The sequence below is a fragment of the Pipistrellus kuhlii genome, unplaced genomic scaffold (assembly GCF_014108245.1).
Source record: "Pipistrellus kuhlii isolate mPipKuh1 unplaced genomic scaffold, mPipKuh1.p scaffold_m20_p_18, whole genome shotgun sequence".
NCBI lineage: Eukaryota > Metazoa > Chordata > Mammalia > Chiroptera > Vespertilionidae > Pipistrellus > Pipistrellus kuhlii.
Window position 1 is genome coordinate 4753686 of NW_023425493.1, and position 101423 is coordinate 4855108.

At 49.3% G+C, this 101423-nt stretch overlaps 3 protein-coding genes across 5 annotated transcripts; 2 read left to right on the plus strand and 1 right to left on the minus strand.

Moving 5' to 3' along the window:
- Window positions 1-9875: 9875 nt before the first annotated feature.
- Window positions 9876-11135, plus strand: NHLH1 (nescient helix-loop-helix 1). The gene has a single exon (XM_036442694.2). The coding sequence runs from the start codon at window positions 10089-10091 to the stop codon at window positions 10488-10490; it is 402 nt and encodes a 133-aa protein (XP_036298587.1). The 5' UTR covers window positions 9876-10088; the 3' UTR covers window positions 10491-11135.
- A 17951-nt stretch (window positions 11136-29086) lies between these two features.
- On the plus strand, window positions 29087-60018 carry VANGL2 (VANGL planar cell polarity protein 2). 2 transcript variants are annotated; one of them, XM_045582987.1, is made up of 8 exons: window positions 29087-29410; window positions 45401-45662; window positions 45804-45924; window positions 48596-49203; window positions 50209-50345; window positions 50849-50984; window positions 55164-55395; window positions 56697-60018. In XM_045582987.1, the coding sequence occupies exons 2-8, from the start codon at window positions 45592-45594 to the stop codon at window positions 56955-56957; spliced, it is 1566 nt and encodes a 521-aa protein (XP_045438943.1). In that variant the 5' UTR covers window positions 29087-29410; window positions 45401-45591; the 3' UTR covers window positions 56958-60018. The 2 variants fall into 2 exon arrangements, with proteins under 2 accessions (XP_045438943.1, XP_036298246.1); XM_036442353.2 differs by having other exon boundaries at window positions 29087-29406.
- A 7602-nt stretch (window positions 60019-67620) lies between these two features.
- Window positions 67621-92282, minus strand: SLAMF6 (SLAM family member 6). Of its 2 annotated transcripts, XM_036442354.2 has the most exons (8): window positions 92193-92282; window positions 77948-78289; window positions 73358-73621; window positions 72770-72877; window positions 72406-72444; window positions 70888-70967; window positions 68523-68597; window positions 67621-67938 (listed from the first exon to the last, which is right to left on the minus strand). In XM_036442354.2, exons 1-8 carry the CDS (start codon window positions 92239-92241, stop codon window positions 67897-67899), a joined length of 999 nt encoding a protein of 332 aa, XP_036298247.1. In that variant the 5' UTR covers window positions 92242-92282; the 3' UTR covers window positions 67621-67896. The 2 variants fall into 2 exon arrangements, with proteins under 2 accessions (XP_036298247.1, XP_036298248.1); XM_036442355.2 differs by lacking the exon at window positions 72406-72444.
- Between the last annotated feature and the right edge of the window lie 9141 nt (window positions 92283-101423).

Consider the following 101423-nt stretch of genomic DNA (forward strand, 5'->3'; position numbering starts at 1 on the left):
CCCCTCACACACACACACACACACACACTCCTCCAGGCTGAGCTGGAGAAGCGGGCTATGCTGGCGGGAGCTGAGCGAGCTGAGAGCAGCTGCCGCTGCTTCTGGGCTGGCTCCACACTTCCCTGAGCCAACAGGTTCCCTGAGGACAGCGCCGCTTCCTCTAATGCTGTGGCTTCAGGGAGCAGGGAAGGGACTGGGTACCAGTGAGGGGGCTGAGCAGAGGGTGGGCAGAACCAAGGGGACGATGGACAGGAACGGAAGTCCAAGCTGCAGGGCCTTCAGTAGCCAGCCTGCCCCCAGGAGAATCCTCAACAAGGCTTCTGCCTTTCATGCTGTCTGACGTCCCTATCCTCTCCCCTCCCCAAAAACACAGAACCAAAGGCTTGGCCGCTCTGTGGCTCTCGGGGAGGCCAGCTCCTTGGAAGGGGCACAGGCCCTCTGAGCCCCTGGGGCTGCCTTTCTGAGACTGGCCTGGCTCCTCACCAGGTACCTTGTGACCCGGAGACCCCGTAGGACTGGCCAGCAGCCTCTTGGGGCCAGGGAGTTAAACTCTAGCCTCCTCTGCTTGCTCTAGGCCTAGCTCACCCCTGTGCCTTCTGACATTTATTTCCCAGCTCCTCCCTTTCCCACAGGGGTTCCTTTCCTTCCTGCTCCTTCCCAGTGGCTCACACTGCACCTTCTCTTGCACCCACCGTCTGCTGAAACCCGGGACCAGCCTCTCCCTCTTGTGACTCCTTGTCCCTCAGCCCTGGTGGCTTCCTTCTGTTCCCCACGCCTTGCCCGCTGCTCCTGAGGGCCCGTCCTGGGGGAGATTTTTTATCCAGAGTCTGGTGTCCTGCCCCAAGATTCTGCCTCATTCAGTAGGACTTAGTTTCTTCCAGGGACCATATGATAAGACCTTAGAAGTTCTGTGCAGGGTCTCACCTGTTTGGCAGGTGGGGACAAAAGCCCAGAGGAACGATGTGGCTTACATCTGCCCTGGCAGAGTAGCAGTGATCAACTCCCGGAGCATGGCTGTGGGGAGGCACTGCCCCAGCCTTATAAGAGGGCATGGGGCAGGCCACCTTTCCTCAGAGACCAGAGCCCCAAGGTCTAGATAACAGGAAGGGACACGACGCAAGATGAAACCACCAGTGCAGCAGCCACATGTGCTCCTTGCAAAGCGAACCAGTGCTGTGAAGGTCTGTGGAGTCGGGGTGGAGGCTTTGCTTTGGATGGGGCCAGTCAGGGGCCTTTCCGAGGTGCCAAGAGGCCAGGAGCAGATTTCCCAGTTGCCCCGATGCCCTGTACTTTGTTAAGGGCCCTCCCCCGCTTTGGGCCCAGCGTGCCCATCTACACGGTGGGAGTCCCAGCTCTCTGAGGTCCGTCCTCTGCTGGCACTGAGGTCCGCCTCTGCGGCCTCCCTTTCTTTCATCTTCAACTCCTCAGGGCAGGGCTGATTGAAAGGCTGATAATTCATGACCTCTCTATGGTATTGGGGTCAATCCAGAGAGGGAAGCCCGAGGGGCACTTACTGCCCTCCTACTCAGACGCAGTGGAAATGGGGGCCATTGTGGCGCAATGTCATAGGAAAGGCCTGTCACTCTCTTCCCGTCCGCAAACGAAGCTTGGCCTGCTTGACCGGAGTCGCTGACAGTTGAGCTTGGGAAGTGGAGACCCTTCCTTGTAAGGTCCGGGTCTGAAAGGGCCTCGGTTGGATTGGAGGGAGCTCCCGCCGCCTGCGTGGAGGGGAAAAAAGAAGCCGTAGCCCAGTCCCAGGCAGAGAACCGAGCAGGAGCGCAGCGGGCATCTCAGGAGGCCTGAGAGGGTGATGCAACGGTGAGTAAATGTTGCCATCTCTGGCCCAGGCTGGCTGGCTGCTCAGGGGCTGGGGGCTAGGACCCTGGAGTCCTCACTGTCTCTGCTCTCCCATCCACGAAGGGAAATTAGAGAAACTAGAGGAAAGGAAGGCAAAACAGAGGCAAGAGGGTGGAGGGGGTGGGGAGGAGAGACAGAGAAGTAATGGGATATAGGAGGTGGGCACACCTAGTAGGGCTGGAGGAGGAGAGGAGCCTGGGAGAGCTGGAAGGAAGCGAGCCCGAGGGGAGAGAGGCCAGGTGGGTGTGGCTGGGAGGGGAGTGGGCCTGAGCTGGTGGTGACAGATGGGTGGACACAAAGAAGAGAGCTTCAGGGAAGACAGATGGATGGGGGAGGGAGAGTCTGGGGGGGGGGCGCCAGTGGTCGGAGGTCATAATAAGATGGGAGATGGGCTCTGAGCTGAGGAGAGGTGAGTGGAGAGGAAAGAAGAAAGGGAGGCTGCCTTAGGAGACAAAGGCTTCAAGGCCAGGGGCCGGGGCGAGAGAGGGCTCGGGCTCGGGCTGAGGGGGGCTTCCAGCCAGGCTGGCGGCAGAGACTGACAGATTGTGCCGTTAGCCAGAGCGGAGACCCGCTGTCCCCTTCTAGAGGCCCAGAGAGACGGAGGCAGAGAAAGAGGAGACCACATGGAAGCAGGCACAGAGAGACTCTCAAAGATGCAAGAAGATCCAAGATGTGCAGCCACTCCCAGGATTTCAGTGCCCCTTCCAGCTCTCCTGTCCCCGTGACCCAGAGCACAGATCCCAACCACTGGCCCCTCCCCGAGGGCCAGGCAGTGTGGCGCAGCGAGGGTTAACACTCTGCTCTCCTTGCCAGCGCTCGCCTGGTTGGGTCCCCAGGGCTCCCCACATATGTCACTGTCTCTCCTGCCAAACCCTCTGCTTCCAAGCTCCTTGAGCCCCCACCCACCCTCAAGGACCAGGCCTGGGCCCCAGGGTCTTCCCTGCACACCAACCTTTCTTCTCAACAGCCTATCTGGAAGCCTGTGTGGAGATAAAAAGAGACTGCACTGTCCTGCCCAGTGGTTAGAGCATCAGCTGCGCACCAAAGAGTCCAGGGTTCAATTCCCCATCAACGGCACATACTCGAGTTGCGTGTTCTATCCCCAGCCCCAGTTGGGGCACATGCAGGAGGCAACCGATTGATAGGTCTCTCTCACATCCATGTTTCTCTCCCTCTCTCACACCCTCCAACCCCCCTTCCACTCTCTCTAAAATCAAGGGAAAATATCCTTGGGTGAGTTTGAACAACAATAACAACAAAAGGTTGTGCTAAGCTAAAAAAAGAACACCTGTAAAATGCAAAATACCAATCACCATAGAGCCATCAGCGCCCCCATCGGCAGGCCCTGCTCCTGCCCTTACAGCAATGACCCCCAGGGCTCTCCTTCCCGCTCAGCCAGCACTGCCGGTGCCCTGAGCTGACCCAGAGCCTCCCGGCCCCCCGCAATCATGCCCCATACACGTGTAGGCAACTCCTTGCCACCGTCAGGTCATGTGCACGGTGTAAAGGCTGGGTGAGCAATGTCACAATTCCCCTGGCCTTGTGCAGCACAACTTGCCCACGCGTTGTCTGAACAGAGCCCTGTATGGAAAGCAACATTGTCCCCGCTTCACAGATGACAAAAGTAGCCGAAACCGGTTTGGCTCAGTGGATAGAGCATCAGTCTGCGGACTGAAAGGTCCCAGGTTTGATTCCGGTCAAGGGCATGTACATTGGTTGCAGGCACATCCCTGGTGTGGGGTGTGCAGGAGGCAGCTGGTCGATGTTTCTCATCGATGTTTCTAGCTCTCTATCCCTCTCCCTTCCTCTCTGTAAAAAATCAAATATATAAAACAAAACAAACATGACAAAAGTACACTCAGTCAAGGTTAAATGACTTGCTCAAGGTCACCAGGACTTGGACCCAGGTTTACTGACCCCGAGGTTAGTACACTTAGCGGTTCTTTCCACCACGCCACACTCTATCACACTCTTAGGCTCTTTAGCTGCTCTCTGAGGAGCAAACACCGAATCCCTGAGTGATGATGACTGGTTGGAGGCCCCTGAGTCCAGGATCCTGAGATGACAGATGCAGAGAAGTTGGGGTGGCTCCAGACCCCCCTTTACCAGCAAACCTCCACTTGCATGGGGGAGAGCATGGGTTACATATTTCAAGGCTGGAGGTTGCAGGGTCAAAGGGTTGGCATTCAAGGCTGGAGGTTGCAGGGTCAAAGGGTTGGCACTAAAGGGCCAGAAAGGAGGGAGTCTGGGTGCAGGGATCTGTTCCTCCCTTCTCCGCACCGCCCTTCCCAGCCCCAGTTCCCTCTGGCCACTAGGCTCTCTAGGTTCTGCCTCTGTCTCCCTCAATGTCTTACCCTTTGGGGTCAGTAACAGTCCCTCATCTCTATAGTTCTGCATCTCCCCATTTTCTGTGTCCCTGGCCGAGGGGACTCTCCCATGCCTTAGGTCTCTGCCCTGTCTTGGGGCTTCTTCGGGCCTCTCTTCCGGGATCAGCAACGGTCTATCCCTGAGCATCTGTGTTTCTCCCAGGTCTGTGTCTGCATCATGGTCTCCTCTTTTCAGCATCTCGCCATGGCCCTGCCCCACTCATATCTGGTACATCTGAGTCTCCCATAAAGCCTTGGCCACCTGGCAACCATGCTCCCATCCTCTCCTTTTCATCCCCGCTGCCCCCATGTCTCCATCTCCCCGTGACAAGTCTTCTCCTTGCCTGCTACCCAATGACTATTTGCCTTCTCTCCCTCTCTCTCTCTCCCTCTCTCTCTCCCTCTCTCTCTCTCTCTCTCTCTCTCTCTCTCTCTCTCTCTCTCTCTCTCTCTCCCTCTGTCTCTTATGTCTCTCCCCCTCATTTCATCTGCTTCCTTTCATCTTCCATTTGTCTGTATCTCTCCTCTCCCTCATGGCACACTCGCCTGAGACTCTCGGGCTCCCGGTTCTTGGATGGGCGAGAGGGCAGGAAGGTGGGGGAGCAGGATTGTTGTTGCTGGGGGCTCATTAGGTGGAGATTGGTTTTTAATCAGCACCATGGCAATGATGATGCAAGAACTCAGATGCCACCTGATCCCCTGCCCCCTCAGCCCCCCTCCTCCAGCCTCCTTTCCCCTCCAGCTCAGCCCATCTGCTGGTGCCTGGGCACCTGTCTGGGCCTGCCCAGGTGGGAGTTGGCACCTCCCAGGCCTGGGGTTGGGAAGCGGTGGGGGACCTGGGGGAGGAATTGCAGGACTCCCCGCAGGGAATGCCTCACCCGGGAGAAAGCCCAGCAAAAGCTGATCAGCGAGGGAAATGGCAAATGCCTCAGACAGCCTCAATGTGGGCTGTGGCCCTACTAAGGTCCGGGCTTGTCGCTTGCATTATCTTGCTTAATCTCCAAGGCAACCTAAGAAGCAGCTGGAATGAACCCCATTTTACAGGAAAGCACAGTTGATGGTACTTGTCGGAAGCCACACCGCCGACAGGGATCTCTTCTCGGTGGCACGCTGTTTCCGCAGCCCCCAGCCATGGTTCCTTCTGGGCGCTCCCAAAGGGTCAGCGAAGACATGCCAGCTGAGTGGGCAGAGGACTTCAGATTCTGACACCTGGCCCGTTGCCTCCTGTGCTTCCCTAGGTCCCAGCTCCTGCCACTCCACAACACACACACACACACACACACACACACACACCACACGCACGCAGGCTGGGGCAGCTCCGCTATTGATATGAACTTAATCAGTGCCCATTTGCATATAATTTTGTATCTAGTTTTCTCACTGCTCATTAGATACCCCAGCAAACGTGAAGTCTGCCTGGCTGCCCTGCCCTCCTACCCTAGAGCCCTTCTCACGCTGGGTTTTCCTCTCTCCGCCCCGTGGCTCTGTTCGCCCTGACTTTCCTCTAAGATCACCTTTTCCCCAGGGGGTCAGGCTGGGATGGGCAGCCTCGAGAAACTCCTAAGAGGATCTGTGTCAGGAATCTGATCCTGCCGCCCAGGCGATGGGGTAGGGGGGAGAAGGGGGACTGGGATAAGAAGGTGGGGTGATTGAGTTCCACAGGGATGAGGCCAGGGCCTGGAAAGTGGCCACAGGCAGCGTGGCAAGGGGGCGGTGGTACCAGCTTTGGAGGCTGAGAGCGTGGTGAGGGCAAGGACTCTCTGGCTCTCTTCTGCTGCTTAGTGCTGTCCACGTGTGCTTTCCGAGACCTCCCTGCTGGAGCCAGGAGAGCAGCCTTCCCAGGGCAAAGGAGACACGGGAAGGAGCTGTCAAAGTCGCGCTGGGACTTAGGCTGGGACCGTGGCACTCACATGGAGCTTGCTGAGGGACTCTGTCCCTGCTGCCTCTTCTGAGAGGCCGAGGGGCTCTCTGGGATCCTGCCTGGCTCTCGCCCCAGCCCCACCCCTTCCCCAGCTCTCCATTTCTTGCTTATGAAATATGCATGGAGAACAGATGTCCCTGCTCCCCTACTGCCTCCCCCCCACCCCCAGGGCCAGCCCCCAATCCCCAGCTCCCAGGGTTAGGGGGGTTCCCAGGTCCTTCTGCCAATGGCTGCCTGGCCTGCCTGTTTAATATTGATGAGGGGGGAGCCTGGGCCAGCCAATGGAGAGCTGGGGGTGTGTGTGTGTATCTCCATATATACACACACATAGGGCTGGGCCAGCTCAGGTGTGTCTGTGTGTCTGTGAGTGTGTGCGTGTGTGTGGGTACTGGTGGCCCCAGTCCCTGGTCGAGCCCACCCCTTCCGCCTGGTCCTACATCCCCACTATGTGTGCCCCTCTCATCCGCCCTGGAGCCTGTGCAGCCACGCCACGCTGCCCCCGAGAGCTCTAGAAGGCTGGTCACTAACTTTGCAGACGGATGAGCTCTGAGCAGCCAGAGGAGACTGGGGCTGTCAGCGCTGCCCCTGTCCTGCCAGCGTGGATCCCCTCACAGGGTCCTCCTAGGTAAAGGGGCTGGGGAGGGGTGGGCGTGTCCCTCCCGCTCTGGCTCCAGTCCCCTCCCAGAGCCTCCCTCTAGTTCTCTCTCTAGTGTGCTGTGTCTTCCCACCCTGCACCTCCCTCTGCCTTCTTCTCCCCGCTGGTTCTGTGCCCACCTGTTCTCAGTCGGGTTGGGGATGGCGGAAGCGGGGCAAGAAGTCTTGTCCTGGATGCTTGGAAACGTTGCTGTCCTTGGTCCTCGGAGCCTGGAAATTTGAGACCAGAAGCGGATTTGGGGGTGAGGACTTGGTGGGTAAATAGAAGCCGCTGCCAGGACCGGAGCCGGGAAGGACAGTGGGCCGGGTGGAGATGGGACAGTGGGCAGGCTGGGAGCAGACAGATGGGGTGGGAGGACACGGCAAGGTAGTCCAGGGGGCAGGAACCTGGGGACAGAGGGAGGACGGGGCTGTGATCGATGTGCTGAGATCCCACAGCGGAGATCCTGAAGCCTGGGGTGGTGAGCTGGGCAACTGAACCTGTGCCGGAAGATAGTGATTGTGGGGCCCCCTACACTGTTGGCCCCCGGAATATGGGATGTGTTCTACATTTCAGCACTAACCACCTTGTGTTTTGTGTTGTTGTTGTGTGTGTATGTGCCAGTCAAATGATGGTCTTGCACCCCCTCCCCCCCAGCTTAGTAACTGTTGGTCAACTACAGTTGAGCCTGTCTTCTGTGCAGTGGGGTGGGCAAGCTTGGGGGTGCCTGTCCCCCGTGAGACTGTCTGACAGGCAGGAGAACCAAGGCTGATGAGGAAGGATGATGGTGGCCGTGAGGGAGCTGAGCTCACAGTGAGTGGTCCACTGTGCCCGCTGAACACCCCCTAAAGCAGAGCCCTCTCCCCAGCCTTCCCGGCCGGCCGTATTCCTGCTGCCCTGCCCCGCCCTGCCCTCCTCTGACCCTGGGGACAAGCAAGCCTTAACTAGGCTTCATCATGGTGCCCCACGAAGCTGTCCACACCCTCCTCTGCAGGCCAGGTCTGAACTGGCCTTGGGCTGGGGGAGCTGATTACTGTATGTCCCTTTCTCCAATCTTCCTTCCAGAGGAAGGTCGGAGGCTGTGGAGGTCAGAGCTGGAGGAAAGAGCTGGTCCTGGGCAGGGGAGCGGGGCCAGGGAGGTGCCTTCCCCTGAGTCTAGTGGACAGGGTGTGGGACCTGCTGTCCAAGTGGCTGTGTTTGGGAGCGGGATGTGGGCTGGGAGCCACTGAGTTGGGGCAGCTGTGCCGAGCTCCATATGTCCCAGTCCACTCTACAATGGGCAATCTGCAGGTTTATTCCAGCCTCCTCCCTGCCCCACCACACACACACACACACACACACACACACACACACTCACACACTCACACATGGAGGGAGAGTGGGGCCAAGGCTCGCAGTTCTTCTCTCGCTGGCAAAAGTTTAGAGTCACAGCTCTACGGACCTAGAGCTTCAGTGTTGTTCAGTTTTTTTTCTTTTTCCTTATTATTATTTTTTAAATTATTGTGGTAAAAACACACCATGCAATTTACCACGTTAAGTGTGCTGTCCAGTAGTGTTAAGATTATTCACATTGCTAAACAGAGCTCAGAAATCCTCATTTTGCAAACCGGAAGCTCTATGCCTACGGAACAACACCTCCCCTTTCTGCCTCCCCACAGCCCCCGGTAACAACATTGTACTTTATGTTTTTGTGAAAATGACTACTTAGATACCTTATTTAAGTGGAATCACACAGTGTCTTCCTTTTTTAACCCTCACACCCAAGGACTTAGAGAGAGAGAGAGAGGGAAAGAGAGATGGGGATTGGAGTAAGGGGGAGAGAGAGAGAGAGAGAGAGAGAGAGAGAGAGAGAGAGAGAGAGAGAGAGAGAGATCAATCTGTTGTTTCCCACATGCACCCCTACTGGGGCTGGGAATCAAGCTCAAAACCCAGGATGTGCCCTGACCGGGAATTGAACCAGCACCCTTTCTGTGAACTGGTTGACAACTTTCAACCAACAGAGCCACTCTGGCTGAGCTACAATATGTCTTTTGTAACTGGCTTATTTTACTTAGCGTAATGTCCTCAAGATTCATCTAGGTGGTAGCATGTGACAGGATTTTCTTCCTTTTTAAGGCCCAATGCTCTCTCATTGTGTGTGTATTCCACTCTTTTTATCCGTCTGTAGATGGACCTTTGGGTTGCTCTCATATCTGGGCAGTTGTGAATAATGCTGCAAGGAGCATTGGAAGGCAGATACTTACCTCTTCACAATCCTGGTTTCAGTTACTTTTTTTCTGATTTCAATTCATTTGGTATATATCTTTATCCTGTCTTCAATAGCGGTTACATCATTGTACAATCATACTAACAGGGTCCAAGGGCCCCACTTTCTCCACATCCTCACACCTGTTCTTTTCTATGTTTTTGAGAGCATCCCTCCTAACGGGGTGAGGAGATATCTCATTGTGGTTTTGATCTGCATGTGTCTAATGACTAATCATGTTGAACTTCTTTGCATACATTTGTTGGTCATTTGTACATCACCTTCAAAGAAATGTTTATTCAAGTCCTTTGCCTAGGTATTGATCAAGTTATTTGGTTTTCTGTTGTTAGAGGGGGCAGTTCTTCATAGTATTCTGGATTTTGAGCCCTTGTCAAATAGATAGTTTTTAAAAATGGTCTCCTGTCCTGTGGGTTGCCTTTTCACTCTGTTGACTGTGTCCTCTGATGCACACAAGTTTTTAATCTTAAGTCCTATTGGTCTAGTTTTGCTTTTGTTGCCTGGGCTTTGGGTGTCATAGCTAAGAAATCATTGCCAAGTCCGATGTCATGAAACATTTTCCCGTTTTTATAGGAGCTTTGTAGGTTTAGGTCTCACATTGAGATCTTTAATCTTGTTCTCGGGTTTATCCTGCCCCATGTTCTCCTCGTCTTTCTCCTCCTTCCCCATCCCTCATGTTCTGGATTCTCTTCCTTCTTACCATCTTTCCTCCTGTTCCTTTAATAACACATCCACCCGTCTATCTGTCCTGCTGTACCTTAAGCCTCCCCTTTGTTTCTGCCCTTCCCAGTCCCAGTCCATCTCAAACCTTCCTTACGCCCTCATCTCTGAGCTGTCCCTCCTTCCTCCCCACCAATGTCCCCTTCTCTCTTTCAGGCTCCCAGCTGGAACCCTGGCCATGGACTCCTGAAGTGGTTCTGCCTTCTCTAGCTCAGCGGCAGACCCTATCACCCAAGGCCCTTCCTGCCTCTCCCACAACCTGCGTCCAGGCTCCCAGAGGGAAGGGTGGGAGGGGATCCTGATCTCACGGGGCAGGGGGCATCCATCATGATGCTCAACTCAGACCCCATGGAGCTGGACCTGCCTCCCACCCACTCTGAGCCGGAGTCAGGCTTCAGTGACTACGGGGGTGGGGCGGGCACCGATGGGGCTGGGCCCAGGGGGCCAGGAGGGGGCCAGGCCCGGGGCCTGGAGCCGGGGGAGCCTGGCAGGAAAGACCTGCAGCACCTGAGCCGGGAGGAGCGGCGGCGCAGGCGCAGGGCCACGGCCAAGTACCGCACGGCCCACGCCACTCGGGAGAGAATCCGCGTGGAGGCCTTCAACCTGGCCTTCGCAGAGCTGCGCAAGCTGCTGCCCACCCTGCCCCCGGACAAGAAGCTCTCCAAGATCGAGATCCTGCGCCTGGCCATCTGCTACATCTCCTACCTGAACCACGTGCTGGACGTCTGACGGCGGCCTGGGGGCGCCCTCCCCGGGCCTCCCCAGCTCCCTTCTCCTCGCCCCCTGACTAGGACAGACATCCTTCTCCTGAGCCCCGTACCCTGGCATGGAGCCCCCCAGGTCTGGGGTAGAGATGATGTCCCCGTGGGTCATGAAGGCGGCTTTCTATGACCGACCTTGGCGTCTTCTCCGTGTGTGGTTGGGCCCCAGCTGTTAGCAGTGTCTGCGGGAGGTGGGTGTCCAGTGCTCGTTGGATTTACTAAGCTCCCCACACATTGGGTCCCCCTAGCTCTCTCAAGGGCTGCTCCCTCTTCTACCCCAGATTTTCTGAGACCCAGACCCCCACCCTGCCATCCTCTTTCCACCCTGTTCCAGCCTCTCCTGCCCATGGTAGGGAGGGAACGTGGGAACAGGAAGGGGTAGGCTGGGCTTAGGGTGAGGTGGGATCTCAGTCTAGTTCGGCAGAGGGGCCTGTGAAGATGACATCATCTCCGTGGGGGGAATCCCAGTAGCTGACTTTGGGGAGAAAGTCTTCCTGTTTTCTATCTTGTTCCTGAGGATGCAGACCTTGATGTTGGTAGAGAGTGCCTTGCGCTCTCTGAGCTATTTGCTCCTCCCCCCTGCTTGGCCCCTCCCACTCCTACCGTTCCAATTTCCTCCTGGGATAGGGGATGATGTCCCCAAACGCACCCCAGGGAATGGGTGGGCCAGATCTCACCTCTGCTTCTTGCATCCAAGCCCACCACGAAAATGTGCAGACCCACATCCCTCGGATGCAGAGGGTGCCTCATCATCGCCCTCTGGGAGCACTCAGCTCTCCTGGTCATGGGGCCTGTTTATTACCCGCCCCCCTTCCTTAAACTACCTTCCTCAAACTGACCCTTACCCACCCACCTCCAGCTCTTCGCCCCACCCTCATGTCACTGAGCCCCACGTGCTCACCAGAGCCTGGGCTCAGCAGCAGAACAAGGGCCCTAGGACCCGTGCAAAAGAAAGGAGCTCCCTGCACTCAGCACGCTCCTCCCTCGCACCAAACTGCTAGCTCTACAAGGATATTTATTTATGTATTTATTTATTCGTCTATTTATTTACTTATTTATTTATAAATATTACTATTTATTGCCAAGTTGTGCACTTTGGGGTAGGGTGAGGAGGTCCCTGGAAGCCCTGGCCAGGTCTCTCTTGCTTCTTCCCTGATTATTCCTTTCCCTTTCGTGCTCCTTCTGCAACTGCAGGTGTGTGTGGGGATCCCCTTTGCTCATGACACCCCGTATCCCTCCTCAGATCCATCTGTCTGCCACCCTAGTCCTCTGGATGGTGTCCCTCTCCCAGCTCCAAGGCTCCCAGTTCCTTCCTCAGCTCCCTCCATTCCCAGACAACCTCACCTGTCCCACCCACCTCTTTCTCCCTCAGCCTTCCGCCAACCCCTCACGGTTCCCTAGTACCCCCAAGTGTGGGCCCTAGGGGTCTGTGTCCTATGTCCTGTTGCATTTCCGATTTCATACAAAAAGAAAAATTAAAGTGACCTCGTTCTACCACCAGGTATGGCTTGGATCATTTGAATAGGTTGGAAGCTGGCCTGCAGGTTATGGTAGGGTGGGCACAGTGGGTTCCAGGCCTTGACGGCTCTGCTGATGGGGCCTTCAGAGGGCAGTCTGGGGGGTAAATGAAGACGGGAAAAAGAAGGGTCACAGAGTAAAGAGGGGCAGCAGAAGGTGTCACACACAGGCCCCAGACCTCCCCACCCAAAGCCTCATGGACCCCCATGTTGGGCACTCACTGAGTGGCACTTTCTGATCTCCCTGATGTGCTTCTGCCCCTGCTCCCAATGGGTCTGAGAAGGAGCTGAGTGTCCCAGTGGAACCCAAGTTCAACCTGTATCTGTGGGTCCACGCTCCTGGGAAAAGCCATGGCATGAAACACGGTCTTCCCTGGTATTGTCTCTAAACTGGGTCAAAACTCCTTGCAACCTCAGTTCTTGGCTCATGTATTTCCCCACCTCAGTATACGGGGAGAACAGAATGGACCCAGGACTAAGTAATACGTTAGGGATGCAGAGAAGTGCTGAAGGACTGCCAGAGGAATTCTGGGAGGCTCCTAACATCTGCTTCTAGATGAGGAAACCAATGCCCAGCGAGGAGGATGCCTTGGCCCAAGGTCACACAGCTCCTGTGGGCAGAGACAAAGACAAACCCAGGTCCTTTCTGTTCCATACCGCAAGGCCCCTCCGCCTCCCTGAAATGACCCGTCCTGACGGGAGGCTCTTTATGGACCCCGTATTTTAATGGGACACTGATGAACTAGAGAGCATTCAGAGTTGTGTGGTCAAGAAGGCTAAGGGCCTGGAGACCTCCCAGGAGGAATAGTTAAAAAAAACTGAGGATATGTGTCTTCCCAAGAGTAGACTTGGGGGCAACATGCTACCCATCTTCAAAGATTGAAAACAAGCAAGCAGACAAACAGACAAAAAAGAAGCAAAAGCAGACATTCTGGGTGGTCTCAGGAGTCAGAACCAGGACCAGCAGGTGAAAGTTACAGGGAACAGTTTTTTTTTTTTTCTGCAAGAAAAACCGCAGGGCTTGGAGCTGCCCTGCCGTGAAGGACCAGAGTCCAGGAGGAGGGGGCCAGGCAGACAGGCAGTGACACCACTGAGCACATTCCTGCCTCCAGGGTCTTCAGGATCCTTTCAGACGGGAGACCATCTGAGAAGGCTGAAGGCAGACCGTGGGAGGGGAATTCTAAGACGTCTGCGATGAGCTCAGGATGAATGGCATCAACAGCAAGAAGGGTGTGAGTTAGACTCAGAGAGGAGGGTTGATATCTCCCCTTCCCCGTCTGAGTTAGATCGAAATGTGCTCTCTGCCCAGAACACGACAAGAGGGAGGCCAGAGAGAATCAGAGGACTACAGGGGCAAGGGTGGGAAGGGAGCACAGAAAGCACCGAATCCGACACATTTGTTTTATTTTAATTTTAAATGTATATTTATTGATATTTTACAGAGAGGAAAGGAGAAGGATCGAGAGTTAGAAACATTGATCAGCTGCCTCCTGCACACCCCCTACTGGGGATGTGCCCGCAACCAAGGTACATGCCCCTGACTGGAATCGAACCTGAGACCCCTGAGTCTGCAGGCCGACACTCCATCCACTGAGCTAAACCGGTTAGGGCAGCCGACATCTTTGTTTTAAAGGCAGGTTACCGCTATCCACAGGCTCGGGGGATTCGCACGCCGTGGTGGACTGGGACTAGAACCTGGTTCTCCATTCCTGGCCCCGCGGGCTTTGTGCCTCACTCTGCACAGCAGCCATAGTCCCCTGAGCTCCCTTCCCCCCTCACGCTTCCCTTTACCAGGCTGGAAAGCAGAAGGGGCTGCAGGGCCCCCTCCTCAGGGATCCCTGAGGGCCTGGGGGTGGTGAGAGGTGGCAGCTGCAGCTGTTCTACTGCTAGCTCCGAATTTCTTCAGATAATCGATTGGCCTCGCTGCTGCTGGGCTCTGAAGGACAGGGGTGAGGAAGGAGGTGGGAAGTGGGGGGTGGGGGGGCAGAGATGGAGGGAAGGGAGAGGGACCAGGCGCTGGGAGAGAAGACTATCAGGGAGATGAAGGCCCAGGCTGAGGGATAGGGGGGAAGAGAGCTCCTGGGCCAGCAGTCCAGGAGAAGGGAGGAAGAGGAGACTAGAATAGCATGCCATCTTGGGTTTCACATCCTCCAAAACCCAGCAAGTGTGAGGGCCAGTGGGGTGAGGGAGGGGCAGTTTGGCCCCTCCCCTCTCCCTTCTTCTTCCAGTCCCTTCTCCTAGGGTCATACCCCTTGCAGCTGTCCTCGCCCTGGTCCATGCCTGGCTCCTGCAGGCCGCGGGCCTCCAGTCCTCTCCGTCATAATTGCTCCTCTCTGCCCTCTTTCTCCGCAAACCCCACCCCCAGTGACAGCAGGGTCCCTAGGGTTTGAGAATGGGGTTTGGGGGAGGACTCTCAGCCACTCCTTCCCCTCTCTCCTTGCACGCACACACACACACACACACACACACACACACATACACGTTGCGTAGGCTGCCAGGCAGATGGCCCCTTTGTGCCCACACAATGGGAGCCCAGCCTGTGCCCTCTTCCTCGGTTCACCCAGCTTCCTTCCTTCTCTGTCCCCGGCCAGTGGCCACCTTCTTTGCCTTCTCTTCCCCAATCAGGGGTGGGGGACGGCCAGCCTAAGGGCTAACTAAGGCTGGGAAATCATTGGGTCTGGCCCTACCAAGGCATGAGAGTTGAGTTCATTAAATGTTTGACCAAACAGGCTAATTTTTAAAAATATATATTTTATTGATTTTTTACAGAGAGGAAAGGAGAGGGATAGAGAGTTAGAAACATCAGTGAGAGAGAATCATCGATCAGCTGCCTCTTGCACACCCCCTACTGGGGATGTGCCCACAACCAAGGTACTTGCCCTTGACCGGAATCGAACCCGGGACCCTTCAGTCCGCAGGCTGATGCTCTATCCACTGAGCCAAACCAGTTTTGGCCAAACAGGCTAATTTTTAAGTCGATGATTTTGTATGGCCCATGAATGATGTTATAAATATCCAAACGGCCCTGGGCAGGAAAAACGTTCCCCATCCTTGCAATCAGCAGGCCCCTTTTATTGCCCCCTTCCTTCATCTTTCGGCCTTTTCCTCGTGTCCTCAGATCTGGCTGTGCGAGGACAGTGAGCAGGAGAAAGACGCTAATAGGAGGGAGTGCTAGTTGCGGGGGAGAAGGACACAAGTGTAGAGGGAACGGGGAGGAGGGAGGCAGTGTGGCTGGTGGCCAGCAGCAGCTACAGCAACCTCATGCTCGAGAGAGAGGACGCGCACACCTGCGGGCAGAGCACCTGCGCGGGCCTGGGCTCCACGCTCACCTTTCCTCTTGTTGCCACAATGAGCATCCACATCCTCCCTGGGACTCAGACTCCTCGTCTGTGAGCCGAGGAAGATGGTAAGACCTGCCTCACGGGGTGTTAGGAGGACTGACTGATTCCATCTGGCGGTGCTCAGGGCGAGTGTGTTCACCAAGTGGTACCTCAGGGCCAGCAAGTAGCAGAGCCAACCTGTACTGCTGTCCAGCTTGTGATCTTCACTAGGTGCTGGGCCAGGGCAGGGCAGGGGCCTGACATCCAGCCCCTTCTCCACCAGACCAGTTGTGCACTGGTGAGGATATAGGTACCCCCGAGAGGTGGCCCTGGCATCATTCACAAGTCCAATGGAAAATTCACGAGTCCTGCCCTGGCCAATGTGACTCAGTGGATCGGCCTGCAGACGGAAGGGTCCCAGGTTTGATTCCACTCAAGGGCAAGTACCTTGGTTGCAGGCACATCCCCAGTAGGGAGTGTGCAGGAGGCAGCTGATTGATGTTTTTCTCTCATTGATGTTTCTAACTCTCTCTCCCTCTCCCTTCCTCTCTGTAAAAAATCAATAAAATATATTAAAATTTTTTTTTAAAAAAAATTCATGAGTCCTAAACACCTTGGAAACCTAGAAAGTGGGAGGGGACCAGAAGCTATGGGATCACCACAGGGGAATATTTCTCACGTCAGTGCTCTCTGGAAAGTTGGAAAGAACCAAACTATAAAATCTGCTAAACTGAGGATGGACAAACTACAGCTGAGGAGGCACATGAGGAGTGCTGAAAACAAACAAACAAACAAACAAACAAACAAACAAAAAAACAAATAAACAAACAAAAGAAAAGGAGGGAGACCTGAGTGGGAGATGTGATCAGAAAGTCAGATTGATCCCAGGACTTCTGATCTTTGCTCCTCCTCCAGGTTCTGTGATCCTGGTCTGATTATTGCTTGTTGGACACTGCCCCCTGCTGGCCACATGCAGAGACTTTCTCACTCTTGCCCCTTTCTGGATGGGAGCTGCTAAGAAACCTAAAGAGAAGACCCTCTGGGGACAGAGGGTAAAAGAGATGGAGGGGAATCTGTCACCCAGAGTTTTTGTGGCAGGTTTCTTGAAAGTGAATGAGAGCCAATTGCTGACTCGGGGTAAATAGAGAGCGTAATTCATAGGTGTTCATTTGCATATGTTAATGGCCTATAATTTTCAGATTGATTTTTTCCCTGCCTTTGTCCATTTCATTTGGTGTGTGTGTGTGTGTGTGTGTGTGTGTGTGTATGTGTGTGTATTTCTGGAGATGCTTGCCTTCTGTGGTTGCTGTGTATGTGTACATCAGTGTGTTGTTTTTGTGTCCTTTTTTATGTAGGAATCTGAGTGACAACTGTCATGCTGGAAACTTTCATTTTCTCTCCCCCTATAAACCCTTTCCTTCCTTTTAGGTTTACTTCCACCTTCCAGGGCTATTTACCTGTTTACAAGGTACAGCCCTTTGCTGGCTTCTGCCCCACTCCGGCCACTCTAAGTTCAGAGGCTTGCTTTGCTCTGACCCTGGGTTCTGGGACCTCCCCAGAAGGGCCTCCAGCTTGGTTCCTAGTGAAGCAAGAGGAGACGGAGGGGCCTGAGATAAGAGCCTCTTTGTTACTGTCCTCCCTCCTCTCCTCCCTAGCACTTAACCCCAGCTCTCTCCTTTCATAGCCTTGTAGCTGTCTCCTCCATTACTCAATCCCGTTTCAGTCAATGCTCTATACATTCACTGAGCAGCCAGTGTGTGCCAGGCACTGTTCTGGGATCTGAAGGGCAGACCCAGGCTCTCCTCATCGTCTACTGGGAAGGTGGTATGCGGACACAGACATGTAAACACATAACTTTTTAAAAATATATATATATTTTATTGATTTTTTTTCAGAGAGGAATAGTTTTTTAAATATATATATTTTATTGATTTTTTACAGAAAAGAAGGGAGAGGGATAGAGAGCTAGAAACATCAATGAGAGAGAAACATCCACCAGCTGCCTCTTGCACACCCCCCCCTACTGGGGATGTGCCGGCAACCAAGGTACATGCCCTTGACCGGAATCGAACCCGGGACCTTTCAGTCTGCAGACTGACGCTCTATCCACTGAGCCAAACTGGTCAGGGAACACATTACTTTTTTTTGACAGTGAATACCACACACAGGAATAGAAGGCATGCATGGAAAGAAAGAGACTCCGAGGGAGTGCTAATGCGAGAGGGAGCAGCTAAAACCTGAGCTGGGCTGTGAAGAACAATAGCACTTTGCCCCGGCTGGGTAGCTTTGTTGTCCTGATAGACCAAGGTCATGGGTTTGATCCCTGGTCAGGGCACAAAAAGAATCAACCAATGAGTGAATAAATAAATGGAACAATAAATCTCTCTCTCTCTCTCTCCCTCCCTCTCTCTCTCTCTCATTGAAATCAATAAATTAACAAACAACAAAAAGAAGGTTGATAGGAGTTTGCCAGGTCTGCAATGCAGAGAATTCTGTGCTGTGCTATCAGGACCTCCTTCACCGATCCCCTCCTTCACCAGACAGGGCACTCCCCTCCTCAGCCACAAGAGTGTTGGCTCACAGTGAACCATCTCAGCTTGAGATTCCCTCTTGGGCCTCTGCTGCCATTGCTTTGCATTTCGGCTTTTCTCGCCATTTAATCCAACTTTTGCACACTTAGTAGACGTTTTCAGGAGCCCGCCCAAGAGCACTCCCCTGCATACAATCTCAGTGCAAGAATCCTAAGGAACCCCACCTAAGTGTGTGATCTTCCAGGTAGAGGACACTGTAGGGATGAAAGCCTGCAGGCCTGAGGAAGCTCGGTGAGCAAGAGAGCAATATAAGCAGTTTGATACTGTTAGGACATAAGTGCAGGAGGCTGATGGGATAGGAAAGTGATGCAGAATGTCCTAAGACAGTGGTCGGCAAACTGCGGCTCACGAGCCAACATGCGGCTCTTTGGCCCCTTGAGTGTGTCTCTTCCACAAAATATCACAGCCTGGGCGAGTCTATTTTGAAGAAGTGGTGTTAGAAAAAGTTTGAGTTTAAAAAATTTGACTCTCAAAAGAAATTTCAATCTTTGTACTGTTGATATTTGGCTCTGTTGACTAATGAGTTTGCCGACCACGGGTCTAAAAGGTAAGCATATGGAGAATGGTCAGGAGAGGCATTGTATGCTGTGCTAGGGAGCTTGTACTTTGCCCCATGGTGATGGGAAGCCAGTGGTTGTTCTTCAATAGAGTAGATGAACACCAACAGGTTTACATTGAGAAATGACACTTTAAGGGCAATTTTGAAGACAGACAAGTGAAGGTAAGATCTGCCCAGGGGACAGTTTCAGAAAGCCATTGCAAGGTCATCAGAGAGAAGGTAAGATTCTGTCTAGGCGGAGGCAGTGGGAATGGAGAAAAGAGGACAGATTTAGGAAAGCTATTTATTTATTATTTTTAAAAAATATATTTTTATTGATTTCAGCGAGGAAGGGAGAGAGATAGAAACATCAATGATGAGAGAGCATCATGGATTGTCTGCCCCCTACTGGGGATTGAGCAACCTGGGCATGTGCCCTTGACCAGAATCGAACCTGGGAACCTCCAGTCCATTGGCCAACACTCTATCTGCTGAGCCAAACCGGCGAGAGCAGGAAAGCTGTTTAAATGATAGATTCAACTGGGTTTGGCAATTGATTGAACATAGTAGGCTAGAAGAGGACTCCCAGGTTTCTGACGTGAGAGCCTGAAAAAACAGGGGGCCACCTTCCAAAATAGACAATCTAGGCCGAGAAAGGGTGTGGGCATTGTAGGGTGATGGCAGCAGTGATGACGTAATGAGAGCTGAGTGAGAACTGTTGTTCTTTCCTGTGGGGCTGGCCAGAAGGAAGCGGGCTCTCCAGGTTTGTGGGTGAAGAACTGGGCCTCTCTACTAGGACTTCCCAGGAATTTCCCCATTATCCCAAACCGGACTCCTTATTTCCTCCTCCCCCAGCCCTACTTGTCCCCTGGTGTCCCTCACATGCATACACAGCATCATCGGCATCCAATCGCCCTGCCTATCGTGACGCTTTCCTTTCCCTCACTCTCACCTCCAATCCATGTATTTTGCCTTCTAAATGTGACGTGGAACTATTTCTGTATTTCCATCTGAAAACTCCTGATTTTCCTCCACTGGCACTATTGCAGTTGCTGAGTTGGTCTCCCTGATTCTTAGCTAAGCGCCCTTAAATAGGCCCTCCAGACTGCCATCAGAGTAACCTTCCCCAAATGCAAATTTAATGGGGACAGTTCTATCCTGAAGTTCTTTTATGGGTTCCCCATTCTTTCTGGAATAAAATCCAAATTCTTCAACATGGTTAAAAGTTCCTATCTGGTGCAACTCCAGCCAATCTTTCCAGCCCCTTTCATCAGATGTTCACTCCTTCAGGAATTGGTGTACCCTTCTACACCCCCTTGCTTGGTTACTCCTGGCCCCCTTAGCTTTCTGTGAATTGTACTGAAATCATCAATGAATTCCACTGTGACCTGGGGCCAGTTACTTAAAAATCTCAGAGCGTCTGTTTACTCATCAGAGACAAAATATATACGGGGCATGCATTTAAAATTGCACTGTAGCCCTGGCCTGGGTGACTCAGTTGGTTGGGCATCAAACCTTGCACCAGAAGGTTGCCAGTTGGATTCCAAGTCAAGGGCATATGCCAGGGCTGAAGGCTTGATCCCAGGTAGGGGCGTGCAGGAGGCAGCCAATCAATGTTATGCTCTCACATTGATGTTTCTCTCTCTCCTCCTTTCCTCTCTCTCTAAAAATCAATAAACTATTCTTTAAAAAAATCTACACTAATAAAAGAGTAATATGCTAATTAGGATGGGACACCTTCCAGGAGACCTCTGGACAAAGCCATGGTGGAGAGTGAGGCTGAGGGGCGAACAGGTTGTCAGGCCAGCGGCAGGGGGGTGGGGGGGTGCAGTTGGGGATGAGCACATCAGCAGGGGAGCAGTTAGGGGCAATCAGGCTGGTGGGGGGGCAGTTAGGGATGATCAGGCCAGAAGGAGAGGCAGTTGGGATTGATCAGGCTGGCAGGCAGAGTGGTTATGGGTGATCAGGCAGGCATGTGAGTGGTTAGGAGCCAGTGGTCCCAGATTGTGAGAGGGATGTCTGACTTCCGGTTAGGCCCGATCCTCAGGCCTAAACCGGCAGTCAGATATCCTTCTAGGGGTCCCAGATTGGAGAGGGTTCAGGCCGGTTGAGAGACACACACTCCCCTCCATGCACAAATTTTGTGCACCGGACCACTAGTAATAAAATAAAATTGGCCGAGACTGGTTTGGCTCAATGGATAGAGCGTCAGCTTGGGGACCGAAGGGACCCGGGTTCGATTCTGGTCAAGGGCATGTACCTTGGTTGCGGGCATATCCCCAGTAAGGGGTGTGCAAGAGGCAGCTGATCGATGACTCTCTCTCATTGATGTTTCTAGCTCTCTATCTCTCTCCCTTCCTCTCTGTACAAAATCAATAAAATATATTAAAAAAATAAAATAAAATTGTATTGTATATTTACTGTTAGACTTTGTTTACCTTAATATGTACTGCTCCTTACTTTCCTTTAACAATACATTATAAACATCTTTTTATATCTGCATAAGTGAACTAACTTCACTTTTTAAACTTTTGCATAGTATATATATATATATATATATATATATATATATATATAGTAACTTATATTATATAACCATCTTCCTGCTGATGAACATTTAAATTAATTTCAATCTTTTGTTACTAACAATGCTGCAGGGCACATCATTCTCTGCATATATTTGTACACTTATGCGACCTTTTTTGGAGGACAGATACTTAGAAAAAGAATTGTTAGATGTAAACATCCTCACCCTAATGGCCTGTAGGCATCTAAGACACCTGTCAAACCATACACATAGTTTACCCTTCAAACCCACTCTCCCTCAGGAGCCCTGCTTGTAGCGTGGCATCGCCATCTTTGTTTCTTAACTCGATCACCTGCAGGCCACCTCTCAAATATGCACTTTTTTCTATGCCCGTCTTGGATCATGCTCACTCACTCGCTCACCCTCTCAACTTTTGCATTAGCCTTCTCAGGGATCTCTCCATTTCTAGACTCTTCTGCCCTCAAACCATCCCTCACTCAGTCACCAGCTCCCAGTGTCCCCTAAAAAATGGGTGTGAAATTATATGTGCATTTTTCTGGAGGGAGCTTATAGCTTTCATCAAAGTCTCAAAGAGAGCTACAGTCCACAAAAAGCTAAGAGCCACAGCTCTGGCTCTTAGCTTTTTGTGGACTGTAGCTCTCTTTGAGGTACCTTTCTTCTGTACCTTTCTTCCCTTAAAAAAAAAAAAAAAAAAAAAAAAAAAAATATATATATATATATATATATATATATATATATATATCTTCCAGTCTCAAAATATTATTATTTTATTTATAAGCATATTCCTTTAATATCAGATATTTTACAGAGCATCTCCTCTCAGTCTCTTCTCTCTCCTGTTTTAAAGACAAACATTTACTATTGTATGCCATTCACTGAGCCAATTTCTAGATCTAGAAAGATAAATAAAGCATTGTTCCTTCCATTTCAGAAGCTCACAGACCAGCTGGGAAGACATATGTAAATAAGACATTACCATACAATGTCATTAAAATTGCAGATTTCTGGGAGCACAAAGAAGGCAGGGGTTAGGGTGGGGGGACATCTAACTTGGCTTGAAAGAGTTATGGAGTCCAAGAGGAGACAGCAGCTAACTCTTAGAGGGTGAATAGAACTTTCTAGGCAAAGAAGGAGAAGGATGACATTTCAGGCAAAGAAAACACCCTAGGAAGGCAGAGACCCCAAGTTAGCAGAACAAGCAGCAGATGAGCACAGTTTGCAGGTGTATCGAATGCTTGGACTTTGAGTGCACAGGGTATAACAGAAGATGGGGCTGGAGTGGAAAGCGAGTCTGGTACTGGAAGTCCTTTTATCCAGCATCAAGAAGTTTTGGGTCGAGACCGGTATGGCTCAGTGGATAGAGTGTCGGTCTGCGTACTGAAGGGTCCCAGGTTAGATTCCAGTCAAGGGCATGCACCTTAGTTGCTGGTACACCCCCGGGTAGAGGGTGTGCAGGAGGCAGCTGGTCGTTGTTTTTCTCTCATCGATGTTTCTCTCTGTCCCTCTCCCTTCCTCTCTGTAAAAAATCAATAAAATATATTTTTTTTAAAAAAAGAAGTTTTGGTTTTAGGGAAAAAAGAGAGGAAAAATTGTAATAATCTGAACAATAAAGATTTATTAAATTAAGCCAAAACCGGTTTGGCTCAGTGGATAGAGCGTCAGCCTGCGGACTGAAAGGTCCCAGGTTCGCTTCCGGTCAAGGGCATGTACCTTGGTTGCAGGCACATCCCTAGCAGCGGGTGTGCAGGAGGCAGCTGGTCGACTAACTCTCGCTCCCTCTCCCTTCCTCTCTGTAAAAAATCAATAAAAATATATTTTAAAAAAATGTATTAAATTTTTTTAAAAAAGAAGTTTTGGGTTTATCTTGTAGACAGAGGGGAGCCATTGAGTTGTTTCAGACAAGAGAGTGACAGTCTGATTATTCCTCCAGAAAAGAAAGATAGGTTGGAAGGGAATGATGCACCTTTGGAAGTGAAAAATGTCTGAATGAACCAAGGGGAGGAGGAGGTGGTGAAGGGAAGATATTGTGTTCCCTTTAAAACCATTATGTTTGGAGAACCCAGAGAATAACCAAGTTAAAATGTCCGGTAGGAATTGGAAATGTGAGTCTGGCGACCAGAAGAGAGATCTGGATTTAGGAGCTCTAATAAGTAAGCACTGAACGTAACCCCGGGGAAGAGTGGCATTACTTGGGGAGACCACGTAGGATGAGGAGCAAAGGGGCCAAAGGTTGAATTCTGGGAAATATCAATATTTGAAGTCAGGAGAAGGAATGAAATAGAAAGGATAGCTAGGTTGGAAGAAGCTGAGGAGTGAAGGATGGCGATGAGTAATCTCTTTTAAGAAGGTTGAATGAGAAGAAAAGGAAAGAGAGGGATGAAGCAAAGAGGAAGCTGCATAGTGGAGAGAGGTATTTTTGTTTTGTTACGCGTGGTAGGCGAAGATGAGTGAAGAGGTAGAAGTTAGATATAGGGAGATTGGGGACAACGAGGGATTTGTGTGTGTGTGTGGGGGGGTACTTGTTCTGTCAAGAAAGGAGGAAGGGCCTGAAACCAGTTAGACTCAGTGGATAGAACGTTAGCCTGTGGACTGAAAGGTCCCAGGTTTGATTACGATCATGGACAAGTACCTTGGTTGCGGGCACGTCCCCAGTGGGGGGAGGGGGTGCAAAAGGCAGCTGATCGACGATTTTCTCTCATCGATGTTTCTAACTCTCTATTCCTCTCTCTTCCTCTCTGTAAAAAATCAATAAAATATATTAAAAAGAAAGGAGGAAGGGAATCAGAGTTTGATTTAATGGTTCTCACACTAGAGTCACTAAGGTAACTTAAAAAAAAAAATGCCAGTAGCTGCACTGGACCTCGGAAGTTTCTGATTTAATTAATCTGGGATGTGCCCTGGGCATGGGTATATTTTCAAAGCTTCCCAGGTGATTAAAATCTGCAGTCAAACATGAAAACCACGGGCTAATTGTAGGTAACCTTCTAGATTGGTGATAATGGGATGGGATTTGAGTAAGCTCACACTTAATACAGTTTGGATGCAGAGGGGTTGGGAAGTAATGGCATTATTTCCTGTGGCCATGTTCAGGGCTTACTTATTAGTGCTTGAAACCTAGAGGGATGGAGAAAGACAAGGAAGTTAGCAGGGAAGTGGACTATTACTTAGCGACTTGTGTGGACTATTAATGTAGAAATGAAGGAGGCTCGGTTCTGTTCTCAAAGAGACCAGGAGCTGATGTGAGAAACACCTCACAACAACCTGATGACATCACAGAGTTCTTAACTAGTTAAGGGTATTTTTTTCTCTATTTTATTTCCTTTAAAAATATATTATTGATTTCAAACAGGAAGGGAAAGAGATGGAGAGAGGGAAGAAGGGAGGGAAAGAGAAAGGGAGAAAGAGAGAGAGAGACAGAGAGAGACAGAGAGAGAGAGAGAGAGAGAGGAGAGAGAGAGAGAGAGAGAGAGGGAGAGAGGAAAGAGAGATGAAAGAAACATCATAGATCAGCTTCCTCCTACAGGCCCCACACTGGGGATTGAGCCCATAACTGGGGCATGTGCTCTCCCCTGGAATCAAACCGTGACCTTCTTGTTCATAGGTCGACACTCAATCACTGAGCAACACCGGCCAGGCTTATTTCCTTTTTTATTAACAGTGAAACAAAATCCAGTTGTTCCAAAGTATAGATTTGATCTAACATTTGTAACATTTGAGAACCATTAAATCAAACTCTGATTCTCTTCCTCCTTTCTTGACAGAATAAGTGCCCCCCCTACATCCCTCGCTGTCCCCAATCTCTTCTATAGATTTGATCGGACATTTGTAAACATAGTCTTTTTATAAAAGTGGGTGCTGAGGAAAGAGCTCTAACGGCCCTGGGAGATGGAACTGTGCCGGTTTTATCTGCAGGCTGCAAAAAGGTGGTGGCTCTGGCCAGGGATGTGGGCCCATTACCGGGGTCACCTGAACCGGGGGTTGGCTCAAGTGGCCACTCACATTAGAAACTGTGATATGCCAAGACCGGTTTGACTCAGAGGATAGAGCGTCAGCCTGCGGACTGAAGGGTCCCAGGTTCGATTCCGGTCAAGGGCATGTATATTGGTTTCGGGCACATCCCCAGTAGGGGGTGTGCAGGAGGCAGCTGATTGATGTTTCTAACTATCTCCCTTCCTCTCTGTGAAAAATCAATAAAATATATTAAAGAACAAAACAAAACAAAAAACTGTGATGGCCATCCTGCCTGGGTGTGAAGGGTCTGTGCTTGAGGAAGATATAAGGAGTCCTCTTTCTCAGCACCGGTGCTGGGCAAGGGGCCTACTTTCCACCAGAATAGACCTAACCCTTGCCACCGTGGCCTGGGCTGCCTTCCGGGAACAGCTTCATCTGCACAGGAAACCCACAGAGAGCGTCCATTGCCACTCCCGAGCCCTTTGCCTCTTTCCTGGGAGACTCAAGTGTCCAGGGCAGCCTCCTCCCTGCCTGCTCCAGCCCAGCAGCCTCAGGCCCGGGAGCTGGTGAGGAAGTGAGAAAGCCTTCATGGAGGGCCCGGACGCTTGGCTAGGAGCCCCCCGCCCCCTTTCCTTGAACAAGACTCCCAAAAGCATCAGGAATCCCCTTGGCATGGAACACGGCGGGGAAGTCTGACTGGGAATTGACTGGGGCATTATGGGTATGTGGAGGGAGTTCCTTCTGCCACCTTATTAGTTCCATTTTATGGAATGTTTGCTGACTACTGCTCTAGGGCTGAGGAACTGAGGCTTTTAGAAACCGAGAAACTTGCCCACGTCTCAAAGCTAGGAGCTGCACATTCCAAGTTCAATCTGTTCCATGATGTTGTCCGCCAGGCTCCTGACCCCCGCTCTGTCACTAAAGATGGGCCCTCTGAGAAAATCCTGGTTAGAGTCACTCCAGTGCCTATCTGCCTCCTGAAGAATTAGGCAGGCTAGCTCCCTTGGGCCCTGGGGCACACGAGCTTCTTCTTTGGGCCTCTGTTTTCCCATTCTGTGAGTTAAGAATGTGTAAGCTCTCTCTAGTCCAGTGGTCGGCAAACTCATTAGTCAACAGAGACATCTATCAACAGTACCACGATTGAAATTTCTTTTGAGAGCCAAATTGTTTAAACTTAAACTTCTTCTAACGTCACTTCTTCCAAATAGACTCACCCAGGCCATGGTATTTTGTGGAAGAGCCACCCTCAAGGGGCCAAAGAGCCGCATGTGGCTCGCAAGCCGGGGTTTGCAGACCATTGCTCTAGTCAGTTTGGCTCAGTGGATGGAGTGTAGGCCTGCGGACCAAAGGGTCCCGGGTTCGATCCCTGTCAAGGGCATGCACCTCAGTTGCAGGCTCCACCCCAGCCCCGGCCCTGGTCAAGGCTTGAGCAGGAGATAACCAGTCCATGTGTTCCTGTTGCATTGATGCTTCTCTCTGTCTTTCCCTCTCTCTTCTACTCTCTAAAAATCAATGGGAAAATATCCTTGAATGAGGATTAAAAAATTTTTTTAAATTGATTTCAGAAAAGAAGGAAGAAGGAGAAAGAAATAGAAATATCAATGATGAGAGAGAATCATTGATCAGGTGCCTCCTGCATGCTCCCCCCTCCCCCTCACTGGGTATCAAACTTGAAACCCAAATAGGCCCTTGACCAGAATCAAATCCAGGACCCTTCATTCTGCAGGCTGATGCTCTATCCACGGAGCCAAACTGGCTAGGGCCTGGGGTGAGAATTAAAAAAAAAAAAAAAAAGACTTGTAAGAAGGGGGGCACGTCTCTCGCCCCATCAGGGGTAAGGGGTGTGATGGTGGTGTGTGTGTGGTGGGGGGAGGATCCATCTTTCCATGTCCCAGGAGCGGCCCTAGGAGGGGCTGCAGGCTGGGCAAGGCCAGGAGTCGAAGAGTTCCCAGGCCTTCACCTGGTGGTGAGGGTGGCAGGCAGTCCAGAGCATTGCTGCAAGGGACACATCTGACCACTCATATCTCATTTTGGACCTCTCCTCTGTAATCCAAAGTTTTTGTTACAGAGACATCATTGAAAGCCCCCGATCTCACCCTCAGAGAAGAAGGAGAGACCAAGCTTACTCCAGCTTGTCGCCTGATATCTGTGGACATCTTGACTTAGGTTTTGAGCTCAGTCTGGGGCCAGCCTGCAGTGTCCTCTAAGCTGTGTGTGCAGTTCTTGGGTAAGGTGACCAGATGTCCCGCTTTTGGTGGGACAGTCCCGATTTTTAACAATTTGTCCCGCGTCCCGCAGCATTTTCTTGGACCCTCCTGAGGTCTGTGACACAGGCAGCACCGTGTGAACATCACTCTCTCTAACCTGCTGGATAGTCAATCGGGGCCACGGCAGCTCGCACTGTGTCAGATTACACACCGGCTGCCCAGCCTGGGGCAGGGCTGGGAGCACCCAAAGGCCACTCATCTCCCTTTACCCTGACCATGTCTCTCATACTCCTGGTTACCCTCACTGCCAAGACCCCCCGTGCAGCCCACGACAGACACCAAGCAGATAAGTCTGGATGCAGGCAGAAATCTGGTCCCTGAAATAATGATTCTGCATATTCCCTGAGGTCTGCAGCTGCCGAGCCAGGATGTGGGGAGGGGGATGAGGAGAGGCCAGGGTTCAACCAAGGTGTCTCTCTCTGAAGGTTCTCCATCTTTGAATGGTCCCCATGCAGGTGAGGGTGGCTCTGGCCTCATCTGTAGTCAGGCCAGAATGGAGGACTGACTGAAAGGGATGAGATTGGGGGTCTCAGTAAAAATAAAAAAGTCCATCAGGAAGGAGCAAAAACATCCCCAGAGCAGTGAGGCACAAGAGTCTCCTTCCCTGGGGGACTTGTTAATCACAGGGTTGGGAGGGAAGATAGCAGGACCGGGAGGTGGAGGGTGCTGAGGGGTTGGGCTGGGCCAGGGAAAAGTGTGCGCAGGTCTTTTTGAAGTAGGACTATTCCAGGTAAGTGCTGGGTTGCACAGCAAGAACACGGATGATAACACAATCATACTTTTGCTTTCATGTCTTCCACAGAGGACGCACGGGTTTCCCACAGCCTGGACTTTGATGGGCTTGGGGGTGGGGGTCACTCTGGGTGGGTTCCATCTATGGCCCCATCAGGTTTCCTGAAGGCAGAGATGCCCCACTTTCGGGCGGATATTTTTAGAGACCCTGTCATCCCTTCAACGCCCTCCAAGGTGTCGGAAACCCCTGGGGCCGAGGGCCCCGCCTGCTCGGGGTTAGAGACAGGACAGGACAAAGCATTTTTATTCCAGGAAGAAGGGCCCCTCTCCTACAAGCGGACCCAACCCCGGGCGCCCCGGCGGCCGCCTGCTCCCTCCCCCCACCGCCCCGGGCAGGCAGGGCTCCCTTTGTAATTAATCCGGGGGCTCGAACCCGAGGGGAGGGGCGCGCGGTAATGAGGCAGCGCCCAGGCCGACCGGGCGGCCGCCGCTCCAGCGGGAGCGCCGAGTAATTAAATTATTTCTGGAAGCGGGGGATTAGGGGGGTGCCGGTGTCAGGGAAATCCCCGTATGCATGGGAAGGGGGGCCCACTAATTACCATCAGGGGTGCCTCTGCCTCCTCCAGGCTCGGGGGGTGGAGGGGGTGTGTGTGATGGGGAGGGGAGGGTGGAGGATCAGTCTTTCCACGTCCCCGATCCCGCTGGGCTCCGGGTGGCCGCTCTGGGGCCCTAAAGCAGTGCACGCCGCCATCCCCCGGGGCTCGGGGTCGGTCTCCACCGCAGAGGGTCGAGGAGGGCGGCCCCAGGAGGGGGGCTGCAGGCTGGACAAGGCCAAGAGTGAAGGAGGAGTGCCCAGGCCTCGGCTGGGGGCCCGGGTGGGTAGTGGTGGGTGGTGGGTGGTGGGTGGTGGGTGGAGGGTGGCGGCACCGCCACCGGGCGCGCTCGGGGCCGCGGGCACCTGGAGGCGCGGCGGGAGGGGCGCCGGCCGCGGGAAGAGCGGGGCCGCAGACAATGGGCGCGGCGGCGGGAGGGCGGCGGCGGCGGGAACAGCCGGGGGCGGCGCCGGGCGCGCTCCCCGCCCCTCCGCCCCACGCCGCGCCCCTCCCCCTCCGCCGCCGGCTCCCGGTCCGAGTCCCGATCCCCGGTTCCCGGTTCCTAGACATCAGGGCTCGCCATGGGTGCCTGAGCGCCCCCCTTGCCCCCGGCCCCCTGCCCCGGGGCCTTGCGGGGGCAGAGGCAGCAGCGGTCTGGGACGAAGAGGAGGTGACTGGGCTGCGGAGCCCCTTCCCTCCACCCACCCCCCGCGTCCGCCCGCCGGGCTGGGAGCGCGGAGTTCGGAGCGGCCCGGGGCGCTGCGGATACAAAGGCGCCGGGCGGCGGCGGGGCGCCCGCCCAGGCCACCGGGCAGGTCGCAGCGGCGGCGGGTGAGCCGGGGCGCGGGGCGCGGGCAAAGTTTGCAAAAAATAAAAAGAAAGCAACAGAGCAGGAGGGCTATCCTGCAAGGGGCAGGGGGTGCCCGGCCCCCCGAGCGAGCGGGGCGGCGTAGTGGGGGGGGGGGAAGGGGAGCGTGGGTCAGTCCCCTTCCGGTGCGATCCCCCCGCTGCACCGCGGAGCACCCCCCCCCCCCAACTTTGGGAGGGGAAGGGGCGTGTGGGGAGGGGGCGGAGCTGGGCCTGGCGAGCCGGGGACTTTCCTGGGCCCGGGGTCCGGGTGGGGGCCTTCCTGATCCCGGGGAGCCTGTGAGAGCCGGAGCCTGGGAGTGCGCGGAGGTGCGGGCAGAGGCAGCGCAGGGATGGGGGTGCGGGCGTTGGAAGCGAGGCGCTCAGGGTGCATCCACACCTCTGGGGCGTGGGGAGGGACAGGGGAGGGGTGGCTCAGGGTGCAAAGTGATGTCTTGGGGGGCCTGCCCTGCAGAGGAGAGGGTGTGTGGGTGCCGCTGGAGGATGGGGCCAGCGGGCTGAGACCCCGGCACTGGGCATGCGGGCCCCGGGGACTGGGCGCCGCATCCCTCTCCCCACTCCCAGGTACCCATTGGGGGCGCGGGGGGCTCTGCACGGGTGAGTTTGAAAGGGCTGGTGGAGGACCAGGGTGCACCATTCTTTGTTTTCTTGTGTCCTGCAGTCAGGTGGGCCCCGGGGGCTGGAGGTGGAGGTGTTTTTCTGTGCCCACTGAGTGTGTGTGCAGCCAGGGAGGGAGCGGCGGAGCGCGGGGCTGCTGTGTGTTTGGATATGGATTTACGTGTGCACTCCGGGGGAGGATGGGTCTGTGGGAACGAGGTGGTGGTGGTGGTGGCGGCGGCTGGGGGGTTTGTGGGAAAGAGGTGTGTAGGTATGGAGGGAGATGGGTGTGTAAGAGCAGAATGGGGCATATAGCCAAATGGGCGTGTGTGCGCCTGTGTGCTGGGAAGCGGTGTGTTTGAATCTGTTCTCTTGTGTGTAACCTTTGTGGGTACACCAGTACCAGGGTGTGTGTGTGTGCTTCTGAATGTTGGGGGTACCGCCTCTTGCCTCTGCAGGCAGACTCTCCTGGCGGAAAACCCAAAGGGAGGCCTCTCTGGAGGCGGCGGAGGCTTCTGGGGTGTCCCTGACTGGGCTCTAGGGTGCTGCCTTCAGCCTCGGAGACCGAGGGGTGAGAGGGAGGGGGCCATCTTAGGAAGGGCCTGTTTTGGGAAGTGGGTTTTTCTAGCAAAGGGTGTGTGTTGTGGGGAATAGGAAAAGGGGGTTCTGGGTATAGTCCTGAGGAATCGGGGATTGAAGGAATCAGGGAAGAGAATAAGAAGGACCTCGGACCCCTCTTCATAGGCTGGGCTTCAGTGCTCGGAGGGGTTACGTTCGTGGCTTTCCAGCTCGAATTCAGCCCCGTGCCCCCCAGGCCACTGTTCTCCTGGAAAGCTTTCTTGGAGTTTCTGCCTCAGAGCCCAGTAACTGCCCTGCCTCCAGCATCCGACAGTTCCTCAGGAGTCTTGGGGTTTGGAACGGATGAGACGGGGTAACCAACAACTTGGGTCCCCCTCCATGGGGGTGAGGGTGGCATGGGAGCTCTAGGGAGGCCGGGGGTGGGTGGTCTTCGGGAGTTTTTGAAGACGTGTGTGTGGTTTGTCAAATGGTTTCCCGTTTCACCGGCAAGAAGTATGATCGGATGGGGCTGTGGTTTGGGGCCAGGTCTGAGAGCGAGGAATGGGGGCTGAGCATGCAAGAGGGCAGATGCCCGATTTGGGGAAGGGGCAGGCACTCACATCCCGTCATCAGGACAGCACCGTGCGACATCAGATTGCCTGGGAAGTGGATGTGTCTGCTCCCAGAGAAGCAGCAGCCACCCGCTTTCCCTCCTCACTCTTGTCTTTTCTGGAGCGAAGGGAGGGGGGGTGCCCTTTTCCTTCTTTTGGTGCGCCCCTTGTTTGCCCAGTTCCCTCTCTCCGCCATTTTGCTCTGGCTGGCAGAGGTCAGGTCACGGCACCCAGCCTTAGGAGCTGGGACTGTGCGTGGCCGTGAGGGTCTCTGGGACATGGGATTGGGATGCTGGAGTCCCCAATGGGCACAGCAGTTGGGATGTGTCCTCTGCAGTCCTCAGGCTCCCCACTTTCCGAAGGCTCCGGGATAGGGGTGGTGGGAGTTAGGAAGTGTGGGAGCTGGGTATAGAGGCAGAGTAGGAAGTCTGGATTTTTAAAAAAATGCGTGATTCACTCCAGTGTGACCCCTGTCTGATGGGCAACGCGCCTGCGGCCAGCGTGGGCCCGCATCCGGCACGGTGAGCTGTGGGCTGTGGGCACCTTGCTCCGGGCACTCTCTCTGCATGCGTGTGTACTGGCGGGGCACGCTGCCAAGGAGACAAAAGGAAGTGCCATCTCTTCAGGCACCTCCAGACGGGACCCAGAGGCCACATGCCCGCTCTGCGCCTGCCCCCCTGGGCTTGCTCCTGCGTCTGTTTCCTCTGATTTCCCAGGGGAGGCCTCTCTGTGGTGCCCACTGTCTGTTCCTTCTGTTCCCCGGAAGCCTGAGGAAGGCCCCCCTCCCTGGGTCCAGACCAAGACAGACGTTTGTCTGCTTGTCCGGTTCCCAAGCGGGCCTTCCCGTTGGAAGGGGCGTGAACTTACTCGGTGAACAGAAGCTTTGAGGGAAGAGTTCTGGGGCTCTCCTCACTTCCTCTGAGTTTTAGGGGTTCCAGTCGTCTCCTCCTGCAGCAGCTCCCCACACTCTGAGGCCCACGGGAAGAGTCTGACGTGGTTGGGATTAGCACTACATAGCGATGTCATGTTGGGGTTTAAGAATCCCGTTCCTCAGCCTCTTCGGTGTCTTAAGACACCAGCCTCTAACCCCAGGTAGGACCTTTCACAGTAAATCCCAGGTCCGCCAGGCCTCCTTCCCTGGGTCTCAGCTGCGTTTAAATCCCTTTTTTGTCACCTCCTAGTTTTGTGGCCTTAGAAAAAAATAGGTAACTTTAAAATGTATTTTTAATATATATATTATATATATTTTAAATATATATTTTATTAATTTTTTACAGAGAGGAAGGGAGAGGGATAGAGAATTAGAAACGTTGATGAGAGAGAAACATCGATCAGCTGCCTCCTGCACACCCCCCACTGGGGATGTGCCTGCAACCAAGGTACATGCCCCTGACCGGAATCGAACCCAGGACCCTTCAGTTTGCAGGCCGATGCTCTATCCACTGAGCCAAACGGGTTTCAGCTATAGGTAACTTTCTGAAGCCTCACCTGTCTCACGCAGTTAAACTAGGTGCCGCCTCTATGTTTATGAGCATGAGATGGAGTCCTCTGTGGAGAGCATCACACGGTGCCCGGCACAGGGGGCGCCCTCGGGAGTCGATGGGAGCAGCTGCGGTCTGGTTCTGGTTCTGGTTCTGGTGGAAGGTGGCGATGGAGAGAGGTCTGGGCTGGGAGGACAGAGGCTTTGCTTCTGCTCTCCTTCCGGCGGACCACGCTGGGCACTTCCATTTGCTAGGCCCGGTGTGGAGCCCCGGGGACGGGGGGGGGGGGGGGGGGGGGAGGGGGGGGCGTGAACGAGACAGGTTTTCACGGGGCAGGCATGCCTAAGCATGTTGACCCATTAGCCCAGTGAGTGCTGTGTGGAGGTATGTTCTGGAGGCCGCCATAGAGCAAGGGTGCTTGGAGAAGGGCCTTATGCTGGCCGTTTTTAAAAAATATATATTTTATTGATTTTGTACAGAGAGGAAGGGAGAGAGATAGAGAGTTAGAAACATCGATGAGAGATAGACATCGATCAGCTGCCTCCTGCACACCCCCCACTGGGGATATGCCCGAAACCAAGGTACATGCCCTTGACCGGAATCAAACCCGGGACCTTTCAGTCCCCAAGCCGACACTCTGTCCATTGAGCCAAACCGGTCCTGGCCCTGGCCGGTTTTTTAATTGAGGTGCATGTCACATCACATAAAATTAGCCATGTAAAGGCGAACAGTGGCGTTTGGTACATTCTCAGTGTTTGTGCAACGCTGGCTTCTATCTGACATCCCTTTTCCACCACTATGCAGTGCCTTCCCACTTTCCATCACCAGTCTGCATGCTGACTCTGCGGGTTTTTACCTGTTCTGGATATTTCATAGAAATGGAATTTTCCAGTGTGTCTGGCTTCCCTTACTTCCTGTGACCTTTGCTGGGTTCATCCGAGCGGTAGCAGGTGTCAGACTGCGTTCCTTTTCATGGCTGAGTCGTAGTCCACCGTGTGGCTGGGCCTTGGCTGGACGTAAAGGACGCACTGCAGGCGGAGGCTGAGCCAGCTCAGGGGTGTGGGTGAACCACACACAACTTGGCATTATTGGGTCCTGGAGAATGTGGTGGGGACTTGGCCTCAGTTTCCCTGCCTGTGAAACCAAGTCCTCTGTGGTTGGTGGGATGAAGGAAATGGGAAGAGAAAAGACTGGGCTATTATTGCCTCTTCTCAGCGTCTGGGTGGGGAAGGGACTTTTTCATATATATAGTTATATATGTTTTTATTGATTTCAGGAAGGAAGTGGGAGGGAGAGAAAGAGATAGAAACATCAGTGATGAGAGAGAATCATCCATCGGCTGCCTCTTGCACATCCCCTACTGGGGATTGAGCCCGAAACCCAGGTCCCGTGCCCTGACTGGAGATCGAACTGTGACCTCCTGATTCATGGGTCAATGCCCAACCACTGAGCCACCCTGGCCGGCAGGGATGGGACTTTTTAACTCACTCTTTCCTCCTTTCTGGGCAGCGCCCTCTTTATGCATCTCTCTTCCTCCCCTTGGATTCCCATCTTCCTATTCTACTGAGCGACCACTTCCCATCTCTCCGAATTGGCCTGACGGTTCTCCTCTTACCCACGCCAGGTGGGTAGTCACTTGGGTGGCTTCTGTCATGTGACCTCTTTGAGATCTGGAGAGAAACGAGGCAGCTCAGGGAGAATCCTGCCATTCCTCCCCCGCACCCTGCGAGGTACCCAGTAGGAGACGGAGGGCAGTGGGGGGCGGGGCCTCTTTGGAAATGAGGTCCTGCTGTGCGTGCCCGGTGCCCCTGGCAAGGTTGGTAATTACAGATGTGGCATCTGGGGAGGGTTTGGGAGAAGCGGGGCTGGATTCAGCAGAGCTGAGGATATCCTGGTAATCAGGGAGGGGCCGTGAGGGGGAGAGTGAGAAGAAGCTGGGGGCTGGGGTGGGGCAGGAAGCTTGGGGCCCCTTTCCTGGGCCACTCCGTGCACAGCTGGGCTTGGTGCCTGTAGGAGAGTGGGAGGTGACTGAAGCACAGGCCCTGCTTCACTGTAAGTGCAGGAGGGAGGAGGCTGGGGATCCAGAACCCCTGAGGAAAGAGGCAGAGAGAGGAAGGGGGGTGTTGGCTGCTCTCCTAGGCAGTGCCTGGCTTTGGTCTCAGAGAGGGGCTGTCATTTGGGGCCAACAGTGTAGCCAAAGGTGATTGGGGATTTGCTTCTCGCAGTGAGGCTGGGGATTGGCCTTCCGCCCTCTTGAAGGATGAAGAGGAAGGAAATACCATTTTATGGAACATCTGTTATGTGCCTGATTCTGTGGTACTCCGTATACACTGTTTCCTTGAATACACTGTTTCCTCTTCGCCCTCCTGAGTAAGCACTATCACCCCCACTTTACAGATAAGAAAACACGTTTAGAGGCGACTAGCCACTCGTTAGGATCACACAGCTCCTCAGAGGCCGCGTCAGGCCCATCTCCCTTCACTGCTCCTCCGTTTCCCAGCGCGCTCTTCCCCTCCTCCCTCACTCTCACTCCAGTGAGGACTGGTTTTGCTCCTTGTTGCCTTTAATCTTGAACTTGAACGATTCCCCTGTCTTCTGAGAAGCACGGTGAGTCCAGTTACCAGCCTGAGGAGGAGAGAAGCTTTCCCTGAGGCAGGGTGACCGGAGTCTCCTGGAGGAACCGGAGGGGCACCTCCTGGGGCCGGCTCTTCCTCTCCGCTGGGTCTCTTCACCTGTGGGGGCTCCAGCCACCGTGGCCCAGCAGCCTCCCAACAGCATCCTGCACGGAGAGCTGCTCCCAGTGAAAGCAGGGGTCTAGACCAGTGGTTCTCAGCCTTCCCAAGGCCGGGACCCTTTCATACAGCCCCTCATGTGGTGGTGACCCCCAACCACAAAACTATTTTCGTTGCTACTTCATACCTGTCATGTTGCTCCTGTTAATGAACTGTAATGTAAATATTTGTGTTTTCCGATGGTCTTAGGCTCTACAGCAGTGGTTCTCAACCTGTGGGTCGCGGCCATCGGAAAACAGATATTTTCGTTATGGTTCATCACTGTAGCAAAATGACAGTTAGGAAGCAGCAACGAAAATAGTTTTGTGGCTGGGGGTCACCACCGCATGAGGAGCTGTATGAAAGGGTCGGCCTTGGGAAGGTTGAGGACCACTGCTCTAAAGGGCACTGGTAAGAGGCTGCTGGAAAACTCTGCAGGCATCGAGGGCCAGGCTCCCGGTCAGAAGAGAGAGGATGCCCGGCTCTGGGGAGGACTCTGGCTCTCAGGGAAAGTGGGGGGCAGGAGGGAACAGGTGCTGAGCCTGAGGTGTGACTGCGGTCACTTAAAACACAGCCACGTGTGAACAGAGACACTTGCTTGGTTGTTGTTGAGTCACCTGCTCTGTCCATAGAAGGGAGGTCGCACACAGGAGGGGTGGGGATGTTGGGCTCCTCAGGAAGAGGGAAGACCTCCGGCGATGGGTTTGTCCGGGGGATGGAGGTTGTTTGGAACTGGGCCTTTCAGCGGGCTTGGTTTTCCTAGATAAGAGCTGGCGAGGGGTGAGGAGAAGGACAGGGAAACTTGGGGCGCCACCTGCACCCCGTCACACAGTGCCTCCCACCCGGAGGCCCACCCTCCTGCTTTCGCCACACAAACCGACCCTCACATCGAAGCTGTCTCCGTCCCATGCCGCCGAGGGGTGGCGGACTCGGAGGGGCCCTCGGGGCCGGGACCGCTGGGGCCTCCCGGGTGTCTTTCGAAGAGGAGGAAGGAGGGAGGGTTTTGCTTTCCCTGAGCTGGGGGTGCTGTGCACACGAGGTTGGCCTGGGGGCCATCCCAGCTGGCTCACCCTCCGGGGTCCACCTCCTCTCGGCCCTGCAGACAATCCGAGCTCCCTATTTTTTCTTTTTCTTGGCTCTTCCAGAGCCTACCTGGTGGGCAGGTAGGGGCCAGCGAGGGGGGAGCATTGTGGGTGGGAATCATGAGACCTGCCCCTGGGCGAGCATTAAACAGCATCCAGGCATCTAGAAGCCCCGGTTCCCTCACCAGCGTGGCCTCCACCTGGGACAGGTGCCAAGGGGATTACTCACCTTTGCTACTGCACCCTCTTCCCCTGCCACCTTCCCCTCCAGACTGGCTGGGAACGGGTCTGGGGAGGCTCGGGAATGGGGCTCAGGTGAGTGTGTGTGTGTGTGTGTGTGTGTGTCTACGCCCTTGTGTGTGCTTGCGTGTGGTGTTCTGGGGGGCAGAAGCTCTCTGAGCGCTGGGGTGGGGGTAGGGGTGCCAGAGAAAGCAGAGCAGGTCTCTACAGAACCTGCCTGGACGGGGCAGGTGGAGCTGGGCGGGGCGGGCAGGAGCCCATCCAGGTTCCAGAGGGGGAATGCGCCTGTGGGTGTGAGTATGTGTCTGTGTTTACGTGTGTCTGTGGATTTGGAGGGTACCCAGCCTTCGGCGGAGGGAGATTAAGGAAGTAGCTGGAGCGGGCTTGGCGCTGGCCTCCCGGACTCCTTTTCAGTTGGGACCCGAGCTCAGGTGTCCTGGCCGGGAGCCCAGCCCGCGGGCCGCCCCTGCTCCTGGCGCTGGGGTCTGGTGGGGGGCAGCTCTGGAAACAGCCGCCTGGCAGCCCGGGCACAGCCTCGCTTTCTACCCGGGCCCGTGGGGAGGAGGGTTCTGCCCCTCGCCCGGGGCTGTGGGGCGGTGAGCTCATGTCTGGGGCCGTCCTGGGAGAGCGCCTGGTGAGCGGGGCTGGAGCGGGCATGTGGTGCCAGCTCCTGGGCTCCCTGGTCCAGCTCTCGCCTCCCCCTCAGCCCGCTGAGATCCAGCTGTTCTGTACGGCCTCCTGGGGAGCACTGTCCCCAAGGACATCGGGGCCTTTTGCAGGGGACAGGACGGAGGCGTCGGGGCTGGTCCTGGCCCCCTCTTCGCCTTTGTCCCTTTTGTGGCCCGAGACCCAGCCTGGGCCTCTTGGCATGGTGGCTTGGGAAGGAAGGAAGGGCCATTTGGACCCTCCGTTGGGAATGGTGAATTGTAGGGGCAGAGACCACCCCTTTGAGGGCTAGGAGCTCTTTGGTCTCGGAGGTCTTGGTTTCCGCCTGTCTTCGGCCTCTCTCTCTCTCTCTCTCTCTCTCTCTCTCTCTCTCTCTCTCTCTCTTTTAAATATATTTTATTGATTTTTTACAGAGAGGAAGGGAGAGGGAGAGAGAGTTAGAAACATCGATGAGAGAGAAACATCGAGCAGCTGCCTCCTGCACACCCCCTACTGGGGATGTGCCCACAACCAAGGTACATGCCCTTGCCCGGAATCGAACCCGGGACCTTTCAGTTCACAGGCTGACGCTCTATCCACTGAGCCAAACCGGTTTCGGCCTGTCCACTCTCTGAACCTTTGTGTGGTGAGAAGGGGGGTTGGGGCAGGAGCCCGTGAGTTCTCTGTCCTGGCCCCACCGTCTTGGCGGTTCCAGAACCAGAAGAGGCTCCTGAAGGGCCCGGACTCGCTCTGAGAAGAACACACACATTTCAGTCACAGCCCGGGACTCTTTCTAACCAATGGGGGCCAGAAGCGGGCTGCTCCCACGCCATGGCCACGGGCGCCCCACCTTCTCTCTCTGGGCCCCGTTTTCTCTGTGGATCTCAGGTTCTACCCCGAAGGCGTCTTCCAGCTTAGTGCTGGCACCTGCTGCACTGGGTCCTCCTGAGGGAGGGGATGGAGGGGGAGCTGGGGAGAGACATGGGTACCGTGAGAGGTGTGGGTCCCTCTCTGTCCTCCGTGGGAGCCATGCCAGGGTCCCCCACAGTGGACACCGTCCGCTCCCCACTGGTGTCACAGGACGGCCTGGTTTGAGCTCGCCGATGAGACTCGAGAAGGGGTGACACCTAGGGAGACGTGTGGCCGAGAGGAAAAACAAGGGGCCTGAGGGGGGCAGGTGTGGCTTTGGGTCTCTGCCGTGCTTTTTTTTTTTTTAAGCAGGGAAGCCAATGCTTGATTTCTTTTTTTTCTTTTTTTAAAAAAATATATTTTATTGATTTTTATACAGAGGGAAAGGGAGAGAGATAGAGAGTTAGAAACATCGATGAGAGAGAGTCATCGATCAGCTGCCTCTTGCACACCCCCTACTGGGGATATGCCCGCAACCAAGGTACATGCCCTTGACTGGAATCGAACCTGGGACCCCTCAGTCCCCAAGCCGACGCTCTATCCATTGAGCCAAACCGGTCCCTCTGCCGTGCTTTTTCTCGGAACACACATCCAGCTCCGGGGACACGGGGCTAGGAGGCAGGGCTCCCGGTGCCCCCCAGGAGGATGGGCACCCAGCAGTTGGGGTGGAGCTCACACTGGCATCCTTGCACGTTGGGGCTGTGGTGGGGGAAGACCAGGGGCACCCCCATGTCCACACCACCTGAGGGTTGCAGAGGGGAAGGGGGTGCAGGGCACATGCAAAGACCCAGGCTCCTGTGTGGGAACCAGAGGGCTTTAGGGGTGTGGGAGGGGGGGGCGGGGATCCCTAGACTCCTCTGGGGGTGGCCTCAGAAGAGGGGCCACGGCCTGTCCTCCCGCATCAGGCAGGACCGCCCTCCCCTGCCCAGATGGAGAGGAAGGCCTGGGCGGAGAGCGGGCCCACCAGACCTGCCCTTTGAGAGGAACTCTTTGGGCGTCTTGTCCTCCCTTCCTCTGCCCGTACCCCACGCCCGGAGTCCATTCCAAAGCCGGCCCAGCGCCACCCCTGCCCGCAGCCCCGTCCTTGGCGGAGATGAGGAGCAATCGCAATGGGCACCCTTTTCAGAGGCATGTTTGTGCCCTGTCCCCTGTCCCCTCCTCCCCTCTCTTCCTCTTTGGCCCCCACAGCACCTTCCCCAGCCCCGTCGTCCCCTCTGCCCTGACTCCCTTCCCCAGCCCAGGTCTGAGGAGCGGGGGCCGGGCAGGAGGGTGGCCCTGGACTGGAGCACCCGGAGCGGGTGGTGACCACCCTGCCTGCCCCTGACCACCCGTCCTCCGCGTGTGCCCACACGGCGATGCCAGCCTCTGTGCCCAAGCCCTCTGTCCCCTGAGCTGCTGCTCCGAGTGGGGCAGTGGGGAAGGGCCTCATCTTGGTCTGCATTTTGGCCAATACCAGACTCCTCCTCCCCCTCCCCCCTCCCCCCTCCCCCGAGGCCTTGCTTCTGCCTGTTGCCAGGTTCTGAGTGTATTTTTTTCCAGAGGCCTCCAATTGTTTCCTAAAGAAACCTGATCCCAGCGCTCAGACAAAAGCTGGGGCCCGCCAGAGAAGAAACCCCATTCTCTCCCCGCTTTGTCCCGAACACCCCCACCTCCATAACCTCCCTGGTTTGGATACTTGGGTATGGGTTCCTGGACCGGCTGCCATCACCTAGGCAACGGGGGGCTTTGGTTGCCATGGTGACCCATGTGGGAGAAGCTGGGCAGCTGGGACAAAAACCCCCACCTCCCTCCCCTAACCTTTCCCCCAATCCCCCTGGGATGACACTGAGACACATTCCATTAATTTCATTTCTGAAAGGCCTTCGGAGGGGAGAGGGGGCTCCTTTTTGTGACGGACGCTCCCCCCCTCCTCCCCTCTCCTCTGTGGTCTCCTTTTAACCCCAGAGAATCCATGGTTGGTTTGAGCGGAGGACAGAGGACAGAGTGGAGCATGCTGGTGTGTCTTGGGGGTGGGGACAAGGTGGGAAGCAACAGGACACATTCCCTTTTACAGCCCAGCCCGCCACTCCCCTCCCCACCCGGGGCCCTCCCTGCCCCACACCAAGTCCCACTTCCCTTCCTTTCCACTTGTTGATCTCATCCAGGATCCCTCCCCCGCTCCCCTTCCTGGGAACGCTGCCCACTCTGGAGACCCTCCAAACCTCCAATTCCTGAGGCCGATTACACCCGGGAAACTTCTGCCCTTCTGCTCGCTCACCCACCATCCCTCTCCCGGCCTCTCCCTCCAGGGCTGGGGTTCCTGAGGGTGTTGGAGGGGACAGAAACGGTTCTCTGACATTTGTCCATGTTTTGGGCCCTTCTGGTTGGCAGGGGAGGGTGGGGCCTGCTGTGGGACAGGGTGGGAGAGGCCAGCAGGGAGCAGGTCGTAGTAGGGTCCTGAGTAGTAGCTGGGAGAAGGTAGGGCTCTGGTTTGAGCAGCTCAGAACAAAGGGCTGGGAGGGGACTGGCGCTCGCGCTCTCTCTCTCTCTCTCTCTCTCTCTCTCTCTCTCTCTCTCTCTCTCTGGTCTGGTTTGAAACTTATCTGCGGGGGAAACACAATGGCATTAGCTTCCCTCCTGTGTGTTTGAAGTGGTGGTTTTGGTCAGAGGGGTGTGTGCGCGTGTGTGTTGGTGTGTGTGAGAGACTTCTTTATTGAGCCGCACCAACACCGGGATTTCTTCATACCACCTATTTTCCGAGTCTCAGAGGAAGTGTCTGGGGATTGGCGTGTGAGAGATCCTGGAGCCGGAGCATATTAATTGCTAACTTAATGACTAGCTGAGCAGCTTATAAAAGCACTGCTTTCACCCCCAGGATCCTCCCAGCCACCCCATCCAGTCTGCATCATTATTTTCCCTGTCTGCTGAACCTCCCCGACCACAAAGCACGGAGCAGTAACCTGCCCGTGGCCACAGAGCTGGCTTCTGGAGACAGGTCCTTGGGTGCAAACTCCAGACTTTTTTTTGTTTGCCGATGGCTGTGGCCGGTGAGAGGGTCTGGATGTGGACGAGGAGATGGAGAGTCTGGGTTCTGGCGGCTCTGTACCTCAGTGACAGTCCTTTTCCCCTTCCTGTCTCCACCCACGTTGGTCTGTAACCCACTTTCTCTCTTTGAACCTCCTGGTGAAATTCCCCCTTTAGGAGGAGGACAAGAAAGAATAGGCTGAACCAGTGTGGCTCGGCTGGTTGGGCGTGTCCCTCGCACCAAAAGGTTGCCAGTTGGATTCCAAGTCAAAGGCACCTGCCGGAGTTCAGACCTCGATTCCCGGTAGGGGGCGCGCAGGAGGCAGCCCATCAATGTTTTGCCATTTCTCCTCACATCAATGTTTATCTCTCTCTCCCTCTCCTTTCCTCTCTCTCTAAAAATCAATACAAATATATATATATATATATATATATATATATATATATATATATATATATATATTTTTTAAAGAATAGGCTTAACCATAGCAAGAGAGAGGCAGGGGAGACATCTAAATTACAGGGTCGGGCGGAAGGAGGTTGTTCATGTGGAAAATAATACAACCATAATAAACAAGAATAAACTCTGTTTTGCATACTCACAGCCATAAAACTACGTTTGCTCCACGCTGTATGTTGACTAAACCAGGAGAGGGGGTTCTCAGGAGGAGGGTGGAGGAGCCCCAGATGGAAACTGTACACAGAGCGGTGAACAAGGGCCCTGCTTGTGGTAAAGCTTTTAAAAAATATATATTTTATTGATTTCAGAGAGGAAAGGAGAGGGAGGGAGAGATAGAAACATCAATGATGAGAATCATTGATTGGCTGCCTCCTGCACGCCCCCCACTGCAACCCAAGCATGTGCCCTTGGCGGGAATCGAACCTGGGACCCTTCAGTTCTCAGGCCAACGCTCTATCCACTGAGCCAAACCGGTGTTTAGAAAGGTCAGGTTGGGTTAAGGCCTTATATCTCTGTCTCCAAGGTGTGTCTCTGTCACACACTTGCCTTGACAGGGGGATGTGACTAGACCACGGAGTGCTTCCAAGTAATCCGGGTAGGATCAGTGAATGGCCTTAGTTAGCAGCGATTCCATCTCCCTGCACGCACTGCTCTTTCCCTGAGAGTCAGAGGCATGCTTGTTTTTTTTGTTTTTTTGTTTTTTTTTAATATATTTTATTGATTTTTTACAGAGAGGAAGGGAGAGAGATAATAGAGAGCTAGAAATGTCGATGAGAGAGAAACATTGACCAGCTGCCTCTTGCACACCCCCTACCGGGGATGTGCCCGCAACCAAGGTACATGCTCTTGACCGGAATCGAACCTGGGACCTTTCAGTCCGCAGACCGACGCTCTATCCACTGAGCCAAACCGGTTTCGGCAAGAGGCATGCTTGTTTACTAGGTGCGTGTGAGTGACTTGCTGGGTGCCTACGGGAGGGCGGTGGATACTGTCCAGTCCCCGTTTGCAAGTTGGCGATGGTTTCACTTCATTGGGGAAAAGGTAGCCGCTAAGCAAAGCAAACTCATTTTTTTTTTAAAAAGCATTTCTCTCTCTCTCTTTTAAAACACAAGGTATTTTTTAAATATATTTTATTGATTTTTTTTTTTTTTTTTTTTTTTTTTTTACAGAGAGGAAGGGAGAGGGACAGAGAGTTAGAAATATCGATGAGAGAGAAACATCGATCAGCCGCCTCCTGCACACCTCCTACTGGGGATGTGGCTGCAACCAAGGTCCATGCCCTTGAATGGGATTGAACCTGAAACCTTTCAGTCCGCAGGCCGACGCTCTATCCCCTGAGCCAAACTGGTTAGGGCTAAAGCAAACTCATTTTATTGTAGTTCTGAACAATCGGCCTCTCAGCAGCCGTTGAGCTGGCTGATTTACCCCACGTAGGCTGCATGGAAACCCACTCCTCTGGTCTCACCTTCTCAGCCCTTTGCCTGCTCCCTTTCCTCTGGACACTTTTACGTATTGGGGTTCTCAGGGACCTCTTATATAATTCCCTAGGTGACCCCATTCATCCCCATGATCTTGAAGCCCCAGCTTCTGAGTCCAGCTCCTCTGAGACCAGCTGCAGGAGCTTCCATACTAAGCTCTCTGTTTCTGCTCTGCCCTCTTTCCATTCATGTCTGGTAGCTAAAGCCCTTTGCAGCCTTCCCGTTGTTTAAAACAGCCCACGAGCTCTTTGCCGGGCCCACGGGTCCCGTGATAGCCTGGCTCTGGGCTGCCTCTTCAGCTCCCATATGTTCCAGCTTCTTAAAACACAAACTACAGCCAGCTCCTCACTGCTGGCCTCCCCGCACGTGATTCCCTGCTCCATGGCTCCCTTTCCGCACTCCTGGTTAACTTCTGCTTGCCCTCAGGCTTACTAGGAGGTGTCATGTTCTCAGACTTTCCAGAGCCACCCAATTATTTTTTTTAATTTTAAAATATATTTTATTGATTATTTTCAGAGAGGGAGAGGGATAGAGAGTTAGAAACATCGATGAGAGAGAAACATCCATCAGCTGCCTCCTGTACACCTCCCACTGGGGATGTGCCTGCAACCAAGGTACATGCCCTTGACTGGACTTGAACTGGGGCCCCTTCAGTCCACAGACTGATGCTCTATCCACTGAGCCACACTGGTTAGGGCCAGAGCCACCCAGTTTAAAGGAGCCCCTCCTCCCCAGAGTTGTCTCTCATAAGTTCTGGTCTTCTCTGTTCCTCAGTCTATAGGTAGTCATTTATACTCCCCGGTTTTCTGGCTCAGGGTACACCTGCCCCATCAGACTGTAAAGGCGGGGCCCGTTTCACCCCTGGATGCCCTCTGTGCATAGCTCTTCGTAGGGGCTCAAGAGAGAGCTGGTGACGCGGCGAGTTTAGCTCAGGCATAAGCCCTCGGTGCATGCTGATGATGGATGGGGTCGGGGTCAGAGGGGACGGTAGACTGTTGGGTGCTAGAGTAGGAGGGGGTGGGCGGCGGGGCTTCTGAGAAGGGCTGGGGGCAGCTCCGAAGTGGGAGCAGGATTTGGGTGAGAGTTGGGAAAAGGCGGGAAGGAGAGGTCGTTGTCCTCTGCAGAATTAAAACGCGCACGTGTAGGGGAAAGATGCTGCCCCTCAGCCCACAGAGGGACAGATAAACTCACCATCTGGCTCACTTCAGGATGTTTGGCCTTTGGCCTGAACCCTCACTGCTTGCCGTCCCTCACCCCGCCCAGGACATAGGTGCACACACACACACACACAGACACTCAGCCTCCAGGGAAGCAGCCGTCCTGACCCGGACCAGAGCTGTAGGTGTGTTTGATGTGCATCCTGGGGAGATGGTGTCAGGACAATAGTCCTAGACAGCCCCCTGTGGGCAGACCCGGAGCGGAGAGGTGGGGCCATGACTGCAGGTGAAGAAGAGGCCTGGGCTGAAACCGGTCAGGCCTGCGGACTGAAGGGTCCCGGGTTCGATTCTGGTCAAGGGCATGTACCTTGGTTGCAGGCACGTCCCCAGTAGGGGGTGTGCAAGAGGCGGCTGATCGATGTTTCTCTCTCATTGATGTTTCTAACTCTCTATCCTTCTCTCTTTCTCTCTGTGAAAAATCATATATGTGTGTGTGTGTGTGTGTATATATATATATATATATATACACATAAATATATATATATATATATATATATATAAATAAATAAATAAAGAGGCCTGAGATAGTTCCCGGACAGGAGCCAGTTGCTTCCTGATCTCTGCGTTGGTCTCTGTTGGTCCAGCCTGTTGGCCTGGCCAGCCCTCCCCTCCCCGAGCCTCAGTTTCCCTGGCTGAGAATAGGACAGCACTGCCCTGGGTCTCCCCTGCAGGGTTGGGTCACCCTGGGAGGCCTTTGCTGGCATCCTCCTCCGCCCTGAGCCCGCGGCACAGTCTGGGGAGGGGCTCTTTCCCGGACGCAGGGCAGGAGGCCCTGGGCGTCCGCGTCTCAGGCGGTGGCCGGGCACACAGCTCGCTGCGGCTGCTGTTCGGGGTCTCTTCCTTTGTGCTGACCCCCCAGGACCTCCTACCCCTAACAAACTCTCTGCCTTCTCTCCCCCTAGGGGCCGTCGCTTGATTTTCTCCGAGACAAGCCCACCCGTCCAGCAAGATAGAGTCCCTCAGGGTGACGGTTGACTTCCTGAAGGTGCCCTTCGGCCTGAAGAAGCCGGTGCTGAAGGAGGTGGCGGTGGGGCCCCCCCAAAGGCCCCAGCCCGCGGCCCTGGAGCGCTACAAGGCGCGGCGTTCCGACGCCATGGACACCGAGTCCCAGTACTCGGGCTATTCCTACAAGTCGGGCCACTCCCGCAGCTCCCGGAAGCACAGGTGACACAGGTGGCCCGGGGCGGGGGGCTCCAGGGGGTGGGTACGCTCCAGCGGGGGTGGGCGGTGGGGAGGGGGTGGGTGTGAGTAGACCCAGGTCCTCCCCTTGACCTTCTGTACCTGTTCCCCCTGCCTCTGCTGCAGGGACCGACGGGACCGGCACCGCTCGAAGAGCCGAGACGGGAGCCGTGGGGATAAGTCGGTGACCATCCAGGCTCCGGGGGAGCCCCTGCTGGACAATGAGTCCACACGCGGGGATGAGCGGGTGAGTGTCGGGGGGCATGGGGTGCAGGTTGAGTGTTTCCAGGCTGACCCTTGGCGAAGCTGGAGGTCCACCAGAGGGGAGGGCCTGGCAGGAGGACCCAGATCTGTCCCAGGGTCAGACACTGTTTCAGCGGAACTGAGGGGATTTCAGTAGAAATCCCGTTGGGAGCAGCCGTCTCTTTATTCCTCATCCTCAGAGAGGTGGGGGTGACCGAGGCTGTGTAGGGGATTCCCTGCTTCCTCTGGCCAATGCTGGCCAGTCTGGCTCCTGGGAATGTAGAATGGGAGGGAGGGGCCTGGAAGGGGCCTGGGGTATGGGGAGTCCTGAGTTTTCTTTGAAGCCTTAAGGCTAGGGCCCTCTGGCACCCTCTGGTGTTGGCCTGTAGAACAGCATCGCCTGGGTGTTGGGTAAATGGGATGTGGGAGGAGTGGTTGGAGAAAGGGGAGGGAGGAGAAGTGAGGAGGCCAGGGTGTAGAGCCGAGGCTGGGAAGAGTTCTCCAGGACATGGATTCTCCTGCTTTAACCTTTGTGGCCCGCTGTGCTCACCTGCTGGGGAGGTCAGTGGCAGGACACAGGGCGAGAATAGGCAGAGCTAGGATGTGAGATGACTAGGATGCCCATGTCTCATTCCTCCTCCTCCTCCTCCTCCTCCTCCTCCTCCTCCTCCTCCTCCTCCTTCTTCTTCTTCTCCTTCTCCTCCTCCTCCTCCTCCTCCTCCTCCTCCTTCTCCTCCTCCTCCTCCTTCTCCTTCCTTCTTCCTTCTTCCTTCCTTCTCCTTTTTTAAATATATTTTATTGATGCCCCTGTCTCATTCCTCCTTTCTTCTTCTTCTTCTTCTTCTTCTTCTTCTCTTCTTCTCTTTCTTCGTCTTCTTCTCTTCTTCTTCTTCTCTTCTTCTTCTTCTTCTTCCTCCTCCTCGCCTCCTCCTCCTCCTCCTTCCATCCTCCTCCTCCTCTTCCTCCTCCTCCTCCTCCCCTCCTTCTTCTGCTCCCTTCTTCCTTTCTTCTCTTCTTCTTTCGTCTTCTTTCTTCTTCTTCTTCTTCTTCTTCTTCTTCTTCTTCTTCTTCTTCTAATATATTTTATTGATTTTCCACAGAGAGGAAGGGAGAGGGATAGAGAGCTAGAAACGTTGATGAGAGAGAAACATCAACCAGCTGCCTCCTGCACCCCCTGCACCGGGGATGTGCCCGCAACCAATGTACATGCCCTTGACCAAAATCGAACCCGGGACCCTTCAGTCCACAGACCGACGCTCTATCCACTGAGCCAAACTGGTTTCGGCCTCTTTCTTCTTGAGAGCATCTTATGGGGCAGAGGATTCCCAGCCCCCTCCCCCCTTTTTTTTCTCTCACAAGAACTTGTGGTGACTGACATTGGGACTTCCTGGATCTTGGGGACAGAGCAATACCAGATGCAAATGCTTTTTCTCCCTCTTCCACAATGCTGTCTTCTCCCGAAACTTGGCCTCCTGCGTTCTGGAAGTGACGTGGGCCTCACAGCGGTGGGGAGCAGTTCCCAAGCCTTGGTCCTTGGGAAGGGTAGGCCCTGGGTCTGAGTGAGGAGTGGACCTGCCTCTTGAGCTGAAAGTGGCCAGTGCACCCACTTTCTCCTTTCAGGCCGGACTCTTCTGTCCGTGGGAGAGGAGCCTCCTCAGCCTCTTGGTCAGGGTCTCCGTCTTGTAACTCAAGTCCCTGGTGGAGGATGTGACTCTGTGCCCCCAGCGGTCCAGGCGTGGAGGGCATGAACGCTGTTCCACTTGTGGTCCTGGGCTCCTCTGTGAGATGGCATGTAGCCCCTTCAGAGAAGCAGCTTGAGGGGATCCCCCTCAGGAAGGCATCGGGGGGGCCCAGCCTGTCCACCCCCTTGCCTCCAGGAAGGGGCAGCCCCTGTGCTGTGGGCATGGAGCTGGCCGGGCAGAGCACAGAGCCAGAGCAGTCCTGGTCTGACCATGTCCCCACACCTCCACCAATCATCCACCTTCCCCTCCCTCTCCCCCCTTTTCCTCACCACACTGCTGTTGTCAGTCACTCCCTTGTCAGAAGCCTCGAGTGGCTCTCAGTGCCTGGAGAATAGGTGTTTCTTTTTCTTTTCTTTTTTTTTTCTCTTTCTTTCTTTTCTTTTTTTTTTTTTTTTAATATATTTTATTGATTTTTTTTTTACAGAGAAGAAGAGAGAGTGATAGAGTTAGAAATATTGATGAGAGAGAATCATCGATCAGCTGCCTCTTGCACACCCCCTACTGGGGATGTGCCCGCAACCAAGGTACATGCCCTTGACCGGAATCGAACCTGGGACCTTTCATTTTGCAGGCCGACGCTCTATCCACTGAGCCAAACCGGTTTCAGCAGAATAGGTGTTTCTTGCTTTGCCTGGTATTGCAGGTCTCCCATCTGCTTTGTCTGGTGAGCGTGACCTCAGGTCCCAGTCGCTGTCGAGCATCTCTCCTGTGCCCTCTGCTCTGAGGGAACTCTGTGCGTGTGAAGTTTTTGCTGCCCCGCTGCCCAGTGTGGAGACCCCCCCAGGCCCAGGTCTCAGGTGTCCTCTCCTTGCAAAGGCCCGGCGTGGCCGCAGGGCGCTCAGTCCCGCCGATGGCTTCGTCCCGGCTGACTGCCTTCCCTTCTTCCTCCCTCCCCTCTCCTCCCGTTCTCCTCGCCCCCCCCGCGGCTTTCAGGATGACAACTGGGGGGAAACGACCACCGTAGTCACCGGCACGTCGGAGCACAGCATCTCCCACGATGACCTCACGCGGATTGCCAAGGACATGGAGGACAGCGTCCCGCTGGACTGCTCCCGCCACCTGGGGGCGGCCGCCGGCACCACGCTGGCGCTGCTGTCCTTCCTCACGCCGCTGGCCTTCCTGCTGCTGCCCCCGCTGCTGTGGCGGGAGGAGCTGGAGCCCTGCGGCACGGCCTGCGAGGGCCTCTTCATCTCCGTGGCCTTCAAGCTGCTCATCCTGCTGCTGGGCAGCTGGGCCCTGTTCTTCCGCCGGCCCAAGGCCTCGCTGCCCCGCGTCTTCGTGCTGCGGGCGCTGCTCATGGTGCTCGTCTTCCTGCTCGTGGTCTCCTACTGGCTCTTCTACGGGGTGCGCATCCTGGACGCGCGGGAGCGCAGCTACCAGGGCGTGGTGCAGTTCGCCGTGTCGCTGGTGGATGCCCTGCTCTTCGTGCACTACCTGGCCGTGGTCCTGCTGGAGCTGCGCCAGCTGCAGCCCCAGTTCACGCTCAAGGTCGTGCGCTCCACCGACGGGGCCAGCCGCTTCTACAACGTGGGCCACCTCAGGTACCGGCGCCCGGGGGCTGGCAGCGGGGACCGCGGGTGACGATGGGGCCGGAGGTGCTGGGCTGGCAGGGCCCAGTGGGGAGGAGTTCAGCACGTGGCACATAAGAGTGTGTGTGTTTGACAGTGTCCGCGGCCTGATGCGCAGGGTCCTGAGACAAGATGGGGTGAACAGGTGGACAATCGGAGATCTTGGAGAGGGGTGGGCCCGAGAGGCGGAAGCTGTGGCCCAAACAGGCTTGGGGGAGCCACCGTGCTATTTCTTTTCTTTTTCTTTCTTTCTTTCTTTTTTCTTTTTTTTTTTTTTTTTAAATATATTTTATTGATTTTGTACAGAGAGGAAGAGAAAGGGATAGAGAGAAACATCGATGAGAGAGAGTCATCGATCAGCTGCCTCTTGCACACCCCCTACTGGGGATATGCCCGCAACCAAGGTACATGTCCTTGCCCGGAATCGAACCCGGGACCCTTCAGTCCCCAAGCCGACGCTCTATCCATTGAGCCAAACCGGTTCCGGCGGCTGTGCTATTTCTTTCTCGGAGGCTCAGCCTCCTGTGATCGCGGGGTGAGTGGTCCCTGCGATGAGGTGGTCAGAGGAGGGCCCCTCGGAGCCAAAGATGAGGAAAGCGCTTCAGCCCTCCCCTCCTGCACTGCGGGCAGGACGCTCCCTGGCCACGCAGAGTGTCAGGAGCCCTTCCTGATCCTGTAGGGAATCTCAGGTGGGGCGGGGGGGAATCCTGAAAGGGGTGAGTGCCCCTCGGCTGGGGACCCAGGCCCAATGCCCTTTCTCCCCTGGGCTTCAGTACGGCAGGGAAGGACTAGGAGGCCCAGCCCTGGGGAAGGCGTGGGAACCCGGTAAGTAGACCTCAGGCCCTGAGCCAGGCTTCCTGGAAGCAGCTTGTCCCTGTCCCGTGTCCTTTCCTGCCCTACCAGCCTGCCCTGATGTCTCCCTTCCCCTGCGCCCCTTGTCTGTCCCCGCTCCCTTCCCCTCCTGTGTCTCCCCCACAGCATCCAACGCGTGGCGGTGTGGATCCTGGAGAAGTATTACCATGACTTTCCCGTCTACAACCCTGCCCTCCTCAACCTGCCCAAGTCCGTCCTGGCCAAGAAAGTGTCTGGCTTCAAGGTGTATTCCCTCGGAGAGGGTGAGCGGCCCTGCTCCTCAGCCCTCCTCAGGACTCCAAACCACCTCCGCCCTGCTTCTCTCGCCCCCCTCCCTCCCCTGCTTTCTCCTTTCCTCGGCCCTGGTCCCAGGCTCTTCTGTTCTGTCCTTCGCCTCGACTCCAGGTGGCTGGTCTTAGCTGCTGATCCTCCTTGCTGTCCCTCTAGTCTAGGCCATGGTGTGTCCCCCCCCCCGGCCTGGCTCCTCTGCGTCTGCTCATCCGCCCTGGTCCTAAGCCCTCGGCTCTCTGAGCTCCAGGACCTCCTTCCCTGGCGAGGGACACGTGCAGAGCCTCCGCCTCCAGGGCCACCTTGTCTCCTGCGGGTCTCTCCCAGAAGTGGCCACCAGGGTTGGGAACAGGAAGTACGGTTGGGGGTGGTCACAGCCTCCTCAGAGGTGTCAGATCGCTGTCTCCAGACTTCCTGCAGCGAGAGGCTAGGCCATGAACCCAAGTGACCACCCCCTTTCTCTCCTGCTCCCGTGCAGAAAACAGCACCAACAACTCCACGGGCCAGTCCCGGGCCGTGATCGCCGCGGCAGCCCGGAGGCGGGACAACAGCCACAACGAGTACTACTACGAGGAGGCGGAGCACGAGCGGAGGGTGCGCAAGCGGAGGGCCAGGTAGGTCCCCGGGGGGCAGTGGGTGTGGGCGGGCTCAGCGGAGGAAGACCGTCAGGCTTCTGTGGCTGTTGGAAATAGACACGTGAGCAGTGGTGAGGGTGAGGGTGTATGTGCGTGCGCTGCTGTTGCCAGAGCCAATCACGATGAAGGCAGCTCTGTAGAACAACACACGTCTGTTCCCTCATGGTACCTGTGTCAGGTGGGCTTCGTTGGGCCTCCATTCAGGTCTCACAGGCTGACGTTTGAGCCTGGGTCGTCTGCCAGGCTCAGTGGTTGCCGGCAGAACCTTGTCACCTGGCAACTCACAACACGCAGTTTGCTGTCTTCTTGAGGGGCTCTCGAGCCCAGAAAAGCAGCTTTGAAAGGGCTCACGTGATACCATCAGGTCCACCATAACAACCTCGTGTTTTACTTACTTGTTTTCAGATGGTAGGTGAATCTCTCTTTAATTTTATTATTGAGAATATTATCCATCTCTCGCCCATCCCAGGCCTTCACCTGTTTATTGTCTGTGTCCATGGACCACGACTAATTTGTACTTCTCAGTCCCTTCACCTTTTTCACTCATTCCCTCAACTGCCTCCCACGTGGCAGCCTTCAGAATGTTCTCTGTGTCTATGAGGCTGTTCCTGTTCTGCTTGTTTGTTTATTTTTATTTACTTTTTAAAAATTTTTATTTTTATTGATTTCAAAGAGGAAGGGATAAGGAGAGAGAGATGGAAACACCAATGATGAGAGAGAATCCTTGATTGGCTGCTTCCTGCACGCCCCCTACTGGGGATTGAGCCTGCAACCTGGGCATGTGCCCTTGACTAGAATCGAACTTGGGATCCTTCAGTCTGCAGGCCAACACTCTATTCACTGAGCAAACCCCGCTAGGGCTGTTTATTTTGATTTTTAGATTCAATTGTTGATAGATATGTATTTATTACTATTTTATTGTTCAAAGTTTATCTTTTTTTTTCTTTTTTTTTTTTCTTCTTTTTAAAGAAGACCCTTTAACATTTCATGTAATACTGATTTGGTGGTGATGAATTCCTTATAACTTTTTTTTTTTTTTTTGGAAGCTCTTTATCTGACCTTTAATTCTAAATGATAATTTTACTGGGTAGAGTAATCTTGGTTATAGGGCCTTGTGTTTTTTTTGTTTTTTTGTTTTTTTAATCACCTTTAATATTTCTAGCTACTCCCTTCTGGCCTGCAAAGTTTCTGTTGAGAATTCAACTGACAGTTGTATGAGTGCTCCCTAAAAGCAGATAACTAACTGCTTTTCTCTTGCTGCTTTTATGATTCTCTCTTTGTCTTTAATATTTGGCATTTTAATTATGATGTGTCTTGGTGTGGGACTCTTTGGGTTGGGTCTTTCTGCACTTCCTAGACTTGTATGTCTGTTTCCTTAACCAGGTTAGAGAAGTTTTCTGTCATTGTTTTTTCAAATAGATTTCAATTTCTTGCTCCCTCTGTTCTCCTTCTTGTACCCCCATGATGCGAATGCTGGTACACTTGAAGTTGTCCCAGAGGCTCCTTACACTATCTTTATATTTTTGGATTCTTTTTTCTTCTTCTTCTTCTTTTTAATATATTTTTATTGATTTCAGAGAGGAAGAGAGAGGAAGAGAGAGATAGAAACATCAATAATGAGAGAGAATCATCAATTGGCTGCCTCCTGCATACTCCTCACTGGAGATTGAGCCTGCAAGTTACAGAGAGGAAGAGAGAGGGATAGAGAGTTAGAAACATCAATGAGAGAGAATCATCGGTCAGTTGCCTCTTGCACACCCCCTCCTGGGGATGTGCCCGCAACCAAGGTACATGCCCTTGACCGGAATCGAACCTGGGACCTTTCAGTCTGCAGGCTGACGCTCTATCCATTGAGCCAAACCAGTTTTGGCTGTTTTAGTTGTAATCTTGACGTGGCAGTGAGTATTATGTTTATCTATGTTTTCATATTGACTGATTACTGGTCTAATCTCATATTATTATATTTTTAAATACTGTCTATTGATTTTTTTTTTTTTTTTAGAAAGAAAGGAAGGAGAGGGATAGAAGAGAGATAAAAACATGGATGAGAGAGAAACATCATTGATCGACTGCCTCCTGCATGCCCCAGATAGAGGGCACAACCGAGCCTGTGCCCTGACTGGCAATCAAACCGGTGACCTCTTGGTTCATGGGTTGATGCTCAACCACTGAACCATACCCACTGGACCCAGTGTTGTATTTGAAAGTCAGTTGATTTGACACTTTAATTTTATCCTCAAAATGTGCTGATGTTATTGAATCATCGGGAGTGGGAACCTGGCAGAGGGGGATGGGGGTACCTTTGAATTCCACCTATTGCAGTGGGCCAGGGAGCAGTGAAAGGCTCTGAACCTCCCCTGCGACAGCAGGGACTGAGGCTGAGAGCTCCTACCAGCAGATCTTGAAAGTTTGCTCAGCAGATGGTACATTTGTTACCTGCAAAAATGAGGGTCTGCTTCCTTTTTCCCATTCACATTATTATGTGAATTTAAGTCACACCTGAAGAGTCTTTCTTGCTGCCAACTGCTGTCAGGTCCCACCTGGGTCTGTCTGACGCAGGCGCAGCAGGTCTCAGGCCCTTCCTCCCATTCGATCTCCAGGCCGCAAGGGAGGAAGAGAGCGCTTGGCCTGTCCTCCCACAAGCCTGGCGCCCTCTGCACTAGACCAGAGGTCATCACCCCACTTCTGCAGCGTCTCGGTGTGTTTCCAGGTGTAGAAGGCGCTCTCATGGAAGGAAACTGGAGACGTCCCCTGCTCCCTTACCTTCTGCCTTGCCTAAGGGTCTTCTCCACGGCCACCCCCAAAGGGATTCTTTCCTTCCCCGTTACCGGGGGTGTGAGCAGAGGAGTGCTTTTCCCCTTGGTTCGCCTGCGACAAGAGGGTCATTTCCAAAGGAATTTGACTGAGACCATTAGGAGGAGCGAAAGAATAAACAGAGGGACTGCCGATGTACGCAAATAACCTGCCAGGGTGCACAGGTTTACTTAGCCCAGGATCCCGTTCTAAGCTATTTGAAGGGCTTCCCAATATTGGTGTGTCTCCCTCAGCTTTTAATGCAAATTGGCTTATTTTTCCCGTTCCCCTTTAACACTGTTTCTTTAAAAAAATTTTTTTTAAATTGATTTTAGAAAGGAAGGGAGAAAGATAGAAACACCATTGATGAATGAGCAAGAAACATCATTGATTGACTGCCTCCTGCATGCCTCACACTGGGGATCAAGCCCACAACCTTCGCATCCATGGCCCGAGCCATGCAGAAGTACCTCCTGACTGGGAATTGAACCCATGACCTCCTGATTCATAGGTCGATGCTCAACCACTGAGCCACACCAGCCAGGCAACACCATGTTTCTGAGATTCACTGATGTTGCCTAAATATTCAACGTGTACCATACTATCTTTGCAGAGTAGTTCATTGAGTCCACACAACATCCTAACCAATATTTGGATTATAGTCATCTTCCTAAGTTTTTTTTTTTTTTTTTCATTTTGTTGGATAAGTAATGTCTTATTTACATTTTAAATATCTCTAATTACTAGCAAGTGATTAATTCATAAAAATTTTTTTTAGCCTTTTAGGCCTTTGGCGAATTGTTTGTTCATCTCCTTTGCCTGTTTTTCTGTAGTGTTTGGCCTTTTCCTTCTTGATTTGTAGCAAATTCTTTACATTCCACCCCCATCCTCTGCCCCAAGAGATTTTCATTAATGTTGTCCATGCTTAGAAACCATCATTTTGGTGTAGTTGTATCTATTAACCCTCCTCCCCACCCCCCAGCCTCCCGCTATGAAGTGTGATTTGAGCATCTTATTTAAGAAAGCTTTTCTTAGCGTTTGCTGCAATGCTGGTCTTTCCTGTAGCACAGTTCTCAGTTGTCTCTCTGGGTTTGACATTGGAATGCTCTCTGAGTCCCGGGGCTGTGCTCACTGAGCTCTATAGCTGTCCCCTGTCCCCAGTGGGGAAACGCCCCCCCAACAGCATGTGCTTATGCGAATACACAATCCCCGAAGCCCAGCCCTAGGCTGCACATGGGGTCCTAATGCTTCCTCAAGAGCACCGAGGCGTGAGCTTGCTCTGGCTGCTGGAGGGCTGGGGGGGGGGGGGGGTGGAGATGAGAGGTGGGCGTCTGCTCCAGACCCGTCCCGTCCCCCCTCCCCCAGGCTTGTGGTGGCGGTGGAGGAGGCCTTCACTCACATTAAGCGGCTGCAGGAAGAGGAGCAGAAGAACCCCAGGGAGGTGATGGACCCCCGGGAGGCAGCCCAGGCCATCTTTGCATCCATGGCCCGAGCCATGCAGAAGTACCTCCGCACCACCAAGCAGCAGCCTTACCACACCATGGAGAGCATCCTGCAGCACCTGGAGTTCTGCATCACACACGACATGACACCTAAGGTGGGCCTGCTCCTCCCAGCATCCTCTGCTTCCTCTAGTGCTGGCAATTCTTCCCAGCTCACTTTCCCATATTCTCTCACTTCTTTCTTTACTCTCCCTCTCCCTCTCCCTCTCCCTCTCCCTCTCCCTCTCCCTCTCCCTCTCCCTCTCCCTCTCCCTCTCCCTCTCCCTCTCCCCTCCCTCTCCCTCTCCCTCTCCCTCTCCTCTCCCTCTCCCTCTCCCTCTCCCTCTCCCTCTCCCTCTCCCTCTCCCTCTCCCTCTCCCTCTCCCCCTCTCCCTCTCCCTCTCCCTCTCCCTCTCCTCTCCCTCTCCCTCTCCCTCTCCCTCTCCCTCTCCCTCCTCCTCTCCCTCTCCCTCTCCCTCTCCCTCTCCCTCTCCCTCTCCTCTCCCTCTCTCCCTCTTCCTCTCCTCTCCCTCTCCCTCTCCTCTCCCTCTCCCTCTCCCTCTCCCTCTCCCTCTCCCTCTCCCTCTCCCTCTCCTCTCCCTCTCCTCCCTCTCCCTCTCCCTCTCCTCTCCCTCTCCCTCTCCCTCTCCCTCTCTCCCTCTCCCTCTCCCTCTCCCTCTCTCCCTCTCCCTCTCCCTCTCCCCCAACCTTCTTATAGTCTCTTCTCTCATTTCTACCCCATCCACCCATCTCTGCATGGGCTAAAGTTCTTAGTGGTGAGGAGAAGAGAGAACTTTGGGACCATTTGGGGAAAGGTTGAGTCTCTTTCTCATCTCTAGAAAAGCACTGACATTCCCAGATCTAACACCCCACGTTCACCCCTTCCCTTCCAGCAGATTTATTTTTGTTGTTGTTGCTCTCTTTGAACCATTTTGAGCCATTACCCACCCCTCTGCTTTTTGCCCACTGCCTAGTCTTGCTTCCCCTGAGCCATCCTTGGTGCATGGGTGGCTTAAGATACTGCACTTTAACCAGGACACCTCCAGCTTTCTGCTGGTGCAGACCTGCCCGTCCCTGAGCATGGCAGCTAGGTGGAGAGAAAGGAGGAATGCGGAGGGCTTGCCTGGATCATCCAGGGTGTGAGGGGGAAGGGCAGAGCATGGTGTTAGGAGAGCTGAGCTCCAGGCCCGACCCTGCTGAGCCACATCACCTCTGTGGGCTTCCGCTTCCTCGTTTATAAAGCACGGGTCTGGCACAGACGGTCTCAGCCTTCCTCCTGCTGTGACATCCTGACACCGCTGAGTGCCCGGTGAGCTGGGGCCTGCTGGCTGTCTTTGGAAGCGGAGCCCCGGGGTGTGCAGGATGGCGGGTGGGTGGGTGGGAGAGCTTCTGACTCGGCTCCCTCTCCCCTTCCCAGGCCTTCCTGGAGCGGTACCTGGCAGCCGGACCGACCATCCAGTACCACAAGGAACGCTGGCTGGCCAAACAGTGGACCCTGGTGAGCGAGGAGCCGGTGACCAACGGCCTTAAGGATGGCATCGTTTTCCTCTTAAAACGCCAGGACTTCAGCCTGGTGGTCAGCACCAAGAAGGTCCCGTTCTTCAAACTCTCCGAGGAATTTGTGGACCCCAAGTCGCACAAGTTTGTCATGAGGCTGCAGTCGGAGACCTCGGTGTGACCGTGTCGCAGCAGGGGGAGTGGGAGACGGGCTCCGGGGGCGCTGGGAGGGGCTGGGCGCTCAGGTCCGGCCCCGTTCCTGCAGCCCTCGCCCTCGCGTGTTTGGTGTTTTTTTTTGTTTTGTTTTTTTTTACTTGAATGAACTTACCCCTACCCTGTCTCCTCCCCTCTTCGGCCATCCTGGAGAGACCATCCTGCTGTCATCAGTACCTGGGAGGTTCCCTCTTCTCTGCCCCCCTCCCTCTGGTACCTTCCCAGGCCCTGCAGGAATCAGTGCCTCTCCCCCTCCCTCTCCTTTCTCCTCTCTCCTCTCCTCTCCCTGGATGACTGTCTTTTCTGAACGTGCACAGGGCTCTCCTGAGCCCCCACTCTCGAACCCAGGTTCTCGTGGCTGTTCTTCCCGGCGGCTCCTGATGGGGATGCCTCTGGGGGGCACAGACATGGCTGCAGAGAACCATGGTGCCAAACCCCTCCAGGGCAGCAGCTTCCTGAGACCTCCCGACGGCAGACGGTCTGCCCCTCCTGCTGCTCACTCCCCTGCAGCAGATCCCTAGTTTCTGGGGCGAGAGCAGGCCTGTGTCCTCCCCCCACCACCCCAGAGTTAGGGGTCCCCCTGCCAGAGCTGTGAGAGCCTCCCACATCCGGCCATCCATATTCAGGGCAAGGGATGATCCCGTCTTCACCCTGCAGTCTCCGCCGTCTGCTTCTGACATGTGACCGCGGGCAGCCTGGGACAGACACCATCTGTGACCTCCTTTCCCGGGTCCCCTCTGTTTAGGGCTCTTTCCTGGGTAGCCCCTGAGGGAAGGGCAGGAGAGACATCTCAGTGGGCCAGGTTCCCCTTCCCAGCAAAGGATGACCCGGAGACTCCAGCACAGAATTACCTGCCTGTGGGCCCCGCCCCCGCCCTGGTGGTCTTAGGCAAACACGGTTCTTCCTTTCACCGGCCACCTCCAGTCTCGCTGTCTCTTCCTTCAGCTCCAGAGACCTGTTGTCTCACCTCTCTCTTGGGGGGAGCCAGCTGCTCCTCCTTGTCCCCTGCCTTAAGTCCGCCTCTTTGTCTCAGGGGTCTCTCTCTTCCTTGGCTGGCCAGGGTCCCCTCCTCTCCTCCCTCTGCCCGGTTCTCTGGGCTCTGGCCTCCCTCTGTGTTGGGGTGAAGGACCAGGATCGCTGCCTTTTGTGGGTGTGGAGCCCCTTTACCCCGTGTAGCTCTCACCGTCCTTGCACCCAGTCTGAATTCTTGAGAATTTCCATCTCCTTTCGAGCAACATGTGCTGGCCCTCTACTGCATAGATTCAGTGTAAATCTGAGCCTTGAAACCATGTGGTTTTAGCCAGGGGGTGGGTGGGGGGGAGGGACGCATCCAGATACCTCCAGCTGGGACCCACGTGGCAGACCTTTAAGGTGGCTGGGCGGAGGGTGCCTCTGGGTCTTACCCTCCAAATACATCGCGGTGCCCCTTACAGGCCTGTCTTTCCCCAGAAAACTCACTGGCCGTTGCCTTGCAGAGAGCCGCTTGGGGTCAGATCCTGGGCTTGGGGGAGCCTAGCGACTGGCATTTCTCCTGCTGTCCTTTCTGGAAAAGCACATCTGCCCCCTCCCCCGTCCCCCTACCCACCACCACCACTTACTAAGCAAGGGCTCTTCAGCCAGGGCTGACCGAAGGCAGGGCCCGGGGTTGTGGACAGACCTGAGGGAAGGACGTCCACTCCTGGGGGTGCCGGTGTTGGAGGAGCGCCTCTGGGTCACATTTCTAAATACCTCGCTGTCCCGGGAAACGGGCCTGGATGGTGACCGGGGCCATTGCCGCCGGGGGCAGGAGTGGGGCCGTGTGGTGTGAGGGTTGCGTTGGAGAGGGAGACGGTTGGGGGTCTTCGTTGCCGCCCCGGGCTAGGGGCAGGGAGTGTTTATTTTAAGAACCTGCCATGTGTTGAATCACTGTGATTTCTTCATTCCTTTTTCCTGAAGCAAAAAGAAAACCCCTCCGTATAAGCACTAAGGGCCGCGACTGAGAATGATAGTGTTTGGGCCCTTTGCGTCAGAACTGTGGTATCTTTCTCTTCTTGGATGACGATTATTATTTTTTAAAATGTCGGGACGGATCGTCACGTGCGTGGCTGTGTGTCCTTCCTTCTCCTCCGTGGGAGGCTGTCTTCATGCTGTGAATTGCCGTGGGGCGTGCAGCTGAGTCCCCCTGAGCAGTGTCCTTCCTGTCTCGTGTCCCGTCACTCATTCTTCCCGGTGGGGGTGTGCCCGCCTCTGCCCCCACCCCCAGGGGGCGTGTGGCTGGGTCTTCCTATGACTTCATGGCATCCTGGTGCCGCCCCTTCACCCCTCCTAGGCATTCCTTTTCATCACTTTGGAGCACATTCCCCCTCTCCCCTACCCCTCCCTACCAGGACACTGTGCCTCCCTCCTCCACCTACCTCGCCACTCTGCGGCTGTCCCCATCCGTCCCTTCCTCACTCTTCCTGATCTGTTTATTTCCCTGTAATCTCTCATGCTTCTTCCCACCCCCCACCATTTCAGCCCTTCATTTCTTGGCGCCCCCCCCCCCCCCCCCCCGGTTCCTTTTACAAACCCTGCATTGTGCTTGTCATCAAGCATTGGAGACATTGAGTCCCTGACCTTCTCAGCTCACACGCCATTTTCCAGAGTTTGTGCTTCTCTGCCTGTCAGTCTGTCTTCTCATTCCTCGGCTCCCCCCACGGGCAGCGCCTGCTGCTGGGCTTCGTCCTGGTGTGTGACTGTTGTGATTCCTCTGTGTGCGGAGGAAGGGCCTTTTTGAATCCCTTCCAAGTGAGATTGTAAATGTAGAATTTTCTACTGTGGGATCTAGATTTTTTTTCTTTTTTCCTTTTTTTTTTGGGTGGGGGTGTGTGTGGGTGGGTGGGAGGGTTACAGAACTGAGACCCTGTGCATGCATGTAGAAAATTGTAAAATGTAAATTTTTTTAATATATAAAATGCTTGTTTTTACAGTTTGCAGTGAATCTAAACATTATGGCAGTTTTAGGGATTTTTTTTTTCTTAACATAGAAACTAAAACTGTACAAACTTTTTTTAAAAATATAAAATAAAGACATTTGACTTTTGTGGGGGCATTTTGTTGTCTTTCTTTTTTTACAGAGAGCAAAGAGGGTCAGGCCAGAGTGGATATGTGTGCTTCTTGTTAGGGAACGGGTAGGTCAGGAGGGGGCAGTGTGAGCTCATTATCATTCCATTGTTTCTCAGATGAAGGAACAGGAATTGTTCTCTCCGAGGAGAGGCAGATGGGGATGGGTGGATGGTTGTTAGCATAAGGAGGAAGGAAAGATCCATAAGAATTTCAGGGAATAATTTATTTTAGTCAACAGTGACTAAAAATCCCTGAAGTCTATGTCTTATTTCTAAATATCTTATTTCGACCATTATCTCTTCAGTCTTTCAGGCACTGCACGAAAGAAAGTATAGCAATAGTCATTTATTTAAAACTAGAGGCCCAGTGCATGAAGTTCATGCATAGGGGAGGAGGGGGAGTGTCCCTCAGCCTGGCCTGCACCCTCTCCAATCTGGAACTCCTGCCTGCTTGATCGCTCCTAAATGCCTCTGCCTGCCAGCCTGACCCCCCTAACTGCTCTCCCCTAATGGCCTGTTCCCTCTAACTGCTCTCCCTAACTGCCCCAATTGCTCTCCCCTGCCAGCCTGATCCCCCTGACTGCTCACTCCTTCTGACCTGATTGCCCCTACCCACCTCTGCCTCAGCCCCCATCACTGTGGTTCTGTCTGGAAGGATGTCCGGAAGATGTCTGGTCTAATTAGCATATTGCCCTTTATTAGTATAGATGAAAATATTCAGTTGGCATTGCACTTATCTTCAAGTATCAGAATCAGCAAGAGGCCAGGGCCTTTCAGCTCCACCAAGACCCAAGCTTCTCTGTGACTTTGAGCAAAATACTTAGCACATAACAGCTTCTTAAGGTTAAAACAAATAAGCAAACGTAAACTTGACTGGAGTTGACCTGCTTCCTAGGTTCAGTCTTCCTCTTCCCACCTCATGCTTTGCCAGGCTTTGAGGATGCAGGGACAAGAAATGCGGTCCTTGTCCTGGGGGAAGATCCAGCTGATAGGATGCGGCAGACCCAGTGACCTAAGGTGAGGCCGTGGCCTGGTCACAGGCAGGGCACAGAGGAGCGCTGGCTGGACAACAAGGAACTCAGGGAGCCTGTCTTCAAGAAATTTAAGGAATTTTAGAATCAAGAGGGGGCAACACAGGTTCCTTGAAGGGGATTTGTTTTATTTACCTAAGACTTCCTAGCATTTGTACCAGTTCTCCACATACAGTTGGTGCTTAATAAGAAAATTGTTGGGCCGAAACCGGTTTGGCTCAGTGGATAGAGTGTCGGCCTGCGGACTGAAAGGTCCCAGGTTCAATTCCAGTCAAGGGCATTGGTTGTGGGCACATCCCCAATAGGGGGTGTGCAAAAGGCAGCTGATGGATGTTTCTAACTCTCTATCCCACTCTCTTCCTCTCTGTAAAAAATCAATAAAATATATTTAAAAAAAGAAAATTGTTGGATGAATTAAAAAAACAAACAATACAATAGGGATGTGTAAAAGGGATCATGTACTTCTTCCTTTACAATTGTACTCCAGTCTTTCTCATATGAAAACAAATAAAATTAACTTCCCTCGAAACTACAACCCCCCGTTCTTATGACTTTTCTTTATGTAACCAGGCTTATAGTTTCACTTACTACTGCTTTCAGTTTATCTCAAATCCAGCTTTTGAGTTATTGTGACCAAATTTCTAGCAGGCCTCTCAAATCATTCTTTCTCTTGACGGGCAAATAAAATAACTGCTTTCAGTTTAGGGAGTCTTTACTTAGCGCCTAGGATGTTCCAGCCTGACAGCTGGTGGCAGCAGGAACAGCACCAGGCGGAGTCAGATCAGATCTGGGGACTTCAGCAACCCTCGGTACATGGGTTCCCGCTAGGAAAGAATTCAGAGCCAAGATTCAAACTATAGGTGAACATCTTAATAATAAAAGTGTGATATGCAGGTCGAACAAACGGCTGAACAGTGGAAGGACCATCCAGACAACTGTGCTATGACACCCACTGGCGCCAGGCCAGCCCAGGTGGGTGGGATGTGATTGGTTGGGGGGGGGGGCCCTGCCATTGCCCCATGACTGCATTGACTGGTGGGCTGTGGCAGGTGGGTGGGGCCTCCCTCTATGGGGTGATCAATTGCGTGGCTTCCAGACTGCGAGAGGGCTCAGATCCCCCTCCCTCACCCTTCCACTGGGCCTCTGTTTATAAAATCTCAGAGGTAAAGAAGTAATTCATAGAAGAAATGGGCTTAGGAAATACACTGAGTGGCCAGATTATTATGATCTCTGAACACATGAAGATTCCTAGGTGCAGTATAATGTATATGTTAGAGGCCCTGTGCATGCCTGGCCAGGGAGAGGGGCCAGGAGCGGTTGGCCAGCCTGCCTGCTGGTCGAACTCCTGGTTGAGGGGACAATTTGCATATTAGCCTTTTATTATATAGGATATACACTGAGTGGCCAGATTATTATGCGTCCAGAGATCATCATCATCTGGCCACTCAGTGTAAGTTACAGAGGCAAAGGGAGGGCCATAGAGCTTGGGGGTGAGGAAGACAATGGTAATATGTCATGGGGAACGGGGAAAGGAAAATTGCAGGCAGGCGTGCTCCCGGGAGAGTGAGCAAGCTGGATCTTCCATTCTAGGGGTTCAGGGTGGAGATTTTAGGGGAATCCCCGGAAAAGATCTTCATAGAATATTCAGCAGTTTTCTAGGTGTGTCCTTTCACGGTTGTGGTCTCCACTGATGGATTGGTCTGTTCCAGGGCAGAGGTCATTAGTCATCACAGCTGGTCCTGAGGTTAGCCGTGGTGTTGCTTGTCTGTTTTTGCTGCCTTTCTGGGCCTGGAGCTGAAATGCAACTGAGGCCTAGACGTTATCTTTAGAGAGGAAAAGGTGAGGGTGTCCAAACCACATGACTAGCGATATGCTAGGGGAGGAAGAACCTACCCTAAATTGTGCATTGCTAGGCGCCCAGGGTTGTCCATTCTGCTGACTTTCTGTACCTGGCCCATCATCCCTGCTCTGCTCATGTCTAACTGCCTATCACATTACCCCCTCAAGGATCTTGGCTCTGAATTCTGTCAGAGAAAAGGGGCACAGGTTTTCTTCTGTAACTGCTTCCTGCTGAAGAGGGATGATATTTTCCTTCAGAGCCAAGAGATCTTTCCTTCCTTCCTTCCTTCCTTCCTTCCTTCCTTCCTTCCTTCCTTCCTTCCTTCCTTCCTTCCTTTCTTTCTTTCTTTCTTTCTTTCTTTCTTTCTTTCTTTCTTTCTTTCTTTCATATATTTCATATATTTTATTGATTTTTCACAGAGAGGAAGAAAGAGAGATAGAGAGTTAGAAACATCAATGAAAGAGAAACATCAATCAGCTGCCTCCTGCACACCCCAAACTGGGGATGTGCCCGCAACCAAGGTACATGCCCTTGATCAGAATCTAACCTGGGACCTTTCAGTCCACAGACCAACGCTCTATCCACTGAGCCAAACCGGTTTTGGCGAACCCTCAACTCTTTGGTGCACAGGGCCAGTGATCTACCATTGAGCCACATTGGCCCGGGCTAAGAGACTTCTAATAAAGTATATGGCGTTCACTAATAGCTTTAAGTGTATTTCATAGCTTTTTTGTAAAAGTTGAAACTGTAAAGCTTCTAGAAGAAAACACAGGAGAAAAGCCTCTTGTCATTGGTCTTGGCAATGATCTATTGAATTTGACACCAAAAGCAAAGGCAACAAAAGTAGAAAAAGAGAAATGGAATTACATCAAACTAAAAAGCTTCTGCGTAGCAAAGGAAACAAAATGAAAAGGAAACCTATGGAATGGGAGAAAACATTTGCAAACCATCCACCTGATAAAGGATTAATATTCAAAATATAGCCCTGCTGGTGTGGCTTAGTTGGTTGAGCATCATCCCATGCACTGAAAGGTCACCAGTTCTATTCCCAGTCAGGTCACTTGTCCAGGTTGTGGATTCAATCCCCAGTTGGGGTGTGACTCCCACATTAGTGTTTTTCTCTCTTCCTCTTTCTCCCTGTTTTCTTTTTCTTTCTTTTAAGACACACCAACATATATGAGAAATTACCAAAACTCAATAGTAAAAAACCAAATAACACAAATTTAAAATGGGTAAAGGATTGGAATAGACATTCATTCAAAGAAGGCATGTAAATGGCCAATAAATATATGAAAAGGTGCTCAACATCACTACTCATTGGGGTAATACAAACCAAACCCATAACGAGATTTCATCTCACACCTATAAAGATGGCTATACAAAAACACAAATCCTATATAATAAAACCCTAATATGCATATTGACTGAACAGTGGAATGACCAGTTGCTATGATGTGCACTGACCACCAGGGGGAAGACATTCAATGCAGGAGCTTCCCCCTGGTGGTCAGTGTGCTCCCTCAGGGGCAGCACCACTCAGCCAAAATCCAAGCTCACAGCTGGTGAGCACAGCGGTGGCAGAGGGAGCCTCTCCTGTCTCAGCGGCAGTGCTAAGGACCAACAAGCCAAGCAGTAAGGAGCAGTGAGCATGCAGGCAGCAAGGAGTGAGGGATCCAGGACTGCAAGAGGGATCCCAGACTGTGAGAGGGATATCCAACTGCTGGCTTAGGCCAGATCCCATCCCCTACAGGGTCCTGGACTGAGAGGGCACAGGCTGGGCTGAGGGACCCCCTTCCCCAGTGCACTAATTTCATGCACTGGGCCTTTAGTAAAAAAAAAAACAACAAGCATTGATGAGGATGTGGAGGAAAGGAAACTCCTCTCCCTTCCACTCTGAAATCAATAAAAAAATAAAATTCATGGATGAACCTGGAGGATATTATATTAAGTAAAATAAGCCACACACACACACACACACACACACACACACACACACACATATGCATACAGGGATGCGCACATGCACACGCCCTAAATAATAATATGATCCTACTTATATGAGAAATCTAAAAGTTAAACTTATAGAAGCAGAGAGTGAATAGGGGTTACCAGGGGATAAGTGAGGGGGCGGGGAGCGGGGAGAATGCAGATGGTCTTGGTCAAAAGATATAAAATTTTAGTTTTATAGGAGGAATAAGTCCCAGAGAGCTATTGTACAGCATAGTGTGTCTATAGTTAACAATATTGTATCCTATACTTAAAAATTTGCTAGGAGGACAGATCTTATGTTAAGTATTCTTAACCCACACACAAAAATTAAAAATTAAAAAGTGTAGAGGGAAACTTTCAGAGTATATGGATATGTTTACAGTATTGGTTGTGGTTGTGGTTTCACAAATGTATACTTATTTAAAACATCAGTTATATGCATTAAATATGTAATTTTGGCATGTTAATTATACCTCAATAAAATGTTTCTTTAAAAAAAGACATTAAAATATATTGAACCCACAAAACATTATGACATTCTTCTGAAGGGAATGGTGTAAAAGAAGGGAATATGAGAATTTGAGCAGAGGAAAGGCAGGAAATGATAAGAAAGCTGGGCTCAGACAATGTATCCTCTTCTCTCGTATTTTCTGAAGGTTTGTGAGAAAAGTTGTTGGTTCGGGAGAATGTAATTTAACAACAGCAGCAACAATAGTTAACATTTATTGAGCACTTTTATGAACTAAGCACTATGCTGAAGGTGTCGGGTACATTATCTTATTTAATTCTCACACAATTTTATAACACATTCATTTCACTTATTTAAAATATTTGCCGAACATTTTCTATGTCCTAGCTACTGTGTTAGGTGCCAGGGAAACAGCGATAAATAAAATTATTATGGTCTCTATTCCAGAAAAGTTTATGGTATAGTAGGAGAAACTCACATTACTATAAGCCAATAAAAAGAAATATGTTTTGCCATATGATACGTGACATGGCAGTGTGACAGAAAAATGGGGAGAGCACCCGGATAGGTTCTTTAAGAAGGTGACCTACATAAGCTGAGACCTAAAGAATGAGGAGGAGCCGAGCAGGATGTGAATAATTCTCCCTTAAAGAGCTCTTTCCTTTAATGGAGGAACTGACAGAAGACCAGGGAGGATAAACAGAGACAGCGGTGGGAGAGTGATAATGGCTGAGGCTGGAGATGGGCCAGAGACCATCCAGGGCCATGGAGATGCAATTTCATTCTGAGTGCAGGGAGAAATATTGCAGAGTTTTAAGCAGACCAGTGAAAGATCTGATTTATATTAAAAACACGACTCTGGCTGTCTTTTGGAAAATGGGGTAGAGGGAGGGAAGAGCAAAACTGGGGAGAGTTGTTCAGAGTTTATTGCAGCCTTCCAGGTTAGAGATGGTAATGACTGGATAGAGGATGCTGGTGGAAGATTTGTGGAGAAGTGGGTAAGTTCAGATATGTCTTCAGAGGTAGAGTCCAAAGGACCTGGTGATAGAGAAGCTGGAGTCAAAGGTAACTCAGGCTCCTGGTTTGAGTGATAGGGCTGATGTATCATACCCTCCTTTTTCAGTCTAGGACCGCGATCAGCAAACTGTGGCTCTCGAGCCACGTGCGGCTCTTTGGCCCCTTGAGTGTGGCTCTTCCACAAAATACCACGGCCTGGGCGAGTCTATTTTGAAGAAGTTTAAGTTTAAAAAATTTGGCTCTCAAAAGAAATTTCAGTCGTTTTACTCTTGATATTTGGATCTGTTGATTAATGAGTTTGCCGATCACTGGTCTAGGACCAAAGCTCCAAGAGCTTAGGTAGCATGTTCCAGGAGATATGTCCAGTACGTGATTTGAGCATGAGTCTACCCAATTCCAAAGACAACACACGTAATTCACACATTGTATTCTCTCCCAAGGTAACCTTGCTCATTTGGCTCGCACAGATCAAGAGACACCCATGTGTCACAATTCTGCTGCTTTCTAAAAGGAGAGAAGTGGTGGTCTTCTGGATTAAAGTCTTTCCATCAATCATAACTTCATTTGCTTAGTTGCCAAAGGGAAAGTCAATACCCAGGCATGTTACCTGAAGCATGTTTCGTCCTGGAGCAGATTAAAAATTGTTATTTTGATCACAGGCTGCACATGATGTTATTCCTTAACCCATTGTATGTCATAGGTGTCTGTAGATGCAAGCGGTGGACCTTCCCCACACGCCATGTGTGTCTATAAAGAAAAAATGTTTTCCCTAAGTGGCAGCCCTGACTAACTTTAAAATCATATTTTGTGAGAATTTTCAGCTGAAAATATTCAAGAACACCCAAATTGTGATATATATATATATATATATATATATATATATATATATATATATGATTTTATTATTATTATTTTTTTATTGTCTAAAGTTTTACATGTCTTCTTTTTCCCCAATTGACCTCCTTTCTCCAGCCATTCTTATCTCAGGCAAGCCCCCACCACCCCAGTGTCTGTGTCCATTGGTTATGCTAATATGCATCAATATATTAGTTTTTATAATATCCACTGCAAATTAAAAAAATATATTTCATTAATTTTTTACAGAGATAAAGGGAGAGGGATAGTTAGAAACATCGATGAGAGAGAAACATGGTTCAGCTGCCTCCTGCACACCCCCTACTGGGGATGTGCCCGCAACCAGGGTACATGCCCTTGACCAGAATTGAACCCGCAACCCTTGAGTCCGCAGGCGGATGCTCTATCTGCTGAGCCAAACCAGTCAGGGCTCCATTGCAAATATGGACATGTGGCAGTTAACCGGTGTTTGACCTAGGTAAGCAGGTTCAAGTCTGAAGGACTGGAAGTGATAATCCTAGATATTCAACTTCTGTTTTCAGGCAGAAATCCCGCTCTGTGCTCTCCCTTGTGTTCAGGAGAAGATGTGTCATTCCTGAATTCCTTTGAGACATTTCAGCAACTTAGACGATGTTGTCAAGAACTGTTACCCTGGAAGAAATGGGCTTACTTTAATGGGAAAAAGAAGAAAATGAAGTGGGTTAATAAGGACCAGAGCCTCAGGCCAGACTCCATGGCTACAGAGAAGGTCTGCAGAGCACCAGAGGGCAGATAGGAATATTGATAGATAGCATAAGAGAATTAAAACACAAGTAGGCTGAAAACATAGATATGCATGGTGATCTTAATACAACAAAACTTTTTAGATATGTTTTGGTGATATCCTGAGACTTTTTATATTCTGCTGGTATTATTCATCTATAAAATGGCTCCTTAACTTAAAAATATATATAAAATTTTTTATTAAATTCAGAGAAAAAGGGAGAGGGGAAGATAGAAACATCAATGATGAGAGAGGATCAGAGAATCATTGGTTGGCTGCCTCTTGCACACCCCCTATTGGGGATAGAGCCAGGGCATATGCCTTTGAAATCGAACCTGGGACCCTTCAGTCTGCAGGCCTATGCTCTATCCACTGAGCCAAACCAGCAAGGGCAAAAATGGCTCCTTAACTTTTGCTTCCTTGGTAAAGTCATAAGTCTGATGAGAGAGGTAAGAATGTAAGAACATGAGGCAATCATGGGCTTACCTGTTTGGGTTGACAAATTACGGAGTAAATTGTAGAGGAATCATTATTTTTCATAGGTATTGGGATTCCCGTTTTCTATAAAAAGGAATCATACTCATTTGACTCACACAGACAAAGAGATACTCATGCAAAGACATATTCCCAGAGAAAGGCAGTGTGCCAGAGTTCTCCAGGAGGAAGGCTAGGGAGTGCTTAGCAAGGGGAGCTGGAGACCAAACACCACCAGCTCTCAAACCTGTGACTTTAGTGGCATTTTCTGACCCCTAGACAGAAGCACACCCCAGCAAACCAGTGGGATCAAGAACCAAAGACCGAAGGGTGACTTTCTTAGCAAGTGTTGTGAAGAAAAGGAAACATTCTTGTCCTGAACCCAACTCCACTATCTTCTGTCTCAGATCTTTACTGGCTATACCTGGATGGTGCTGCCTGCTCTGTTTTATCCCTGTGGTTCTAATTGCCTGGTCATCAAGTCACTGGGTTCTCCTCAAGCAGGGGGAACTGGTAGGAGAAACATCTGGTATTCAGAGAGGCTCTGGCCAAAATCAATTTGTCTCAGTGGGTACAACGTCAGCCTGCAGACTGAAATGTCCCAGGTTCGATTCCAGTCAAGGGCATGTACTTTGGTTGTGGGCACATCATTAGTGGGGTATGTGCAGGAGGCAGCTGATCAATGTTTCTAACTATCTCTCTCCCTTCCTCTCATAAAAAATCAATCACTATATATATATATATATATATATATATATATATATATATATATATATATAATTTTTTTTTAAAGAGTGGCTCTGCTTGGAATACAAAATGTAGCAATAACAGAAGTCCCCTGTGCTCAGAAGTTTTGACATTTAAAATTAATTAAGAAATATATAGGGTGTTTTCAAGACCTCCAAAATTCTCCAAAGTACAATTTTACATTAAAGAAAAAGTTAAATTTGCAGATTAGTTTCTTGAGAGTGATTCATCTTGTCTTCAAGAGGAAATGGGAAGGACAATAGAAATATCTGAACAAGCCCTAGCTGGTTTGGCTTACTGCAGCGTTTTTCAACCGCTGTTCCGTGGCACACTAGTGTGCCGCGAGATGTTGCCTGGTGTGCCGTAGGTGCAGACAAGACAAGAATTTTATAATTTTTCACTATTTTGTTTACTTAATATTTCATAATAAAGTAATTATAAAATACTTTCTTTGTGTTTATTTGATTCCTATTCAAGAGAATTACTTTATATATAGTCAATATAGGCACAGAGTTAAATTTTTTAACATTTTCTAATGGTGGTGTGCCTCGTGATTTTTTTTCATGAAACAAGTGTGCCTTGGCCCAAAAAAGGTTGAAAAACACTGGCTTACTGGATAGAATGTCAGCCTGCAGACCGAAGGGTCCTGGGTTCGATTCCTGTCAAGGGCATGTACCTCAGATGCAGGCTCCTCCAGGCCCAGGCCCTGGTCAGGACTCGTGCAGGAGGCAAGCACTTGATGTGTTTCTCTCATATCGATATTTCTCTCTGTCTTTCCCTCTCTCTTTCACTCTCTCTAAAAATCAATGCAAAAATATCCTCAGGGGAGGATTAAGAAAAAAACAAAACCAACAAGGCGTATCTGAACAAGAGTTTCCTTTCATGTTCCCTTTCTTCAAGGAGCATTCTTTACAAATACCTGTGAGGGGTTGTATGAGGGACCAAAGGTTTCTAGCTAGACTATTGCTTCTATCATTTGGAGGATGATAAGTCTCTGGACTTGTTTTCAGATGACATAGAAACTGGCCTGCCAGGATGTGTTCTTTAGAATTGTACTTCTTGCAGGTGGTGGGGAATTATTCATGCCTGACCAAGGCCTTCTGGTTCTGTTGCTAGAGGGGTGGGGAGGATTGAGAGCTACTCATGTCTTCATTGCCCTCTGCTGTGAAGGGGCTGCAAATTCTTGTCCCTCATCTCTTCAGAGACTGCTGCGGAGCACTGCTATTTTCCCTGCCACAGATCTGTCTCCTCTGGAAACTCTCAAACTTAATGGAACTTTGATCCACTCAGCAAATATTTACTGAGCATCAGGCTAAGGCACAGGGGGAGAGAGAGGAAGACATAATTTTTTACTTTCAGGCAGCTTGTCATGAAGCTGAAGGGACCAGACTTCCTGATGCATGAAGCAGTTAGAGAGCAGTGTAGCGAAGGGTATGAGTAAACATTCCATTGGGGTGAGAGCGGTTGGGGCTGGAATGGTCCTGCGTAGAACTGTGTAGCTATCCATAGCCTTCTCCTCTCCTTAATGGTGTACGTCATTTGGATTAGTCAAGTGATTGTGGTGACATGTTTTTGAATAATGACTATAAAAATAATGCTGATGATGGAGTATAAAGTGGAAAGGACTCACCGTGTTTGGATGAGTGACCCGAGCGTACACAGTGTTCTCTGGGCAGGTCGGATCGTTCCCTGAGTCCCTCGGGGTCTCTGCTGAAAACACAGAGAGGCCCAGGCAATTGCAGAAGCATTCTCCCACGACCTGGCTTACCCCGGGCCACTTTCTGGCCCTGAAGATGCAATTGTTCAAGGCATTGCCATTCCTTACGGTTCATTCATTTTTGGCAGTCTTTGACATTCTGGGTTGAACCAGAAACTTCTCAATCATGTGATCTGTTTTTGACCTCATCTCTTGGGGGCACATAGCCTTGAGGTACCCTAAAGATTCAGCCTCCCACCGAAACCGGTTTGGCTCAGTGGTAGAGCGTTGGTCTGCGGACTGAAAGGTCCCAGGTTTGATTCCGGTCCAGGGCATGTACCTGAGTTGCGGGCACATCCCAAGTAGGGGGTGTGCTAGAGGCAGCTGGTCGATATTTCTCATCAACGTTTCTAGCTCTCTATATCTCTCTCTTCCTCTCTGTAAAAAATCAATAAAATTATTAAAAAAAAAAAAAAAAGATTCATCCTCCCGTTGAATTCACATGTGAGCAAGGAAGCTCCTGGGACCGAATAGTACCATGTACTTATGAGCTAGCGAACCTAACTGGCCAGGGTAATGGACCTGGATTATTTCACATACCTGTGATAAACCCTTTCAGGGGTCCTTACATTGGGTTTAATTATATTAGAGACTAGAGGCCTGATGCATGAAATTTGTGCAAGAGTAGGACTTCCTTCCTTTGACTGCTGGCACCAGCTTCCCTCAGGAACCTGGGCCCTAGGCTTCCCTTGCAGCCCTGGCTTCATCCGGAAGGACATCTGGTCTAATTAGCATATTATGCTTTTATTATTATAAATAAGGAACTGTAGGCTCAGAAAATTCAATTGACTTGGCACAAAATTATACAGGAAGTGACCAAATAAGGAACTAAATGCATACTTTCTGATGCCAAATCTCATGCCATTTACTCTACACATGACATCCTATATCTCTCCCCCAGGAAATGAGACTCAGTGCTGATCTGAGTCCAGAGTCTGCATCCCAGTGTCTCTATCACATTTTCTCTTTTGATTGTTTTTACTCAGTTCCCACACCCTGGATGAACAGAGTGATGGGGTCAGGCAGTTTGTCATTGGGTCTTTGATGCTCTCATCCTACACTTGCCCTGGACTTGCTGGGTGATAGTGGACAGGCCATGAGCCCGTTCACTGGCACTTAGTTTTCCATCAGCAGAGTGGGGAATGGCCCTAATCCCACTCTAAGAAATTGTGTCAGCGACTGGCCCACATGCTTGTAAAGGGCCCTGTAGGTCCTACAGGGGACAAACATGCACAATGACAGGTTCTCCCCTTGTGCCATCTGGTCCAACTGAGTAATGACATTCTGACTCCCATCTTTTCCAATGATCCAGCCCTCTGTCTGCCCTCTTCTTTTTCAATTTGGCTATTCCCAGCTGTTTTAGGGTTGGGAGTTAAGAGTCTAGAATCTCACCAGGACTCTGGGTTTGCTGAGTAGAAGAGCATAAGGAACCTGAAAAATAAAATCAAGTAAATAGAAACTTGTGACTGTAACGAGAGAGATTTTTCACCCTCCAGCCCCATAGGTGTCTCTATAGAATATGTGGTGGGAGGAGACCAGAAAGGGAAGGGCAGGCAGAACCTGGGGACCTACACTTCCCAGTAGGACAACGTCTCAGCAAATTAGCGGGTGTGAGGTTATACCCCAGGTGTTGTCCCAGTGGACTAGCTGAACCAGTATCGCATCCTCCCTCTTTTCCCCTGTCTTCCAAAAGGTAGGTAAAGGGAACCCCAGACTCTGAAACCTTGGAGAAGAGACATGTAAGAAGAAAGAAAACCTGATACTTTTTTCTTCCAAACAAATAAGGACACAAAGATACAGATCAAACAAGGCACTAGTACACTCCATATGATAATCCAGTGTTGATTTTTTTCGTTAAAAACACCTGAAAAGACAAAAAAAAAAAAGAAAAAAAAAAGAAAAAAAAAAGAAGTTGCACTTAGGACAATTGAGTAAGGTTCTGTGTTCTTCTCAGAGCCTACACTTAACCTCTTCTAGGCCACTTTTGGGGGACAGGGTGGGCTCATCTATACCCAGAAGCTCTGGGGCTCTGCGCAGGATTTCTGGAGGTGGGAGACGGGGCAGGACAGAGTTTGGTAGAGCCAGGAAAAGGCAACAATTCTGCTTTCCTAAGGATTTTGTTCTTGGGCTCTGAGTGTGTTGCAGGAGGGTTGGGGGAGGGTGGGGTGAGGGAGGAAGGTGAGATCTCTGGGGGTAGACATTGAGTGTCTGTCTTCTCCCAGTATCTTTGGCTGCCTCCCATTGGGCTGCTGTTTTGGGAATCATGTTAATCCCAAATTAACATGGTCATGCCACACCCTACAGCTGCTCAAGGCTTTGAGAGAGACCTGAGACAGACTCTTACCTTTGCAGAGACTTTGGACAGAGAGCGAGAAGGATAAATTGCTGACAGGATTCTTAGCTATGCAAGTGTATGTCTCTTCACTGGAATTCTTGGGGTCCCAAGAGATAGTGAGGTTTGCTTCCTCCAGAATTGTGTTTCCTGCGGCCTGCCACCTGAATGAGACATGATCATCTGGATTCTCTACAAAGCAGGTCAGCTGGATCTCACAGGTCCCATTCCCAAAGAGTTGAGTGTCATTAGCAACTTGTAAGTTCCTCAGTCGTTCTGTGTGCAGAGAAAAAACCCAGATTAAGGACAAATGGTTTGACTCAGCCCTCTGTTAAAAATGTCCTTCTCCTCAATGTTCCTGTATTCTTACCCGACACTCTGCTGTATGTTATGATCTACATACTCTGTAAATAACATTGTTTATGTTGTCTAATGGATGGGATCAAGGTCTGGGATGACCAAATGATGAGGGGCATTAGTGTGAGACAGAAAAGCCAGTGTGAGAAATGAAAAGTGAAAGACTGAGTTTGCCACCAACTAGCTGGGTCATTTGAGGCTGATCACCTTACTTTTCTGCACTTCAGTTTATTCTTGGAGTCCTTGATAGCCTTTTTTCTCCCCCTTATGTAAAAACAAGTTAGAGAGTAAGCTGAGGGTCAGGCCTACCTTAGCCAGATTAGAAAACAGAGCCAGGCACAAGAGTGCTGTTTCATCCATAATCAGAAATCCCAACTGGGGTGGAAGATGGAAGCTGATCTTCCTGGGGGAACTATACTCCCCACAAGTTTAGAGGAATTTTGGTCCTCATTGCAAACGATGCTGGCTCCAGTGGTGACTAAGAGACCCTGATGCAGAATGTCAGCAGGACAGAAAAGGACACGTTGAGAACCAAAACATTAGTGAAGAAACTGAGAGAGCAAGCACGTTATTCTGGCAGCAAAGAAGTACAATATGTTCAGGCATTTGAGAAAGCACTTACTGCAGAAATTTATGAGAACAGAGACCAGAAATATTGACTAGTGAGATATCAGTAGCTATGGATCAATGCGGACATGGGCACAGTACAGAAAAGGTCACTGACCTAGACTTGGCCTAAGATGACCCAGCAAATTACAGAATGACTCCAACTGTCTGATTAGAAGAGACAGAGTAATGCTTTAAGTTTAGTTAACTGAGTAGGACTAGTGGAATTTATCTTGCCATAATGGAGCTTTTATGTAGCAGGAAGAATGTTGGATTCGGAGTTAAGACTTGGGTTAGAATCATTACTTAGTTATTTAATGGCTACTCGACCATGACTACATTGTTAATTGTTTCAAGTATCTGTAAAACTGGGCAATAATACTTAGTGCTTAGGTCATTATGAGGGTTAAATAAGACAGAGCCTAGCACAGCAATGACAAATACTTGGCATAAATGTCACATCTCCCTCAGCCTTTGTTCATGGCTGACCAAAACGCTATATTATTACCTTTTTCCACTTGATGAATTCATAACCATCTACTTGACATTCCCACTTGGACATAACATGTATTTTCAATTCAACATGCTCAAAAGAACTCCCGTTCTTCTCTCTAAAACCTGTTCCATCTGCAGCCTTTCTCCATCTTACTCAATAACAACTTCATCCAATAACCAAGAATACCCAGAATCCACTACTTCCCCTGCTGCCATCCTGGTCCAAGCCAGTATCATCTCCCTCTCTCTCTCTTTTTTTAATTTAATATATTTTATTGATTTTTTGCAGAGAGGAAGAGAGAGGGATAGAGAGTTAAAAACATCGATGAGAGAGAATCATCGATCAGCTGCCTCTTGCACACCACCTACTGGGGATATGCCCGCAACCAAGGTACATGCCCTTGACCGGAATTGAACCTGGGACCCTTCAGTCCACAGGCTGACGCTCTATCCACTGAGCCAAACCAGTTTTGGCCAGTATCATCTCTTGTTTGGATTGTCCCAATGGCCTCCTTATTGGTCCAGTGGCTTCCACCTTTGTTTCTTACAATCTATTTGCAACAGAGCAGCCAGGAGATCTTTTAAGCAAGTAAGTCAAATCATATTACTTCTTTGTAAAACCCTCCAATGGTTCTCAACCTGACTGAGATTTAGAATCAGAAGCCCTTATGTTCACAGGCAATATAATAACTGACATTTATTAAATGTGTTCTATATGCCAAGCATTATACTGGAAAAAATAAAAGGTCCTTATGTTGGCTCTCAGAGCCTTACATGATGTGGCCCTCAATTTTCTTACTGAACCTTGTTTCCTATTACTCTCTCCTCACTTTGCTTCTTGATGTTCCTTGAACATGCAAGGCACCAGAGAGTACACGCACTGGATGTTCTTCATCCAAATATCTTCCTGGCTTACTCCTTCACCTCCAACAGGTCTTGGCTCAAATGTCATCTTCCTAATGAGGCTTAGTATAACCCTCCAATTAAATTTACTCCCTACTCCCTGTCGGTATGCTTTTATGCTACTCTAATCTGATGGTCTTATGCTACTCTAATCTCTTTTTTTCTCCACAGCACTCATGGCTTTCTTACACACTATGTCACTTGTTTATACATTACATGTATTGTTTATTACCTTCTCTTACTCTCCACCCAGAATTTCAACTCCATGAAGGCAGGGATCTTTGTCTGTTTGCTCACTGATACATTTCAAGTGCCTAAAACAGTTTCTTGTACATTGTCCATAGTCAACAGATATTGTTAACTCAATGAATAAACTTAACATGGCCTCAACGTCTTTTTTAACAGTGAACTCTAGCCCAGCTGGTGTAGCTCAGCAGTTGAGCATTGACCCAGGAACCAATAGATCACTGGTTTGATTCCTGGTCTGGGGTTGTGGGCTTGATCCCCTGTGCAGGAGGCAGCTGATTGATGATATTTCTCTCTCATGCCTGTTTCTATCTCTCTATACCTCTCTTCCTCTCTCTAAAATAAATAAATAAATAAATAAATAAATAAATAAATAAATAAATAAATTTAAACAAACAAAAACAATGAATTCTAGGAAATTAGTCCTAATTAGTTGATTATGGCCTGTAAGGTAAAATTTTTGCTATCCCTAACCTGGTATATGAAGTAATTGGTTAATGTTTTATTTTATTTTTTTAAATATATTTTTATTGATTTCAGAGAGGAAGGGAGAGGGAGAGAGAGATAGAAACATCAATGATGAGAGAAAACCATTGATCAGCTGTCTCCTGCACGCCACCAACTGGGGATTGAGCCCACAACCCAGGCATGGGCCTTTGACTAGAATCAAACCTGGGTCTCTTCAGTCCATAGGCCAACTGAGCCAAACCAGCTAGGGCTGGTCAGTGCTTTAAAACACTAAATAGTTCATACCTTGAAATTCCTCTGTAAGACATGTTGGTGTAGCTTGCATATCTCTTTGTTTATGTGTCTTTGAAGGAGCGGTACTTTAAAAGACCCTGAGATTGGATGAACATTGAGCCTTAGGAGTGTGGTTAGTGCAGAAGTCATGCTTGGTCTTCTGAGTGGTGGCAGAAGAATGTTGTCTCTATAGGTATGATGGAGCCTGACATGGGATCTGTTCCCAGACTTTCCAATAGATGTGTCTCCTCTCTCCAGGGCCCTAGCTCTGCCTTGATGATCAGTGATTACCTAGAGTTGGTTGCATGATGACACCCCTTCCCACTCCCCACCACACACACATAGATATTCTAATTCTATGAATCTTATTTGGAAAAAAGGACTTTTGAAGATGGATGAGATGATCCTGGATTATCTATCTAGGTGGCCCTAAATCCAGTAAGTGTCTTTATAAGAGAAAAGCAGAGATATTTGAGACAGACTGAAGAGGAGAAAACACAAAGAAGAGATAATGTGACCATTGTTCCCCAAAGAAGATAAGCGTTCCTGCCATTCATGGCATTACTGATTGATAGAAGGACTTTCTTTTCCTGACATTGACTCATAAACTATTATATGTCATTATGGTTTCCATCAGTTTATGTTGAGGATCCAAGCTGTCTGGGGAAAAACAATTAAACAACCTCGCTAGAAAATACATTTCTCTTTTTCAACTCATCCTTATAGAACACTTTCTACATAGTCTACTGTTCTGTACATTGACCACTGGGTCAGACGAACCTTTATATAAAGGGAGGCATCACACCAACTAGTTCTATGGGAAGCTCTCCCAGTTACCATTTCTGTGATTGTAGGGTGTTGCTGTAACTGACACTGTGCCTATCTCATGAAGCTTTTGTGAGGATTACATGACAAATACATGTAATGCACATGTCATGCATATGGCAACAAAATCCTAGATATTTCACTTCCATCACTTCCTCTACACTTGTAGTTTGAAAGAACCATTTTATGGTGTGAGGGGAAGTGAGGTGATTTTGGGTTGGGAGTCACAAGACTTAGGTTCTGTTCTCAGTTCTGTCAACTAACTGGCCATGTGCAATGCTCTTGAATTGCTTTGCCACTGGACCTCAGTCTGGCTCCCAGTGCCATGTTCTTTACTACGAGGTTCTAGTACATATTTGTAGTCCCACAGAATTAAAATATGTAATATTTCTTAGTCTATACAAAATTAAACTCCAATCTTTGACTCACCAAAGATCGACAGATTGTAAACATAAATCTCTGAGTTTGCTGTGGTTATTTGGGCACGGTAAACTCCACTGTCCTCCATTGTCAGGTTATTGATCTGCAAGGAATAGTACTGGATGACTTTCAGTCGATTTTTCCGCTGTGGGTCAGTATTCTGGATCTGTGGATCAGTATTCTGGGTCTGTGGTGGCTTTATCTGTATGAAGATGATAGCTGCTTCATTATGAAGCCAGGTGATGAACTGGATCTCTTCTTTTGCAGGAAACTTCAGGGGGAGAGTGACCGACTCCCCCAGCACCCCATTCACCAGCAATGGGGGTGCTTTGGTCTGTGAAACTGTGATTCCTATAAACACAGAAGGGAAACTGTTGAAATGGACTATCAAAAAGGCTCCACCCCAACAAAATGTATGGCACTCTTGGTTAATGGGCTAGGTCGGCAAACTGCGACTCATGGGCCACATGTGGCTCTTTGGCCCATTAAGTGTGGCTCTTCCACAAAAGACCATGGCCTGGGGGAGTCTATTTTGAAGAAGTGACGTTAGAAGAAGTTTAAGTTTAAAAAATTTGGCTCTCAAAAGAACTTTTTTTTTTTTTTTTTTTTTTAAAATATGTTTTATTGGTTTTGTACATAGAAGAAGGGAGAGAGAGAAAGAGAGTTAGAAACATCGATGAAAGAGAGTCATCGATCAGCTGCCTCTTGCAAACCCCCTACTGGGGATATGCCTGCAATCAAGGTACATGCCCTTGACCGGAATCGAACCCGGGACCTTTCAGTCCCCAACCCAACGCTCTATCCATTGAGCCAAACTGGTTTTGGCTCAAAAGAACTTTCAATCGTTGTACTGTTGATATTTGCTCTGTTGACTAATGAGTTTGCCAACCTCTGGCCCAGATAATCCTGACTCAGTTTACTCTCCCACACTGGCTGGTTATCCTCGGCCATACAAACTATCTGACTCCAGCCTCTGAGTTCTTTCTCTGGGCATAAGATAGAGGGAAACAAGGAACTACATCAACTCCCTGCCACAGATTCCAAATCCATAAGTGTTTGCTGATAATTTATAATTAAAACTCTACATACTGATGACCTACTATGTGTTCAATATAGCGGGCTTGTGAGATTTAGAGGATGAATAACCAGAATTTACAGTTCTTTTTATGCATTACTTCATTTGATGCCGTCAACAATTTCTGTGTGGTAGTTTGATGGATGCTATTATTTCAATGTATAACAAAACTGAGGCATGGAGTAGTTCACTAGTAATTTTCCCAGGGTTGCATAGCTAAAGGATGGGTCAGGATTCAAACTCAACTACTTTGACTCCAACTACTTTGTGCTCTTTTCAGGATACTAAAAGTCATCTTTTCTTCTCTCAAAAAGATTATACTTAGTAGAAGAGATACACATAAAAGTAATAAATATCATTTATAAGGAATATATAATGGCCATATTCTAATGAGCTTATCTCAGAACCATTAATGTTTGAGCCAAAAAGGTGAAATAGTCACAAAGATTCTTTTAAAAAATATATATATTTTACTGATTTCAGAGAAGAAGGGAGAGGGAGAAGGCACTAGAAACATCAATGAAGAGAAAGAATCATTGATCAGCTGTCTCTTGCATGCCCCCTCCTGGGGATTGAGCCTGCAACCTGGTCATGTGCCCTGACTGGGAATCGAACTGTGACCTTCTTGTTCATAGGTTAATTCTCAACCACTGAGCCCAACCAGCCAGGCACAAAGATTCTTAAAGAAGATGCTTCCTTAGCATCCTTTGCCAAATACTTAGATAAATACTTAAACAATTATTACACTCTTTTGTAGCCCTCTGTTTACTTGTTTGCCTAACCAATCATGCTTTAATTGTCTTTGCATTTCAGCACTGTGCCTGATATAAAGTAGTATCTGTTTGAGTGAATCAAACAATCAGTAATTATAACCATAACCTTAACCTTCTTGAGATCTCTTTCTTCTTAGGAGAGGATCTGAGTAGGGGAGGAACCCTGACACTCAGCTCCTGGGTGAGCTCTTTTTCCCCTAAATTGTCTTGTGGATGCCAGGCACTTGAACATTGCCGTCACCAGTACTACCTGCCTACCACACCTTTCCCATCAGCACTTTAGCATACTGTCATTTGCCATCTTAACTCTTCCCTCTTGAAACCATATGAGTAAACATCACAAGGAGAAATCTTGAGAGAAAACCCCCCAGATAGAAACAGGATACACGATATGATTCCATTTATTTTACAGTTAAAAAGCAGGCAAAACAAATCTCTGCTGTTTGAAGCCAAGATGGTAGTTATCTCTGAGGAGGTGGGAAGGAGCGAAAGGGAGAATTGCGGGAGGGGCTGGTAATGCTCTATTTCTTGGCCTGTGTCTGTATGCAAATGTATTCATTTTATACATTGAGATGATACTTAGGATTTGTACCCTTTTCTCTCTGTATGTTAAATTTAAAAAAAAATATATATATTTTATTGATTTTTCACAGAGAGGATGAGAGAGTCATCGATCAGCTGCCTCTTGCACACCCCCCACTGGGGATGTGCCTGCAACCAAGATACATGCCCTGGACCGGAATCGAACCCAGGACCTTTCAGTCCACAGGCTGTCGCTCTATCCACTGAGCCAAACCGGTTCCGGCTGTATGTTAAATTTTAGTAAAATATATTAAAACAACAAAAACAAAACAAAACAAAATAATGACAATGACGTATACAGACCAAAATGTTCCTGTTATTTTTCTCTATTCTATCGAATGTCCTGTAACTGTTCCCTGTGTGCACTTTGCTCAGGCTACGCTGGCTTGGCTATTCCTTGAGATGGTCAGGCCTGGTTCACTTGCAATCGTCTTTGCCTGGAATGCACTTCTCCCTGGTGTCCATGTGTCTCACTCTTTGTCTCCCTAGGTCTTTCATGCCCATAGTCCCTCTCAGACCTTCTGTGGCCACTCTTTCCTCATCATTAGCCCATACCCTATACACTCAGCTGCCTTTGAAATTGATTTTCTCCATCATACTTACTATCTAGCATACTTTATAATTTGTGTTTTTGGTTTTATAAATTCTTTTTTCCTTCCACTAGAGCAGTGGTCGACAAATTTCTTTTGAGAGCCAGATTTTTAAAAAATATATATATTTTATTGATTTTTCACAGAGAGGAAGAGGGATGGAGAGCTAGAAACATTGATCAGCTGCCTCCTGCATGCCCCCCACCACCCCACTGGGGATGTGCCTGCAACCAAGGTACATCACCTTGGGACCCTTGGCTACGCAGGCTGATGCTCTATCCACTGAGCCAAAACCATATTGTAGGTTTTGGCAAGAGAGCCAAATTTTTTAAACTTAAACTTCTTCTAACGCCACTTCTTCAAAATAGACTTGCCTAGGCCTTGGTATTTTGTGGAAGAGCCACACTCAAGGGGCCAAAGAGCCGCATGTGGCTCGCGAGCCATAGTTTGCCAACCACGGCAAGTAAGCTCGTTACTAGAGTAAGCTCCATGAAAGCAAGAATTTTTGTTTGTCTTGTCCATTGTTGTGAGCCTATGAACAGTGCTTGGTACACAATAAGTATTCAATGCATATTTGTTGAGTAGAAGGACACATCGTCATCCCTTCTTCTGGAGGTTCTCTGTCGAGAATATGAAAGACCAATTTCTTTTTGTAAGGAGTCTGGGTATAACCTTTGGCCTAAAGACTCCCCAGGAACTGTTCCTCCCTCACCCAACACATTCTTTAAGGTTCATTTGTTTTTATAGATAGCAATTATTCATTTATTTAACAAATCGTTCATTCTTGTATTTACTCAGTTCTATGCCAGGTTAGTGAGTAAAGCCTCAGAAATTATGGATTTCAGACCATATTTATTAGATTCCTTTTATGTACCAATTTCTGGCCTAAAGACTGGGAATACAAATATGGATAAGGCATACTGGTCCTCTGGGCTGTGCATGTGGTAGAGGAACCGGACTGGTAGACAGAAGTTATGGTGCAGTGAGTTATGCCTTGACCTAGCATAGAGCTTGCCTCCCCATTGTCCTCAAACCACTAATTGCACCCTGTGCATTCAATATCAAATACTTCTTTCTAGTTGTTATAATTGAGAGATTGTCATCCCCTTTCTTTCTTTTAAAAAAATCTTTATTGTTGAGAGTATTATAGATGTCCCTTCTTCTCCCCCTCTTTCCCCATAACCTCTTTCAGGCCTTCACCACCTCTGTTTTCCCCCTTTCTATTCTGTAATCTTGAGGTAAGAATTATGTTTGTTATTTTTATATTCTTAGCACTTAACACAATAAAAAAAATATTGATTCCAGAGAGTCTCCTGCATGCCCCCATCTGGGGATTGAGCCAAAATACAGGCATATGCTCTGACCAGAAATTGTACCATGTCTACCTGGTTCATAGGTCAATGCTCAACCACTGAGCCATGCTGGTTAATATTGATCTGATAGAGGTATGTGCTCCATGTGAGCACACATAGTGAGAATGGTGATCAGGAAGCGCTGGGGGTGTGCCAGCAAACATTCCACAGAGGAGGTACTTCAGTAGCAGGGTTTTGAATAAAAACAAGGTTCTCCATGATTTGATCATTTGTGATTCTTCTAAGAATGCCCTGCTTCTTCTTTGTTCTTTTGTTTTCTTTGCCTGAAACACTCTTTCCCACCTTTTCCAGGAAGTGAGCTCCTATCGATCCTTCAAGGATCAAATATCTCTTTCCCTCAGCTTATCTTTGTGGGAAGTTTGGTACAGGGTGTGAAGAAAAAAGTTTGTGGCGGGAGAATAGGAAAAGGGGGTAAGAGGAGAAGATGGTAGAATAGTTCTCTGTAGGTATAAGGGGGGGAGGGGGGGAAGATTTGAGCCACTATGCTTGGAGAAGGTAAAGGTTAGAAGTTACTGCAAATGTCCAAGAGGTCCTCTGTGAGACTTTAGCCACAAGTATAGCTGCTTTGGGGTGGGGCACAGGTGATGTGGTGTGTCCCAGAGGGCACAAGGAGGCCCTTTCCTCTGCCTGTAACCAGCACTGATGCTTTGGGAATGTCCTGGGCCAGGATCCTTGTTGTGGATATTGATGTCCTTGGAGTAAGCAGGACAATGACGTTTACTCTGAGTGGCTCTGCTGGCAGCAGGTATGAAGGGCTAGAACCAGAAGAGAAGGTTGCACATTGGAAAGACACCTTCTGACTGTACCTGAATGCTGCTTAGGTGGCCTTTGGGGACCCTCGTAAGTCCCTGAGGGATCACTTAGAGAGTGAGGGTGATGCAGAGGTCCTGCCAATTTTCTGGTGAGGATGTCAAGTCAGCAGACCTTTGGGGTATGTTTGTTGACATGTTTTATTCATTGGATGATGTGCTTCTGGGGACATGAATAATGTCTTACTCAGCTCTTTATGGTCCCAATACTTGACCCGGGGAACTCACTGAATGCTAATTAGACTGAGATTAGAATGTGAAGTGTCTTAAATGATGACTGAATACTTTTTTGAAAAATATCAAGAAATATGGAGTATTTTTTAGAATTGGGAAAGTATAAAGAAAAGTGTTTTGGAAAGTAGAGGAAAAAGGTAGGACTGAGTTGATTTAAAAAAAAAAAAAAAGCAGAGAAACATAGAAACACACCTGAAACCTATATGTTCATATTGACCAATGTCATTCAAATAAATTTAACTTGGAAAAAAAAAAAGAAAAACAGGGAAAAATCAGAGAAACTTTGGGGTTTCTAACCTAGGGGATTGGCTTAGGCCTATCTACAGAAAAGAAGGATATAGTATGCTATTTTAGCTCAACATGGAACAAGTTTAGAAGGAGAGTTGGGGCTGATTTCTCAAGAGATTTAATAGAGAAGAGAAACATAGGACAGAATCTTAAGAATGATAAGGGAAAATGAAATTAAAATAACCCAAAGTTAAAGGAAGCAATGAAAACAATACTTGGAGGGAAATTTAAAGCTATACTTATAGCTATGTCAATATTAAAAAAGAAAAACATCTCAACTCAATAACCTAACTTTGCACAATAGGATCTAGAAAAAGAACAAAATAAATTCAAAGCCTTACAGAAAGCAAACACTAAAGATTAGAGCAGAAATAACCAAAATAGAGAATGTAAAAGCAACAGAGAAAATCAACAAAACCAAAGTTCTTTTAAAAGATAAAACAGATTTGACATACATTTAGCTAGATTAATTAGGAAAATAATGGAGAATACTAAAACTACTAAATTAGGAATGAAAGAGTGGATATTACTGTAGACCTTATAGAAATAAAAATAAATTATAAGAGAATACTATGAAACAGACAAATTCCTAGAAACAAGCAAATTATATTTAAGAATAAATATAAAATCTGAGAGGACCTGTAACAACTACAGAGATTGAATCAGTAATCAAAGATATACTAGCAAAAAGAAAAAAGGAAAAAAAAAAAAGCCTAGGACCAAATGGCTTCACTGGTGAATTTGACCTATTATTTAAGGAACTAGAGGCCTGGTACCTGAAATTTGTGCACAGGTAAGGTCCCTAGGCCTGGCCAGTGATCAGGGCATTCTGGCTGCTGGCCAGGGCCTTCCTTCATTCCACACTGCTCCCTAGAGGTCAGCACATGTCATAGCAAGTGATCAAACTCCCAATCTCCTGGTCAAATTCCTCAGGGGACACTTCGCATATTAGCCTTTTATATATGTAAATAATTAATACCAATCCTTCCCAAACCCTTCCCTCAAAGAATAGAAGAGGAGAAAGCACTTTCTAATTCATCCTATGAGGGCAGCATTACCAAAGCCAAAGACATTCCCCTCCCCCAATAAAATTACCAACTAATATCTCTTATGAATATTGATGTAAAAATCCTCAACAAAGTACTAACAAACTCAATCCAGGAGCATTTAAAAGGATTATACATCATGACTAAGTGGAATTTATCTCAGTAATGCAAGAGTGGTTTAATATATGAATATTAATGCAATATATCACATTAAAAAAACTAAAGAAAAGAGACACGCCATTATCTTAATCAATATAGAAAAAGTACTTAACAAAATCCAAAACCATTTCACATTTAAGAATATAGGATTAGTAGAAAATGTTTTTACTTTGATAAAAGTCATTTTGAAAACCCACAGCTGCCGAAACCGGTTTGGCTCAGTGGATAGCCCTTCGGACTGACGGGTCCCAGGTTTGATTCCAGTCAAGGGCATGTACCTTGGTTGCAGGCACATCCCCATTGGGGGGGGTGCAGGAGGCAGCTGATTGATGTTTTTTGCTTTCCATCCTCTCTCTTCCTCTCTGTAAAAACTTAATAAAAAACCAAAAAACCCACAGCTAACATTCTACTTAAGGATGAAAAGCCGAAAGCCTTACACCAAAACTAGGCTAAGATAACAGTACCTGCTTTCACCACTTTTATTCAGCACTGTACTGAAAGTTCTAGCTAGAGCAATTAGGCAAGAAAAAGAAAGAAAAGATATCTTAATTGAAAAGGAAGAAATGATATCTTAATTGAAAAAAGGAAGAAAAGATATCTTAATTGAAAAAGACTTCCTCTCTTATCTTTTAGATAGAAAGTCCTAAAGAATTCATACACAAAATAGAGGCTTATTATCATCAGAGCTAATCAATTAATTTATTCAAATTGAAGAATAGAAGATCAATATGCAAAAATTAGTTATAGTTTTACACACTAACAATGAACATCTGAAAGGAAATTAAAATAGTTCCCTTTACAATAGCATCCAAAATAATAAAACATCTAGGAATAATTTAACCAAGGAGATGCAAGAGTTTACATCGAAAACTATAAAACATTGCTAAAAGAAATTAAAGAAAAAAAAATAGATGTAAAGACATCCTATGTTTATAGATCAGAAGACTTAATATTAGGATAGCAATACTACCCAAATCAATTTATAATCTACAGATGCAATTCAATGTCTAACAAAATTCCAATGAGTCATTAATTTTTTTCAGAAATGGAGAAGTCAATTCTCAAATTCATATGAAATTTCAAGGGGTCCCAAATAGCCAAAGCAAAACTGAAAAATTAAAAATAAAATTGGAGAACTCACATTTCCCAACTTCAAAATTTACACAGCTACAGTAATCAAAATAGTGTGGTGCTGACTGTAAAGGTAGATATATAGATGTCAACATGGAATTGAATTGAGAGTCCATAAATTAACCATATGTTTATGGACAATTAAATTTTTTTGTTAATCTTCACCTGAAGGTATTTTTTTCCTATTGATTTTTAGAGAGAGTAGAAGCAGAGAATAAAGAGAGGGAAGCATCAATGTGAGAGAGACACATCGATTGGTGGACTCCCATACATGCCCCAACCTGGGCCGGGGATCAAGCCTGCAATTGAGGTATGTGCCCTTGATCAGAATTTAACCCATGACCCCTCAGTCCAAGGGCCAAGACTACTAAGCAAAACAGATCAAGCTACAGCAATTAATTTTTGACAATAGTAGCAAGATCATTCTATGAGGAAAGAAGTTACTTCAACAAATGGTACTGGGACAATTAGACTACCTACATGCAAAAAATGAGGTTGGACCCTCTAACATAGACCTATATAAAAATTAACTCAACATGTTTCAATGACCTAAACATAAGAGCTAAAATTATAAAACTCTTAGAAGAAAACATAAGTTTAAATTTCCCTGTCCTTGGTTTTGGCAATAGGTTTTTAGATATGATACCAAAAGCACAAGCAACAAAAGAAAAAAGTAGATAAATTGGACTTCATAAAAATTAAAAACTTCTGTTCATCAAAGGACATTATCAAGATCATGAAAAGACAACCTACAGAATAGGAGAAGATATTTGTAAATCATATATCTAAAAAGGTTTTAGTGTTCATATCATTTATTAGTGAAGCTCTTTATCTGGCCTTCGATTCTGAGTGATAGCTTTGCTGGGTAGATTATTTTTGGCTGTAGGTTCTTGCTGTTCATCACCTTGAATATTTCTTGCCATTCCCTTCTGGCCTGCATGGTTTCTGTTGAGAAGTCAGCTGACAATCGTATAGGTGCTCCTTTATAGATTACTACCTTTTTTGCTCTTGCTTCTTTTAATATTCTCTCTTTGTCTTTTGCTCTTGGAATTTTAATAATGATGTGTCTTGGTGTGGTCCTCTTTGGATTCCTTTTGTTTGGAGTTCTGTGTGCTTCCTGGACTTGTAAGTCTAATTCTTTCACCAGGTGGGGGAAGTTTTCTGTCACTATTTCTTTCAGTATGTTTTCGATATCTTGCTCTCTTTCATCTTCTGGGACCCCAATAATTCTGATGTTGGTTCGCTTGAAGTTGTCCCAGAGGTTTCTTACATTATTTTCAATTTTCTGGATTCTCTTGCCTTCTAGCTTCTGTGGAGGAGTGTCTTCTGGCTCTTTATGTTCCAAATCTTTGACTTGATTCTTGTGATCTTCCCTTCTGTTTTTAGGACTCTGTAAAATATTTTTTATTTCAGACAATGTATTCTTTATTTCTTGTTGATCCCTTATCATTTCTCGATGACTCCTTATTAATTCTAGTTGATCTCTTTTCATATCCTCATAGGCCTTATCCATCTTTTCTAGGAAATTCTTGAAAAACCTTATAAGTGTAGATTTGAACTCTATATCCAGACGCTTTTTGTCCTCCATTTCTTTCGTTTGTGATCTATTTTGTTGTCTCATTTCGCAGTTACTGATGGGATGGGGTTTCAGGGTGGAGCCTGCAGCTTTGGCTTCCGTCAGCCCCGCCCTCTGCGGGTCCTTCAGTGCTCGCTGCCAGCACCTCTGAGAGAAAGGTGCCCTTGATTTTCGCCTGCTGCCAAACAGTCTATGCTCTCCCCCAATGAGTCCGGTATTGGGGTTCAGTTCAGTTGGAAGTGGAGTTGGAGGTGGCGTTCACAGCAGTCTGGAGCCCCAGTCTCCTTCCCGCCAGGGCAATCCCGCGGCACAGCCGACTGTCCATTCTCTGCGCGCAGTGTGTGCACCGCCGGGACCTCCTTTCGCCACTTCCCCGGGGTTCTGCCTTACAGCCCGGCTCCCTATGGCTGAGCCTGAGTCCCCGGGGTCTGGCTTAAAACTGGGGTTCAGAGCAGTCGGGGGCCCAGCACAGTCGGAGTTTTATCTCCTTCCCGCTAGGGAACGCCCGCCAGGCACTCCGTCTCCCCCTCCTCTCTGGCTCCGTCCTCTCTGCGCCGCTTCTCCGTACCTTGGGCTTTTCCAGCTCCTCCGCACTTCCTTCTGGTTTTCTCCTTGCTTCTCGCTGTAGAATTTCCAGTCAGTCAACCTTCCTGTAGTTCTGGGCAATGTCCGTTTTATATTTTAGTTGTATTTTATTGAAATTGTTGTGTGCGGCTGCGGCTAGGTGTTCACCTGGGCGCAGCCATCTTGGATCTCTCTCTAGTGTTCAAATCATTTAAAGAATTCTTATAAGTTAACAATAAAAACACAAAAAATACAATTAAAAATGAGTGAAGGCCTTGAATAGATATTTCTCCAAAGAAGATATAAATTTAAGTGATCAATAAACCCATGCAAAGAAGCTCAACATTATTAGTCATTAGAGAAATGCAAATCAAAACACAATGAGATACCTTTACATCTACCAAAATGGTAGTAATGATAGTCAGAAAATTTTTTTTGTAGAATATGGAGAAAGTAGAACCTTGTACATTGCTGGTGGAAATATACACTGGTATAGCCAATATAGAAAACTATTTAGTGATTCCTCAAAAAAATTAAATATAGTATGACCCAGTAATACCATTCCTAGGTATGTATCCAGAAGAATTGAAAACAGATGTCAAACAAATACTTGTACACAAATCTACATAGCAGTGTTATCCAATAAGTAAAAAGGTGGAAACAATATAAATGTCTATCGATAGATGAATGGATAAATAACATGTAGTAATACATATAATTAAATATTATTAAACAATAAAAAGAAATTACTGATAGATGATACAGCATGAACAAACCCTGTAGACCCTGTACTAAGTGAAAGAAGTCAGCTACAAAAGGCCACATACTCTATGATTTCACTTATATGAAATATCCAGAATACCTAAACCAATAGAGATGGAAAGCAGACTGGTATTTTTGGGGTGCTAGGGGGAGGGGTAAATGTGGAGTGATTGCTGAATAAGTGCAGGGTTTCCTTTTTGAGGTGATGAAAATGTTTTGGAGTGACTTAAGTGGTGGAGGAACAACAATGTGAATTTACAAAATGCCACTAAATTATACACTTTAAAATTATTGTTTTGTCTTTTATATTTCACATTAAGGAAAAACGAACAAAGGAAAAAAGTCTGCCTTTGGGTAGAGACACACCTGACGCTAGATGTGGATGGAAAACTGAAAGGCATGGAGAGTGGGAGGTCACATGGGTACAGACGGCAGATTCTGAGAGGTGGAAAGACGCAGCTGTCCTAGAGGACAATGACAAAAGGTAAAACAACACTGCCTGTAGTGAGCAAGAATAAACATTAGAGGCCCTGACCGATGTGGCTCAGTTGGTTGGAGCATCGTTCCATACATCAAAAAGGTCATGGGTTCAATTCTGGGTCAGGGCACAAACCCAGGTTATGGGTTCGATCCCTGGTTCTGGTGCGTGCGGGAGGGACACAACTAATCAATGTTTCTCACATTTATCTCTCTCTCTCCCTCTCTCTTTCTCAAATCAATAAAAAAAAAAAAAAGAATAAACATTAGAAAGCGTGGATAGTTGGTAAGTAGATGACCCTGCTCAGGGAAAGGAGAGTCATTGGATTACAATCTCTTAGCCTAAGAGCCAGCAAGTTTTTGACTCAAAACCACAGAATCATTTGGCCAGTCTACATGGATTGGCTCTGCCTCCATTTCCCGCCACAGTTCTCCCCTGGGCAGCAGATATCTGTCTGTATCTGCTTCTTGCAAACACATTCGGAGAATTCGTTCCCAGGCTTCCCTCCCTCTAATCCCAGGGTGACTTAAGTCCCATGAAATCTAGACCTTGCTACTCAAAGTGTGATCCTTAGAATAGGAAGGGTTCCCTGGAAGCTAAATCTTAGCCTCCTTCCCAGAATCAATATTATAATAAGATTGCCTTGCAATTTTTATGCATATTAACTAACATTTGATAAGCGGCCCCCCCCCTCCCCCCATTTAGAAAGAATAAGAGACAAAGGAGACTTGTTTTCCCCAAGGGCATGCTGGTGCCTGATTCCAGTTAAACGTATTAGGATGATCTCTCAACACCGTTTATCTTTCCAGATAAGTTTTCTAAAGGAATCAAGTTAGGGTGTTCCCCTTACTGTAGAGAATCTGGGCTGGCACGCTTCATCTTACTTCCTGCTTGTTTTCAAGGCTGATTTAATCTTCCTCTCCTTAGCTGCTTCCTGTCCCTGAAACTATCACCATTTTTGGCTACCGGGCCGGAAATTTCACAGCCCCCACACTGCATCATCCTTCTTCCTATACACCATACTATTTCACTTATTTATCTTGTTTATAGTCTGTCTCCCCTGCTAAAATGTTTATTCAGTCTAGTGGGCGTGACTCGGTGGTTGTGCTGCGACCTATGAACCAGGAGGTTGCTATTTGATGCCCAGTCAGGTTGGGGTTGCTGGCTCAGTCCTCAGTGGTGGGCATGCAGGAGGCAGCCGATCAATGATTCTCTCTCATCCCTGATCACTGATGTTTCTCTCTCCCTTTCCCTTCCTCTCTGAAACCAATAAAAATATATTTAAAAAAAAGTTAACTCCAAGAGGCAGAAATTGTTGTGGCTTTGTTCATGATGGATCTCCAGAAACTAGGACAGTGCCAGGCTTCCAGTAAGTGCTCAGTATTGACTGACTTAATGAATTCACATTTCCCCTTATTCCTACGGCCAGCTACTTCTGCATGTCTATGGGGACTCTTGCTTCTGTCTTTTTTTCTCTTGTGCTGCTGCCCTGTTTGTACAACTGTCATTATTTCTCAGAACTATCACAGTAGGCTGCCACCTGCTAATGAAATTTGGCAAATTATTGAAATTATCATAATTCCAGATGTAAAAATGGGAATGGTACAGACTCACAAAACCGTCACAGGCTTATGTACATACACACTGAGTGGCCAGATTATTATGATCTCATAATAATCTGGCCACTCAGTGTGTGTGTGTGTGTGTGTGTGTGTGTGTGTGTGTGTGTGTGTTAGAGGCCTGGTGCATGAATTCTTGCATGAGTGGGGTCCAGCCAGCCTGGCCAGGGGAAGGAGATATGGGCAGTTGGCCGGCCTGCCTGCTGCGCAAGGGGACAATTTGCATATTAGCCTTTTATTATATAGGACATACACTGAGTGGCCAGATTAGTATACGTTCAGAGACCATAATAATCTGGCCACTCAGTGTATAAAGCATGTAAGTGCTTGGTCCCATGCCTGTTAAACAGAATAGACACTCATATATTAGTTCGAGGCTAGTTCTGGCTTAGCTCTCCTGCCTTGTGTTCTGCCTCATATGTCCCTTAACCCTATACTTTGGCTCCAATGGACCCCTGTGGTGACCCAAATGTCACACACAACTTTGTTTTGCAGATAACGGACAGCAGGAAACAACAAGCAGGCTGGACCCGCTAATTCTTTCTGCCATATAAGGTACTGCTGAACCACATACAGAGCCCCTGGTTTGCATCAAAGGAAGAACGAGCTGTAGAAATCTTTTTATTCTTCATTTTTATAGCAAACAGAAACTAAGAGGACTATGTCTAGCATTTTTTGTTGGGCTTAGAAATTTTGGCTAAATCGACTCATAGGTTTTCAATATTTTAGATGAGAACAGCATCTCTAGGAAGGAAAGGTAATAGTAATGTAAATACGATTCATAACAGTAGCAACCCACAGGTTGAGAACCGCTGCTGTAAAGCCTAAGACCATCGGAAAACACAGATATTTACATTATGATTCATTAACAGTTAGCAAAATTACAGTCATGAAGTAGCAAGAAAAATAATTTTATGGTTGGGGGTCACCACAACATGAGGAACTGTATTAAAGGGTTGCGGCATTAGAAAGGTTGAGAACCACTGCCTTAGATGCAGACACAACTTTAGTTATCCACCGAACCATTTAACATTGAGAGGAGGTAGCAGCTTATCAAATAGCACTGTGAGCCCCACCCAGAACATTGGCAGAGAGACAGACAACTCTCTCTCTATATATATGGTATTTAGCCTAAGCAAGCAGCACAAAACCAGGGAGTCACTCCTTGACAACATGGATTTGCACAGACATTTACCTGAGCCAAGGCTGGAGAGAAGTTCGAGGAACTGGAGCAACCAGATCATGGTCTTGGCATTGGTGCTGGAGACTTGATACTAGTCAAAATGATGCAGCCTTAACTGAAAATGGGTCTTATGCAAAACGTCTGCTTCCTTTTAGAGGTGTGGCATAAGTAGACAGCAGCGAGCAGAGCAAAGGACCCAGACCCAAAGCCCTGGGTGCCTAATGAAAAACTGCTGTTTGAATTTCAACCCTTCTAGTCTGGCTCTTGCACCTGATTAAACATAGGATGGTTACCTCAGCTTCCAGGTGGAGACCTGGAGGATAAAGCAATTTTCCTGTGTCTGGGACTAGAACTGCAGGAGATTGATTCCCACTGGCTCAGTAGCTTCAGGGATAGAAACTGTAGATAACTATTAGAGACTAACCGCTGAGCTCTGCTTCTGTACTATGCTTTCATTGCAAGATAGGGCCACATTCCAATGTCCAGCAGGCTGTGGCTGGGAACGACCCTGCAGGCTGTTCCCAGTCTTTAGAATTTAGAATTCAGAACAAAAGAAAATTCTCGTAGTTTAGACCTTTAAAAGGACTGCCTACAACTGCAATGGTGCAGTTGTGTGGAGTCCACCTGCGTGTGGTGCTCTTGCGGCTGCCCTGGCCAGTTTTTTAATAAATCCTTGCCTGCTTTTTTAAATCAATCATCAGCCTTTGGTGGTCTTATTTTGAACCCAGGGTTTGACCCCACAACACCTAGCAAAGGACAATTGTAGGATGGCACCTCCAGGTGATCTTTCCTCCCCAGAGATAACATTTAGGCCTCAATGACATTTCAGGCCCAGAAAAGCAGGAACACCAGACAAGCAAAGCGATGGCTGACATCAGGACAAGCTGCAATGAGAAAGGAGCCTGTGCTCTGGTGTTAACTCATTTCCTACCCTGAAAGCTGCTGAATATTCTATTGAAGTCTTCCCCTAGGATCTTCCTTAAAATCGCCACCCTTACAACCAACCCCGAGGATGGAAGACCTAGTGATGAGGAGCATAAGATATTTTGGGGCTAGCAATCTGAATTTGTCCCAGTAACCTGCTTTCTACTGCACTCTCTTGCTGGCCGATTACTCCCTTTGTGAAAGGAGGTAGGAGACTAGCAGCCAGACTCCACACCTAGTTAATCAATGTCGCTAATGCACATTCCTGAAGTGACTGCTCCGTCCTTAATTATCTGGTCTCACAAGAGCTATTTACCCAAATACTCCCAATTTATAAGGGCCATAAACCAAGGATGAAACAGCTTCACTAGAGGGAGGTCACTGGTGCCATCCAGGATGGACATTAGCTACAATCTAAGTTAATCATTCTGACTGATTCTCAGAGGTGGGGGAGGGGGAGACAAAAGAAGAGGGCAAGGACTGTGAGAGTGCTCTACCGAAGCTTAGTAGTTAGGAAACAAAGAACCTCAGAAATATATAAGGAGAAAATCTCACTGTATAGGTCGTTCAGGATCTGCATCTTAGAGCACCCTGACCCAGCAGTGCTGCTTTGAATAAAGGCTTTTCCTGAAACTTCAGAGTGTCCAACTGACTCTCCTGAGCCAATTCCATAAATTCTATGTTCCAGAACACCAGCATCCTCTCCCTTTCAGGAGCTACCCTTACTTTCCTCACTCCCAAGCCCCATGGACCCTTCTTTTGCTTCTAGACTTTGTTTTCTCAGCCCATTTCTTCTATGAACTACTTTTTCTACCTCTGTGATTTTATTATATAAATAATCTAGAGTCCCAGTGTATGAATTCATGCACAGGTGGGATCTGGCCAGCCTGGCCACATGCAATTAGGGTAGATTGGGACTGGGCCTGTCAGGAGGAGAAGATGGAGGGAGATTGGCTGGCTGGGGGGAGGGGCCATAGGTGATTGGCCAATTGTGGTTGGGGGGCCAATGGAAGGAAGGGGCTATGGGTGGTGAGCTGGCTGGCCTCTTCCCTGAATGGGGTGGGTGGTGTTGATTGGGGGCCAGTGGCCTGGGGGAGAGGCCATGGGTGGTTGGCCAGTCAGCCCTGCCCCTGATTGGGGTGAGGGGGCCGATCTGAGGTGGGGCGGGGTGTGGGGGAGGGGCTGCAGGAGGTTGGCCAGCTGGCCCCACTCTTATTAAGGTGGGGGTGGGATCAGTAGCAGGGCAGGCCAGGGGGAAGGGCTTCGGGCCTATTATGGTAGGGTGGAGGCTGGCCAGGAGAAGGCGGGGGAATTGGATTCTCCCACCCAGATCTAGGGCAGACCAGCTGGGAGAAGGGCCATGGGAGGTTGGCTAGCCAGCCCCGTGCCCTGATTGAGCCAGTTCACTGGCCATGGTGGGCATCACAGTATCATTACATCATTACAGACACTGGCTTTTTTAATATATAGATTAGAGGCCTGGTACATGAAAATTCATGCACTGGAGGCGGCATCCCTCAGTCCGGCCTGCCCCCTCTCACAGTCCAGGAACCCTTAGAGGAAGGAGGTGACCCAGCAATCAGGGGAAGGTGACACCCCATCACACCTCTGCTGCTACCACTGCCGGCAGTGCAAGCCTTGGCCAGCCCTGGTTACCTGAGCCTCGGGCAGCCCTGGGTGGCTGGGCAGCCACCATCCAAGGCTTGCCTGCACCTTGAACTGGCCCTGGGCAGTTGGGGGCAGGGATGAGGGAACTGGGGACTCTGAAGGCATGTGGGCCTGGCCTTGCTGAGTGCTTATTTCGCTTAGCTTAATGCTCTCCAGATCCATCCATGCTGCTGCAAATGGTAAGAATTCCTTCTTTTTTTAAATAGCAGCGTAGTATTTCATTGTGTAGATGTACCGTAGTTTTTGAACCCACTCTTCTGCTGATGGGCACTTAGGCTATTTCCAAATCTTAGCTATTGTAAATTGTGCTACTGTGAACATAGGGGTGCATATATCCTTTCTGATTGGTGTTTCTTAGGATATATTCCTAGAAGTGGTATTACTAGGTCAAATGGAAGTCCCATAAAAAAAAAAAAAAAATATATATATATATATATAATTGATTTTTCACAGAGAGGAAGAGAGAGGGAGAGAGAGTTAGAAACATTGATGAGAGAGAATCATCGATCAGCTGCCTCTTGCACACCCCCTACTGGGGATGTGCCCACAACCAAAGTACACGTCCTTGACCGGAATCTAACCCGGGACCTTTCTAGTCCATAGGTCGACACTCTATCCACTGAGCCAAACCGGTTTTGGCTGAAAGTCCCATTTTTAAATTTTTGAGGAAACACCCTACTATTCTTCACAATGGCTGCACCAGTCTGCATTCCCACCAAGACCTAAGTTGAATCCAACATGTTTGTCTGACACAAGAAGCATTTTCTGCCTCTCATCTGGGCCTCTTTGTAAGGCACAGGAAGGGCCAGGTTAACATGGTGGTGCTGGGAAGGCTAAATAGCCATCTCAGAGGGTGGATTAAAAAAAAAAATCGAGGTGATGTGTACTGGCTGGGGAAGCTACAGGGATGATGCCAGGGGATTCCAGAAGCCAGGAAATAGTTTGGCTTCAATATTTACTTGGTAACTGACAGGAATCCAAAGAAGTCCAACCAGGACCATCCTATGGACCTGGACCCCATGCTAGGTACAAGCAAGGTTTCATTGTACCCTCCCTCTGGCTCCTTGCTTCCCCTCAGGAAGCTCCCAGGAGATAGAGACTTTAAAGAACACCGACTGCTGTTAGGGTCGCTGAAGGAGGAACCCATGAGTCCAAAAGGGGTAAAGAATTATAAATGTATTGTTACATCTGCTAGAAGGCTGAGACCAAACGGGTATCAGCAGGGCAGAGTAGAGGGAGTGGGATATTTATGTCTCTTGTCAGGGTCAGTCAGAGTAATGGGTCAGACCAGGTGCAGGTGGGGGCCAAGTGTAAGCGGTCCACTGGAAACTGGGTGAGTCGGTTACTGGAAGCCGAAGGCCGACAATCATGAAATCTACAAGGAGAATAACAGTAAAATCGCCGGGAGGGGCGAGAGGCCCAGCAGAACATAATGGAGCATGAGAATGTGCCTAACAACTGTCCGCTGGAGATTTTCTTTATTAGAGAGGACAACTAGTAAAAGACACACTCCAACCTTGTGCAACTTTGAAATGCCAGAAGTGGGGTGTTAATCTGTTACAGAATTTACCAGGCAACCGAAAAACACACAACGGGTGCTCAGAAGATTCCGGAAAAACCCTTTATTTGCAGATGGAATAGGACGGTGACTCCGGGGAGTCTGTTTCCACAGCCTGAGCACCGAATGCAGAGGGTCTCTCCCATGTACCCCCTTGGTTTCTCTGTCTCCCCAAATGTGGACCAGTTTTCCAGACTTTTCTCAGGCTTTGCTACCCTCTGTGGATTGGGGTGGGAAAATTGAGATTTCACCCAAAGACCAGGCCTGGGTGGTGCCAGTGACTTCTGGCTAAGCTGTTAAATTCTCGGTTTGTGGCCCTTGTAAATCGGGTGGATTTAGGAAAACAGATTATTGCCTAAGGAAGGAGAAGTGACCTTATAGGCTAACAAGAATGTGCATTAGGATACTGGTTGCTGGCACAGATTCAGATTGCTAGCCCCCAATTGTCTTATCAAAGCTGGTCCAAGAGAGCACATATGCTAGTTAACATAATTATAGGATAGTTAACAAGATTATGTGCTCCCCAATATTTCTTACATCCCTTCCTTAATTTCAAATGCATAAAAGAAGCTGCAGAACTGTTATTATTCTCAGGAGCATCTGAGAGCTTGTTCCACAGCTTATTGTCATCAGTTTGGCTCAAATAAATTCTTATAAAAATTTAAAAAGGAGAATTGAATTTATCTAAGGAAAGGGGATGGGAGATGGGATAGCCAAAGGGATGGGCTAGTGTTCCTATTTCTCCACACCCTCTCCAACACGTGTTGATTTATTGTTGACAGCCATTCTGACAGGTGTGAGGTGATCTCATTGTGTTTTAATTTGCATTTCTCTGGTGATTAGTGATGCTGAGCATCTTTTCATACGTCTGTTGGCCATCTGTATGTCCTTTTTGGAGAGGTGTCTATTCAGGTCTTTTGCCTTCTTAAAAAAATTGGATTGTTTGCTTTTTTTGGTGTTGAATGGTATGACTTCTTTATAAATTTATAAATTAACCCCTTATCAGATGTATCATTGGCAAATATTCAGTGGGTTGTCTTTTCCTTTTGTTGATGTTCCCTTTGCTGTTCTAGTTTGACGTAATCTCATTGGTTTATATTTTCTTTTGTTTCCACTGCCCAAAAAGATATATCAGAAAGAAATACTGCTAAGAGAAATGCAGAGATTTTACTGCCAATGGAAGAAAAACACACACATTTTATTTATTTTTATTTTTTAAAAATATATTTTATTGATTTTCCACAGAGAGGAAGAGAGAGAGATAGAGAGTCAAACACATTGATGAGAAAGAATCATCAATCAGCAGCCTCTTGCACACCCCCTACTGGGGATGTGCCTGCAACCAAGGTACATGCCCTTGACAGGAATTGAACCTGGGACCTTTCAGTCTGCAGGACGGCGCTCTATCCACTGAGCCAAACCCGTTTCAGCAACACACACATTTTTTTATTTTTTATTTTTTATTTTATTTTATATATTTTATTGATTTTGTACAGAGAGGGAGGGAGAGAGATAGTTAGAAACATTGATAAGAGAGAGTCATCGATCAGCTGCCTCTGGCACACCCCCTACTGGGGATATGCCCTCAACCAAGGTACATGCCCTTGACCGGAATCGAACCCGGGACCCTTCAGTCCCCAAGCCGACGCTCTATCCATTGAGCCAAACCGGTCTCGGCAACACACACATTTTAAATCAACTTCGAGCCAAAACCGGTTTGGCTCAGTGGATAGAGCATTAGCCTGTGGATTGAAAGGTCCCAGATTCAATTCCGGTCAAGGGCATGTACCTTGGTTGCGGGCACCTCCCCAGTTGGGTGTGTGCAGGAGGCAGCTGATCGATGTTTCTCTCTCATCGATGTTTCTAGCTCTCTATCCCTCTCCCTTCCTCTCTGTAAAATATCAATAAAATACATTAAAAAAAATCAACTTCGCTTTCTTCTTCGGAGAAGCATGAGCTGCAACGTTTTCTCAATTCCCTGGGAAAGCCCATGCTTAACCACCCTGGCTTATGGTGCTTTCCCCCTAGAGGCCTCCTCCCCTGAGATTTCAGTTTCACATGTAAAACTGGCACATCTTTGGTCTGACACAAAATCCTGTTCTAGTGAAAGAATGGTTTTTAATTCCCCTCCCCCCCTGCCCCACTGTTAATTCTCATCTGAGAATATTTTTTCCATTGATTTTTGAAGAGAGTGGAAGGGAGGGGGGAAGAAAGAGAGAGAGAGAGACAGAGAGAGACACAGAGAGAGAGATACAGAGAGAGAGAATAGATGTGAGAGAGACACATCGATTGGTTGTCTCCCACACATTTCCTGACTTGGGCTGGGGATTACCAAGTGTACCTGTTAATAATGTGTGTTTTTCCCCCCCCAATAGATGGAGTTTCACATATGTTGATATATATGCGATTTGATATGTATGATATTTTGTTGTATTGACAGCAAGCTTCAAAACTTCATATGTCAAATTTTCTGAAGATGTTAACATATGTATTTTTACACTTAAAAATGTCAAATTTTGTGGCAAAAAAAGAGCATTTGAGGTAAGTTTTAATTCATCAGTTTATTTTGAAGATAAGTGCTGCCGAAAGTTATCTTATACTTCAGAAGCTTATAGTGAACATGCTCCATTTCAAGATACTTGTGAACACTGGTTTAAATGCTTTAAAAGTGATGATTTAAAAAAATAAATAAAAATAAATAAAAGTGATGATTTTGATGTGAAAGACAAAGAACGTCCAGGTCAACTGAAAAAGTTTGAGGACCAACAATTTCAAGCATTATTGAATGAAGATGTGTGTCAAACTCAAAAACAACTTGCAGAAAGATTAAACGTTGCTCAGCAAACAATTTTAGATCATTTACAAGCAATGGGAAAGATTTTAAAGGAAGGAAAATGGGTGCCACATCAACTGAATGAAAGACAAGTGGAAAACTGAAAAGTCATCAGTAAAATATTGCTTCAACGGCACAAAAGAAAGGTTTTTTTTGCATCAAATTGTGACTGGTGAAAAGTGGATTTATTTTGAGAATCCCAAATGCACAAAACCATGGGTTGATCCAGGTCAACCATCAATAGCGACTGCAAGACCAAATCAATTGGAAAGAAGACAATGCTCTGTGTTTGGGTAGGCCTAAGTCTGAAAGTCTTCTCCCTCCAAAACAGCCTCTTGCATTCTGATATTTAATATATGTCATAATTTGATTCCACTGTGCTTATTGGCTGTCATATGTCAATACTTACAATAAGTACCTTCTCTTCAACAGTACTTATTGCTCACAAGCAGGGTACAAGGCACTACCTGGTGGATGCAGAAATGAATACATCTATCACCCTTCATGATCATGAAGTCATGGAGCTTGTCCTTGAGTGATGTGTAAGGAAGAGGGAAACAAATAATCATCTCTACTGAAAGACAGAATGGAATGAGTTATAATGACTGAAAGAAAGGAGTGCAAAAAAAGCCATCATTAATTTCACTAATCATATCAGGAAACGCTTCGTAGAGGACTGGACATTACAGGATGTGTGGAGGGACAAGGGGTGGAGCCCACATTCTAGCTGAGGCTCTATGCCACACACAGGCAAGGGACTGTGTCCATCATGGTGTCTGGGGAGGCACCCAAAATACCTCAAGCAGATCCAGGGCTGTTTTTGTTTGTTTGTTTATGCTTTCCTCATGTGGATGCCCTCTGTCTTCTCCACTCTCTGCCAAATCCCATTTATCCTTCAAGGCCCAGTTTCAGCTCTGACAGTGCTAGCTGGGGCCATTCCAGGAAATATGTAGTTTAGGATTTAGTTGTAGTGTTTGTGCTGGAATTGGTTTCTCAGTTAGTCCAGGACAGACATTACACTCATCTCATACTTTGGGGGCCTTGTAGCCCCAACAAAGTGCTAAAGACAGTCAGGGCGAGGGGGTTTATGGGTCCATTCACTAGGACTAACATCCTCCTTCTGCCTAAATGCAGTATATTATTATTATTATTTTCTGTGCAGTCTGGGGTTGTTTGTGGGCATTTAAGATTAAGCTGGTGCCAAAACCGGTTTGGCTCAGTGGATAGAGTGTCATGGGCCTGCAGACTGAAAGGTCCCAGGTTCGATTCCGGTCAAGGGCATGTATCTTGGTTGCGGGCACATCCCCAGTAGGGGTTGTGCAAGAGGCAGCTGATTGATGATTCTCTCTCATATCGATGTTTCTAACTCTCTATCCCTCTCTCTTCCTCTCTGTAAAAAATCAATAAAATATATTTAAAAAAATTTAGCTGGTTATATTTGTTAGCTTGTAGGGGAGCAATGTTTCAAATACTCAATTGAGTGTTCCACTCAGATGCGGAAGGGGAAAGGGAGGGAGCACCTAACCTTGAGCTGAACTCTGTGCTTTCTGGGTGAAGCCTTGGGAACTGGGGTGGCCTAGTTGCACAATTTGCAACATCATCTCTCAAGTTCCTGCTTGAGAAAGATTTTGCTTGTTGCAAGTCTCTTGTTTTGATGGTTGTGTTGCACTTAGTTCCCTTAAAGTGCTAGAAAAATAACTTGTCATTCCCTTTTGGAGAATGGGGTACCGGGCATGGCTTCTTGGTCCTGAGGCTACTTGCATTGTGTGTTTGTGTGATTCTGCAGATAATGAGAACTACCGTGTTTCCCCGAAAATAAGACATCCTACGAAAATAAGACCTACTTACAGGTTTCCTTCTGAGTGAATTATAAGGCATCCCCCGAAAATAAGGCTACCCCTAGGCTCTGTCTCAGAATGCTATTGCTAAACATGAGAGATTTGGTCCACTGATTCTGAAAGAAATGGAGTCACAAGAAATTCACCAGGAAATTCAGGAATTGGATTGTTATGATGATGTTCCAGAAGATGATGACATGATTGTCATTGAAGAAATGAGTAAATTCTTGATACTGTAGGATTCACAGTTTGTCTGATTTGTGTTGACAACTACCATACTACCGTACCATATACAGGTAATAAATTTCCTTTATTTTCATTTAACAATAAATGTGTACCATATTCTTCTTCATGGAAAACTAAGACATCCCCTGAAAATAAGACCTAGCGCATCTTTGGGAGCAAAAATTAATATAAGACAG

Bases quoted from the DNA above. Each gene is read 5' to 3' on its own strand.
- NHLH1 (XM_036442694.2), top strand. From the start codon at position 10,089: ATGATGCTCAACTCAGACCCCATGGAGCTGGACCTGCCTCCCACCCAC.
- VANGL2 (XM_045582987.1), top strand. From the start codon at position 45,592: ATGGACACCGAGTCCCAGTACTCGGGCTATTCCTACAAGTCGGGCCAC. The intron at 49,204-50,208 runs GTACCGGCGCCC...TCTCCCCCACAG, and splicing joins TACAACGTGGGCCACCTCAG to CATCCAACGCGTGGCGGTGT. The intron at 50,346-50,848 runs GTGAGCGGCCCT...GCTCCCGTGCAG, and splicing joins GGTGTATTCCCTCGGAGAGG to AAAACAGCACCAACAACTCC.
- SLAMF6 (XM_036442354.2), bottom strand. From the start codon at position 92,241: ATGATCTGGTTGCTCCAGTTCCTCGAACTTCTCTCCAGCCTTGGCTCA. The intron at 73,622-77,947 runs GTGAGTCAAAGA...CTCTGCACACAG, and splicing joins TTACAATCTGTCGATCTTTG to AACGACTGAGGAACTTACAA. The intron at 72,878-73,357 runs GTAAGAGTCTGT...TTGTCTTTTCAG, and splicing joins TGTCCAAAGTCTCTGCAAAG to GTGTTTTTAACGAAAAAAAT.